Source organism: Lacerta agilis, chromosome 8 (genome assembly GCF_009819535.1).
Source record: "Lacerta agilis isolate rLacAgi1 chromosome 8, rLacAgi1.pri, whole genome shotgun sequence".
NCBI lineage: Eukaryota > Metazoa > Chordata > Lepidosauria > Squamata > Lacertidae > Lacerta > Lacerta agilis.
The window spans coordinates 46,557,543-46,676,320 of NC_046319.1; the positions used below are offsets into that span (position 1 = coordinate 46,557,543).

General features: G+C 43.9%; 3 protein-coding genes across 3 annotated transcripts; 1 reads left to right on the forward strand and 2 right to left on the reverse strand.

Annotated features, from left to right (window-relative positions):
* Positions 1–11,903: 11,903 nt before the first annotated feature.
* Positions 11,904–20,334, reverse strand: GCSH (glycine cleavage system protein H). Its single transcript, XM_033157196.1, has 5 exons — positions 19,976–20,334; positions 16,306–16,385; positions 13,908–13,971; positions 12,864–12,995; positions 11,904–12,344 (listed from the first exon to the last, which is right to left on the reverse strand). The coding sequence occupies exons 1-5, from the start codon at positions 20,187–20,189 to the stop codon at positions 12,247–12,249; spliced, it is 588 nt and encodes a 195-aa protein (XP_033013087.1). The 5' UTR covers positions 20,190–20,334; the 3' UTR covers positions 11,904–12,246.
* Positions 20,335–22,266: 1,932 nt separating this feature from the next.
* PKD1L2 (polycystin 1 like 2) lies at positions 22,267–76,347 on the reverse strand. Its single transcript, XM_033157197.1, has 43 exons — positions 75,574–76,347; positions 74,298–74,462; positions 73,124–73,309; positions 72,753–72,863; positions 72,422–72,569; positions 71,108–71,337; positions 70,043–70,447; positions 69,030–69,128; positions 62,619–62,668; positions 61,172–61,289; positions 60,599–60,806; positions 59,983–60,103; positions 58,843–58,984; positions 57,531–57,731; positions 56,388–56,533; positions 54,803–54,997; positions 51,434–51,559; positions 50,250–50,432; positions 49,947–50,071; positions 48,964–49,090; positions 48,176–48,307; positions 47,125–47,350; positions 46,286–46,479; positions 45,092–45,322; positions 44,090–44,191; positions 43,753–43,931; positions 43,235–43,381; positions 42,344–42,543; positions 41,375–41,595; positions 39,543–39,759; positions 38,608–38,836; positions 37,231–37,462; positions 36,082–36,178; positions 32,964–33,104; positions 31,366–31,551; positions 30,087–30,414; positions 29,202–29,335; positions 28,774–28,901; positions 27,041–27,201; positions 25,641–25,851; positions 24,860–24,961; positions 23,644–23,775; positions 22,267–22,653 (listed from the first exon to the last, which is right to left on the reverse strand). The coding sequence occupies exons 1-43, from the start codon at positions 75,875–75,877 to the stop codon at positions 22,525–22,527; spliced, it is 7,449 nt and encodes a 2,482-aa protein (XP_033013088.1). The 5' UTR covers positions 75,878–76,347; the 3' UTR covers positions 22,267–22,524.
* Positions 76,348–86,958: 10,611 nt separating this feature from the next.
* BCO1 (beta-carotene oxygenase 1) lies at positions 86,959–116,846 on the forward strand. The gene is made up of 11 exons (XM_033157198.1): positions 86,959–87,129; positions 92,316–92,444; positions 96,772–96,901; positions 99,701–99,848; positions 101,687–101,834; positions 102,587–102,813; positions 104,173–104,430; positions 109,648–109,753; positions 109,975–110,069; positions 112,389–112,500; positions 115,736–116,846. Exons 1-11 carry the CDS (start codon positions 87,045–87,047, stop codon positions 115,930–115,932), a joined length of 1,635 nt encoding a protein of 544 aa, XP_033013089.1. The 5' UTR covers positions 86,959–87,044; the 3' UTR covers positions 115,933–116,846.
* The last annotated feature ends 1,932 nt before the right edge of the window (positions 116,847–118,778 follow it).

Consider the following 118,778-nt stretch of genomic DNA (forward strand, 5'->3'; position numbering starts at 1 on the left):
TCTTGCAGCCACATTCAATACCAGCTGGAGTTTCCAAAACAGGTCCAAGGGCAGCCCCACACAGAGTGCATTGCAGTAATCCAGCCTCAAGGTTACCGATGCATGGACTACAGCTGTCAGGCTTTGGACGACACATTTTTTGACTGCAATTCCCATCATGCTGCCTGGAGCTGATGACAGAAGGACACCAGGTTCAACAAGGCTCAGTTTAACATAAAGTACAGTTTGGCCGACATGTATATAACCGTGGGGTGGGGGGTGGAATGATGTGGTCCTGGGGAAGGTTAAACACTCCTTCTGCTATGGCTACTGCTCCAATCAAACTCACTCTTCCCTTCCACGGCTCCTTTAAAAAAAAAAAAACATTAAATGACAGAGATACAATCATGGATCGTCTGTGACACCTTTGTTTGGGTATGACTTTACTATAGTATTTGATGCCTCTCCTGACAAGAGTCGTCAGGACTCCTAGTATGCTACCAGGACAATTGCTCCTGTTAGAAAATATGTAAACATATAAGACTGGGCAGAGTCAGAATCCATAGATGCAGCAGCCATGTATTTATAGAGGCCACTTTCAATAGTGGCCCAGTTATACAATCAGCCAGAGTGGCCAGGCTTTTCATGGACTGTACCACTTCAGGCTGCAGGTGATAGTGGGCATGCAAATTTAAGTGCTTTGTCTGGGGATTAGTGGTAGTGGGGAGAACACCTACATGGATACCTGGCACGTCAGGGCAAATGGCCAAACCTAACTGTCTGGGCCTGCTAAGTTTGCTGTGTGCAGGGAGGGGAGGGCGGTTTTTTAAATTTTATTTTTGCAGACAAGCTTGCAGCCCTTTCAAGTTTTGACCATGGTGTGTATGAAATTTGCACCAAGGATCACATGATATAGATGGACTTTTGGCCTCACCCAGCTGGACCAATGTTATGTGATCTTACTAGCAGATGCTACAAGGAGTTCAAGGCTGTGCTACTTCTCCCTCCTTTTTTAAATCTTAACACAGCACTCACTTTTTGCACTTCTCCCAGAGGCAAAGGACGATGCCTTGTCTCCTGTTAGCCCACGTTTCTCTGGCAGCTGTGCTGCCTGCATCCACGTTCACAGAGCATGTGCCTTCCTGTTTGGAGACACAGAGGCAAGCAGGAGCTCAGAAACATTACAAACCAATGCCTCTGCTGCTATTTTGAAACTCCTACAGTCCAGGGACCACATGGAAGCCATGGGAAACCCACTGGGATCTCAAGAGCAGAAAGGGAAGCTTTGTACTCTGCAAGATACAGACTACAAGCAGAGGTTTGCTGTTTTTGTTAGAACAGAAGACCCAGGCTAATTTCTTGCATTCTGCTGACAGTCCCAGAAGGTTTTCTCTACTACACCTGTGTTGCCAACTCTAGGACATTTACTGCAGCAATTTCTCCCAGGTAAGCATCCTCTGGGGGTGGGGGGTGGACGACACAGCCTTTTGGGGCAGGCAGAGGAGTGTATAAGCAGGTACTCAAATACTGACAAGATTCTAAAATATAAAAATTGAGAGTATGTCAAACTGTAATTAAGATTACTCTCCTTCTCCCTCAGTTTTATACCCCTGGTTAATAAGAGCCAGGTTTATCCCTCGTTTCAGCCTGTAATTTATCTCATTTTAACAGCACTTTTTACATGAGTTAGTGTTCAACCAATCACATGAAATGTGTCTTGTGTGAAGCCCTGGAGGACATCCCAAAACTAAAGCTTTACTATAATGGCAGTTGTTACTAGACATGGCAGGTAAAAAAATGTTATGAATGTCATTTTAAAATTATTGTTATTATATTTTGGGTTACTGAATTGTTTTTGAATGGTTTCTACATTTTCTATTAACATGTTACGTTATGCCTTCAATATTTTGTTGATATGGGTGTGCTGATTATTATATTGACTGGAATGCTATTTATACTGCTCCTCCTTACTGCAAACTAAGGCGATGAGTCTTGACAGAACCGGAACCAAAGCTGGGCAGCTGGGATGGCTCAGCATGCTCAGGTGAACCCTTGGGGCGCAGTTTGAAAAGTGGGTAAGAGATCTGACTCAACTTTGCCTGCCTGCCTGCCTTTGGCTCCCAGGCTCCTGCCACCCAATCAGCAAAGGGGAGATCTCATGTTTCCACCTTCCAAGGGCTGCCAGAGCAATGACCTGCCTTTCTCCACCTGCCCCAGCGATACGTAGTCTTTGTGTCCTTTAAATGTCAGGTTTGATTACTGTGCTGTCATCTCGCGGTAGAGATAGCAATCTGAGACCATTGTAAATCCCATGTCTCCCAAGGGATGGAAAGTGAAAGAGAATCTTTTATCCTCTATCAGTTGACGGCAGAGGCACCAGGCAGAGAGGCAGCCAGATTTGTCACTCATTCTGCGATGAAGACATTGAGATGCGCAGCCACCGTCAGCTTAGCCGACAAAGCTGTCGCTGTAATTGGCTTGCTGCTAATTTAATTTGACACAGGGAGGCTGCTGCGTTGATACTCTCAATGACCCTGCTAACAAGTTAAGTGCTGATGGGGGGGGTCAGCACCAGTCGCATCCCCTGTTCATCTCGAGTGGGACTCAAGTGCTTTTGGCCATCTCCACACACACCAAGATTTGCAGAGGTAAGACAGCCTGGGTGCCACGTGCAGAAAATAGCATTTTTGTTTCACCTGTTTTCTAAGGACATGCACTGGATTTGGCCAAAGCTCAAACCGAATCAGGCCAACCTGATGGGATCCAGGCTTTGACTGAGTTGGGTGGAGACAACTCCATGAGCCTGCAAGCACACCAATTGGAGAACAGCTTTTACCAAAGGTGTCATGGGCTTTGAAGACGCTCAAACTCAGGACAAAAGGGAGAAACTTGCTAAGAGGAAGGCACGCTTGGCAAACCCTCACCATGATCAACTCCCACCAGTAAACCTATGTCCCCACTGTGGAAGGACGTGCGGATCCAGAACTGGCCTCTACAGTCACTTAGACCATGCTAAGACCATGTTCATGGAAGACAATCTTACTCGGCTATGAGTGATCGCCAAAGAAGGAGGAGGATCAGGCTGCCCAGAGTGATCCGGGGCTGTTGGGCTGAGGAGTTGGGCAAGTGGCAGCCAGGCATCCCTAGCATGCCCTGGAGAAGCAGATCCCAGCAGGGTTGAATCCTGCTGCTTTTCAAATTCTCCGCCCACATGGAATGTGTTTGCAGAACAGTATCCTGCAGGAGAGATTAGGTAGGTGGGTCTGTACATACGGCCCTATCATTTGCCCCTGGAACAATGCTTTGCTACTTGACACAATTTTGCAACTTCTTTCCTGGAATGTATATACCACCTTTCAATTCCCGATGGAATAACAAGGCACTTGTTCCACAACAGACCTTTATATATGCCCTACAGACACCTGTTGGACTACAGGTCCCATCTTCCCTAACCATTGGCCATCCTGGCTGGGACTGATGGGAGCTGGAGTCCAACAGCATGTGAAGAGCCACAGGTTCTGCACAACTTGTAACTTCACCAAGCTGAACTCTCCTTCCCCCGTTAGTTTATTGCAGCCAGATGTGGGGCTTGCAAACCCACATCCATTTTGCTGACACAGGCAAGCAGGCAGCAAAAAACAGATGGGTCAGTTATAAAAATTTGTACCCCACCTTCAGTAGAAAAATACTCCTAGGAATGAAGCATTACAACAATCACTCAAAAAGCTGAAGAAGTGTGCATGCACACGAAAGCTCATACCAAGAACAAACTCAGTTGGTCTCTAAGGCGCTACTGGAAAGAATTTTCTATTTTGTTTCGACTCAAAAAGCAGTTTAAGCAGCAAATCAATAAGCCTAACAAAAAACAGCGAAACGGTAGAAGCAGAATAAAAAATAGCAGCCACATCAGATTAAAAATGAGTTCAGCTAGCATTTTATTTATCAGCTAAAAGTCAAACAGGAAGAAAGAGCATATAGTCTCATCTCCTACAAACCCAACTAATCCTACAGATGTCATCCTATCAGGTCCGTCCCCCAGGATGTTCCTACCCTTTGGAACTGCCTCCCATTATATATCAAACAGGCACTTTCTCAATTGTCTTTTCAGTGCCTGCTAAAGACTTCCCTCTTTCAACAAGCCTTCTAAATGAAGATCTTTATTCCAGTTGGTGTCTGTATTGGATTTGAAATGATTTTATGTGTGTGCTATTGTTTTAACCAGGCACACACAAAAATAGCACAGTTAATTTGATTTTTTATACATAACTGTTTTACATGTGTTTTTATTATATTGTAAGTTGCTTTGGGGTGCCTCATCAAAAGTGATTAATAAGCAAACAACAAATGGACAAATATATGGTCCTTTGCGTTGACAGGATGCCCATCCCTAATCTATGATGCAACTTGGGCATGGACAGGCTCCTGGCTTGCCAGATATACTTTTATTTTTTCCTAGGAGAAACAGAGGAGGGCATAGGGACAACAGAGAGTGCCAACAGAAACAGGAGTGAAAATTGCCAGTTTGCTTACTCATCCCATGTCCACAACAAAAATCTATCCTGTTAATGTAATCGGCGTTTGCTGTTTTTGTCGCTTGCAAATGATATGTAATTGATTATGTTCTACCCCCTACAAAGCAAGTTTTCCAAGATTCATTATTCCAATATGGCAAGCAAGCTAACATAACACAGCAGCAAATGGACTCCCAGATCGAAACACACAGCATGAAGTTCCTTGATCGTTGGGTTGCTACTTTAGCTGCTCAGAATAAGGACATCAACACACCATATGAATCTGTTGCTAAATGCACCATCCAAGCTTAGCGTGGGCAGAAGACAGAGTCCACTGGTTGATAGCTGGATGATTTATGATAGATTGGCAATTTTTTCCTCATTCTGTCAAAATACTAGAATTTGGGGCCATTCAATGAAGCTCATTGTGGAAGATTTGGGAAAGTACTGTCAAATGTCCCCCCCCCCCGCATGCTTCATAGTTAAACTATTTGCTCCTAAAGTGGATTAGGACAAATTTAGAGGGTAAGGCTTTCAATGGCTACGAGTCATGATGGCTATGTTGAACCTCCATGGTATGCCTCTATCTACCAGTGGCTGGGAGTTGCAGTCTGGTCCTGTTTGCAGGCTTCCCTTGGGCATCTGGTTGGCCACTGTGAGAGCTGAACTAGATAGGCCTCTTTTGGGGGAACACACTGCCCTGCATGCCAGCTCAGTGTGCTAATGGTTGATGGGCAACTTAAAGGCCCCTCCTGCTCTCCTTTCTTAGGCTTCCTTAGCTTTAAGCCAGACTGGACAATCCTTTAAACAGAGAATTCCTTTTTGTAGAAGACTGTCCTTTGACACACGGTCACCCTACCCATTTGTTCCTTCAGCCTCCTTTCTTGACTGCAGTGGAGTGCTAGATACCTGGATTGGATATATCTTTCTTTAAACTGTTGCCTGTGTTAAAAAGAAAGGCGCAAGCACACTCAATGGCTGTTCTTGAATGCTCTCCCTAGGAAGCAGCTTGGAAATAAGGACTTGTCGGTTGTGCGTTATTTTCCCAGCAGGCTGCACCAAGTTTTTTGCAGCCGACCGATTGAAAATTAAGGTTATCAAAGGAAAGATACATCCTTCCTCAAAGGAAGTGCCTTGTGTTTATTCAGACTATTTACTAGGCCACAACATACATCTGGGTGGGGTTATATAGGAAACTCTCTTATACAGAGCCAGTGCATTGGTCAAGCTAGCTTAGTATTGTCTACACTGACCTGCAGCTGATCTTCCAGAGTTTTAGGCAGGAGTATCTCCAAGCCCCACCTGGAGATGCCAGGGACTGAACCTAGGACCTTCTGCATGCAAAGTAGATGCTCTACCTTTGAGCCACAGCCCTTCTTCCCATGCTGCATCTTGGATGGAAGGCCAAAGCAAAGCATACTTACATTGTTCTAAAGCAGATGGGGGGAACCTGTGGCTCTCCAGATGCTGGACTACAACTCCCATCATCCCTAGCTATTGACTTTGCTGGCTGGGGCTGATGGGACTTATATTCCAGGGATATCTGGAGGGCCACAGGTTCCCACCCTTCTTCTAAAGGGACGTTGAGCACCACTCTCTGGTTGTAATTTTCATTTCCTTTTTCCGTGGAACATCTCTGGTTATCAGGCAACTCTGAAACCACCCTCCTCTCTTCATTGCAGGGATGGGGCAGCTGTGGCTCTCCAGATGTTGGTGGCCTACAACTCCCATTATTCCTTTACCATGTTGGCTGGCGTTGATGCAACCGCACCTGGAGGGCACAACATTGGCTACCCTGGCTGTACCTGGTAGAGGGACAAGAGCCTTGTTGAATGTGTAGGAAAAGGAAAACCTGGTTGTTGAACTTCTCTTCCCCCCACCAAGAGTCCTGTACCAAATCCCCAAAGAATCACATACTGTGGTAAGCAAATTTTGGACAAAAAAGGCAAAAAGGGGCCCCGTTTTCCCAAGGAGGAGTTCCGGAAATTTAGCCCTGAGAAGCCCACACCTTTTCTGAGCTCCCCACTTACGCTGGAAAAAACAGAGGCGACACCGGAGCTGGTAGAAGGGAAAGCAAGGCACAGCCCTCCCGTTTATTTGGATCTGTTGCAACAGAGGTTCCCCTACGCCGTGCAAAATCACGAAGAGAGAGAACCAAGAGTATAGTCACAGGGAGGGTTTTATACAATTTCGTTGCTATACAGGTGAATGGAAGGAAAAGAGCGGGAAAGAAGGATTTACATAAGGTAAGTACAATTTATGACAAGGTGATTGGTTTATACAATAGTATCAGGGTGGTTTTCCTGCCTGTCTTTTGATTAGATAATACTCCTGTTTATCTTCTGTTCCCAGGGTGGAGTCGGCGATCGGAGCTTCCTGAATTGTAAATGTCCATGTCCTTTTGTATATGAATAAAGGTGGTTGTCCTTGTTTATAGTTGACGTCTCGATGTTTATTTCTTGCTGCTTTGGTAGTAGACCCAACAGGTGGCACGGGTCTGGCTGATGGGTTTAGATTATGCAAATGGTCAAGAGGCTGGGTGGGGTAGATATGCAAACGGCGAAGAGGCTGGGTGGGGAAGCTAATCCGGCTGCAGGTGATGGCAGGGGTGGGGTGCGGGGATGTGGATGGTCGGGTGATTATGAGTGATCAGATTTGCATCTGAACATCCGAATTGTTATCGTCCGCCTCCCCCCCCCTCTCTGGCCAACTTGTTCTTCTGCTTCTGGAAAGAAGTGGGTCTAAAATGGCGTTGCAGTGGATTTCGGGTCCCCTCTCTGTACATAGGGAAACTGGACGGTGTGAAAGTGTAGGTGGCATGGTTATACTCCTATTACACATACCAAATGGATATCTGGTGCAGTCATAATCATTCCTGGGGGAAGCTTTCAAACAGAAGGAAATGCTCTCAAGTGATAGGGCAAATGCACTCTTTTCGTTAGGTACATAGAATGGCATCTATCCTTTCACTTACTCAAACCTTTAAACATACTTTTGAATGGTTGGACACTGTCTAACAGAGACCCATAAAAGTCATAAGTAGACTCAGTAGGCACCTGTAAGGGAGCTAGTTTGTTTTTTCCCAGGGGACTTTTCAGTGCTATGTAATCCTCCAAACGGATTACCTACGGACACGGGTGGCACTGTGGTCTAAACCACAGAGCCTAGGGCTTGCCGATCAGAAGGCTGGCGGTTCGAATCCCCGCGACAGGGTGAGCTCCCGTTGTTCGGTCCCAGCTCCTGCCCACCTAGCAGTTTGAAAGCATGTCAAAGTGCAAGTAGATAAATAGGTACCGCTCCGGCGGGAAGGTGAACAGCATTTCTGTGCACTGCTCTGGTTTGCAAGAAGTGGCTTAGTCATGCTGGCCACATGACCCAGAAGCTGTCTGAGGACAAACACCGGCTCCCTTGGCCTATAGAGTGAGATGAGCGCCGCAACCCCAGAGTCGTCTGTGACTGGAACTAACGATCAGGGGTACCTTTACCTTTACCTCCTTCAAAATGAGTTTGTCCAGAAATCATAAAAGACGTTGGAGTTCTTATTGCCAAATACACTAAAAAGAATCCAAATAAGAACTCTGGCCAAAAGTTTTAACCAAACAACATACGTTTACTCATAAGTAAATCCAAATGTAATATCAATTCTGTAAAGAATTACAGTTTTAAATCAAAAGTCTAAAAGACGCTTAAGGAAAATTTCCAATATGAAACTACTTTTGATTTAAAACTGTAATTCTTTACAGATTTGATATTACATTTGGATTTACTTACGAGTAAACGTATGTTGTTTGGTTAAAACTTTTGGCCAGAGTTCTTATTTGGATTCTTTTTAGTGTCCAGAAATCATGGCAGGGTGGAAGAAACCCTATAGTTTTACAATATTGCCCTCGAATCTGTCAAACAATATCATCATAATATAGCCTTATGCTACAATTCACTATTAAAACACAGTAAGACCAACAGACCTATGTATACATGTTAACCATGTTGTATTCTGGTTTATGTTCCTTAGGAAAGCTCATTTGTCTGCTCATGTGCTTCTGCGCACAAACCTGTTGCTTGGCAAAGCACCATCTCCCTCTACTGGAGGGAGTGCAGCATGCACTTTTTAAAAACCCATGATTTATTAGGGTTTTCACATTATCACCCTCCAACCTCACACTTTTTCTTTTTTTAAGCTGCAGTATTTTCATCCCTGTTATTCAGTTGTTTAGCATACTATACAGTGTTCAGTTACGCACATTCAAATAAGGATAAGTATTAATGTTCTGCTGTAGTCCTAGATTAGCATCCATTAAGTTGGGGAAGTTTCCATCCCTGCCTTGTATCTCTCACTGCTTCTAATTTGTGGCTGTTACTCGGGGAAGAGTTCCAAAAATGCATTCCAAATGTCTCGGAACCTTGACTTTTAATGTATGGAGTAGAATTGTCTCATAGTTGCAGGGGGTCTCATGCCAAGTTTTTGGTACTTGGTGCCATGTGCTGGCGGCTGCTAGTGGGACACTCTGACCCTGACTTCCTGTGTTTGCCATCACAAATATTTCAAAGGGCAATGGAAGCAAAGGGTCGAAGCACTGGAATGTGTTAAGCAAACCCAAGTTTTAGGCTGCAGACTATAATGTTCACATATCCTTTTCAGTGCACTATTTTTATTTATGCTGATGGGAGTTGGAGACTAAACACATCTGGAAGGCCACTGGTTTCCCTATCCCTGCACTGAACTGATGTGCTTACGCAAGGTCCTCTGTCACAGATGGGCAAATTTTGACAAATTATCAAATTAACACAATATCTAAAACCAGTGTTCCCACATGTTCAACTGGCAGGTTCCCAACTGCATGGGTAGAGCCCAGTGTGTGTATAGCTATACGCAGGGATCCCCGTTCGGTCGTTCTAATGAATGCACATCCAGAGCACCCCTCCTGTGTCCATTTCACAGAACATCAGAAAAGGGCTCACACATCTGAACAGGAAATAGGCCAGAGGTAGCTAACCTGTGGCCCTCCACGTTTCACCCTGCTAGGTGGAGATGAAACAGTCCCTAAATCCTCTCCCTCAAGTGCAGCCTCCTGTGGGCCTCAGGGTTGCCTGAAAACGATGGGGCAACCTACCTGCCTTTCTGCCAACATTCCTATCCCTTACGACATTTGCAGCAAGTGAATGACCCACTCAGAGTCACTGACAGGAGCAATCATCTCAGCCTCTCGCAAGAGGTATGTTTAGACATCACTTCAAACAGTCTGTGAGAGCTGGAGACAGGTTTGAGGGAGACCTGGACAAATAGTTGGGACATCCCATTTATTCATGTATTGGGGGTGGGGGAGTTGGAGTTTACCAAAAAAATGCTCTAGGAGTACCTATCCCATTCCTGTCCCACTCACTGATGCTTCTTGGGCATTTTTGAATTTGTCTGTAATGGGTTTAATTACTTCAAAGACTCTGTGTGTGTTTTTGCTCTTACTGTTCTTTGAATACCCCGTATCACACAGCTTTCCAAACTGTGTGTGGCAACATGTTAAGTGTGTCGGCTGCAGTCCCCATGCTCCTCCCGGGGCTGGAAAGGGTTAAGGTTTTTTGGGGGGTGGGGTTTAGAATTTATATACCACCCTATACCCAGGGGTCCCAGGGCGGTCCACAGTTTAACCTCCTGTTTGCTAGCAAAACTGAATTACCGTGTCGTGAAATGATGCATGTCTAAAAGTGTCACCAACATGAAGTCTGGAAAGCTCTGCTGTATCATAATGCAATTATACTAATCTGTCTATGGTGCAGTCACACTGGGCAGAGCCCCCGTCCTGATACTGGAGAAAGCTGCTGTAGACCTGAAAAAGGTTCAGAAAACGACAGTGAAAATGATTCCAGAGGTTGGAGCAACTCCCCTTTTGAGGAAATGTTACAACACTGGAGGCTTTTTAAGTTTAGAAAAATGGCAAGAAAGGAAGGACATGATAGAGGGGCATAGAATTAGGCATGGCATGGAGAATGTGATTCTTTCTCATAATACTAGGGTCACCTAATAAAGATGCAGGACAGACCAAAGGAAGTGCTTCTTCACACAGCACGTAGCTAAAACTCTGGAACAGGCTACAAGAAGTAGTGGTGGCCACCAAGTGGATGCCTTTAAGGGGAGGGGGTTGATAACACAGGAGTCCACCCGTTCTTGCCTTTTTCTTAACGTCACTGAGGAAGAACAAAAATCCATGCATCAACCCCACTTTCCTATCTGCAGAGCTGATGTGTCAAGGAAAGTAATACTGATGTGCCAAGGAAAGATGAGCAAGTGTGGTATAGTAGTTTAGAGTGTCAGATTGGGAACTGAGAGACCTGGGTTCAAATCCCCACTTGGCCATGAAGCTCACTGGACGACCTTGGGCCAGTCACTGCCTCTCAGCCTAACCTACTTCCAAAGGTTGCTGTGGGGGTTAAATGTGGAGGGGAAGAACCATGCATACCATCTTGAGAAAAAGGCGAGATATAAATACAGTAAGTAAATAAAATCATAAATAAGAATACACTGAGGGAAATGAAAAACTGTTTCATCTGTTCCCAGACTTCAGAAAGCCATTTTTCTTGCTGTGTTCTTTACCCTAGGCTGGTGCTAAGCCAAGGAAGTCTGCTGCCCAAGAAATTCAAGAGACCTATCCAAAAATCCCTCACATTGTCAGAAGTGGGTAGGCACAGTCTAAAGGATCCTTGGGCACATGTCTCAGATCACATGCTGCTTTATCAGTGCCATTAACACAATGACATCCCAAGCAGTTGGGAGTACTATTCATTACGGATTGACTGCCTGGCCCTTATCTTCACTGCATCTTTGTCAAGGAGAATGCTTTCAACAACAGTTATTAAAAACCTAACTACTATGGATTATTAGACTCCTCTTTGACTGCCATTTAACTCCACCACAGGCTGCACACTAACTGACGTTTTCAGTTCCCCAGATAACCTAACCCAGCTCATTTGACAATTTCTAAACATTGCTTAGAATGTGTAGGGCAGACACTCCAGTCAAATGCATTACACCGCAGATTGATCCTGCACATTCCAAAATGCCACATGAAAGCTCATCATTTAAATATTAATCCCACAGAGAGGCTAGTGTAGAATACACACAAAAAGAACAGCAAACACACTTGGTAAAGTCAGGATTTTTTATTAACTTCTGTTATCTGTTTCCACCACAAAGCAGGAAGCCTTATCTGTAGAGGATGGCCACACCTCCACAGTTTCACTTAAAAAGGTGAAATCTGGTTCTGCTCTAATCACCTGGAACCTTCACTAATTCTGAAGGCAGCAATGCAGCCTTAATATTACAAAACGTGATTGAAAGCAGACTGCTGTCTTGGGGAGGGAATAAAACCCGTGGAGCTGAGAAGCACAGTTTGTGCTGTGAAATTAAGGCCGTTACAGTTCTACTTTATCAATGCTTAGGTTTATTTTAGGAACAAAGGTTATTCTACTCCAGATGTAATTATGAACTTCAAACTCTTGACATCCTATAATTACATTTATTCGACTAAAAAACAATAACCACCATGTACTAGAAGTGAAGATAGACACCCCCCCCCCAAATGAAAATGTTTTGACTTGCAGTCACTTGTGGGCATAGATCAGCACAATTTGAATAAAAGGCAGCATATTTTCCTTGAAAATTTCCTGGATAAGCTGCTCAGAGTTGAACCTTCTGTACACCACTAATTTAGGACAATCTACAGTGAAGAAAATGGTCTGCATTGGTTTACTGTTAACATTTGGATCACTCCTCAATAGATTTTATGTATTTTTCATATGCATCTTCACTCATGAGTTCATCAAATTCTGAAGGGTTATCCACAGTCATCTTGATAAGCCAACCTATAAGCATAAAAGCAACTCAATTAGCAGCAGCAGCAACACACACAGCTCCTTGGAGCTCTAGTAAAATGCTGGCTCATAAACCTAGCAATTTCCATTCATGTCGACAAGCAAAAAAGTCTCATAGGAAATAGGTAACTTTTCACTAGTTGAAGACAAGAATACATATATACATATATAGCCATTCCATTTGTGGCTACAGGAGAAAAGGAGATAGATATAACTGCAGGGCCGCTCTGCTGAAATATCAGCAATTCTTAGCTCTCCCTTTCCTTGCAATCTTTCCAGAATGGTCATTAAAAGAACTCTGGACCTAAGAAATAGTGCTGAGTTTGCTTTGCTCCTCCTCTCTCCCTATCCCTTTTCCGTCAGCCTGAGAGTAGGAACTACCTTATCACTGATATTTGTAAGATGCTTTGTGAGCATTTTTCAGCCGATGACAATACAAAATGAGTTCCACTGTTATCCTCCCTCAATGATGGCGGAAACACTTTTGCAAAGTTAAGATGCCTCCCTTACCATCTTGGTAGCAAGATTTGTTGACAAGTCCTGGATTATCAGCAAGGGCAGTGTTGATTTCCGTTACTTCTCCTGTGAGTGGGGAATAGAGTTCACTAGCAGCCTTCACACTTTCCAAAGCACCAAACTCATCTGAAATACAGAATTGAAGAGAGCAAAGCATTTAATTTAGAAACCGAATTAACTGGGCTTCGAGGAAGTTGAGAACTATTTTGCACTGCCACAATAATTTTCTAAAGGTAGGGAGTTGCAGTAATGGAATATTAGGAATTCAGGTAAATCCAAGCTTCATTTCAGCCTAAGCGGTGTGCACATTCCCCTTTACTCTACACCCTATGTGAAGCTGTGTGCATGTAGAGCGTTAGCTACAATCCTGTAGTTCCTTGAGAAATATTGCATTTTGATGTGTTTTCCCCCAAGCCAGCTTTGATCCGATTAGAAAAACATAAACAATAAGAAAACATTCACATCCCCTCTCCATCCATTAGTGCAGACAGACAGCAGGTCCAACTGTACAACACACCCAACTGTACCCATGTGTGCAATGATGTCCAAATGTGGTTTGAAATGCAGCAGGAAAGAAACAACGCTACTTTGTTTTAAAGCTGGTATAATGTGTACACAACATTAGAGGAGAAAAAACTGTTTCCTCTCCCTCTTTACAAGAGTGGAGGCTATGAAAGGAGAAGGCTTAGATCTCAGTGAGTGCACAATTAGATCTGTGCACAAGTCCAAAGATGCCATTTCCAACAACAGGACCCCACCCCAATTCCACATGACCAACTTTCCAATGTAACAATCTTTCAAAAGTTGCTCGTGCCATAACATTGGAGGTGGGGAAACAGAAGGAGCCTTCTATTCAAAGTCCTTAAACACAAACACACACACACACACAATTTGGTATGCTCAAACTGTTGAAAAATACCTAAATTAGCCTTTCGGGTTCTAATCCAAGAAAGACGTTACCATTTAAATCAAAATGCATTGCTTTCTGCCAATGTTGCAATGTGTTAGAAGTGCCAAAAAGTAAAGAAAATAGCTTACCCTGTTTGTTCAGCTTTGTTCCAATTTCTGGAAGACTACAATAAACAACGTCTCCTAGTGCTTCCTGAAACAGACATCAGCAAGAATTGTTAACTGAGAAAGCTATCAAAAAGTTGGAAAACCACCACCACCACCACCACCACCACCCCGCTTTCTCTCTGGCAAGAATTTAAGCAAGGAACAAATGCACCACGTTATAATCCACACACCCCAGAAAAGCTGGTGGCACTATTCCTATTGCAGTTCCCAAGAACCATTTCAAACATGGGCTGCAAAGCTTCCCACACTTGTCTCTGAATACGCTTTAGACTGGCAAACGAACTGTATCACAAACAAGCCATAAATATAACTGATTTCTCAAGGATAATATGACTGGCTTCTCATACACAGCAAAGTCAAACTGGAGGGTGATAAATGAAGAGAGAAGCAGCTGTGGAGTCTCTCAGCCACACCAGCTTAGGAGCACCTGAGACACACAAAGACCCATGTTACCACCATCCAGCCGCTTACAGCTGTTGTTAGGGAAGGAACGGGCCCCCTTTCCCAGACTACCTTTGTGTGTGTGCTCCAACCTCCCTCTTGTAATGCAACAACCGACTGCAAGGGTCCCAGGAGAGCAACACTGGCTGCAGATTTTGCCACCGGGCCTGCTTCAAGGATCTTGTGTTAATTCATAAAGCGCTGACACAACTTGGGCCCAAGGTACCTTAGGGACTGCCTGATCCCCTGTACTCCACCTTCATCCCTGAGACCCTCTGATCATAGAATTGTAGAGTGGGAAGGGACCCTGAGGGTCAGGTCTCTCCCCCCCCCGCCTGCTTTCTGGATCTGCCCACCTGTAGAGGTTCAGCAAGAACCGCCCCTTCTTTCAGGTGTCTTCTGAAAACTGCACTGTTCAGACAAGCCTTTACTGTAAGAATTTTTGTTTAAGCCAACCAGCATCTACTGACTTTTAAATGTTTTATAGAGAGCTAGAGACTGATTTTATTTAACCTGTTGCAAGTTTCCTTGTTATGCTGTGAATTATAAATGTTCAAGTAAACAAATAAATAATAGGTTGTGCACTAGGCATATCTAGGTTTAGACAAGCAAGAGCAATGAAACACCACAAGATCTGTGGATGGGTTAAACATAGCCATAACTTTACCGGTTACAGTATCTCTCTCTGGCTTTGGCATAGCACAGGGCAACCCCTGCCAACCGGTTGCCCTTCAGATGTTATGGACTACAACTCCCAAGAGCCCCAACCACGGGTATAGTCCAAAACATCTGGAGGGCACAAAATTGGCAAAGGTAGGCATAGGGCAAGGATCTGCCTATGTGGCAGCCTGTTTGCTGGTTAAGGATAGGTGAATTCATCAATTTTCTCAGTTTTTCTGAAATTTAGTTCTCCACATTTCTACATAAGTTTTCAATTTTAAAAAAAGTACATGAAAATTAATCAGGATTTTAGCACAAATTCCTCCAAATCCTGTATACAATTTTATTCCCTAATATGATGCATTTTCTATGCTATTTTCACCAATACAACACATCTAATTATGCACGCTTTGCCCTAGTATATGCATTTCTGTACACGCTTTTTGACACAGCAAAATTTGGCAATGTGCTTTTGGGCGGTGAGGAAAGCATTTTCAAACAGCTGCTCTTTATTTTTACAGGTGAGGAATGGAGGAACTTTTCAAGCATGCCATGAGAAAGCTCTGCTCTGAGTCTTGCGCGAGTTGCGACCAGCCAAGCTGGATGCAGACCAAATGACACTTGCAGTCCCAATCTCATTTAAGAAATTACATGGTTCCTGTGCAGAGAGCAAAGGTTCAGGTGCTATCCATCACCACCACCACTCCAAACTAGGCAATAAATATATAAGCAGGGCAATAAACATTTCTATTTCTTAGGCTCCAACACACACACACACACACACACAAAGAGAGAGAGAGAGAGAGAGAGAGAGCGCCATTTTGTTGTTCTGTCTGCAAAATCATAGACCCTACTGAAATATTTAGGTGCACAGGGAACTAACCAAGCACCTGGGGATTTTCCAACCCCTGTTACAAGGACGTATTCAGCCCTATAAATTGTATTATCTACAATTAAACAAACAAAAAGTAATAAATGCTTTGAGCCAAGGTTCCCATTGAGCCCTAAGTGTAAGATACAGAGGACAAACTGCTGAAGTGGGGAGAGGATGGTTTAAAGTGGCCAATAATGTTGGAGTTCCAAGTCTACAATTTGACTCTACATGCAGAACAGGCAATAAAGGAGCCAAAGACCAAGGCCAACAGAACAGGCTGATAGATGTCAATTTTGCAGCACAAAGCTCTCAGAGAGAGAGAGAGAGAGATAGATAGAGAGAGAGAGAGAGAGAGAGAGAGAGAGAGAACACGAGAACCAGTACCTGTGCAAAGTTGCTGATTCCTACAGTTCCAATACTGTTTTCAACTGTTATCCATTCATGCTTGTCTGTGAATCGACGGGCTGAATGAAGCAAACAGAACATTTCAACACACCTTGCTTTCTCTAAACCCTTTTTTTTGCCTCAAGGTTTTACCTTAAAAAGCGTCAGCATAAAAAAGCACTTGATTTCCTAGTTCCAAGTTTGCAAGCAGGAATTAGAAAAAGATAGCCTGCTTTCCTATTTCAAGTACAAAAAATACCACCCCCAAATCCAAGCTGTGCATCAATTTCATTCATTCATCATTACATTTATATCCAACCTTTCCTCCAAGAAAGTAAAGGTGGTTTTATACATGGTTCTTTCCCCTCCATTTTATACTCACATCAACCCTGTGAGGTAGACTGGGCTGAGAGACTGTGACTGGCCCAAGGTAACCAAGTGAGCTTCATGGTCAAGTGGGGACTAAGAACCCAGGTCTCCCAAGTCTTAGTCTGGTATAGAGGCACACCTCCCTTTCAACTGTTCCAATTTCAGAGAAGGGAATTGCACAGCAGTGTTCAGAGTGGATGTGTCTTTATACATGGGGCAGAAGTAAAAGATCCAGCTTCCTGAGCCATCCCAATCTGCAGTCTGAATTGGTACTCTTAGAAGCAATTTGCTGCATACTATTTCAGTACATTTGATTTACTACATATTATTTCTGCAGTGGTGATTTTTTATGATTGTTCAGGACTAACACACCAGAAGTGCTAAGGAGTGACGCTCCTTTGGATAATGTCCATCTACGAATTATGTTTGCACTTCCCTGCAGTTAATTAAAACCAGCGAGAAAAGCTGGGATTCCAGTCAACACACCACAGTCAAATATAATAAAATAGCCCACAGTGTTCTAAGTTTGTGGGATGCCCGGACTCCCCTTCTAATTCTGGACCCCCTTTCTAAATCTGGGGTGCCAAACATTGAATTTAGCCTGTTAAAATACAAGCCAGGCTGCTTTCCTGATGAAGTAATTGCCTAGAGAGATGGACCATTAGAAGACCACAAAGAAATGGTTGATCAAAGAGGCTATTCACAGAGACTCTCTGGGCAGGAAAACAAATGGGAAAATCCCCTCCTGAGGTGAGAGAGAGTTAGCAGAGACAAAAGCCCAGTTTCAGGAGGGAGGGGCACAACTGTGGTGGGCTTGCGGTTTGGCAAGCAGGAAAGTGGAGGCCAAGTAGAATGTTTGCTGGCAGTTTTTGGATCCAACAGGCAGCCGTGAGAGGAACAGGAGAGCTGCTCCTGCCCCTATGAGAGAAGCAAGAGACCCCCTTGGAGTGTAATGCTGGGAACTCCCTCTATCTAGACTCAGGTTGTATATATGTGTAAATAAACCATATATGATCAAGATGCCACCATCTCTTCTGCACCTCATTGTCCAAAAGAAAACAGACCCTGGGCAAGCACGGCTGGTACCCTTGAAATGTCACGCCACTCGCACAGAGTCCTTTGCCCAATCTTGTGTGCATATAAAGCTGTACCTCCCCTCATGGGACCCTCTCCCTAAATCATTTCCCCCTTATTTCCCCACCATGAGCAAGCACAACTTAGTGGGCCCACCAATATTAGATTAGATTTATTTATTGTCATTGTCCGTATATACACAGTATACACAACAACGAAAATCAAACACCCAAAGACCGGATTTACCATACACATTTGCACATATCTCCAACACTCTCATCCTAAAACATAATCTATTAAAACATAACATAATCCAGAGTATAACATAACCTATTAAAAGCATAGCATAACCTAAAAGCCTGTCTCATTCCTTACTAATCACTGCTTACTATTACTTACTACTGACCCTGAGATCATTATTAAGTGCAATCAAAGCTCTTGGATAGAAACTATTCAGAAGGCGTGTGGTTCGAGTTTTCATTATGCATACACCACTTGGGAGCAACCTAGAAAGAAGTTCTGCAGCACAATCCTCCATTCAAGTGAATGAAGCCTTGCAGCACTTTAAATAATACAGGGGTGGCAGGGCCTTTTTCGGCCCAAGGGCTGCACTGCCTTGTGGGCAACCTTCCAGTTGGGTACAAAGGCGAAAGTGGTGTGGGCAATGGATGCAACTGTTACCTTTGTACAGTAGGCTACATTCCAGCCATCAGAGGTTTCCACATAAAACACCCCTGCTCCGTCCCGGCAAGCAATGGGAATTATCAGAGTTCAAGGACACATTGCAAGCAGGTAATAGCACAGAGCAGGACTGGTGCGGGATGCGGCCTAGGGAAGGAGTGTAGCCTGGAAAGAGCCCTGAAGGCCATACAGAGAGGCATAGAGGGTCTCATTCAGCCACCTGGGCCCGAGGTTACATTTACTGTGGTGTAAAATCTCATGGCCCTAATTCCATTTGCCTGCTGCAAAAACAAACAAAAAAAACAAAAAACAAAGAAGGACCCAACAACTATCCTCATCTTGCAGAATTTAATCTGAGAAAAAATGAGGGTGCATAGGGAATGACAAGCAATGCAATAAATTACTATGCCGCACAGCAACAAACACAAGACCCAGTCCAAAGAGTCCGATCCAATCAGAGTGGGTGTGTCACTGGATATGAATGGCAAACCAAGCAAATGCTGCAATAAAATTAACCCTGTATGGACAACAGTACTTCCATGGATGTTTAACATTTATGGGGTAATGAAGGAATGCAACCCTGACCTCTGTTCTTTGATTAGGTCTTGGGCATGCAGGAAGCATGATTCGAATCCTGAAGAAATGCAGGGTAAAGACGGCATAAAGTCAGCCTATGAGCCAATAAGAGTACAAACTCTGTATTGCACACAAGACAGATTTTAAGTTTGAACACCCACAGCTGGGTCAACCAAAGCAATCCCTTCCCTCTGCCCCGCTTGGTAAAATATCCCAAAATCTCATAACATCCACACAACACTGTTAAGTTTTGCACAATTAAATCCTAGGCATGTTACTCAGAAATGAGTCCCACTGTGTTCAACAGTGCTTACTCCCAATAAATGTGCACAGGATTGCAGTACTGAAAAGCTCCATCCTAACTTTTGTCTACTCAAAAGTAAGTCCTATTGAACTCAATAAAGCTCACACACCCAGGTGTGATTAGGACTGCAGTTTCTGAGGCTCCGTACACATTTAGCTCATATCCCTCCCCAAAAAAGAACTTCAGGAACTGTAGTTTGTTAAGGGTGCTGGGAATTGTAGCTCTGTTCAAACTGCAGTTCCCAGGATTCACTGGGGGTGGGGAGGGGATGTGCTTTAAATGCATGGTGTGTAGCAGCAAACAAACTGCAAATCTATGACCGGCTGCTGGGGGAATAAGCCACTTTGAACTCAAGTGAGGTAAACCCGCACAAGTTTGGGCTGCCCAGCTGCACTCTTAGGCACGCTCGATTCTCAGGGGCTTCCTTCTGAGAAAGGCACGCGCAGGATTGGGTTGCAAAGCAGCAGCAGCAGCACCCCCTCCCTCCACCCAACGAGAGCGACTGAAGCTCCTCCGCAGCTTCCATTCATTGCCAAGGGCTTACTTACGCAGGAGACCTTCCCTCCGGATCGGGCCCCTTGCACTGCACGCTCCGCCGCCCACCCCGCCCCGGGGCCCCACGGCGCCCATTCATCCCTCTCGCTTCCTCTCCCCGCCGCGACTCACCGGCGAGCAGCAACGCGGGGCTGGTGCTGAGCCTCCGAGCCGGGGCGGCCTGGCTGCTGCTGCTGCTGCTATTGGCGCAGGCAGCCTGGGAGCAGCCGACTAAGGCGCGACAGGGCCTGGCCAAGCCAGCTGCACAAGGGGCGGCGGCGGCGGCAGAAACCGTGCCAGGCCCGACCCGCTGCAGCGCTCGCAAGGCCGCCAGTGCCGCTGCCATGGCGGGGCCGCTACACAGAGACGCGGCCGGGGCCAGAGGGGACAAGCCGGCGAGGGAGGCGGCGGAGGAGGACAAGGGGGAGGCGGGCCTTTCCGAAGGGGGCCTGGCTTGGCCTGGCCGGCGAGGAGGAGGAGGAGAGTGCGGAGGGGACGCGCGGCGGGAAGCGGGCTGCTGCGGTAGCTGCTGCTTACTTCATTTTACTTTAGACATTTATTAACCGCCCATCGACCGTGTCCTCTGGGCGGCTTGCAAAAGAGAAAAAGTGGCGTGTTGTTTTTTTTTAAGTAACAGTAAAAAAATTAAGAGCAGTAGTAGCATTTAGCACAAATCAACCCAGAAGGACAACACAAGCAGCTCGTCATCCGTCTAAAACAGCAGCATTGAAAAAGAACGGCTTATTTCAAGCCATAATCACGATTCTGAAAGGACCTTAGGAGTTTTGTTTTTACTGTCGCCGGAAACAAGTTAGAGAGGAGTGCATCCCATAGCTGTCAAGTTTCGGATTTGAAAATAAGGGATCAGCACCCTCACCCGTCCCGGGGACAGTCTACGGTTCTCAGGGACAGTCCACGCTGTGGTAATCCCCCCAGGCTACAAATTAATTTACACCAGGGCCAGGCTACACACCATCATCTTTCCCCACATTCATATGTGGGATCTGACTGGAGTAACACATGACTTTTTTTAGCAATGCCCCCCTAGTGAGCCTTCTTTTGTTCACTTCTTTTTATTTTTATTTCAAGGCAGTGCACACCTATGTTTGTGGAACTGCAAACCTTTCCAGTCATGTGTTACTCCAGTCAGATCCCGTAGACTGTCCCCTGGGCAGGTGAGGGTGCTGATCCCTTATTTTCAAATCCGAAACTTGACAGCTATGCCCATAATAAGTGGAGGAGTGGTACATTTTGCACTTTAGGAGCCCATCGTGACAAGCTCCATAGAGCCCTGTGTCCCCTAATGAGAGTCCCAAAATGCAGACAGCTGTGTGCCGATCACATACATGCTCCTGGACGTATGCACCAAAGGGCAGTGTGGTGTAGTAGTTAGAGTGTTGGGATTCAGAACTGGAGGACCAGGGTTCAAATCTCTCCTCAGCCTTAAAGCTCACTGGATGACCTTGGGCTACTCCATGTCTCCCAGCTTACCTACCTCACAGGTTTGCAGTGGAGGATAAAATGGGAAGGGGGAGAATCATGCACTTAAGGAAAGGTGAGATATAAATGTAATACATGAATAAATAACTAAAAGCTTATAGCATAATGGCTAATTTATTAGGAGCAGCTAAAGTGCAATCTAATAATGCACTTTCCTGGGAGTAAGCTACATTGCTTACTTCTGATTCCATAGGTTCAGCCATTAAACACACACACTTTAAATCTTCAGCTAGTTGAAATGCAAACTGTGTGTGATCAATACATGTCGCAGCATTATTGTTTGTGTCTTCCTATGCTCTGTGGACACCACTTCCTCAGTTAATGTTTTAGGACAGAGACGGGGAACCTCGGGCCCAAGGGCCAAACATGGCTCTGGACCTCTCTAATGGCCCTCCCCAGGCCAAAGGCCTATCTAGTCCAGCAACCAGGGTTGTGAACCAGATGCCCCTGGGAAGCTGACAAGCAGGACATAAATGCAACAGTGCTCACCCCATCAACTGGTATTCATAGCAGTACTGCCTCACTGGAAAGTGAAAGTAACCATTGTGGCTAATAGTCACTGATAGCTTTATTCTCTTTGGATTTGTGCAATTTTCTTTTAAAGCTATCTTAGTTGATGACTATCTCTACATCTTGTGGGGAGCAAATTCAGCCATTTAATGATGTGCTGTGTAAAGAAGTATTATATTTTGTCCTGAATATTCCAACATTCAGCTTTCTTGTATGATCCCAAAGTTCTAGTACTCGGAGAGGTTTCCTCCCCATCCATTTTCTCCACACCATGAATAATTTTATACATTTCCAAATAAAGCATTTTCTAAGAATAAATTATGAATTGAACTGATAATGATTTTATAATTCGTTATAAACAATGAAGCTGAACAATGCTTTGGATTCTTAGCTTTTATTATACAGTACTACACTGTGGAATAAGTACAGAATAAAGCAGTATGCATAATCAAGCAAGCATCAATTCTATAGTTCTGTCAGGCACTCATTTTCACATCTATCAGTACAGAGTTAAGGACAGTATCTTAAGTACAATTATTGGAGAGCACACCAAGACCTCAGTCAATGAAAGTAATCCTGCTGTCTGCCGCAACATTTTACAAACATGGAAGCCACAATATCTAAAGGCAGCTGCAACAGCTGTAAGTTGAAGTGAGTAAGAAGACCAGTTGTTAGTTGCTCATCTCAGGTTCTTCTAGTTTCTTGTCACAGGCTGGTTTATGGTCACTTTTACATTTTATTCCAAGGAAGCTGCAAATTTTCTTCAGCAGTAGGTCAACAATCTCTTCCTCTTCAGAAGCCTAAAAAGCACACAGAGACACACACAATACAGTTTGTATGAGTATAGACATAACAGTGAATTGCATCCTGGACTTGTGTAGAATTTGTGGTGGTGGTGATAACTACAGGCAGGAAGAAGTAGAACCCAAAACGGTCATGTTAAACATTGTAGTAGCACATTCTGCAGTAAACTGTAGTGTGGCTAGGAGAATGTGTTAATTTCAGTATGAGTAGATTGGCAGCCAAACTAAACCTGCTGATTAATGTGCATGTGATTAGGCTGCAGATACTGAAAATTACTGCCAAAAGAAAGGAAGACAAACAGGAAAATGTACGGGGGTATTCTTTATTCTAGTTCATAGCAAGCTTAATCACAAGCTGAGGTTTGGACGGCACACTGAGCCATACCGTGGCTTATCTTAGTGCAGGAAGGAGTAAAAAGACTGGGGAGAAGCAAAAGTGGCTTACTGTGTCATGTGAACCAGGCCAGGGCCCCACACTTAATGCTAACGCCATGGTTTAGTCTCATGTGGATGAGTTGTGGTGAGTCAAATAAAGAATTGGGCTCAGACTCTCCCCTTTCCTCCTCCTGCACAGCTAGTAGGCAGAGATCTACAGAAGTTTGTTCTGTAAGATAGCTGTTTGTTTTGTTATATGAACCAGGAATCCTGGCTTTAAACAAACCGGTTACCGGTACTTAAACAAACCAGCATCACAATCCACAGTTTGAAACTGGCTTGTTCAGAAATTTACCACAATTTGTTGTATGGCAGGTTTCCTGGTTCATAAAACATTCTTTGAAAGTGAAAGTAATGGGAGGAGTGGAAGGGGAGTAGGCAAGCCTGATGTCCATGTACGTAGTACTAAACCATGGTTTAGTGTTACATATGAACTCAGCCTGTGGAGGTCCTTGATTAGTGGGATCTCCCATTATACATACATATATGTACAGACCAGGGCAGATGGCACCCTGAAATGTGGAAATTCACATATTACTTCTATGGACAAACCTGATAATGTTTCTGTTCCTCACTGAAAGCGACAAGGATCACAGAAATGAAGAGATTCAACACCACAAACGTCATAAAAATGATGCAGGAGCCAATTAAGAAGGAGCCCAAGATGGGATTGTAGTCCAAGACCTGAAAGAGACATATATGTTGCAATAAGGGATATTGTTATCTTCTTCAGGGAAGAGAACATTATTTTCAGGGACAGTACTTGTGAATTATTTAAACACTTCAGTTTGCTGGTGTCTTGTGTAAGCATCGTGTTTGCCCAAATGCACTCTGCCTTAATACTGAAGAGAGTGTTTCCTTGTATATTTTTAGGATAAGTAATATTTAAGATATGTGTTGCTGTTTTTTATGTACAATTTATACTACCGTATTTCAGTGGGAGCAGGGGGCAGCATTATGAAAAGTAAAAAAAAATGTGTTCCCTCTTGCCTCTCCCATCCCAATGCATCCTTGCCTGTGACTTTTGCTCCTCCTTTTCCACCACCCTCACCTGTCCAAAGGTCTCTTCCTGCTTAGTCAACTTTTGTCCATTCTTCCCCTTTATACCCAGAACTGCTTTTCAAAACCCCAAAAGGTGATTTCACCTTTACCCGCCTTTTCATGAAGCTTTTGGTAAACTACTTAGTCCCAATACCATCCACTGCCTTTCCCAACTGGTTGCCCTCCTGATGTTTTGGACTCCCATAATTGCTGACCATCAGCCATGCTGGCTGGGGCTGATGGGAGATGGGAATCAAACAAGGTTGAGGAAGGTTGTCTTATGATAACTAGGGATGGGTGAATCTGTACATTTAATTTTCTCTCTGTTTTCATTTTTCTCTTCCTAAGTTCAGTTCTCCACATTTCACTTTAGTTTGCTATTTAAAAAAGAAAAAATCCTGAAAATTCACCAGCATTTTACTGCATTTTCTCCCATAATAGACACATGTTTATATGCAGTTTCTCCCTAATATACACGTTTGCAAGGCAGTATTCCCTAATATTATACATTTTTGAATGTTACTTTTGCTGATAGATGCATGGTCATGCACACTTTACCCTAGTATTGCCTGGAGAACGTCATTGCAAAATATAGATAGTTTAAGATGGGGTTGGCAAAACTATGTGTGTGGATTATGCTAAATAAATTAGGCAACAGATATGTGGTTCATTTAATTTAATTCAACCTTAGTTGCCAGAAAAAAAACCTCTGAAGGATAAACCATACCTCTTCATAGTTGAAGATTCCAAGCTGAAGACTGACCATTGTCTCCGCAGAATCAAACAGGGTCTTGTAAGAATTCAACTTCCAGCCGTATATCAAGTTTGTCTGCAAATTACATAAATGGGAGGAAAACAATTTCTCACCCAAATCACAAGGCCAGTTAGCAAGTGACACAGATCACTGGGCAGACTAGGTTCTCCATAATACACATGGTTATTTTTTCTGCATAGACACAGGGTGTATTGGAGCGGTTGGTGTCTTTTAACTACTGCAGAGATGAAGGTTTAGGTTAAAGCTGAGGTTGCAGCTGAGAAATGAGCCCTGCTTGAAAACATAATTACTGTTGCCGCCAGGTGCTTTTCACAAGCCCCCCCTCTTTAGGTCTCAGCTTCTGCATATGAGTTTAAAGCACTCATACCACTTTAAGAGTCATGACTTCCCCCGAAAGAAACCACCTTTTGGCTGTAATTTGTTTCAAACTGTTTTTAATGTTGTATTTTAAATGGTTAATGTTGTATTTTAAATGGTTGTAACCTGCTCTGGGACCTTAGGGTGATGAGTGTGTAGTAAGTTGAACTCATTGTCACCATCTTTGATGTCTGGGGCTGATGGAAGTTGTAGTCCAACAGCATCTGGAAGGTACTATTTTGACTACATCTGTATAACAGACAGGACTCTAAAAAATATTTGAGCAAACTAATCCAAATTATGGAGGGTTGGTGGGGAGAGGGAGAGAGAGAGACAGAAAACCAATTGGGAATAGATGGAAGACATGGGTACTCACTGCTATGGAGTAGGCAAGGAACATGATTATAATCACAGTTGCAAATCCTGATATGTCCCCCCAGGCCCTCCTCAAAGTCGAGGTGATCATGTTCAGCTTTGGGTTCAGCCTCAGGAGATGCCAGAGTTTCACAGTGGCAAGAAGCACCAGAAAGGCAATCAGGTAGCCCAGAACTGCATCAACAGTCGCTGTCTGATTGAAGCTTGCAAACCTGAAGGAATATAGGAATCGTTATGACATAGTGGAGGCTATTCTGTTAGGGCACATGGAGCATGGCTCCACCAATCTTAGTTACCCTCCACCTACTTTCCTGCCTGCCTCTTTCCTTCCTGGAAAGCTTCCTCCTCCTCTTTTGTCTCAGTGTTGCTTTTAAAAACTCACCAGGGAAGATGAATAATAATAATAATAATAATAATAATAATAATAATAATAATAATAATAATAATAAATAAATAAATAAATAAATAAATAAATAAATAAATTTATACCCTGCCCATCTGGCTGGGTTTCCCCAGCCACTCTGGGCGGCTCCAACAGAATATTAAAAGCACAATAGAAACATCAAACATTAATAACTTCCCTAAACTAGAATTAGTTGGCTCTGCCTGTCATTGACCTCTCTGCTTTCTGCTCTACCAGTCCCAGCTAGCACCGGTAATGAGGCAGTGTTGTGTAGTGGTTAGAGTGTCAGGCTGGGACTGAAGAGACCTAGGTTCAGATACTGGCTCAGCCACAAGGCTCACTGGAAATTTTTGGGCAAGTCTCTTTCTTTCTCAGCCTGATCTGCTTTACATGGCAGACGAGAGTCATATTTGTCTCCTTGAGCTGCTTCTTGGAGGAAAAGTGGAGTTGGGCAAGTCAACCAATCCATTCTTTTCCAATTGAAACACAATTCCTTTAAAACTGGACAGCTTCTCTCAGAGTAAAAACCTGGGAGACGCACATGAATTGTATTTTATATACAGTAATCTTTATGGATGCAAGCAGTAGCTATTACAAAGTTGAAAAAAAATGCCTTGCGAAAAAGGTCTGTGAATTTCATGTGACCCATCCCATCCATTTTGAACTTGCAGTTAAAAAAATAAACCTCCACAAAAATTATATAAAAAACTTGTATTTAAATACCATTAAAAATAAGTTTAAATCCATACTTTTCTAAAGATCTTTTATCCGAAACCATACATTTTTATTTTAACACATTTTGGTACTCTTTAATGCCAAGAACTGTACTGCAGCATTTGTACAAGTGCCAAAGTCAAAGGATAATTGCATCGGAATTCACAGACATCAAATTCCACAGGGAGCAATCCACAGATCACAAAGGCTGCTTAACAATCCTTCCCTTTTCTACCCCTGCTGGGATGGAGAGTTTGCAAAGTGGCAGGATGGGGAGCCCTTACTCATCCTTATGCTCCTGATAGTAGCTGATGTCCCGCAAGCCCAAGATTGTCCGTCTTACAAACACCAACAGGGCACTCCAGCTGATGGAAATGATGGCCAGTTCCAACAGGTTCCACTTGCTTCGGAAGTAATTCCATTTCAGAGCGCGCATGAGCTTTCCCTGCAGGAACAAGGTGTTCAGTTCCAAAGAATGCATTGAGTGACCATTAGGGAGAAAGGCAGATTGTGCGGCTACAATGAAACCTCATTTCAGTGACTAGCCAAGCATGACCTCATATCTAAGGACAGGGGTCAGCAACCTTTTTCAGCCGTGGGCCGGTCCACTGTCCCTCAGACCATGTGGGGGGCAGGACTATAGTTTTGAAAAAATAATGAACGAATTCCTATGCCCCACAAATAACCCAGAGATGCATTTAAAATAAAAGGACACATTCTACTCATGTAAAAACACGCTGATTCCCGGACCGTCTGCGGGCCGGATTGAGAAGGTGATTGGGCCGCATCCGGTCTCCGGGCCTTAGTTTGGGGACCCCTGTCCAAGGATCACACAGTCAGTTAAATGAGAAAGCTGCTGGAATGCAGAGAGGGTTTCCAGCTTTTTCTGACTGGTGGCTGCCTCTGCTTTTTAGCAGCTGTCCGACCTGCAGAGATTCAATCAACATGGAAAAGAAGCTAGGGAAAGCATTTCTGATGGCTAGACTATTCAGCAAGGAGCATTCTGCTCTGCGAACTGTTATCTATTCCCAACCATATTCACGATGCATGTGCAGAGACTTAGGGTGGCCTAAATTTTAAATGGCAAGTAGGAACTGTATGCAATTTCCTGGGTTAACATGGCTGCAAATGAAATCTTGCTGGAGCCAAATAAGAAGGAGAAGGCACAAAATTTATTCTAGATTCCGCTTGTTTTCCAGAAGTGGCTTTTACTTCATGTGAAAGATCACATAAAACATGGAAATCAACATGCGAAAGAAAAAGCCAATCAGTTTGTAGGTCAGCATCCCAAAACTTCAGGGTGGTCACAAAAAGGACAGCTGTCTCATTACAAGTCTTTGGCTGCAGACCTCTGCACACCTACATGGACAAAGTCCCATAGAACTAAACGTGGGACTTTTTTCTGAGAAGACATCTATACACTGTCTGAATTATTTAGTCCCTGCCTGCATTTTTAATGCAAGAGCAGGAACCATCAGGGTGTGGCAGTTGACTGGCAGCAGGAGTTACAAGCACTATAATAATCAGGAACACTTAAGTGCCAGGGCTGGTGGCAGCCAGGGCTGCTGATAGGATTCACAAGGCCTGGAACATATGTGACCAAACAATATGGGCTTCTGGTTTCCAGAATGCATGGGGGACCTGTGTATTCTCCAGATGTTGATGACTTCCAACCTGCATCAGCCTCAGTGAATATGGGCAATGGCCAGGGATGGTGAGAGTTTCACTTAACAACATCTGGAAGGACTAATTTGAGGAAGGCTGGTTTAGCAGCATTGTTCTCACCTGTGGCACAAGAAATTCCAGATTCATATTGCCAACAAGGTTCGCTTTCCTGGCTCAGGGTGGAAGAGAATGCCTTCCACTGTTCAGAGGTACCATGCCTCTAAATACCAGTCGCTGAGAACCAAGAGCAAAAGAGTGCTACTGCGCACAGAGGCATGTGGCTGGCTACCATTGAATGCTGGAGCAAATGGACCATTGGCTCGATCCAGCAGGGCTTGTCTGATATCCTTACCTGTCCCACCATGTAGTATATGACAAAGAGGAAATAAATGATTTCTGCTGCAATCACAAAGATATGCAGACCGTCTGTGTATGGATAAAGCCGGACACTCTGCAGCTCAGACCGAGTGAAGAAGGCCCCTGTGAAATCAAAGCAGAAATCAGTATTCTGTTCCGTCGGACAGCAGGTACAGCTTATTGTGGAGGGTTAAGACAAACTGCACAAAGCTGAAATGCCCTCTTCTATGTACTGTCACTGTTAAAGGTATGGAAACCATGTCCCTTCTTTCTGTCTGGCTCACTGTATCCATGTTATATGCTGGGTTGGTACTGAATTACTACAGTAATGTGGAGACAAAATGTGCCAGGCAAACTCCCAGAGTAATGTAGACACTGCTTTTTTCTTACATGAAAACACTGGTGCAGATGTCAGGCTCTTACCTAAGGCATTGGTTTCAAACATGAGGCTTACGATGCAGAAGAGGTTCACATTTGCATTGTAGACAGTGAACTCAACAAACACAGCTCTCGTAAATGTATCCAGCCAAACGTTATTGAAGAGGTACTGGAGGATTCTGCCAAAATACAAAGTGAGGAATGTGCAATCACATGCTGTGGTCCTAAAAATGTTAAGATGCTAAGGAGTCGAGAGGTTGCCATTTCCAATCTGAAGATCCAGCAGAAAAGAGGGTGGAACCCCATTTCCTGAACTACCAAAGCATTCAATCCAGAACATTTGAAATGCCCTTAGATCAGCCATGGGTCTAAACTAGCCTTTCCCAACCTAGCACCTTCCAGATGGTTTGAAAGACAACTCCCATTAGCCACAGCCAGCATAGACACCCCCAACCCCACTTTATCTGGCTTGACTGTGCAAAAGGTAAAAAGAACTCTATAGCTCCAGGAGAAAAATACAAATAATATCAATACACCATTGAAATGCAAGCCTTGCTTAACAGCTATTCAAAGTCCCAGACTTCAAAATGCAGTCACACCATGGTAATGGCATGTATGCAATTAGAAGATGCAGAAATATTTACGGCATATTTGCAAGGAAACGTAAGTTTACCTCTTTGCTAAGACTTTTCCCAATCCGCTTTGATTTTCTTGCACCAAATCTGGAGCTGCAACTGCATGCTTTGCAAAACATCAACACCCCATTTTCTCTTCCTTGGTTGCTTCCCACTGAACTGCTAATGGGCAGGATGGGACCCTAGAACCAGGTGGGGCCAAGGATTCCCAACCCCTGAATTAATCTAACTGATTAAACTACTGCTGTTACCACTACTACTACAGTGGAAGCACAAATAAGCAGAGATAAGCTACCTGGAGGCATTGTGGGCATCTGTCCCCAAGTGAACCACATATCCACCACCTCTGTAGACAGCCAGTTTGCCCCAGATTGGGTGCCCTCTCAGTTTGGACTGGCTCTGATACTGCCATGCAGAACTGAGTTCTGATGAGTTATCAAGGGAAGAGATGTTCCAGTGTGCTCCATAGTCTGCCATGTCCTCTGTGTCGAAAGAATAAGAAGCATGGCACTTGCCAACCGTCAGCTGCAGTTTCGGATCTATTGGGCACGTGTCGCCCTTCACTCGCACCTGGCGAATCCGGGCACTGCCCACCAGCTTGGAGTTGCCATCTGTGATAAAGCCTTGTCGAAATTTAAGGGGGGAGGGGGAGAGAAAGTGTTTGAAAAGGCAAATCCTTCCAACAGTCATTTGCAATGCTTTCAGAGTTAATTTGTACCCCACCAAAAGTTTTATATTTATTCATTTTATTTATGGCAATGTCGTCTGAGTGACAGGCAAACCCTCGTAACTAAAGCACAAGATGCAAAGAAACAGAGACTAAGAAGCAGCAACTGAGGCAGCACAATGCAATGCTAACTGTATTTGCTTGTATAAAAACCCCATGAGGCTAAAATCCTTAAAAAGGCAGACCTTTTTTCAGTCGAAGGGCCGCATCTCCTACTGGGCCAGAGTATGAAAGCCAGACAGAGATCCCTAGCGGGGCACATTTGGACCCCAGGTTTGAGTCTCCCGATTGCTACCATAAGGGTAAAAAACACAGCCAGCTGAGCCTAAAATTATTCCAGTAATAAATAAATAAAAAATGTCTGTGCTAAAACAAGAAAGCTCTTTAAAAAACACAACATGGTGAACTGAAAAGTGTCTGGTGCCAAAAAAAATAAATTAATGTAAGCACCGGGTGAATATCCCAAGATATAGCACTCCATAACAGAGGAGCCACAAGAGAGATGGTCCCTCTCTCTTACACTTTCTCAGGTGGTACTTGCAGAATGGCTTCCACCAATGACTTTGGGGTACAGACAGCAGTATATTGGAAGAGGAGATCCTTTAAAGCAGAGATGGAGAACCTAAGGCCCAGCGGGCCGAATGCAGCCCTCCATGCCTCTGTATCTGGGCTTTGGGACTCTTCCCAGGCCTTTGGCTCTTTAAACAATATATGGTCTTTTTGTTTGTTACTTTGTTATGTATTTTTGTGTTTTTATATTGTAAACTGCCCCTGATCTTTGGATGAAGGGTGGTATAGAAATTTAATAAATAACTGAAATGAAACAAAACGAAATGAATCTCTGTACCTTGGTGTGAGCTGTACAAGTTGCTGACTAAGGTGGTTCTGGCCCATTTGAAGAAGTCCTGATAACTGAAGACATCTTGGAATCCATCTGTGAAGCTGTTCTCAATGTGTTTGTTCAGGTAATAGGAGTTAGGATCTCGCTGCCCATAGGCAACCAAAAGCAGCATCCACAAGAAACCCAAGTAGGCTGGGGAGAGGAGAGCAAAGCAATATGAAAGCAAAGAACAAGCCCACTAGGTTTCCAAAGGTGCTTCCAGTCAGGGGCTAATACATTGCAAATGGCTCGTTCTACTTTGTGCAACTGTAGCACGGACACAGGGTTTTTCTGTACCTTTGCAAACACACCTGAAAAAAAATATATTCAAGAAGTGTGCAAGAACACATCAGCAAACATTGCCACCCTAATCCTAACTGAGTTACCTGGGAGTAAGTCCTATTGAATTCTGAGTAGATATGGTTAAGATTCCACTGGTTAGGATTATGGCATAAGGATTGTGGCATATGTTTTTATGAGGGGCAAAATCCATTTCCATTTGGTTCTAATTTTTAAATACTGAGGTCTTGCACACACAAAAATTTGTACTGTGCTTACAGTCCCTAAGGTCAAAACAAAATAAAAAAAATACAAAAATAAAAATCCTTCCAGTAGCACCTTAGAGACCAACTAAGTTCTTGGTATGAGCTTTCGTGTGCATGCACACTTCTTCAGATAACACCCCATGTTTACTTTGTGGACCACTTAAGAGAATAGCTTATCTAAACTGGGCATGTCCTTGTTGGTTTGTTTTTAATGGTGCAGAGGACAATCTTCTGTTTGAAGAGTTCCCTATTGCCCAGTCCAAATCCAGTTGAATGATAAAGAACCCTATAAAGAAGGGAGGGCCTTGTTTCAAGGCAGAAGGGGCATTGAAAGTTGTCCATCAACAGTGAGCAGTAAAAAAAGGTAAAGGACCCCTGGACAGTTAAGTCCAGTCAAAGGTGGCTATGGGGTGTGGCGCTCATCTAACTTTTCAGGCCAATGGAGCCAGTGTGCATAGACAGCTTTCCTGGTCATCTGGTCAGCATGACTAAACTGCTACTGGCACATGGAGAACCGTGACAATTGCCATAGCGCATGGAAACGCCGTTGACCTTCCTGCTGCAGTGGTACCTATTTATCTACAGCACCACCCACTCCCTTTACCTTTACTGTACCTATTTATTTACTTGCACTGGTATGCTTTCAAACTGCTAGGTTGGCAGAAGCTGCGGCAGAGCAACGGGAGCTCACCCTGTCATGCGGATTCAAACTGCCTACCTTCCAATTGGCAAGCCCAAGAGGCTCAGTGGTTTAGACCACAGCACCACCCAGCACACAGCTCACCTGATCAGTCTTCCCCATGGTGAGATTATTGTATTTCTATTTACGTTTATAGTAATCATTTCTGAATGTGCATCTATACACATATAAATTAGACAAGCACATTTTATGTGAATCAGTGTCGCCTTCTTGTCCTCTTTTTCTTGACGAGGAAATAAGTAACTACCCAACTCATGCCTTCTTTTAAAGCCCACTCTCTCCCCCCTCACAGTATGTTTAGAATGCAATAATAAAAGTACCCAATATTTCTCTAATCAGGGCAAATGCTTTCTGCTCCTTGACACGGTTATTCTTCATTTTCTCAATGTCAGTAGAAGGGGGAGGCTGGTAGGTGTTGCTTCCACTGTCCCTGCGGGCTCCAAAGATAGGGTTTGAGTCACCTGTACAGGAAGAGGAGGCAGCAGCCTATTACTAGCCTGGAATTTATCAGCTGAAAACAATAGGAGAGGGACAATATTTGGAGACTGTGAATCAATGGCAATAGGCCTATGTCACCAATCTCAGGTAGCACATTCCTGGCTGTGTGAAAAGCACATTTTCCATTGGGAAAGCCTAATTTAGACTAGCCCTAGAGCTAGTTTTGATAGCCTACATCAGGGCTGGGGAATCTTTTTCAGCCTGAGGGATCATTCTCTTCTGGTATCCTTCCAATGGTCGCATTTCAGTGGGGCAGAGTCAGAAGCAAAAGTGGGTGGAGCAACAATGCTCACACATCCCTGTCTATCCTATGGTTACCAGATTTTTTTCAATGAATCCAGGGACATTTTTTTTTATTTTTTTTATTTTTTTTTGAAGCTGAATAGCAACAGGGAGTCAGTAGCGGGGATGGTGAGGCAAAAGACCCTGGGCCCAAGCACTCATGCATATTGTATAAAGGTGCAACGCTCTTCTTTCGCACCCTCCGAAACATAAATGCACAAAGTTTTTTAAAAACTGGGCAACGGCATGCCACCCGCCCATGACTCCCAAGCCTTCCCAATCTCCTGCCCCCTCCCCCCCTTTGTTTTGACAGATCGGGGGAGGCTTGGGAGTCACGGGCGGGTGGGCGTTGCCCGGGAAAGGCCCAAGGAGTGCGGTTTCTCTGCCAGGCAAGGAGATCTATACTGCCAAACATCCCCGGTTCCCCTTTGGCAGTGGCGGAGGCAGTGAGCAGCTCCTGAAGCCAGCCAGAGCCAACTGCGCTACCAGGCTGGCTCCGGGCTGCTGAGGCTGCCGCTGCCATGTTTCCCAGGGACAGATTTGCAAATCTGGGGACATTCCAGGGACAGAATTTGTCCAGGGACAGATTTGCAAATCCAGGGACTGTCCCCGGGAGCCGGGGATGTCTGGTAACCCTAGTCTATCCAGGCAAGCAAGAAGCATCATCAGGAGCTCAAAGGCACATTCTAGTTATCAAATCCCACCCCAAAATAGCAACAGTCTGGGGGGCGGGGTTTGTGGTTGTTTTTGCATAATGTTCTTACTTATTTTTCATGCTACAGAAAATACATTTTAATAGCAAGAGTATGATGTGCCCCAAGCTACCAAGGACATTCATACTCCTTTAGGTACCCAGCTCATTTAGAGCTCTGTAGGTCAAGGCCAGAACCTTCAAATACAAAGTCAATGAAAGCTTCTTTGGTTTCTTAACCATTTCCAGGCACAATTATAGACAGACAGACAGGAAGGATTGCAGGCTACTTTGTATATCTCCTTGCAGTCACTTCCTCAGCACGTGGGGAACCTGTGGTCCTCCAGTTCTTGTTGGACTGCAATTCCTACCAGCCCCGGTAGCCTGGTCAGGGATGATGGGAGTTGGAGTCCAGTAACAGGATCCCACCCCACACTAGCTGATTAATAGTGCGATCTTATATATGTTTGTCGACTCAGAAGGAGAAACCAATGACTTCAGTGTGACTCACTGTTAGGTTAAGCGTGTATAGCAATCCTAAACACACTTACTAGGGAGAAAGCCCTACTGAGCACTATGGGACTTACCTCCAGATGAACATGGATTAGATTGCACTTTGCTCCCACAACATCTATCAGTATATTGTTAATTATAAAACAGCAGCACGATAGTTTGATTTTTTTAAAAACAACTCTCTATAAATACTCAGTCTTCCATCACTAACCGTAAGCTGATTTATAATGCTGACTGCAATTCTGTTTTAGGCTACGACGCTTATTTGATACAATTGTTTTATGTAACATGCACTGGGTTTTTACTAGGAAAACAAAGGATGCACATTTAAAAATCCCTTTGGGAACTTCAATAGAGAAGCTGAATTATTTAAAAAAATGGAAAATAGCACAAACTTACCTAGTACCTTGGATTATGGACAAAAAAGCGTAGACTGACTGGAGCAAAGAAAAGGTCACCGATATCAAACAATGCATGTGATCTAACACCCATCATGGCTATTGAAATGGGCAGGAGAGAATATGTTTGGCTTAAGGTGAGATAAAAATAGATCTCTGCACAAGCAAGAAAAGGGCCTGAGTGGAGCGAGGAGCTCTGCTGTACAGGCAGTGAAACTTCCACTTTTCAAAGACGACAAGGAAACTGGGCAGGTATCCAGTACAGCGTGCTAATTTTGCCAGTGAAACTGATGTGACAACGAGAGGCAATTTCACAAGGGAAACCTGATGCTCCTGAGTCCTGGTTGCCCCTTATGGTCCACAAATTGCAGAAGAGGATGTCCCTTGATATCAGGCTTGTTCACATGATGTACTCAACACAAGTTCAAACCGTTTCTACCTGTGTTCCAGTGCTTGCATGAAAGAAGGCACACTGTGTTCCAGTGCTTGCATGAAAGAAGGCACAGCTCAGCTACTGTGTGCATAGGAACACGGACAGTACAACAATTGAACATTACATGTGAATAACATGAGCATGCAACTCTTTGCATATGCAGGTAAGACAAATTGTGCAGTTATTGGTAGACTTGCCCCTATTCCGCACTTTGCGATTCCTCAATCCTAGAAGTTCAGGAGGAAGTCTACCATATGAACCTGCCTAGCTGTTAAGAAAGTCCTCAGAAGGCCTTCTCTGTGGTCCTCTTCTTTTGGGAGTTTGATGGGTGGCAAACAGAAGGAGGACTTTAAATTGGAACTACAACTACTTCTAGCTTTCTCTGTCCTACCATCAAAGCCTGATCGTGATATTTTGCAAAGCCAGGGGAAATAAATTATAGGCCAGCTTTCCCCAACCACCAGCCTCCAGATGTTTTGAACACCAAATCCCATCAGACACAGTCAGCATGACCAATAGCCAGGGCTGGTGATCGTTATAGTTCAGCTACATTTGGAGGACACCAGATTAGGGAAGGATAATGTTATTCTAGGCCATGTTATTGAAATAGCTTAATAAGTTACCTGGAGCAGACAATGAGCCATTGATAGTTGTGTTTTCGTCATCTTCCTGTTCCACCTTTTTAAGAACCAGAGCAAAGAAAGCAGCAAACCCCAGGACCTGGAAAACAGTTGTTGCAGATCTAGAAACATATTTTGGCACAGATAAGCTTAGTGTAAAATACCATATTTTTCCGTGTACAAGACTAGGTTTTTTTAACCAAAAAAATAGGTTTGAAATTGGGGCTCGTCTTATACACGGGTGTTGCTAAGGGGTGTTTTCTTAATTTGGAGGCCCCCCAAAAATGGGGCATCTTATACATAGGGGTGTCTTATACACGAAAAAATATGGTATCTATTTCTGACACCTTGCATTGGCAGAATAGATATTGTGTTTTCTAAATGCAGATGTAGCCCATGGAATATTGGAAACTTTGGCCACCAGGAATCTGTTTCACTCTTTCTGAAGATGGCACAAATAGTATGCCACTGGTTAATGAAGGCAGCTGTGCACATATCAAATTAAGATAATGCACCATTAGAACTATAGTTTCTGAAGGTACCAGAAATTCTGTAGTTAAACCAACAACTACAATTTGCAGGCTTCTCTTTGTTCAGACTCATGCTTAAGGAGATTTGAAACCAGTTTACATTTGTAGTATAGACATTAAAATAAAAGACCAAACAAAGCCCTGCAATTCTTCCCACATATATTTATGTGGTACCTTGGTACCCTGATTTAGCCTTAGGCTAGGAACAAGCAGATAAAAGCAGATAAATGAAAGTGCATATCCAGAGGTGCCCATTGCAACCCTTCTGCAAGTGGTCCACAGGAAAAAAAATACCCTTGGTGAGCAATGCATATCTCCTCTTCATTTCCAAGCCCTGAATATCCTGCTGTGACCATTCACCAACATTCCCACTTGTGTGCACACATGTAAATGGAGCTTCTGCCATTGAACCTTATGTAACTAAAGCCTGTGATGAAAAGGAAGGGCAGTCTTCAGTGGTAGAGTATCTGCTTTGCATGCAGAATGCCCCAGGTCCCCTCCCTGGAATCTCCAAGAAGGGCCGTGGAAGACCCCTGCTTGAAACCTTGGAGAGCCACTGCCAGTCAGAGCAGACAATACTGAGCTGGATGGGCAGCTTCCTAATGTTCCTAAGGGAGCCTACCTTTAAGGGTTGTGTGATGAAAAGGCTTTCAAAGAAGGAGATGGCCATGGAGATCAGCCACTTGATGGAGTTGTCCTTCCCATAATGCAGCCCATACAGCATTGTGAAGAATCCCGATACGCCGCTGGTGATGGCCACCAGGGACCAGCCAATGAAGACACACCACCAGGGCAGGCCTTTGGGTGTTGGTTCCTTCTTGCCATCTCCGGGAACGCTGGGAGTTGGTGAGCCTCTGGTGAAGCAACAAAGCTGAGCAGTGGGGTCGCACAACATATACAACAGCTCAAAGCAGTGGTGAAAAAAATGCTAAATAAGCATCTTAACTGGGAGAGGGCAGAGTGTTAAATGAAAAAGATAACAAGTGCTTTAAAAGTATAGTACGGATATAGTCCTTGTCATCCCTCAGCCATTCACTCACAGTGTGGCCTTGGATAAAAATCTTGACAGAATGTCATACCAGTATTTTCAAAACAGGGGTTTGAATGTCTGCTTCCTTCTTCCACATTCCATCTTGAAACATCTTAATTCCATCCTGCAGACTCTATGACTTCACATCAGCTAACCTTTTCTCATTTTCCCACCCTGCTTCCCTCCCCCACTCTGTTTACTGTCTAGCTCAGGGGTAGTCAACCTTTCTATACCTACCGCCCACTAATGCATCTTTCTTGATGGTAAAATTTCCTTACCGCCCACCAGTGCTTGATGGAACGAGGATTCAGCTTGTGCCGTAGAACCCCCTACCGCCCACCTAGAATCCTGAAACTCCCACTAGTGGGCGGTAGGGACCAGGTTGACAACCCCTGGCCTAGCTTGATGAAGTGTTCTAGTGCAGTGTTTTTCAACCTTTTTTGGGCAAAGGCACACTTGTTTCATGAAAAAAATCACGAGGCACACCACCATTAGAAAATGTTAAAAAAAATTAACTCTGTGCCTATATTGTCTATATATAAAGTAATTTTCCCACGGCACACCAGGCAACATCTCGCGGCACACTAGTGTGCCGCGGAACAGTGGTTGAAAAACACTGTTCTAGTGAACTCAAAAACTTGCATTGTGACATTTTGGTTGGATTGCATCGATTGCCAGTCATACTCAGAGTAGACCCATTGAAATCAATTGACATGATTAACTTAGGTCTATTCATCTCAGTAGGTCTAGTCTGAGCAAAGCTTAGTTGAGTACAACCTGTGGCCCTATGGTGGATTTTTGGCTTCAGTTTTCCCTTCCCCAAACTGTAAACTGGGAATAACAGACCTATTTCATAGGAGTCCTATGAGAAAAAGCCAACAAGATAAAGCTTGTAAATGCTCTTATGTAAGATAAATGCATGGGCAATGGCATGAGGCCCCCGGACCTGCCCCAAACTCATCATTTTACCTCTCGCTGATGGATGCTGCAGAGCACAGCTGGCTTTCCAGGAAGTCCTTCATGTGCCGAACCTGCCTTACAGCCTGGGAGTAGCTTTGCGGGTTCTGGAATCTATGAGGCCCCAACAGCTCCATCTCCATCTCCACATGCTGCAGCTGCATGTAGAGGCAGCGGTTGTAGTCTCGATGCTTCAGCCTTTCACCCACTCCTTTTTCTGGAGTTGGAGTCCTGGTCTTTTCTACAGGAAGGGGAAAACTAAAACTTGTTTACTTGGAAATTAAAAGAACACAATCATTTGTAACAGCTGTTTGATGGCGGAACGGACTCTCCTTCACAGGAGGCTTTTGAACAGAGATTGGATGGCTACTTGACGGAGAATGCTTAGCTGTGATTCCTGCATATCATCTCTAACTCACCTTTTCTGTAAACTAGAATGCCCCCAAACACAGCAAACTTTCCCCATAGGGAGTTGCTCCACCCCTTGACTGTTTTGGTTGCTCTTTTCCTGAACCTTTCCCAACTTTACATTGTGCTTTCTGAGATAAGGTGGCCATAATTGTACAAATGCAGTCACACCATAGATTTGTATAAAGGCATTATGATATTGGCAGTTTTATATTCAGTTCTTTTTCTAATCATTCCTAACATGAAAGTTGCCACTTTTTCACAGTTGCCGCGCACTACAATCCCAAGGTCTTGTTCCTGGTCAGCCACCAGCAGTTCCAACCCAATGAACATATGTGGGAAATTAAGATTGTTATTTTTTTTTGCCCCAACAGGCAGCAAAATGTCTCAGGCTGGCCCTGGTGAACTGTCTCAAGAGAGTGAGAATGTCAGCCGCTAGGACTGTGTTGCCTGCCAGATGGTTCTGTGTCCTTGGGAGCTGTTATCACCTTCACTTACCGGAATTTTGCCGCATCTGAAATTGCCAGCTTGTAACTTACCTTGTAAATCCACCAAGCCGAGGGTGATGATAATTGGATCATCTTTCTTCTTGCTCTCGTCATAAAATTCCTGTCCGATCCTGTTCTGCTGGCAGATAATGTCCTCAACCAAGGCCAAGAGCTTGTTGATGTCAGTCGATTTGCCAAAATCAGGGTCTGGGGAAGGCAGTGGGGCCTTGAGGGTTTTGAACAGGGAGTTGGCAATTCGCCTGATATCCTATATGGAATCAAAAGATATGGTGGCAATGGGAGGGAAAATCCAAATTTGCCAAAATTACGAAAATGCCATCTGATCCAGGCCCAAACCCTAAAAAACCATCCCCCTCTCACCCAAAAAGAAAGATGAACAGAATCTTGCATTTAGGGGACCATGCTATAGCTCAGCAGTAGGGCATCTGCTCTGCATCCAGAAGGCCCCAGTTTCAATACCCAGCGTCTCCAGTTAGGACTGGGAGAGAACCCTGCCTGAAAACACTGTAGAGCAGCTGCCATTCAGTGTAGACAATAGTGTGCTGTATGGACTGTTGTGTCTGGCTCAGTATAAGGCAGTTTCCTTTGTTCCTATATACCAGGCACGTCCAACACCCAATAGACTGCGATGTACTCAGGGCCGTCTCATAATAGGGGCTGGGTGGTGCGGTGCACCAGGGCGCCAGGCGGGCGGGCGCTCGCACGCCGGCGGGCAAGCTACAAGCCGGCTGCCCTCCGGAGCCCCAGCTGGAGCGCTGGGAAGGGCGTGCAAAGCCCCGCGCCGCTCCAGCGCAAGCCCCTCATCCCCCGCTCGCCCACCTCCCTCCCGCGCTGGCCGTCCCTCGTTGCTTGCAGCGCCACACCCCTCATCCCCCGCTCGGCCACCCCCCACCCGAGGGGCGGCCAGCGCGGGAGGGACGTGGGCGGAGAGGCGACCCACCGGGGGTGCCGAGGGATCGTCGCGCCAGGGCGCCCCATCCCTTTAAGACGGCGCTGGATGTACTCACAGTATAAAAAAACTGACCGTGGTCTACCCATTGTTGTTGGATGGATCAAAGTTGTTCAGCTTTTCTTAGGAAGCCAGAGTGGTTGAGCGTGTTGGACGTGCCTGCTATATGCCATTTGTAAGGAGGAGAGGGATGGAGAGATTGAGAGAGAGAACGGGGAGGTCTTTATATAAACTTGAATTCCTTTTCCAAAGAAATAAAATGCTGGAGGAGAGGAGTGACTACATATTATCATGATCATGATACTGAGCCTATACTACTCAGGCATTGTGTCCTTGATTGCACAGGCGCAGTGGGGCCATCAGAGGAGGATTTGGGGGCAGAAATCCCAGGCCCCATTCCGCAGATTGAGGGAAGGCAGCCTGCAAAGCCAGAAGGGCAGTTTACCAGATTCTCAAATCAAGAAATACACATTGCACCTTAAAGAATGGGGTGTGTGGGTGGATAAAACCGTCATGCCCAGTGTCTTGTTTGTTTTTTTATTTAAATTTAGAAGAGTTTATAAACCATTTCATCAGAGTCACCAGTGTCAGGTGGATCAACAGGAACATGAAATCTTGCCTTATCACCAGGTCAGGCTATTTTGTTCATGTAGGTCAGCATTGTCTGTTCTGACTGGCAGGGTCTCAAACAGGGAACATAGGAAGCTTCCTGATATTTTCAAGACTGACTAGCAGTGGCTTCCAGAGTTTTAGGCAGGAGCTTGTTTCCAGCCCTACCTGCAGATGACAGGGATTGAAACTGTGACCTTCTGCTTTTGTCCTTCCCTGACCCTTCTAAGTGGAGATGGCACCTTCTGTAGGCAAACCATATTTGACTCAGCATAAGGCAGCTTTGTATAGTCACGTGGCTTGCCTTGATCACAGCCTCCGGAGTGAGTGACATATTCTGGGTAGCTTGGTGCAGAGGTGCAGGTAGATCGGGGGACACTCGCCCACCTTTCCCTGGTTTCTTCTCTTTCTTAGGCTGAGACCGGATATTCCTGAAGATCTGGACGATGAGCAAGTTGATGGGGAACATGAGGAGGGAGCTCTCAAAGCCAATCATCACCTCCTGCCACGTGAACTCTATTTTACCTGGCAATATCAGGCAGAAGAGAGGCTTTGCAGTTAGGGATCAGTTAGAATTTTCATTTTCTCTGCATTTTAATGAGAAACTACCTAATATGTAGGCTACTTCTAGAACAACAGAGTCTTTCTTTCAGGAATTAAAAACAAATTCACAGAAAACTGAAGACCGGGATGAAAGTCACTAGAACTACTATGTTCCTAATCCCATTCTCATTCTGCTTATTCCCTCTCCTCTCCACCCTCTTGCAACAGCAACCAGCTAAATTCCTATTAAAGTCCCAGCATTCCAAACATATATGCAACATTCCTCCCTACCTAACATTCCATACTCCAAGCAAACTATCCTCCTTTCCCTAATACAAATCCCAAATGTGGTTCATTACAGAGGCTTTCATTTGCAAAATTTGGGGTGCCAACACTCTGACCTGATGAACCCATGTTCTTTGCTTAAGAAGCTGAGCCATTCATGCTGGAAAGCTTTTCTAGTAAGCATTTAGACAGCAGGTTTCACACATTCAAAGTGCTTCACATGGATAATCTCAGAAATCTTGCAAACAGCCCTGCAGAGTAGGCCAGTATGGCTATTCCCAAATAACCGAAGAAATGAACAAAGTAGCAGCCTGCTTAAAGTCACCTAGTGGCGATGCCAACCCAAAGCAAGTGGAACCCTTCAGATCTATAGAACTCCTTCCTTGGTCTTAGCTCTCACCACAGTTCCAACTCAAGTAGTGAGGCTGGCGTGCATGACAGTTACCTAAATCCATTTTCTGGTCAGCTGGATCCTTAGGCACGCCCCAGAACATGATGCTGGTCAGCATGGTGCACAGAAGCAGTGAGAAGCAGCAGGATACCCTCTGGGCTCGCGTGAAGGAGCTGCGTGGTGAGCGGTTGAAAATGGAGTACCAAATATGCCCATCACGGAAACCCTTTGAGGTCTTCATGAAAAACAGATTGCTGCAGAGGAGCAAAGAAGGCGTCAGGTTGGACCAAGAGCAACATTTATTTTAATAGAAACCTAGCATGGAGAGCAGCTAAAACTTAAGACTGTTTTGTGGATACATGGCTTCATGACAACACAGACAAATGAAACCACCAGAGTCTCATAAATCATTCTGGTCTGACTTGTAGTCTTCAGCCTGTTAATAAACTCTAACTGGGTGGGGGGCATCTGTCTTCCCAGACTGGCCCCTGGCTTGTTGTTCTCCTGCACCTAGGGTGACACGACTTCCAGCCAGGGGGCCAGGGAGTGGGGAGAAGACCTTCCGACTCCTGTAAGTTTTACTAGCTACTCATTTCTATGGCAACAAACCTATACTTGGCCAATTCTTCAGTCATGTAAAAAGATGTTTAACAGTCTTGGTGGCCATTAACTTAACTGCTTCAGTAGTTCCTTCCACTCTAGAACCATAACTTACAGATATAAAGCTAGAGGCTTGCAAGGGACACAAAGATGGCATTCATACCAACCCCACTACCCTATTAATTTTACACACACACACACACACACACACACACACACACACACTTCTGCATTACCTACAAAACCCATGTGCAAGGGAATCTCTACTTCATAACAAGTGGAAGCATTTCTGGTAGGGCCAAAGCAGCCAGAGGAAACTGCTCCTTCTGGTCCAGCCTAACATACCTGAATTGCTTCATATCTTCCTCAGTAGCTATGGGGAACACTTTATCGAGGACACAATCTCCGACATCAATGGCTAGCCAAGAGTTGCAGAGGAAATACCATTTCTGGTCCATGGCCACATCATGAACCAGCACACGGTTCACATACCTGTGAACAAAAACAACAGAAAGAAGCTAGCGGCACTGACTTGGGATAGGTTCGTACAACACAAGTGCACCAGAGCCCCCATTGCAGTATTTTGTGCCATGGGTGATTGTTCTTATGCAATTGGGCACCCTAGCCAATCCACTCTTGACCATGATTTACCAAGCCAACTTCACCCCTCTCCCTCTCAGTTACCAGCAGCAACCTCCACATTGGGAAAACAAGTAAGCAGTGTCTCCTCACCCAGCTCTGCCTCAGTGGCTGCTACTGCCCATGGTGGAGCTCAGAATCCAGCCTATCAGCTGGCTCCCCTTTCCCAGCCCTAGTTTAAAGGGTGCCCCTTTCCCTGTTCCATCTCTTTGCCCCTTGCATACCAGGACGGGCTGCCTCCTGAATTGTCATGCCACAGCCGGATGCTCTGCAGTTCCCCGAGAGGAAACAGTGTACACAGTAGGAAGACATCCACTCCTCCTCGCTCAAAGACTGGCATGTCGGGGTCCACCAGGTGGTGTGGCTCACTCTCCCCTTCCTGACCGTACAAGGTCAGAGTCACCTGGAATAGCAATTGTTCATGCTTGTACTTGCATGCCACCAAATCCTGAGCTGTGAATAGTTGTCTGAACGGACAAATACAGGTGTGCATGAACACCACCAGGGGCTGTTTCACTATTTACTGATTGTGTGCAACAATGCCCAGGACCCCATTGGTACCTTGGAGGTTGTAGCTGAGCCTCGACGGTGTCCGGTAAAAACAGTCACCAGGTAGCGATACTGAGCAAAAGGGTCGTTGTCCTCTAACACCGTTATCTTCACCTGGAGATTTTATGGCAGCATCAGCAAAGACATACAATTGATGAATGAAAATATGTAATGCAGGGAAGAGAAGAATGATTACTAGATCTGAATCTAAGACATACCTGGAAATAGGACCAGGTGTGGTTTTTTTGCTGAGGGATGAGCTCCGATTCCTCACCCCACCCCATAATTTATTCACACCTCAAAGGAAACACATAGGGTCTTCAAATGGAATGCTGATTACCTCTTCCTCTTTGCACCATCTCAAATATATATATATTTATAATATTTCTTAACTACCCTTCATCAACAGATTTCAGGGCAGTTTAAAGAAGTATGAAAATAAGTCATATACAAAGGCACAGCTCTATGTAACAAGTACAAAAATGCGCCGAAAAGGCACAAGACTGTAACATCAACGTATTAATGAGAGGAAGTTTATGATCAAGTAGACAAAAGTCCATTACAATTACAAAGTGTACATATAAGCAAGGATGACAAAGAGCCACACAATGGAAAGATATTTATTATTGTACAGTCGTACCTTGGTTCTGGAACGCCTTGTGACTCGAATGTTTTGGCTCCCAAATGTCGCAAACCCAGAAGTGAGTGTTTCGGTTTGCAAACATTTTTGGAAACTGAACGTCCAACGCAGCTTATGCGGCTTCCAATTGAGTGCAGGAAGCTCCAGCAGCCAATCGGAAGCCGTGCCTTGGTTTCTGAACATTTTCAGAAGTCAAACAGACTTCTGGAATGGACTCCGAGAACCAAGGTACCACTGTATTGAAGAATACTCAAGTGAAGAATGCTCTAAGCAACCAACAGCTTCCAGATAATGTCTTGTTTCACAGATCTTTCTCAGATGATAACAGGAGAAAATATTGCAGGAGAAAAGTTCTAACTGAGAACAAGACTTACTTTGGCATCATCTTGGATGTCTTTTCTTCTGGCCCAGATCAGAACCAGCAGGTACACGAGGAAGATGCTGCCCACAGTTGTCACCACCACAGGGTTGTCCACAAAGGTGGCAAACAACTCCACTGTTCTGCTGACATCGATGGAGTTTGGCATCACAAAGAAGGAGCTCCCAAAGAATGTCAGGTGGTTGCAGAGACACTGAGTGCCATTGGGGTTTGTTTTGGGGCCAACCTGCAAGCCAAGGAATAGTTGTCTTTATGACCACCTATCTATCCCTACATTCCTATAAGAATCCAAATATACCCACTCACAAGCTTGTGACTTTGTGCAAACCTTGTGAGTAGATTTTTCCCCCTTATAGGAATGGAGGAATCTGCCTTATCCTGAGCCAGCCTGTACTCTAGCTCAGTACACTCTACTCTGACTGGCAGTGGTTCTTCAAGGTTCCAGGCAGAAGCCTCCCTCTGCCCTACCTGGCCCTACCTGCACTGGCTCCTGGTGGAGTACAGGGTCAGGTTTAAGGTGCTGGTTTTGACCTTTAAAGCCCTATGCGGCCTAGGACCCTTGTACCTAGACCGCCTCTCCTAGGACCCTTGTACCTAGACCCCCGCGGAGGACCTTAAGGTCCACAAATAACAACACTCTGGAGGTCCCGAGCCGCAAGGTGGTTAGATTGGTCTCAACTAGGACCAGGCCCTTTTCAGTACTGGCCCCAACTTGGTGGAATGCTCTGTCACAAGAGACCAGGGCCCTGCGGGATTTGACATCTTTCCACAGGGCCTGCAAGACAGTGCTGTTCTGCCTGGCCTTTGGTTTAGTCTCAGTCTGACCCTTATGTTTCCCTCCCCTTATGGTTTTGATTTATGGGCTACTACTAAAATGAGGCTGCATTTTAAATTGTATTTTAACCCATATTTTAATTAACTGTTTTTTCTTTTTCTTTTACGTTTTATTGTAATTTTATTGGTGTTAGCCGCCCTGAGCCCAGTTCTGGCCGGGGAGGGCAGGGTATAAATAAAAAATTATTATTATTATTATTATTATTATTATTATTATTATTATTACCTGGAGATGCCAGGGACTTAACCTGGGAGCTTCTGCATGCTAGGCTGGTGCTCTACCACTAAGCTGTGCTCTTCCCCCAAATTTCATTACTCAGATGCCCCTCCACTGCATTATACTCTGTCTACTCACATGGCATCCATAGCTGTTCCAGTTCCCTTGGTGCTCATCCCAGAATACACACTGGGAGACAAAGCAAGTGACAGAAACATTTATGTCATGGGTGGCCATGGACTCCAGTTCTGTTTCTGGTCTCACAATGAAATAGTAGGCCCCTTCTCCAAAAATAAGGTCTTCCGGGTGAAGGATCCAGGAATATACAACATCTGCAACAGATGAGGTTGAGCTGAAGTCTAGGGACGTATGGTCAGATTAAGCAATGCTTATTTCTTTATTTATAACATTTTTACGTGGCTTTGGAATGTTAACAAGAGACCACAAAGGATTTATAAGTCATGATTAAAAGTCTACTAAAAAGATTAAAAGGTTGTTCTTAGTGGGAAAGGTTACATGTACACATTGCAAACCCCAAATGGACCAATAAGAGTATAGTGAAATAAAGAGGTTAAATGCACCCAGCTTTCCCTCAGACTAAACAGTCTCCCAACATAACATTCTCTCTACAGAATCTTGCATTAGAGTTGCAGCTCCTCCTCCTTTTTTGGAGTGCTGTCTTCCTTGTCATTGGGACACTCACTTTGACCTGCCTTTCTTTGATCTGGTACCCTCAGGCTACCCAAGCCCCTTACAGCCCAAGCCACAAAGCACTTGCAAACATTGCCTACAGTTTGTGTCTTTCTCAATGGTTTTACCACCTTCCAATTGGTTTCCCAGACAAGTAAGGTTTTATAAACAAACCCTTTAATTCTCAAACTAACCTGCATGCAAGATTTTTAGTTTTTACACAGGCTTACATCACCCTTTGGTTGACAAGCAAGCAACCAGGCCTCTATCAGAGTGTTTATTTTTACCTCTTGAATTTCTGTTGACAGGAAGGCGTGTCATCAATTCATAGTCAGTCTCGTTGGGATGATAGCCATATCCCAAATATAAGATAAGTGGAATGTCTTGGTCCAGCTGTAGATGGATCACTAGAGAAGCATTTACTGAAGTCACGTTGACTTGGAGAGTGCTGAAGTTTCCCAGATTCAACACACTCAGGTCATTGTCGGTTGCTGAATTCCTTGGCAGCATTATCTGTGTTTAACGTCAACAATTCAATTCTGGAAATGCCCCCAAACGCTGAGAAATTTTAAAAAACCTATGCTGTCATCAAGCAGGGAGACCCAGCTGAAGTATAAATGCAAGTGTGTGTGTGTTTATATATTACATTTCTATCCCACCTTCTTTCTATGGAACTCCAGGTTTCTTTAATGGGATTTCCCCTTCCCAGGCAGTCTTCAGCCAAGCACTGACCAGATTCAGACTTGTTTGGCTTCAGCAAGGTGCCTGCATCAATACCTTAAGACAGAGCTTTCCAAACTGTGTGTCGCGACACATTAGTATCTTGGCTGCAGTGTGCAGGCGTGTCGTGCAAATGTTCCCCGCGCTCCTCCCAGGGCTGGAAACAGGTCAATTTAACCTCCAGATTTCCTAGTAAAACTGAAGTACTAAGAAGTACTGAATGTCTAAGAAGTGTGCCACCAACATGAAAAGTTTGAAAGCTCTGCCTTAGGACCATGTCTTGGATGCTGTGGTTAACCTGTGGCCCTCCAGAAGGTGCTGGACTACAACTCCCATCACCCTGACCATAGGCCAGGGGTGGGGAACTGTGGTTTGTAGCCTACTAAGTCCTGCTTTCTGTAGACCCATTTAAATTAATAGATTTTAGTTAATAATGTCCATCAATTTCCATGGCTTTACTATAAGTAAGACTAATGTTGGATCCAAGCTTGGATGTGCTTGGTGGACTGGGCTTTCCCCCTCATCACAATACAGTTAGTAATGTTGAATGAATGAACTGGCCTGTTTTTAGAAATGCACATGGTCCTGCCCTTCAGAAATGCATACAAGGAAAATTACCTCAATGTCTTCTGTAAGGTTCTTAACTGGAATAACCAGGCCATCTAGGCTGGTGAGGGAGAGGCCTCCCACAGCACCATGGATATCAAAGCTGTCACTTGTGGAAAAGGGGTTCACAGACAAGCTCACCATCTACAGGAAGAGATTTTTAAGCACCAAGAAGATTTGATCATAGAACTGTAGAGTTGGAAGGGACCTCACAACCCCCCCCCCCAATGCAGACGACTATCCAATTTCTGTTTAAAAACTTCTTCTTCTTCTTCTTCTTCTTCTTCTTATTATTATTATTATTATTATTATTTGCTAGTTGCTTATTACACAGATTTCTCCAAGCAACTTCCAGCATTTTTAAAAACATAAGTAAAATATAATATCAACACATTCATACAAAATCATATGAAATTCCAGCATTTTTAAAAACATAAGTAAAATATAATATCAACACATTCATACAAAATCATATGAAATTTCTACAAAATACAAATGCATAAAAATTCTGCTGCTGCTTCACTTCTTCTTTGCCTCTCAAAGCACCCAAACTTTTTCTTTTGTATTCTTTTTCTGTACTTAGCCTTATAAAATGTACTTCCTATTTCTGTTTGTTCTAGTCCCCTACACCTTTCCTCTCCCCTTTTTTCTACCCTTTATTGGGCAGGTGGGGAACAGATGGATCAGTTTCTGTAGTCCCATTGTTTATATTGTTATTAAAGCCAATAAAAGCCTTAATTAGAAATGAAGAAAATGAATTCCCAGAGCAAGCTAAAGCGCAGTAAAAACGGGACACTTGCCCTGATGTCCACTGTCTCGTCTCTGTCTCCTGAGATGCTGAGAGAAGAGGCAGAGGGCAGAGTGAAGCTGGCAGAGCTGGAGTCAGAGATATGAATGGATGTGATGTCTGCGCTGTCCGTCTGCAACCTTTCCAGAGAAAGATCAGGAAAAAAGTCAGAAAAGATGAAAGCAATGAAGACAAAAACACAGAAGTAGGAACCAAAACATAGGAAGTTGCTTTAAACCAAGTCAGACCATTGGTTCATCTGGCTCAGTATTGTCTACACCAGGGGTGGCTGACTCCCGAGAGACTGGGATCTACTCACAGAGTTAAAAACTGGCAGTGATCTACCACCTTTTTTGGGGTTCAGGTCAAAGTTGTTGAGCTTTTTATAGGAAGGAGGAAGGCCCATTTTGGGGGGGGGGGCTTCGAGTCAAAGTTGTTGAGTTTTTTCAGGGAGGAGGTAAAATGTTGGGATTTTTTTAGGAGAGCCACAATTGTTCAGCTTCTTTGGGGGGAGCCAATGATCTACCAGTGATCTACCACAGACGTCCAGTGATCTACCGGTAGATCACGATCTACCTGTTGGACATGCCTGGTCTACACTGACTGGCAGTGGCTCTCCAAAATTTCAGGCAGGTTTCTCTCAGCCCTACCAGAGATGCTGGGGGTTGGATCCGGGACCTCCTGCATACAATGCAGAAGGCATAGGAGGCTGCCTTAAACCAAGTCAGACTATTGTTCCACCTAGCTCTATATTGTCTCCATCACAGGTGGGCAACCTTTCTTAGCCTGAGGGCTACATTCCCTTCTGAGTAACCTTGTTTGACTCTGATCTTTCAACTGACTTACAAATGAAACACTCCCCACTGGAAAATCCAAAGTCATTTTTGTTGTTAGGGTTGCTGCTTTGCCACATAGTTAATGGGATGCTAGTTGCTGCAGTTGTGCTACATTTTTCCTGGAGGGTGATGAAGAAGCAGTATAGCAAAATCTGTTTACCGGTTGATGTACATAGCTGCAGAAGGGGCTGTGAGCACCATGGGTTCACTGTCAGGCAACTTCCCAATCAAGAGAGCACTCTGGAGGTTTTCAATGGTGTTTAGAAGCTGCAGTGACACCAAACTCTATGACAGAAGAAAGAAACCACACTCTGAACCTTCTTCCTTTGATGGTTTCCCAGCTGGTGCCTCCCACCATTCGTCTGTGTGTCCAGCCAGTCCATGACGCCCTTCCATAGCCACAATTTGCTATATATACTTTTGCATGCCATAGGTCTTTGACCTTTCAAAGTTAAGCACTCACCTGTGCAGTCTCTGGTGCAGCAGCATCCTCTGTCCCATTCTGCACAGCAGCTTCAAGGACGTTGCTCACTGCATTGAACAGATAGCTGGCAGCCTCCTTGCGCTTCAGGTCATCTTCACCATCTTCAGCATTCACAATCAGCAAGGATTCACTGACATCCTTCAAAGTATTACCAGCTTCCACCTGAATGAGAAAAGAGGCCTCTAAGTGCACATAGCCCTCTAGGCTAAAGAAAACATACCAGCAGGTGTTTCATAGCTCCCTTCTTCCCAAATTCAGGTGATAAGCAAATGACAGGGCGGCACCTCTCAACCATCATCAAAATTTTATTCGACCGTCAGTCAGAAAACAAGGATTTATCCATACAAAAATTAAAACGACTAAGCATCTGGAATTTGGCCACCAAGGATGCTGTTGGTCAGGGCAGCACCTCTCAAAAACCCACTGTAGATTGGTAAAGATTGTTGTTGTTTAGTTGTTTAGTCGTGTCCAACTCTTCGTGACCCCATGGACCAGAGCATGCCAGGCACTCCTGTCTTCCACTGCCTCCCACAGTTTGGTCAAACTCAAGTTAGTAGGTTCGAGAACACTGTCCAACCATCTCGTCCTCTGTCATCCCCTTCTCCTTGTGCCCTCCATCTTTCCCAACATCAGGGTCTTTTCCAGGGAGTCTTCTCTTCTCATGAGGTGGCCAAAGTATTGGAACCTCAGCTTCAGGATCTGTCCTTCCAGTGAGCACTCAGGGCTGATTTCTTTAAGAATGGATAGGTTTGATCTTCTTGCAGTCCATGGGATTCTCAAGAGTCTCCTCCAGCACCATAATTCAAAAGCATCAATTCTTCGGCGATCAGCCTTCTTTATGATCCAGCTCTCATGGATCACTGCCTGGTCATGGCAAAGGGGCTAGAGAAGCTATGAGCTATGCTGTTCAGGGCCACCCAAGATGGACAGGTCATAGTGGAGAGTTTTGACTAAATGTGATCCACCTGGAGCAGGAACTGGCAAGCCACTCCAGTATCCCTGCCAAGAAAACTCCACGGACAAAGACAACAGGCAACCCCCCCCCCCCACCAGTCTGTTAAAAGCACCCCTAATCTCAGATTCTCACATTGTCAATACATCTGTTGCCTCTTTGCATGAACTATAAACAGTTATGAAGAAATGCACATCACCTAGTCACTCACCTGTGCAGAGGAAGAGAGCTCTTCACTCCTGTAAGTGATTTCTTTGAGCACCTCTGACATCTTAAGAGCCGTCTGCATTGATGTTACATTTACAGAAGAGAGGGTCGTCAACATCAGCTCTCGCAGCTGGGGATGCAAAGACAGATCATTAGAGACCATATAAATACTGGTTATTGATGGTCTTGTTTCTAATAGACCCAGGATCAACTAGTACAGAAGTTGCCAACCTTTCTAGGTCCATGGGCACATTTGGATTTTTGACTGAGTGCCGTTGGTACCATCCACTCTGATCACTTCCCTCTATCTCCCCCTGGGTCATCTCCCCCACCCCAACACACAAAAAGAGAAAGTGCAGAGACACATTTCACATTTCCGTGTGATCTGACTAAAACATCAGATCCAGTAGAATTAACCTGAACCTTGAAAAGCACATAGTGGGGAAATCAGGAAGTGGCAAAGGGTGTCCCTTCCAGCTTCCTCCTCTGTGTACTTTTCAAGCAAGAAAATGCTAATCACCCTGGCCACTCCAGGATCAGGTGGATAGTGAAATGGGGGCTCAGGGTTTCACAGGCGCCAGACGAAGACCTCAGGGACACCACTGCACCTATAGGCTGCGCATTGGTGACCCTGTGATTTGCAACACGCTACTGAATATCATAGGGTGGTGACTTCAAAATGGGCATTTTCAGCTGTTGCCCTTGTTCTGTGGAATGTCTGTCCCTCAGACATACATAAAGCACATCCTCCTTCAGATGTCTTATAAAGACATATTTTTGCGCAGCCTTTCCCTGTTTACCATAAGATTGGATCCTGATTTTTGTGTACGACTCTCCTAAATCTGCTTTTAAATGCTTTTATATTTTTATATTTTTATATATTTCTATTGATTTTAGCCTATATTTTTGTTTTAATGGATATTGTTTTTAATATTGTACATAGTGTACACAGCTTAGAGATTTTTAAGTGGTTCAGAAATGCTTTTAAATAAAAATACACATATAGAATTTCCGGCTCCCAATGGTTTAACAATAGCAACAACCAAAAGTCTTTCTCTCCCACGCCCTTCACCTCCTCATTTGGGCTGCAGAAATCAAGAATGCTTGAGAAAGCAGGAATAGATTTGTGGGTAAAATAATTAGGATGCGAGCAGTTTTCTGCTCCCAAAAACAAATTCCTGAGTTCTGCATGTGCTCAAAGGCATCTTGCCTTGCAATTCTGTGTGCACCTTCTTGAGCCGATATTTTGCACTTGGCTTCAATTGGGGACCTCAGAGTGCCAATGGGAAAAAGTAGACCCATGCCAAGCTTAAAGTCTGCCTACCCCTGCTGTAAATTATAGGGTGGGAAGTGATTTTTATGTCTAATCTGAGTTGACATCCACTCTAATTAGAAATTCCCAGTTTACCTTCCAGTTGACTATATAAATAGAGGAATATATTAACTCCATGAGAGTGAAGGGAATTTATGAATGTGGAATAAATCCATTTACAATAACAAGAGTTCCTAGTGAGATGAACATGTAGCCTTTTTGATCATAAGTACCAGCTTCCCCGTGACTTTCAAAATGATCATTATTAATGCCAATTAAACAATTCTTTACACTTCTCTGGCTTCTTTTATTTGGACATCTAGAGGCATTTTGGCAGTGCCAGATAGGATTTGGTTCCCCAAAGAATACAAACCCTATTTGTGACAATTGGCTTCCAAACCCAAACTGGAACTGGGGGACAAGGCCATATCTGAGGGATATCCTGCTTATTAGCAAAGGACACATTAACAGGATGAGTTGTAATTTCGTTATTTCATACAAGATTATTGCAATGGTGTCTATGCGGGGACAACTTTGGAAATAGACCCCAAACTTCATTTTGTGCAAAATGCTGCTGGCATTTGAAGATCAGAGCATATAACTCCAGACTTATTCCACCTGCTGTAGTTTTCTATTTGTTTCCAGGATTAACATAAAGTGTGAGTATTGGCTTTAAAACTGAACAGCTTAGGGGGCAGGTTACCTTTCAGAACATGCCTGCTCCTTCATGAGCCTACCAGGTCTTGGAGATTGGCCTTGGAGACCTTGCTCTCTGTAGTGCCTGTATACGAGATCCTGTGTGCAGGCAAGAGAGAAGGAGCCTTCTCAGTGCTGGGGCTGGTGCAGATTTGCGGGACTCCATATTCCCACCTTTTAATGGGTGGTAAAGCTCCAGCAGTGATGTATGGAAGTGAGAGCTGGGCCATAAAGAAGGCTGATCGCCAAAGAATTGATGCTTTTGAATTATGGTGCTGGAGAAGACTCTTGAGAGTCCCACGAACTGCAAAAAGATCAGACTTATCCATCCTTAAAGAAATCAGCCCTGAGTGCTCAATGGAAGGACAGGTCCTGAAGTTGAGGCTCCAGTACTTTGGCCACCTCATGAGAAGAGAAGACTCCCTAGAAAAGACCCTGATGTTGGGAAAGATGGAGGCAGGGCCGGCGCGTCCATTTAGGCAAACTAGGCAATTGCCTAGGGCGCCAAAATGGAGGGGACGCTGGCCAGGCTTGGGCAGGACGGGCGAGCAGCAGCTTCTCCGCTACAGCGGAGAAACTGCTGCTTGCCTCTCCACCCCCCCCCCACCTCCCGCTAAAGCAGGCTTTGGCGGGGGGCGGGGGGCGCCAGAAGGTGGTTTGCCTAGGGCGCAATAAGCCCTAGCACCGGTCCTGGATGGAGGGCACAAGGAGAAGGGGACGACAGAGCATGAGATGGTTGGACAGTGTTCTCGAAGCGACTAGCATGAGTTTGGCCAAACTGCGAGAGGCAGTGAAAGATAGGTGTGCTTGGCGTGCTCTGGTCCATGGGGTCACGAAGAGTTGGACACAACTGAACGACTGAACAACAACAACAAAGCTCTTTTTATTCCAGCTAGCTTAAAATTAATGACCCACTTTTAAAATATATATATATATATTTATGAAAGTATTTATGTACCGCCATCTCATAAAATATCAGGGCAGTGTACAACAATATGTACACCATTAAAAACCTAACAAAGTAATCATTAGAATAACCCACTGGTCAAAAGCTTGTAAACAGCTAAAACAAATATTTCTTCCCTACCCAACTCTTAAAGCTGTTAGCTGAGTGGGGGTTTACATGGGGGGTCAGTGCCATTGGGCTAAATGTGCTGATGTCACAGAGGGTGTCGGCAGCCTTATGCCCCTACAGCTGAGAGGTAGGGGAAACACCTGTGGTCTGCCCAGGTCAAGCAATGACACCAGAAGATATTGATTCTACATTCCATGAGTAGCTTGTAGTAGCTAAACTATACAAATGCTGCTTACACACCAAAGGCTCTTGAGTAAAAATGGTTCCAGGAGGCAATATGTGCAGCTAACCTCTTTCCGTGTATCTGTCCGCAGAGATGAATTAACACTCTCTTCTTTTGTTTCTAGATTAAGGACAGAAGACACTGACTTGTACAGCTGGAACAGGGTCATGCTGTTGTTCTCGCCTTTGAGGATGGTGTTCGATTTTTCTGAAATAATGGCTTGCAAGGTCTGGTTTCCACTGCTTATGTCCTGATGTTGAACCTGATAAAGCAAGGAGAAAATGCACACAGTTGTTTATTCCATAACCACCAAGGACATTCTTGCTGCTGAATGCCAGAGTAGATGTGTTGTTATTCTTAGTTTTAGTCCCTCCTCTTAGCCCTTTGTGGCTAGAAAACAAATAGCAGATGCAGATGCTCAAGGTTCAGGTCAGGACCATGATATGCAGCAGAAGGCTTTAAGCCTTTTGGCTCACTATGGTCCTGATCCAAATCAGTTCTCCAACACCTGCAGTTTGCAATGAGAAGAAAGTTTTCAGATAGGGGCTTAGTATTTTAAATGGGTTGTTGACAACATGTTTCTATAATATAGAGGAGACACAGTAGGTGGAATTTTTCTTTCTGAGAAAAATCCACCTGCTGTGTCACCTCTACTTTCTTTACTTTTCTTTTCATCCCACTATCAAAATTGGTGGGATATTAGGAAGGATATTGGGAATATTGGGGGGGGGGGTGTTCAGGGGAACCAGATCAAGACCCTGAACTGTGTGGGTTCACCACCCTGGATTATCTGTTCTGTGGAGAAAAGACAACCACTCACTAGGCTGCACTTTCTGGAAACAATTGAAGACAGTTTTGTTTTGACAAGATATTCCAGCTGGATAAATGGTTGCAGGCCCAGGCGTCATTCTCCCCAGTTCGCTACCCCCAGAGAAATGAAAGATTATGCATTGAAACAGGCCACAACTTTATTTAATACAGATGAAAGAGGTTTGGCTTGGGCATGGGGCAAGTATATACTTCCTGCCTGCCTGCCAGAAGTGATGAAATGGTCAATCCACACAGGGGTTCCTAAGACTTACATCAAATAGGGACTGCTGTCTGGGGGAGAGTCGACAGTCCTAGGCCCCGGCTGGGCATGCGGACATGGCCACTCCCCCTGGATCCCTTTAAGGGGGATGCCCAGGTTTGGAGGGGGAGGAAGAGACTACAACCTCTCCTCCATCCCAGATTGATATTGCCCCAATGCCCAACCAAGTTGTGATGATTGCTATGAGGTGGGCAAAACCAGCAGGCTGGTGACAATTTGCCTGGTGGACAAATTCCTACCCAGCCCCAGAATACAGCAACCAACTTAGCCACCCTCTCCTCCCATCAGGACAGGAGGCCAATCCTTGGATTCCTTGGGGGAGACTCTGCCATCCAGCAACACCACGAGGGTGAGTGGACTTGCCTTGAGTGTCTATTTTGTATGGCGTCAGTTTTGTTTTAAATGTATTTACTTGTGTGTGTGTGTGTGTGTGTTTAACTGTGTTTATTGAACATCACCTTAAGATGACTGTATAGAATGTGGTGGTGGTGATGATGATGATGATATAGATAGATAGCAAAGTTTAGCCACAGACAGCAGAAGCAAGTGAAGTCACACCTACCATGGCAGTGGCATTGGTATAAACGGTGTCACCATAACTGTTGCTCACACCAATGTTAATCCATAAAAGAAAGTTATCGTCTTCTTCTCCAAGTGGAAGGTAAACTGAGGGTAGGACAGGCTCCTGTCCGCAGTGTAGAAGAGAATCTGAAGGAGAGAGGGAGATTGGTTCATGTGACAGAGTGGGACACCAATTTTTCCATGACTCAGTTTGACAGCAGCAGCAGGCCATTTCTTGATCCATGTTAGACTTGGATTGCAATGGCCAGATGCACATTTATTTGTCATTTGTCATTTTCTATCTATATCCAATGGTTCTAACACAGGGTGGGGTGGGAAGCCTGTGGCCTTACTGTTGTTGCTGGACTACAATGCCCTACAACTGAGGAGGGAGAAGGAAATTTCTCAGTTTCGGTTTCTCATTTTTCCAGTCTTAAGTTCAGTTCCCCACATTTCCACATCAGCTTGTGATTTGTTTTTTTTTTTTTAATTCACCAAGAAAATTCATTTTAGTGTGAATTTCTCCAAATACACACATTTCTTATGCAATTTTGCGAAACAATTGCCCCTGATATGACCCATTTCTGTATGTTATTTTCAGCACTGCACATTTGAGTAGTAGCTTAGCTACTACAAGCTACTCGTGGACTGTAGAACCTGACCACTTAGCATAAGGGTGGGGAACCACAGACCCAGCATCCAAATGTGGCCCTCCAAGCTTCTCTATTTGGCCCTCGAGACTCCCTCTAGGCTACACCCCTTTCCTAGGACATGTTTTCCCCTGGCCCTGCTCTGCACCCTCTAGGATACTTTTGCCAGGCTGGGATGTGTCATTGAATTGTGAATGTTTATTTTATTTTATATTACTTATTTATTTCAGTGTGTGTGTGTGTGTGTGTGTGTGTGTGCCTGTTGCTTACCTGGATGGATGCCCAGAATGTGCCTTTTACTGGAATGTAACCTACTGTATAAAAGTAAGAAGCACCCTTTTTGCTACACCACTTCTGCCTCTAACCCCACTAAACACTGACATGCCATGTCTATGAGAGAATACAGCTACAGAGGTGCCTCCAGTCAGAACATGTGGACCAGAACCAACCTTAGACAAACAGTGAATGCAAGCAGCCACCCCCCTGACTCTTACTTGTCTCCAGGTAGAAGCAGTATGTGAGTGAGGAGCTGTCAGCTGGAAGGCACTGATCCACCAGACAGGGAGAGTGGCAGGAGATGGAGAAGCTGGTGAGCACTGATCCTTGAGCAGGAGATACAGTACATACTGGGGCTACAGGTGGAGGCACAGTGCTCACGGTATAGGTGTCTTCACCATATTTGTCCTCACTCATTGCTGGCAAATTTAGAAAGAAAACAAGTCAAAAGTGAGTTTGCTATGCTTTGCATACTGTTGAGACATAAAAGGAGCACTTGGCTTTTTGGATTAATACTACTTATACATTTTGCTGCACTGCAGCAACACCTGTGTGGTCATGCAGTGGCCATGCTTCACCCAGCCTCCCCCCCCCAAAAAAAAAACCCAATCACACCTTAAGTGCCAGCATTTGTATATAGGCTCCCATCCGTGTCAGCTAGCAGCCATTTTAGAACCCCCAAAAATGCATTACCTGGCAACACCTAGACACCCCCCAGCAACCATTCCAAATGTTCCCACAGGTCCGAAAAAGGTTGGAGTCCTGGAAGAGTTTGTTTCAATGCCCATCGTAGGTGTCATCCTGCAGGGCTTTGAAATATTTGCCGTTCTTTGTGCCAGGGAAAACTCTGAACTGCCCATTTGTTGTTGCTGCTATAATGCTGTTAATAATATGCTAATCTTCTACCGGAAGGTGTCTTGGAAACTTAAATTGGTTAAAAATGTAGCGGCCGTAGTACTGGCGGGGTTCTGTTTAGTTCTTGCATAATCCCTGTTTTAAAACAGCTGCTTTGGTTGCCGGTTCATTTCCAGGCTCAGTTCAATGAATTAACAGGTTTAAGGTTTAAAACCTTAAATGATTCAGGCCCCCAAAACCTGAAAGACCACCTCCTTCCCTATAGGTTGGCAGAGGAGACCCTCTTGGTTGTTCCACCACCCTCAGAAGTTCAGTGGGTAGGCCATTCCTTGTGGCAGCACCTGAATTGTGGAACCCCCTCCACAGAACGCTGAAGCACACCTCTTTTCTCTTGTTTTTGACACCTGAGATATACCCACCTTGTTTCTGTGATCTCTGTGTTCTAAACTGTTTTTAACATTGTTTTTTCAATTGTTGTAAACTGCCCTGGGGTCTTAGAGTGAAGGGCAGGTAATTAATAATAAAAATAATAATACTCAGTAGTACTTAGAGCAGCTTACAGGTAGAAAACAAACAACGATCAATAGCATGCAGCATTAAAACTACCAGTTGGTAGCAAACAATTACTATTAAAGCCATAGTAAATGCAGATTATCCAAATTCTGGCTCTCCCACCTGTTACTTTTATTCGAAAAGCTTCTCCCTGGGTTTGTAAGAAAGAGCTGTTCAGCAGCAACATCGGTGTGCCACTCTGAAGCAAAGTGAGGGAGCTTTGTGGGAAAGCATTAAAGCTACAGATTGGTGGAAGAGGATTGGGCTGGTGAGGGGAATGAACCACAAGGGGAAGAGAGAGAGAAAGCAGAAGAAACATGGATTAAAACAGGTATTTGTGGTCACCTTTCTACTATGTCTAGTTCTCAAACAACAAGTTCTCACCTAGCTCTCAGACAGCTGCATTAATCTCTCCCCTATCCCTTTTAAAAGGATAGCCAGCTTTTGATAGTCTTGCCTTCTATCTCTAAGGGCACATCCAGACTGCGGTTAATTTCAGGTCATCTAGCCTCCTCACAGAAAAATCAAAATCTGATTTTTAAAATTTTTATTAAATAGATATCTTGCCCGGGGCAGCAAACCCATCAATGATACAGTATTTTTTTAAATATATATATTTAAAAACAATTAAAAGCAAAAGCAATGTAAAAACAAAAAGCACAATAAAAACATTAAACAAATTTAAAAACAGATGTAACTATATCATGTGTCTGGATAGGCCTGCTAAAAGAAAAAATGGTCATTAAATAGCCAATGTCATCTAATCTTCCTGCAAACAAATCAAGATAAACACTCAATAAGCAGGTTGTCTGCTGCTGGTTATTTAGCGAACATCCTTCTGATTTGTTTGTGGAAAGGTTAGATGATGTTATGTCAAAGCAAGTGTCATCTCACACACAGGATGGATCTGTCCATTTCCATTCTCTCAGTTTTTCATTTTTTACAGTCTTAAAATCTGTTCCCCACATTTCTGTAGCCATTTGTAGATTTCTTTGTAAATAATTCTCCTGAAAATTCATTAGCGTTTCAATGCAAATTTATTCAAATAAACACATTTTTAATGAAGTTTTGCAAGTAATTTTTCCTAATATATCGAGTTTTTGTAAACATTGTTTTGTTGGGGAACTGCATCATAAAATTCAAATAAGTATAAATTTTGAAGCATGGCTGTGTTTTGTTTTTCATGCGGTTTCAGAAAGTGCAAATTTCGTTGATTCAACTTTTGTATGTGTACAGAATTTGTGACGTGGGCAACAGGCTCACCTTTCTGTGGAACGTATAATCTAAGTACCACTTGTACAGCGTAGCCTTTGAGTCTGTCCCCACAGATGCTAGGAGCGTCACGTCTTCAGTAACATTCACTGGTTTGCAGTTCATTTTGCAGCTAGGAGGAATGCAGGACATGCAGTTAGCAAGCTCAAGGAACAAGCTAAGGTGGGCAAACTGTGTTTGCTTACCAAATGAGCTCTGTGCTTTTGGGTGGAATGATATAATCAATGCTGTGCATCTGTGATACTCAGAACCGGGATTCTCGAATGTCTTCCTGCTGAAGACATCTACTGTTGCCTAGTTGGCTTCCCCAAGCACACCTGACCTGTCAGTGTGGCATTTTGCCATCCTTCACCCTCTCCATGCATCTAAGAAAAGAGCCTGGCTGCTGGATCAGGCCAGTGGCCCATCTAGTCCAGCATCCTGTTCTCACGGTGGCCAGCCAGATGCCCTAATGGGAAGCCTGCAAGTAGGACCTGAGCACAATGGCACTCTAGTCAGTTGAGATTCCCAGCAAGTGGAAATCAGGAGCAAACTGCAGAAGTATGAAGCTTGCACCTGACACTGTCAGAACCTCAGAGCGCAAGGAAATAAATAAAGTGCAGCACACCTGATTTGCAGGCTCAGATCCTTCTTTGCTGTAATGTAGAGGCATTGCTCATCCTGTTTTTCTTCTTTCTCTGGGCTTTTGACTGTAACTTTCACTGTCACTGCAGAGCTGGGAGGAGGTAAGCAGGCCGGTGGGATCCGGATCTCTCTTTGGTCCGTGAGGATGGAATGCTCTTGCACACATTGGTCCCATTCAGGCCAGCAGTAACCTTCAAAGACAATTTTCAGCTGAATCATTTGAGAGAACCCAGTGTTGTATTTTTATATTGGACACTTTACCCCCATATATGCATTTTAGTGCACATTGTTTGGCTGGAGAACCGCATTGCAAAATTCAGAAGTGTCAGAACGTCAAAGGGTGACTGTGTTTTGGTGCTCATACTAAAATATGTGAATTGGGTAGGTTCACCATTAAATGTGAACTGAATCAAAAGGATCTCTCAGCCCGAAACTCGGATAACAAACCAAACACATCAGCTCACTTAGAACATGAGGACGATTTCATATTCTTTTGAATGGAGCATTCTGGTCACAATTGTAAAGGGGAGAAGGCAGTGAAACACCACATACATACCGCAAGACCAGGTGTAGGTAGAATTAGTGCTGTCATCAGGCCAGCCAAGAATGATTGTTGTGAAGAGGCTGGCATGGCGGCTAGGCTTAATGTACATCTTGTTTTTCCCTTTGTCATCCTAAACCAGAAATGACGGAGAAAAGTAATTGTCAGAGCAGTTGCATCTTCCATGTGCAAGCAGACACAGTAAAGAGGTAACCATAATGAACAAGGGGTTGGAGCAACTCCCCTATGAGGAAAGCCCTCACAATATGTGGAACCTTTTAGTTGGGGGGGGGGGGAGAGAGTAAGAAATGGCATGATAAACGTGTGCAAAATTATGCTTGGTGTGAATAAGATGGAAGGTACCTTAATCTGGGGCTATCCAGTTAATCCGATTGGCAGGGGATTCAGGACAGACAAAAAGAAGTCCTTCTTCACTCAGCACATAGTTGAAGCATGGAATTCGCTCCCAGGAGAAGTGATGGCCACCAATCTGGGTGCCTTTAAAAAGGGGGTTGGACAAGTTCGTGGAGGATAAATCTATCAGTGGCTACTAGCCAAGATGGCTGTATGCTACCACCACTGTTGGAGGTAGCCTGCCTCTGAATTCCAGCTGCTGTTTGCGAGCTTTCCAGAGGCAGCTGGTTGCCCACTGTGGGAACACGATGCTGGGCTAGATGGTCTGATCCAGAAGGGTCTTATTCTTAGGTGTGTTGCATTTTGGGACAGGTTTTCCTTGGTTTAAGTATCTCTCGCCTCCTTGATGCCTGGTGAGAACCTTCCCATTTTAAAATCTTGTCATGATATAAGCCATTATCAGTCCCACACTGCAGACAGGGAATGAAGGATGGAAGAATGGACATTCCCAAGGCTCCATAGTGACTTCACAGACATGCAGGAATTTTTTAGGCATATATTTTCTTTTATTAACTGGTTTTGTTGGTTGGTTGGTTGGTTGGTTTTGTCTTTGATGCCACCCTAATAGTTTTGCCGAAGCACAGCCAAACATAAAATGTAGGCTTCAATACTAACCCCACTTACTTGGGAGTAAGTCCCATTGAGTTCAGAAGGACTTACCTCAGAGTAAGCATAGTTAGGATTGTAGCCTCAATAAATACAGTGCCTTATACTCAACATTGGTCCTACTCCAAGTAGACCCACTGAAATTAATGGACACGACTAATTTAGGTTTATTCATGTCACTGGATCTACTCTGAATACAACTTGCTTGGATACAACCCAACAACAGCGCAATCAAATGCATGCTTTCTTAAAGGTAAATCCCGCTTCATTCAGTGGGGATTACCCTCAGGCAAGAGGGCATAAGGTATCATCTTGAATAAATCCAGTGTCTTAACCATGTCATCACATTACAAAGAAAGAAAAGCCGTACATTAATCCCTGTGAAATATTTTCAAAAGGTTTTTTTCAGTTATTTTCATTCTTTCTTTTAATAGATACTCACAACTCTTTTTTCACCATTTACACTGGACTGTTCTTTGTCCTCAAGGGGATCTGTTGAACACAAAGAATAAATCAGAAGGCTTCAATAGCACCTGCAAATGCCATACTGACCTTTTCTGTATAAATCAAGGTTATTTTTCCAGGTCTGTGTGAAAGTTACAGAGCAATTGGTAGAAATTGCTCCCCGAAGCATCACAGTATATAAGGATTCAGTTTGTTCATGGGAATGAGGGAGACAGACTTCATTTATCAGGCCTCATGCTCCTCATCTGGTCCCATGTCTCCATTATATGGAATCTATACACAGCCAAATGCAGAGGGGGAGGGGCAACCCTTTTCAACCAGTGTGTTGAGGGTGGGCCCCACCATAAGGCTTGGGGTGGAAACCTTTTCCAGCCTGGTGGCTACATTACCTTGTTAGGAACCTTCTGGAGTCCACACACCGATGTAATGTATGTGTGTGCAAGAAGCAGGGGTGGGGGGTGGAGAGAGAGAGAGAGAGAGAGAGAGAGAGAGAGAGAGAGAGAATGGGAACATTGGGAGTGTCAAATCAAACCAGAAGTGAAACCACGGATGGTTCCACAGGGATATGTTACCAACTGTGGGAGTACTTGTTTGTTTCCCTTGTCCTCTGATTATCGTACTTTTCCGTGTATAAGACTAGGTTTTTTTTTTACTTTACATCAAGGTTAAAAATCTGGGGGCGTCTTATACACAGATAGTCTTAAGACAATCATAATCTTTGGGATTTAGTGTCAGGAGTATAACGTATTCCTGGACACCGCAGAGTTAGACGCAGACTTTCTGGAAGCTTCTGGCTGTTGTGAAATTGACTAGACAGCTCAACGCAGGAACTCAGCAACTCACTGGATAACTATATACAGTATTTATTGATTGAAGCAACTAGCATCCATAAGTTACTATTTACAGACTTTACAAAATAAAAGAAACAAAACATAAAATCTTTTCCTCTCTCTGTCTCTCTCTCTCATCAACCTAACGCCACACACCAGCACCTACCACACCCTCTCAGAGAAAGCTGAGTTCTTTAAGTACTCCACTGACCAATCACAGGTGCTTGCTAATGGTCAGAGAGAGAGCAATCTGGGCTTTCTGCCAACTACTAATTGCTTATAGATAACAGCTGCATTTCCTTTCTGCAGTAGGTCACTGAAATCTCTAACACCCCCTCACAGCTGTTTATCGTAGCAATTAACTCCTGTGCATATACAGAGTTCTTTTAACTCACTTCATCAAGCAAACCCAAACTTTTACACATTTGTTTGTTCTTCACTTTGTTCAATGGCTTTGTTAACACATCTGCAACATTCTGATCACTTGGTACATAGATACATGAAATTAAATTGTTCTGTACACTGCATCTTACATTTTGATATTTCACTGACACATGTTTTGAACGTGACTTAAAACTTTCAGTATTACTCAAGGCAATGCACGCTTGATTATCAATGCAAACTTGTATTGGCTTTTCACAGTTTACATTCAGATCTGTTAACAATTGCTTGAAATACGTCAATTCAGAACATAACGCACTTAACGACGCGAATTCTGATTCTGTCGAAGAAACACTCACTATACTCTGTTTTCTTGACTTCCAGCCAATTAAAGCCCCTCCAAACATAATGACCAAACCTGTAACAGATTTCCTATCCGGTAAATTTCCCCAGTCACTATCTGAATAACAATGTAACAGTTCATCTCCTGCAGAACTAAGTTTTAACACATGGCCAATTGTTTGTTTCAAATACCTTAGCAAAAATTTCACTGCTTTCCAGGCATTAAGCGATGGCTTTGATACCTGCCTGCTAAGTATTCCCACTGTGTAACTTATATCAGGTCTTGACCATTGACTCAGAAACATTAAACTTCCAATTGCTGACTGATATAACTCAGGATGTTCAAACATAGGACTTTCATCTGTGTGAAGTGATTTAATGAATCCTAGTTCCATAGGAATAGCAGATCCTTTACAGTCTTGCATGTTATATGTTGCCAGAAGCTGTTTAATTTTGCTCTGCTGACTGATTAAACAACTCCCATCCTTTGCCCAGCACACTTCCAGACCTAGATAAGACTTAATTGAACCAAGATCTTTCACTTTAAACCTTTTGGATAGTTGTGCAGCAAATGCTTTAGTTTGTTTGTCTGACTTACTCATGTGTAATAAGTCATCAACATACACAAGGCAATACTCTTGTTTGTCACCAGTCCCACGCACGTAGACACAGTTATCAGCTACACTTTGTCGAAATTGGAATGAAATTAAAGCTGCATGTAAACATTTATTCCAAGATCTCGCGGCCTGCCGAAGACCATAAAGAGCTTTATTGAGTTTTAACACTCCGTTACCCGTCTCATACCCGGGTGGCTCAGCAAGATAAATGTCTTCATTCAAAGGTGCATGTAAATATGCGGTTTGTACGTCAAAATGGTTGACTTTAAGCTTTCGCTTCGCTGCTATGGCTAGCAGTAACCTGACACTCTCACTTTTAGCTGTAGGTGCAAAGGTTTCATCAAAGTCTAAACCAGGCTTTTGAGAAAAACCTTGCGCTACTAAGCGAGCCTTGTATTTGTATCCTCCTGTGACCAAAGGTTTAAGTTTGTACACCCACTTGCACCCAATCACCTTCACTCCCTTAGGTGTTGCCACAGGTGTAAACACCTCATGCTCATTAAGAGATGCCATTTCTTCATTCATGGCTTGTCTCCACAAATCTGCCTGTTGTTGTGGCAATGCTAAAACTTCTTGGAAACTTTGAGGCTCTATCGTTACATTACATACACTGCCTGTGCTGGAACAATAACGATTCGGAGGCACTCCTTTGTTTTCTCGCTGTGACCTCCTAGGAGTAAAAGTTTCCTCTGTTTCATTTTCCCCCTCAGACGTTCGCCCCCCCTTGCTGTTGCTTAGGAACAGGCGATGACTGATCTGACTCTTGCTTTGGAGATAATGACTCAGCACTTTTCTCCCCCACAGTTTCTGAACTCTGAGTCTCTTTTTCACTGTTAAACCTTTGGGAATCAAACCAAACCTCTGTGTTTGCATGCAATTTCTCCCAGCCAGCGTGCTCACAAAACTTGGCATTTCTAGATATCACAATTCCATTAGTACCTTCAGCAAATCTGTAACCCTTTGAAAACTCTTGGTAGCCTACAAAAATTAATTGCTTAGATTTAGGCTCCCCTTTCTTTCTCATTTGCTTTGGAATCTGTACCCACGCTTTAGAACCAAAAACATGTAGATGATCTATCTTAGGTTTCTTACCAAACAATTTGAAATAAGGAGTAGTACCAATAGTCTGATGGAACAGCCTATTCTGAATATAACACGAAGTTAATATACTTTCAGCCCAATATGACATAGGTAACCCAGCATCCTCAAGCATTGAATGCATCATGTCCTGTAATGATCTATTTTTGCGTTCCGCCACACCATTTTCCTGTGGACAAAAAACATTACTTTTCCGATGCCCAATACCATGTTTCTGCAACCAATCTCTGAAAGCATTAGACATGAATTCACCTCCACGATCGCTCTGAATTCTTTTCACTTTAACAGAAAAAAACCTCTCCACTGATGCTACCCAGCTTTTGAATTTGGTAAATACATCTCCCTTGTGTTTCATGGGATAGGCCCAAGAAAAACGTGTTGCATCGTCCACAATTGTTAGAGAAAAACGTGCTCCACCCCTGCTTACAGCAAAAGGACCAATTACATCCAAATGAACAAGCTGTAGTGGTGAGTCACTTACTCTATCACTTCTGGGAAATGGAACTCTGCAAATTTTGACTTTCTTACATACATTGCAGTCCAAATACTTATTGCAACTCTCTAGCTTACATCCATCAGCTAACTCAGGCATTTTCAAAACACTTTTCCAACCAGCATGGCCTAGCTTCCTATGCAGTAAATGTAAACAGTTGTTATGCATAGCTTTGTTGTTTAACACAGGTTGAGAATTACTGACCACTGCTGCAACTGAAGAACCAGCTTTAAGTTTAAACAAACCACCTTCTGGCTTAGCAGTGCCAAGAACCTCACCATTCTTTTTAATAATACAGCTGTTGTTTTCAAAATGAACTTTAAACCCAGCTTTAAGCAAACAATCAACTGACATTAAATTGCTTCTTAGTGATGGTACATACAGCACATTCTCCAGGCACTCACGCAGACAAGGAACATATACAGAACCCCCTGAATGTACCTCAGAAGTTCTCCCATCAGCTAAAGCTACCTGACTGCTTTGCGTTTGGCCCTTAGAAACAAAAACTTTCTCTGAATTTACTATGTGCCGAGAAGCTCCTGAATCTACCACCCAGACAGTCTGTTTCTCATCAGCACACTTAACCACGGCAGTCACAAGTTGCGCTGACTTGGTGCGTTTGAAGAATTTCTTCTGTCTTTGCTGCTGCTCCTGACGCTGCTGCTGCTCCTGTCGCTGCTGCTGCTTGGCCGCCTCTGGACACCATTTTCTCAAATGCCGCGTTGACCCACAGCGATAGCACCGACGCACAGCATACGCGGACTCTTCACCAGACGCCGGACACGGACGTTGTTGTTGCTTCCCTTCTGGAACGCTGCTTGCATTCTTTACAAGCCGACCGCTTGCCGAAGCCTCTGAAATTAACGACCTGTCCTCCCGCTTCTGCCATTCTTCCAGCAAACGCCCAGTTACGTAATTAACAGTCAAATCTTCTTCTTTCATCGCTTCAAATGTCATGACTAGATTGTCCCAGCTTTCAGGAAGAGAGCTCAAAATTATAGACACTTTCTCCTGCTGGTCTAATACACAGTCTCTTTCTTGAAGCGCTACAAATTTCATCTGCAAACTGTGCAAATGATCTTGCATTGTAACTCCAGGCTGCAACATTGCTTTATACAACGCCTTGCGAAGAAACAGTTTGGAACCTGCTGTCTCACGCACATGAAGGTCTTTCAACGCCTTCCACACGCCTTTTGCCGACTTAATCCCTCTCACATGCGATAACTGAGAGTCTTCCAGCCCCAAGACTATGGTGGCCCTTGCTCTTTGGTCTCTGTCCTGATCTTCATCATCAGGCTTTGCAGGTGGCTTATTTACTGCCTGCCAGAGATGGTCCCTCTGTAACACAGCCTGCATACGCTCAGACCAAAGCAAGTAGTTGTGGTCATTCAGACGCTCAAACGCCATCTGAAACGGTTGAGAAGCCATCTGAGAGCAATGTTTCCTAACAACCCAGGAACCAGCTACTCACAGCTTCCGAGAGAGAACACAGGAATCCACAGCATCCAGCAATGACACGCTGCAGCTGTTGTCTGTCTTTTGCAGTTCCACGCGTCCACAGCTTCACCAGCTTCAGCCAATCACCAGCCACAGTCTGAAAGCTGGGCCCATAACCTCTTAAGACAATCATAATCTTTGGGATTTAGTGTCAGGAGTATAACGTATTCCTGGACACCGCAGAGTTAGACGCAGACTTTCTGGAAGCTTCTGGCTGTTGTGAAATTGACTAGACAGCTCAACGCAGGAACTCAGCAACTCACTGGATAACTATATACAGTATTTATTGATTGAAGCAACTAGCATCCATAAGTTACTATTTACAGACTTTACAAAATAAAAGAAACAAAACATAAAATCTTTTCCTCTCTCTGTCTCTCTCTCTCATCAACCTAACGCCACACACCAGCACCTACCACACCCTCTCAGAGAAAGCTGAGTTCTTTAAGTACTCCACTGACCAATCACAGGTGCTTGCTAATGGTCAGAGAGAGAGCAATCTGGGCTTTCTGCCAACTACTAATTGCTTATAGATAACAGCTGCATTTCCTTTCTGCAGTAGGTCACTGAAATCTCTAACAGATAGTGCATATGCCCATTTTCTAAATTTTGGGTCCCCAAAAAGTAGGGTGTGTCTTATACATGAGGGCATCTTATACACGGAAAAATACGGTATATACAGTGGTACCTCCGTTTAAGAACAGTCCTGTTTAAGAACAATTTGGTTTACAAACTCCGCAATACCGGAAATAGTGTCTTGGTTTGAGAACTTTGCCGCAGTCTAAGAATGGAATCCGAATGGTGAAAGGGCACCGGCGGCGGGAGGCCTTATTAGGAAAAGCGCGCCTCGGTTTAAGAATGGTTTTGGTTTAAGAATGGACTTCCGGAACCACTGTTCTTGTAATTAAAACAATAATAAAAAGGCAGCAGAAGTCTGTGGTACCCTCTCATCAAAAGGATACCAAATCCTGTAATGCTGTTCTTGTGATTTCTTACCACTTGGAAGTGGGAAGCACATAACAATAGGAATAAAATGCAAAGGAAAAGAAGATAGAAGTATAATTTAAAAATTATGATTGCTCTTCGTTCTATGAAGTCATCATTTGGCATAATCAAGAGCCTGCTATTACCTTCTTCGTGAGAACTGTTAGATGAGACGATTACAGTTCCTGCAACAGTGCTCATGTTCGAGAAGGCATTAACAGCAAACACTTTGACCTCGAAAGTACCTGGAAAGAAGACACGGGAAAAGGTAAATAAGGGCGAATAAGAAGCTGGGAACCAAAGATCCACTGATCCAGGCAGATTAAGAGGTAGAACGTCTATTGGTGCCAATCAGGGAAGTGTTGCGCCTTGTAAAAAGGGGGTGGCGACATGGCTTCATGTGGCGACATGGCTTCATGTGGCTTGATGGACAAAAAATGGAGCCAAAAATATCAGTCCCTTTCACCCATGATTTTATAGCACTTTGAGTGAACAGGGTGCTTGAATTTATGTGATATCTATATCTGTTATTTATTAATGTATCAATGTAGTCCTCTTGGCAGTGCACAACAATTTAGTAAAAAAATTAATGAATTAAAACAAAAATCAAATATCTCATCCCTTGGAACAGTGAAGCAAGGTGGGGGGGGCATACATCAGCGGTAGAACATCTGCTTTGCAAGCTGAGGGCTCCGATTTCAATCCCTGGCACCTCCGGGTAGGGCTGGGGAGACAATACTGTGCTAGAAGGACCAGTGGTCTGACTCATTATAAGGCAGCTTCCTGTGTAACATCTGGAGGGCCACAGGTTCTCCATTCATAAGATTGGGCTCTGGTCTCATCCAGCTGGGTTCTTCTTATCTTCCATCCCAAATACTGGTCATCTCACCAGTCTCAGGACCAGTCTCAGTTTTTGGGGTCCCCTTGTGCTAGATGCCCCCAGTGGGCCCAGTCCTCTTCCTTGCTGTTGCTCACTTGCTTTCCTTCAACCACACAGAGGGAAAGGGGATGGGAGCTCCTCCTTCTCACCCCCATGTGTTGTATGTATGGTACATTGCAAATTCCCCCTTCCCTTCTCTCTTTCTCTCTCATTTTTTCATACATTTAAAAGAAGACTCGTCTAGCTCAATTACATGTTTGTGCTTTTGTGTGGAAGTACCTTCAGACTTCACTGGGATTCTGTAGGTCTCGGCTTCTCCTTCGGTGAAGTCCTTCAAGTGGGAAAAGGTCTCATTCAGCCCGGTCACCTCAAACCTCAGTTCTTCAGGAGACCCATGACGTACAGAGACTTTTATCTCCAGATCTTCTCCTAAAACCACAGAGTTGGAGCTTAATATGGCCTGAAGACCAGAGATTGGTTCAACTAAATGAACCGTCAGGATTTCTGAAACGTCTGCTTCTGTGGTGTTGCTGGACGCAACTATTTCAAGATGATGTACACCAGGACCAATCAGCCGTTGGGATACGCTATCCAGAGTGAGATTGTGAGGAGCAATTCCCTCCTTCACCCTGGACTCCATCAGAGTTTTGTTATCAGCCAGCACGGTATAGGTCACTCCACTACCTGAAAAGGAAAAATGGTTTCCAAAATGTGGTGTAAATTATATCTCGTTTCGCATCCTTTTGCAAAACATTTAAAACATTTATTTTATGTACTGTACTAAATACAGTACTGTATCAATTTATTTACTGTAATACTATAGCAATGTGGTTTGTTTACTTATTTGACACCATCCATGTGCATGGCATTACGAAAAAATCAAATATAAAAATAATAAAAACGATTAAAAAGAAACCAGAGGCAGATGTCAAACACAGCAGCACTGAAACAAGCAAAAAAACAATCCATCAAATTTACAGTTTTAAATGACAGAAATCAGCTACAACATGCATTTGGGAATAAAACTTTTTTCTACACCTGTCTAAAATGGGAACTCAGTTGACCTTAACTGGTTGGAGAACCACATTTCAAAATTTGGAAAAGTGTGAATTTCAAAGGAAGACTGTGCTTTGGGACGTGTATGGTTTAAGAAAGTCTAAATTACATGGATTTGCCTTCAAATGCAAACTAAATTGAATTTCTCCCTAGGCATGAAAGGTGTTTTGTTTTTAAAAAAGGACAGTTCCAGCAGAAATCTCTCCTATGTGCTCTGAAAGTACATTGTTCAAACTACTATTGATCTGCAAAAGAATATATAAACGAAAACAAAGTGATGGCTCTGACCTCCGTTAAGTTCCACTTGAATCCATAACACCTCTTCATAAAGAGTCCTGCAATGTGAAGTGTTCCCTACTTCATACTTGCTGAAGCACCCGGTCACCAAAAGCTCATCCATTTTGTCTTGCACGGTGATCAGTTTCTGAGCTGTGACATGCCACTCGCTGGTTGTGCACTCCACAAAGATAGTGAATTCGCCAGGAGATGTGAAACGATGGGTCACATTGCTAGACAGGCTTGAGGTGCGTAAAGGAACATGTTAGAAGCAGAACAAGCCAAACCTGCAACAAAATGCTGCAGCGTGAGTGCTCCTGTTTAGGATTTTAGTCAAGCAGCAACCACACCCTGGTTCTAGGACAATCCATTCCATTCTCCAACCATGCTCATATATGCATTTTTCAAGTTAAAATTGCATCTTTCTTGTAGCACTTAAAGCATTCATTTCATTCTTCTGCTGTGGCATTGGAAAGCCTTGTTCTCTCTTCTACCTAGAACAGTGTTTTTCAATCTGTGAGCCAGGGGCCAACCAGGGACCCTCAGTCCACTTTCAGGTGGGCCTCAGTGCTGCAGCCTGCCCACTCTGTCCTGCTTGTGCTGAAGCCTTTTGGCTGAACTGATGCCAGCACCCCACCTGGCACATGCAGAATGCAGGCATAGAGACATGAGATATAGCATGCTGTAGCATGCAAAGCTAGAGGGGAAGGGAAGGAATGAAAGAGAAGAAATGGATGACAGACAAGCAGAGCAGCCATAGAAGTGTGAGAGAAGGAAAGGGAAGAGTGGGAAGGAGGGAGGTGAATGGGACAGGCAGACCAAGGCAGAGGAAAAGGAGAGCTGTTTGGAGATGCTACTGCGCCTTCTGGCCCCTCCACTTCACACTCACACCCCAGCCATCCTTCTTTCCAGCCCCTTCACTTTATACCCTTCTGATGTTCCAGGGGCTGCATGCTGGTGGTGGCGGCCGTGGCCAGAAGCAAATGTGGGCGGAGCAATGGAAGGGACTCTTACTTTATACAGCCATGCAAAAGCAAGATGTCTCAACAAACATACACCGTTCCATTTGCATCCGGGCAAGGAAGATGCAGTCTGACAGCTCAAAGACACATCCCAGTCAGAGGTAAGGTCTGGGGTGATGGGGAGAGTCTCCAGAACCAGCTGGGTAGTCCTTAAGGGATTCAGTCCCCAAGCATGAGGTTCTGCTCTCCTGATTTGGGGCATCACTGACAACTTGGAAGGTGTCTTCCATCATCACCGTCATCAAATAAGAAAACAACAAAACCTTCACTTCCTCATCGCCCGGCTGCAAAAACCTAGACTTACGTTGGAGGGTAGTATGGGTCAATAGTGTTTCCGTCTCCGGTGCTAATGATGCAGGAGAGATTGCCAGAATAAGGAGAGAGTAACCACTTCACTGATATGGTGATGTTTTCAAAGATAAAGCTTTCCTCTGTCACAGCCAGTCGCAAGCCTGTAAAACAGTGCACAGAATAATAGCACCTCTCTGCATCCTTGGAGAGGTCATGCGTGTGAACTTGCCTTGTACCGAATCAGGCTGCGCTGGTCCATCTAGGTGCAAGTTGGTCACTGGAAGATGCTTCCCAACCTGCCGGTGGTACCTGTGGGTGTGGGTGGAGAAAGTGCTGCTGCTTACCTTCCATGCAGTGGTATTGAACAGATAGGTAGCTTCCCAAACTTGGACAAGGATCTCCAAAGAAGGTCCCATCAGCTGCCACCTGGCATGCTTGGAGTCCATGGCACTGCCCTGCAAGGTTTGATGCAATAGTATGTCATTTTCGCTAATATAATGATTTTCAATGTACACTTTACCACAATGTATGCATTTTATATGCATTACTTGGCTAGAGAACAGGATTGCAAAACTTGGAGAAGTGTGGATTTTGAAGGTTGGCTGTGTTTCACTTAGCGCCATGTTTTGGGAAGTGCAAATCACATAGATTTGCCTTTAAATGCACACTGAATCAATTTTCTCCCCCATCTGTGTTCAAAACACGGAAGCCTTACCTGCAACTTCATCCTTTACACTTATCCAGCTACATTCCTCTTCGACATCAAACTGTAGGGGAGTCTCTAGCACGCAGAAGTGAGGTGTTTTTCGTCCATAGAAACTTTCTCCAATCTGAATTACTTCTCCTGAGCCACACTGCACTGTGGCATTGAAGTTGTCGCAGGCTATGCTGTGGCCTGATTCTGCGCGCACACACACACACAAGAAACACCATGAGTGTGTGGCATTGTTGGCTAAAGACACAGTCCACTTAAAAGCAAAGCCAGTACCATTAAAACATACATACATAGAACCATCATCATTAAAAACAAATATAAATTCAGTAAAACTTTTAAAATAGTGCTCTGTGGGATTGTGGAAATGTAAGCAGGTTGCTCCAAGCTGACCATTTAAAAAAATGCGTACAATCCTGGAGAAAAGCACACTAGCATTCTTTTCCCTCTTAACCCTTCCCTGCCCCAGACGACAAATCCCATGCCTTTACTTTTTCCAAAAAGTTGAGTGGGGATTTCATAGAGTTGAGAGCACTTCCAGAATGATCCTCTAGGTGGCATGAATAAGATTCAGAAAAGAACCTGGAGAGAAAATTCTAGCAACCAGAGTGAGACCTGCAACCACGAGTGAGACCTGCAACAAGATGTTGCAGTATAAAATGTTCCTGTTCAGGGTACAAACCTTCGGCAGGATGCCTCATCCCACATCCCCTGCAGCCCCTGATTTGGGTGAGGGGTTCTTCAGAAATCATCCAAGGTTCTGTGGCCACTGACCAAGCTCACTGAATGGGACTCCATCCTTCTTTTGTGTTTCTCCAAGTCCCCAGGGCCACCTGAGCATGCTGAAATGGGCCTGTTTTGGCCCACTTTGAGTTCATTATTGCAGGAAATGAGAGCAAGGTATTGTGCACATACTGAAACTGCTAATAAACATATTTAAGGGAAATGGCACTAATCAAGCGAGCTATAAATATAAAGTACATTCTCAAATGCAAGGGTTAGGTTGCTTTACAGAAGACAGCCTTCTATTTTAAGTGTCCTATGTTGCACATATAATTATAAATAAGCATATGTGTTTTGCTGCAGATCTTGTGCAAATCTTGTTGTTTTTTTTTACTCTTTTGGGATGGTATGTAGTGTAAGTAGTTACCCTCAAGTTGAGTTCAGGATCTCTTACCAAACTCGCAAATAAAGTCAAACTCCTGGCTGCAGTTCTCTGTTACACCCCAGTCATAGCCGGCGTTTTTCAGGATATAGCCACATGACGACGAGAGAACGGAAGGCAGGTCTTGGTGCCACTTGCTGTAGGTGATATTCGAGGTATCTAGCCAAACCATGGACCCTGCACGGAAGGAAGCTGCAACATGAGTGCACATGCCCCGCCTACTTGAACAACTGGGATGAGTGAATCTGTCAATTTATGTTTCTCTCAGTTTCTCCTTTTTCCAGTCCTGAATTCAGTTTAGCACATTTCTGCACAATTGTGCAATTAAAAAAAAAAAAAAATCACGAAAATTTGTCAGCATTTCAGTGCACTTTTTCTAGCAAGCAATTTCCCTCAATATAATGCATTTTTGTATGTTATCTTCACTGTTATATGCATTTTTCTGAGGGGGGTTATTTTTCAACCATTAAAATCAGAAACTTGCCTTAAGAAAATAAGATGAAAGTGGTCTTTTGTATTTTCCATTAGTTAGATAAAATGGTCACATTTATGCTTATCTTAGGGATTCGGCTCAAATAGGACCATGTCGCCAGGACTCAGCTGGCTAATATCTCATCAGTAGTACAGTGGGGGGGGGGAAATCTTAGCATAATTTAATCCATTGACACCCAGCATGCTTGTTTATTACATTTATACTCCACCTTTCTTCCAAGGATCTCAAGATGGCAACATAAAGTTCTCCTCAGCCCTTATTTTATCCTCAAAACAAACCAGTGAGGAAGGCTAGGCTGAAAGGGTGTGACTGGCTGCCCCTAGGCAACCCAACAAGCTTCATGGCTGAACAGAGATAGGAACCAGAGTCTCCACAGTCTTGGTCTGGTACACTAACTAACCAAGGTGTAGCCAACCATGGTGCTCTCCAAATCATAAAATCATAGAATCTTAAGAGTTGGAAGGAACCCCAAGGGACATCTAGTCCAACCCTCTGCAGCCTGGCCAATGGCCAAGTGTCATGGGAGTGTAATCATCAACACCTGGAGAATCCCACATTGGCTACCCCTCTCTAACCTCTACACCGGGAGTGAGAAACTTATGGCCCTGAATATGTTGTCAGACTCCAAATCCCATCAGTCCCAGCCAGCATGGCCAATAGTTAGGGATTATGGGAGTTGTAGTCCAGCAACATCTTTAGGACCACAGGTTCCCCAACCCTGCACTGCACTATACTAACATGCCGTGTCATCCCCCGCTCAACATTTCACAAAGCAGGGATACTATTTTTTCCTACCTTCAGTAGTTTCATTGGAAGAAGAACTGTAGGTTATGCCGATCCACCATTCGTTGTCCTCAGAGATGTGCTCCTGCAAAAACATCTGTGTTTCTTCATTTTCAATAAAGACCAGGTGGCCCCCTCCTCTCTCACACCAGCTCTGGGCACTAGTGAAAGTGCGCTGGAGCCTCACAAACTCATAGCATGAGCTATTGAAAGCCACCTGGTATTTTGAACATGGTATGCCCTCCACGAGGGAGAAATCCTCTGCAGTAGAACCGACGACAAGAGGGATGACGAGGCTTATGATGAGGAGCTTCATGTTCGATTCAGCAGCTTACCAAGTCCTCTTTTGGGACGGATGCAGCCCACCACTCTTTTTGACCTTGTCTGCAGATATTTGGGGTGTCATTCTACTCTGGCATATGCTTTTCTCGCCTCAACCTTCCCTTCCCTGGACAATACTAGCAATGGCTATGCGGAGTAGCTTGCTCCCAATAAACAAAGGTTACTGCACAGGGGAAAACATTTTTTCTTAATGCCAAGATGTGCCAATGGATATGAGACAGGCCATTGTACAATTGCTCAAATAAAGACGGTGTACACAGTGGGCTTTAATTTATAGCCTTTCATGTGAGTAGAGAAGATTACTTTGATATATACACCCACTGAACATATGGCAACCAAAGATAAAGGACCCTGTAAAAGAAGCTATTGTACCTTAGCAGCTGGGCATTCAACCTCAAAATAACCATTTAGAAACTCAGAAAGCTGGTGCACCATAATAATCAGCCAGAAATTCTGTATCTGCAATGCAACATTGGAGTTGTGTTTTTCCATTCAGTGTGTGAACCAGGGCATACACTAGAGAAGGGTGCATCCATCCATGTTGGTTTCTTGTTTTTTTCTCAATTAATTTCAGTTTTCCACATTTCCACATTGGTTTACAATTTTATTTATTTTGAAGACCTCATGAAAATTCATCAGCATTTCAGTGCGAATTTCTCATGAAATACACATTTTTATATGCAATTTTGCCTAATATTTTCTGTGCTATTTTCACTATCAATGCTTATGCACACTTCACCCCAGTATATGCATTTTTGTACATATTACCTGGGTGAAGACCTGAACAGAAAAATTCAGAGAAGTGTGAATTTTGAGAGACGGCTGCAATAAGCTTATTCTGCAGGCTTTGCTTGATGGACTGGGGGAAAGACAATTTCCTCCCCTGATACCAGTTATAAATGTGGTAGAGATGTATTGGCCAGTGCCCATGAAATTACCAGCACCAGTGCAGAACTAGACAGTCCATGAAATGCATAAGGAGAGGGATAACATTCAGTTGTCAATCCAACATTCAACTTGTGTATGTGGGGGGGGGGTTGTTTTGTTTTGTTTTGTTTTGTTTTGTTTAAAAAAAACTTTGCTTTTGAATAGTTTTGTGACATTGGGGCAGAGGGAACAACACTAACTAATGCAGAAATTTGATCAAGTGAACCTCAGAATAGAAAATGAGGAACTGGGAGGAACTGAAATTGGCAGATTTGTCAGTTCCTACTTGGTTGCAAGTACTTACCTACTTAGAAAAGGATGCTTTGATTACCAATAATTGGTTTAAAAAAAAAAAAAAATTCCCCCCAAAAGATGGACTCACACTGTTACAGAAAATATATCATGCTATATGGCTTTCAGCCTCTGACATACTGGTACTGACAAGTATTTACAAGAAATACTCTGACCTTGCCTCAATAACTAGCCTGGTGGTTGTTATGCTTTTTACCAGACCTGTCATCCTAACAGAACAAGCTTCTGTGATGCTAAGCTCTCATAATGTCTTTATAGCTGTGCTGCTCCTAACCAGTTTCTCAGCTGGCAACTTAGGTGGGACTGCTAAATGCTTGATCAGCCTTCTGTGATTATCATAATACTATGTCTGCTGAGGGATGGAATCAAGGCTTGCTGCAGACACCCCAGAGTCTAGCTCTGCAGAAGCCTAAATCTACCCTAATTGAGCTTGCATGGGTACATCCACTGTTAGTCATGCTTCCCTTCCCTTCTCTAGCTTTCCGAAATTTAGAATATACGGTCACTGGAGCACTGAAAATGAGGGAAGAGGCAGAATGGTGGCCATTAGTCAGTGCTGCCATTTTTTTGGTAGCAAATCCTATTTTCCTCTCAGAATATCCAGGAATGACAAAATGTCCAAGATATTCTGGAAAAATAAAATGATGGCTCCTGGGAGTCAACAACTAAAATAAGCTTTCCATACCCAAAGGATTCATAACTGAGATCCTTTTTCATATTACATATGTCTCTATCCTTTCAAGAAATCACCCCCTTTGATATGCAACTGTGTGAGTTGACTCTTACACAGAACGAACATTTTTTTTTCAGGACTTAACAGCTGCTGTTCTGAAATCATTTACTCCAAATAGTCCCAAAGAAATTGTCCCAGGATGGTGCCTCATTCCCCACAAGTTCTTATTATACTTTACAGCCTCTTGGCTCATGGTATAGACTGCCCTCAATGGAAGGACTGTCTCACACCATCCCGTTCCAGCCAGCTCAAAAGGGCATAAGAGGACAAAGGGACTTTAAGGTAAAGCATTATATTGTAAGTCACATCACAGTACACAAGCATGCATTGTTTAGCTGGTGGACTCCTGGTATGTTTTTCATTATGTTCCCTTAGCCAGAAGGGGCCATAGCTCAGTGGCAAAACACATGCCTTGCATACATAAATGTTTTGTGTCAGCTGCTGGTGTATCATGTAGGTTGTGAAAAACACAAAGGAGAAACACTCCTGGTCTGAGATGTCAAGGAAGAAGTCCTGGGCAGACTCTGTTTAAGGCAGCTCCATATGTTCCATATGTTCCTAGAGGCAGGCAAATGTCTCCATCTTCAAAAAAGGGGGAAAGAAGAACCAGGTAACTACCGACTGGCCAGCTTGACACTGATACCAGAAAAGGTCCTAGAACAGATAATTAAACGATTGGTGTGTGAGCACTTAGAAAAGGATGTGTGATTACTAAGACCCAGAATGGGTTTCTCAAAAACAAGTTGTGGAAGACAAATCTCATTTCTTTGATAGAGTTACTAACTTGATGGATCAGGGGAATGCTGTAGGCATAGTGTATCTTGACTTCACTATGGCTTTTGACAAAATCCCTCGTGATAGTATTGCTGCGAAGCTAGTAAAATGTGGGCTGGACAAGGTGGATTTGTAGCTGTTTGACTGGTCAAACCCAAAGAGTGCTCATTAATGGATGCTCATAATCCTGGAAAAAAGTGACAAGTGGGGTGCCACAAGGTGCTGTCCTGGGCTCGTTGTTATTCAACATCTTTATAAATGACTTGGGTGAAGGAATTGAGGGGATGTTAATCCATCTGACACCAAACTGGGAGGGGTAGCTAATGCTGCAGAAGACAGAATCAGGATTCAAGATGACCTTAACAAATTGGAGAACTGGACCAAAACTAACAAAATGAATTTCAGTAGGGACAAATGTAAGGTTTTACATTTAGGCAGTAATAACCAGCTGCATAAATATAAGATGGTAGACACCTGGCTTGCCACTAGGACATGTGAAAAGGATCTGTGGTCTTCGTAGACCACAAGCTTAACAACAGCTAATTCTATTCTAGGCTGCATCAACAAATGTATAGTATCCAGGATAAAGGGAAGTAATAGTCCTGCTCTATTCTGCCTTGGTCAGAATCCACATGTAGTACTATGTCTAGTTCTGGGCACCACAGTTTAAGAAGGATATTAACAAGCTGGAACATGTGCAGAAGAGGGTGACCAAGATGATCAACAGTCTGAAAACAAACCCTTATGAGGGAGTTGGGTATGTTTAGCTTGGTAAAGAGGAGACTGAGAGGAAATATGATAGCTGCCTAAAGGGCTGACACATAAAGGATTGAGCAAGCTTGTTTTCTCCTGCTCTGGAGGATAGGACCTGAACCAATGGATACAAGTTACAAGAAAGGAGATGCCAATGAAACATCAGAAAGAACTTTCTGGCGGTAAGAGCTGTTTGACAGTGGAATGGACTCCCTTGGGAGGTGGTGAGCACTCCTTCATTGGAGGTTTTCAAGCAGAGGTTGGATGGCTATCTGTCACGGATGCTTTAGTTTGGGCTAGATGACTTTCAGGGTCACTTCCAACTCTACAATTTTATGATTCTGTTATTCTACTAACCATTAGCCACACCATCCCTGAACGTTGGGCATGTTGGCAGAGGCTGATGGGAGTTGTTGCTCTTGTTTTTCTTGTAGGAGAACAGTCATAGCTCAGTGGTTGAGTACCTGCCTTGCAGGTAAAAATCCCCTGCAGTGCTAGAAAAACCAACTTGATATAAGGCAGCTTCATATATCCCTCTATGCAGGGGTGGGCAATATTTGTCCGTCCATCCCAGATGATGTTTAGCTATAACTCCCACCATCCTTTACCATTGGGCATGTTGACTTTGGCTGATGGGAGTTGAAGTTGAACAATAGAAGGAATGCACCACTTTGGCTATTCCTGCTGGAGGGGAAGGACTGTGGCTCAGTGACAGAGCACCTGCTTTACAAAGAAAAGGTCCCAGGTTCACTCTCCAGCATCTCCAGGCAGGGCTGGAAATGTCCTGTCTGAAACCCTGAAGAACCACTGTTATTCATTGTAGACTATAGTGAGCTAAACGATCCAATGGACTGACTCACTATAAGGCAGCTTTCTGTGTTAGCTAACCAAAAGGAAACTAGGTTAATCCATCCACCTAAGGAGAGGATCAGAAAAGGTAAAGTCAACCAAGGAGACTGATAGTAGCAGTTTTCATTTTTACACATTCCCATTCACCCAAATGTCCCCCCTGCCCTCCACTTCCAAGGCACCGTGCTGAAACGTGTCCCTTTTTTCTGGCAAAGAGATTTCCTTGATTCCTCAAAGCTCATTTCACAATATACATTCTTCTGTATTGTATAAGCTGAGTCAGCTGCTCCAGCTAGTGCTGTCACAAGGTTATTGAGGTGTTTATCTTAATTGGTAAGATGTAATAAACACAACCTTGATGGCAGGAAGTGAGGAGGAATTAAAGAACCTTTTAAGGAGGGTGAAAGAGGAGAGCGCAAAATATGGTCTAAAGCTCAACATCAAAAAAACTAAGATCATGGCCACTGGTCCCATCACCTCCTGGCAAATAGAAGGGGAAGAAATGGAGGCAGTGAGAGATTTTACTTTCTTGAGTTCCATGATCACTGCAGATGGTGACAGCAGTCATGAAATTAAAAGACACCTGCTTCTTGGGAGAAAAGCAATGACAAACCTAGACAGCATCTTAAAAAGCAGAGACATCACCTTGCCGACAAAGGTCCGTATAGTTAAAGCCATGGTTTTCCCAGTAGTGATGTATGGAAGTGAGAGCTGGACCATAAAGAAGGCTGATCGCCGAGGAATTGATGCTTTTGAATTATGGTGCTGGAGGAGACTCTTGAGAGTCCCATGGACTGCAAGAAGATCAAACCTATCCATTCTTAAGGAAATCAGCCCTGAGTGCTCACTGGAAGGACCAGCGGCGGAGGAAGCCTCCGCGCTGCCCAGGGCGGCGGCACGGAGGCACCCCCTGGGGGTGGGGCGTCACGGCGCGTGTGTCGTGACGTAATGGCGCCATGACAGCAGAGCCGACAAGCGAGTGGCGGGTTGGGCAGCCCCACGACCCGCTGCTCGCTTGTCGCGAGAGCAGTGCCGGCCTGGGTGGGGGGGTGACACTCCCCGGCTGCTTGCTGGCTCCCCGCGGCAGCAGCGGACGGGGTGCTGGGTGGCATGGGGGGGCGGGGAGTGCCACCCTCCCTCCAGCAGGCAGCCACGCCCGAAACCTTGCTCAGCCGGTGCGGCTGCCTGCACCTTTCCCTATGCTGCCAGGTGGAGGCAAGGGGCGGGGGCGCGACTCCGAGTGTCACCCCTTCCAGGGCGGCACACGGGGCAGACTGCACCCCGCCCCCTTGCTCCGCCCCTAGGAAGGACTAATCCTGAAGCTGAGGCTCCAATACTTTGGCCACCTCTTGAGAAGAGAAGATTCCCTGGAAAAGACCCTGATGCTGGGAAAGATTGAGGGCACAAGGGGAAGGGGACAACAGAAGACGAGATGGTTGGACAGTGTTCTCAAGGCTACCAACATGAGTCTGAACAAACTGCGGGAGGCAGTGAAAGACAGGCATGCCTGGCATGCTCTGGTCCATGGGGTCACAAAGAGTTGGACACGATTGAATGACTGAACAACAACAAATAAACCTTCCCTTGATAAGCTATCTTGACTGGGTACAAAAACCAACACCATTCTCAGTACATGCACCCAAAGTTAGCAACAGTAGGTTAGGCTGGGAGACTGTGGCTGCTAGTGAACTTTATGGCTGAGTGGTTTCTCAGCACCTAGACATATACCCTTCAAAGTGTGGCAAATAAATGCAAATACATAAATAAATGTTGCTTAGCTGTCTATTGAAAGATTCAAGAGCCTCATAAATATATGATTTGTTTACTAAAGAACTGTTCCGGTGACACTTGTGGGTGGAATGAGTGCATAATGGGAGAGCAGAGTGGTTGCAGCTAGGGCTTTGCATGGGTTTGTTTGAAGGTTTGAAGAAAGCCTATGTGTGTACAAGCATTCCACTCTTGAAGGCAGGATGGCCCTGAATACCATGGGGAGAGTTGCATTCAGGTCCTGCTTGCAGGCTCCCCATAGGCATCTGCTTGGCCACTGTGAGAAAAAGATGCTGGACTAGATGAGTCTTTGGCCTGATTCTGCAGGGGTCTTCTGACGTTCTTAAGCGTACGTGCAGAAACCTCTCAGCAAAATCAGGAACCTTGGATCAGCCCTCAGCTATTAGATACACTTTTACTTTATTGCAAACAGATATCACGTCCGCAAGGCAATCTCTAACAACGACAATGGTTAGACCTTGCATCTCCTGGCACAAGGAGATAACAACTCCCAATCAATTCAGTAAATATTTTGCTATATTCTGAACTTACCAATTTTGCTGTTGCATCTGCTGGCTCATAACACACTGCCCAGGCAGATTCATATATGCATCAAGCTTGCTAATACTTTTATTTACAGGCCCTGCTTTTACTACTGAATTATGCAGTTTTAAGTACACTTGATAAGAGAGTCACATTTAAAGCAGTTACCTTAAGTCTCCTCTGCTCCATACAGCAATAGAGATAAATGGCAGGTTCAAAGGTAGCTAGCTGTTACCCGTTGTCATGTAACTGCTGTTGACTGTGATAAATAGAACAAGAAATGAACAATTAAGACCTGCAATAAAATGTTGCAATGTGGGGTACATCTGCTCAGATTTCCAAACAGGATACTCCATTTTCCATTCCATCATCCAACCACCAGTGTTTTGCACTGGAGAAGGCTGTGCACCTTTGGCACCCAAACAGTTTGCCAGCTTTCCATTTCTTTGCAATGCTCTGGATATGCTTTTGGGATTAAGCTCACTGACTGGTCCTGATAGCTCCACTTTGAAATATGCAACGGATAGCTTAATGCTGGAGCACAAACATGGCATGCAAAATGCCCCAGCTTCATTGCTTGTTTGCTTTGATTATGTCTACTGTACTCTGCTTTTCAAATCAATTTCCAAAAAAAGCAGCTTCCATCAAAAACCAAAATATAACAATAAAATACTGCATAGAAATAACAAAAAAGACGTACAGCTGTGTTAAATACCAGCAACCCCCAACCCTGGCCCTGGAATAAAAATATATTCAAACACCATATAAAATTGGAAAGAAAGAGAAAGTCTGTCAGCTTCTGATGGAGAGAATTCTATAACTTGTGAAAGCCTATATAGTGTTTTGTTTATACTGGAGAGGCTGATGCTGTGAGTATATCTTACATATTGATTAATTGCCACATATTAGGTGGGGGGGATAAAAAGCAGGAGGACAACACAGAAAGTGCAGAAATGCAACAGACTAACAGCAAATTTGCCTGAATTCTCTGTAAAAGGCAGACATGCTCCCACTTGCTCATTTTCTACAGTAACATATCTTCCTAGCCTTGGCTTTACAACCCAAGGAAAAGATCAGCATTAGGGCTCCTGTAGTTTTCGCATAATGTTTCTGCCCTTCAACGACATAGGAACAAATTTTGCAGATCTAAAATATTCCTGGACCTAGTTTCAAACTTATGCAGCAAAAACTGCCATTTAGTTCTAGCAGACGCATATATTAACTGCTTAATTGGTTATTAAGAGGGATTTAAACACATTCTGGGACAGGGGTTAATAAGCTTCTGGTTTTCTAAGTCTAATTTACATGAGATTTTGTGACATGCAATAGGTCGTGCAAAGAGTCTTCGTGTGGAGCATGTAACCTCACAATTAGTGATGTTCACGTTTCAGAAGGGAAAGAAGGGGGAGTAAGAGTCAACAAGAGCTACATTTATTAGCATTCAAAGTTAAATTGTTGTTGTTCATTTGAAAGCCTTTGTTGTGACTATCTTCTATTTTCTGATACAAATTACTGGTAAATCGCTGTTGGGTGGATATGGGGGGGGAAGTGCACCAATTTTTGAAAAGTTGTTAGTGTACACATATTTGCCTCAGTTTCCCTTACATCTCCCTCCGCTTCCTGTTCCCTGCCATAACTGTCTGTTTTCACCCACTTAAGCTGTCCTTGTAGAACAGATCTGGTCTCATGACCCCAGACTTGAGCAATAGCCAAAACACAGAGACTAAGGAGGACAAGCCAGTCAAATGTGTGGCTGCAATACTGCCAGCTGAAGGCCATGCCCAGGTTCTTGATACCAAACCTGTAGGGCTGTGGTAGAGCACCTGCTTTGCGTGCTGAAGGTACCAAGTCCCTGGCATCTCCAGGCAGGGCTAGGTCCTCCAGATGTTGTGGGACTCCAAGTCCAATCAGCCCCAGGCCAGCATGGCCAATTATTAGAGTTGTTGTTCAGGAACAACTAGACATCCACACATTTCCCACTTGACCACGTTGATCTGCAGAACAGGCATTTTATAAGTGTCAAATAACGCTTGCTGCGCAGTTGCAAGCAACTGATATTTTAGTGTGGCAGTTCCTATTCTCTGGAATACACTGCCTAATGATATTAGGCAGATAACTTCATTGTACACTATTTTTTTAATGGCTGCTAAAAACTTGCCTACCCAGATGCGTACTTTAATTCTGTACATTTGTGTTTTTATTTAAAACTGTTAATTTTATCTATGTTTTGATGATTTTATCTGCTGTTTTTAAAGTTTGTTTTTATTGCTATTTTTAAAATGGATATTTCACATGCCTCTCTTGATATGAACGTAATACTCAGACCCTTAGATTTTATTCTGAGGCCCTTCTCCAGCCCCAGCCCTGCTTAGGGAGGCTCAGAGGGTGTACTCCCAAAGCTTCCTGTGTCTGTTGTGGGATTTGTTTTGTTCCGTTGTTGTGGTATAATGTATGTTTATTTGTTTTAAATGTGTTGCGGGTAACTTGGAGACCTTTATGCAACAAGCAACTAACACGTCTAATAATAACAACAATTAATAATACCATTTTATGTAAACCACTATGTGGTATATTAATCTTGCCAAATAAAAGTATTACCGTGTTTCTCATAAAATAAGACGTCCCTATAAAATAAGCCATGGCAGGATTTTCAACCGTTCACAAAATGTAAGACATACCCCGAAAATAAGCCGTAGTGCTGGGCGCAATTCTGGAGGGCGCCAAGGAAGATGCGAGGTTGCCCGCACCTCCAAGCCTCCTTCCCGCTGGAGGAGCCGCCCTCCAGCTGCTGCCCATCTTCTTTACTGCACGGTTGCCGTATGGAGCGAGAGTGACGAGCCGCGGCAGGAGGAGGAGGCGGCCTGCCAGCTCGGCGCCCGGAAGCGGCTGCTGCTGCAGCGCCGATCGGAGCGCGCCGAGCCCGCAGCCTCGCCTCCGCCTGGCCCAGCCGAGGAGGGCTGCCGGTTCGGCGCCCGGAAGCGGCTGCTGCTGCAGCGCCGACCGGAGCGCGCCGAGCCCGCAGCCTCGCCTCCGCCTGGCCCGGCCAAGAAGGGCTGCTGGTTCGGCGCCCGGAAGCGGCTGCTGCTGCAGCGCCGATCGGAGCGCGCCAAGCCCGCAGCCTCGCCTCCGCCTGGCCCGGCCGAGGAGGGCTCCCGGCTCGGCGCCCGGAAGCGGCTGCTGCTGCAGCGCCGATCGGAGCGCGCCGAGCCCGCAGCCTCGCCTCCGCCTGGCCCGGCCGAGGAGGGCTCCCGGCTCGGCGCCCGGAAGCGGCTGCTGCTGCAGCGCCGATCGGAGCGCGCCGAGCCCGCAGCCTCGCCTCCGCCTGGCCCGGCCGAGGAGGGCTCCCGGCTCGGCGCCCGGAAGCGGCTGCTGCTGCAGCGCCGATCGGAGCGCGCCGAGCCCGCAGCCTTGCCTCCGCCTGGCCCAGCCGAGGAGGGCTGCCAGCTTGGCGCCCACAACTGGCTGCTGCTGCAGCGCCGATCGGAGCGCGCCGAGCCCGCAGCCTTGCCTCCGCCTGGCCCAGCCGAGGAGGGCTGCCAGTTTGGCGCCCACAACTGGCTGCTGTTGCAGCGCCGAGCGGAGCCCCGAGCCAGCGGGACCCAGCAGCAGAACCCAGGAGCAGCAGCACCGTGCTGCGCGGAGCCCCGAGCCAGATAAGTGGGTATCTCCCCTCCCCCCTCCCATGGCTAAACAGTTTTTAATTTCTGTTTTTTTATTATTTCACCATTTTGACACAACACTTTGGACAGGGGACTTGCTAGGCTTTTCCCTAGGTTCCAGGGGGACCCTATCCTTGTAGGTTAAACTTTTGGGATTGGGACTTAATTCCTCCCCCCCCCCAAAAAAAATACTTACCACTGTATTTGTGTTAAAGAAAAAAAAAAAGTTTAGCAGAGAATGTACATAAGCTGTGCAGTCTTGGCAGCCTGCACCCACATTTAGTACTTCTCATGGCTCTCACTTGGTCCGTTTATAAATCTGTGGTAATAAAAAATAAGACATCCCCTGAAAATAAGCCATAGTGGGGGTTTTTGAGGAAAAATAAATATAAGACGGTGTCTTATTTTATGAGAAACACGGTATTATAGCAGAAGTAGTAATCTATTACATATCGAAGCAGTGGAGACAAGACATGCCGAATGAAGCAAACTTCCCAAGCTAAGGAGAAGCCAATGGCGATTTGGGAGGGATTTCCTCTCCTCAAAACTAGGTGATCCTAAACCCCGCAACTTCGTACTAGCCTTTGCAGAGAAAGTGTGAAGCTCAGCAGAAAAGTAAAGAAAGTCCTGCGGATGAATACTCAGCCGTTTAGAAACCACATGGTCACCCTTTAGCCACTAGCAGTCGGCTGGGGGCGGACTTCACCCTTTTACCCCGTAAATATAAATAACCAGAAAAATCGACGGGTCCCCCCTTCTTCTCCAAACCCTTAGATGGGAAAGGAAAGCTGCAAATTGCACCGTCAGTAACGCCGGCTGGGGCGATGGCAGCACCTGTAGGGATGATGGAAGCGATCTTTGCCAGAAATAAAGAGGAGCACCCGGAGCCCCTCCGAGCAGAAGTGCAGGGTAAGTGCAACAGGCAGATAGCCAATTGCGAAGGAACTCAGATGGGGGGGGGGGGGGTGTTCCCGCCTTAATCCAGAGAAGACTTCTTTTTCCTAGACGTGTTTACTCAGAGACAAGTCTGCCTGAGGTGAATGGGGTCCACTTCCTAGTAAACAGATCTCGGATTGCAGTTTAGGGATCGCAGATAAATTAGATTATTTCTCTCCCCACTTCCTGTTTCTGAGCATTTCCTATGACCATCTGGGAGGGAATGTGGCTTCACTGCCCTTGGACTTGAGCCTCAAAGTCCGGCTGAGGTGGACAAGTGGCGTAACCCTTGCCCAAATACATTTAAACCTCCAAAACAGCTGGGGGGCAGGTTGGTTTCCTCGGAGCGAAATAGGGGGAGGGGAGCCGTACTTTCACTTTTCCCTGGTGGTGGTTTAACGTCGTCGTCTTCTTCCTCCCCCTCGCCTCTCTCAGCTTTCATCGGCTAGTCAGCAAGTTGGCCATTTCCTCAATGCTTGCACCTAGAGATCGTTACGCCCCCGCCCCCGGCTCCATTTTTCTTATAGCTTTAAATGCTTTTCTAAGGCATTTATATACCTAAGCAATGTACATGAAACAAACCACACAGAATAAAAAATCATCATCTTAAAATTCCCGCTGGAATAACTAAGGACGTTATTAGACACGCGCGGAAGTTTAGCGAGGAGATTGAAGCGAAAGGTCTCTCCTTCCTTACATTTTGTTTACTATTTCTTTACCCGCCCGCCCCGCCCCCCCCCAAAAAACACCACTCTGCTCCTCCAAGAAGTTCAGGGCAGCATACATGATTATTCACCCATCCACATGTGATCCTTGTCTAACAGCAAACCTGAGAGGTAGATGAGGCTGATATATAATAATTCTGGGGACTGTAGATGCTAGTAATGGTCACATTGTGATAAGAGAATCATAGATTCTTTGGGGAAGTAATGTGCTTTCAATGTGATTTAAATGTGTGCTGTGTGTGTGTTGTGTACACACACACACACACACACAGAGAGAGAGAGAGAGAGAGAGAGGCTGGGGGGCTCAAGGACACCCAGTGAGATATTCATGGCTGAGTTGGGGATGTAAACCTCAGTCCCATCATGGTTTGCCAACTGCTACACTGCACTGGCTTACACAATCAACAACACACACTAGACAACAGGTATAGGGAACTTGTGGCTGTTCAGATATTTTTTGGACTACAACTCCAGCCTCAGGCAACCTGGCAGATAGTTAGGAATGATGGGTGGTGTGTTCCATCAACATCTGATGGGTGAAAGTTTCCCAAACCCTGTATTATAATAATAAATAGTATAGATTTGTCGCTCTCTCTTTTAGCAAACTCAGGTGGTAAGCACCAACAGGTTTGTAACCAAACTGGGTTCACAGAGAAGCAACCTCAGAGGAAACTACAGTTTTGCAGAAGTAACCCCCCCCCCAAAAAAAAAATACCCCCAGAACTTAACCTCTCCTTCCAGCAAAAGAATTAAGCATGTTCAATATCTGCAGAAAATTGACTGTTGTGGGGGGCACACAAAATGAAGGTGGGGATGGAATGGAGAGTCCCTGTGGCCATGGTTGGCTGGCACCCTAAAGCGGAGCACTACTTTTAAGAGGTGAGACTGTACTGCAACCTTTCATTGTGGCTTGCAGGCTTGGAAATTTAAACGCCTGTTCCCAATATTGTGCCAGATTCTAGCATGATCCCAGAGGAAGCCTATGCAGATGTTGAGGCAAAGCTATGTAGATAAGGCCAGACTTGGTTCTCAGTAGCTTGATTTGCCGGAAGGCAGTTTAGTTCCTGTCCCAGTGGGGTCCCCAAGTCGATTGTCTAAACCTAAACAAATGATTCAGGTGTATGGAGAAAGTTGTACCCAGCAGTTGGGCCATTACTGCAGTGTGGGCAAAGTCTTGTTTCAACATTGCACATGAACAGGAATCTCATAGCATAGGTGCGCAGCAAGTGAACCCATTGAGATGTCCAGGATTCCTTATGATGCACAAAGCATTCCTCCACCTGTATCCTACCCATCATAATGACAGACACTTTGGTATTTTAGTAAATAAAATCTCATTGATCTAAAGAAAGGCTTTCTCCCATTTTTCCTTCAAAACGGCAACCAACAACTAATGAGGGAATATGAAATAATCTTCAGTGTGGTGTGAGAGCCAGTATGGTGTAGTGGTTAAGAGCGGTAGACTCGTAATCTGGTGAACTGGGTTCGCGTCTCCACTCCTCCACATGCAGCCGCTGGGTGACCTTGGCAGGCTTGAGAGGCACAGTGGGATGCAGTGAGCTCCTCAGGGCAGTGAGGAGCTACCACCATTGAGTTCATGACATAGCCAGAAACCTGTGCGTTGTCATTTTGAGTCCGTACTAATGTGAAAATGAGAGTAGTTATACCTGAATAGTTTTAGGTAAAAGATACTGGAAACAGAAGGTCCTCTTTAATCTTATTTTTCATCAGATTTGGCTGCAGGAGGGACTGGCACATCTACATGGCCAACTGAGTAATCAGTTCATTTCAAGTCACAGATCAAGAAATGTTTGCCCAGGAAATGTCCTTGGCAAAGGAGTCATTTCCTTCCCTATGAGCCATCCCCATGACTGCAGTACAGAACAGGTAGTCCTGCAACTATTACTATGGAACATGAGCAACCACTGGAGGCTGACACTTTAGTTGCATGCAGACTATGTGGGCAGGATTATATTAGTAAATTTTGATATTGAGTGTCTCCATAGCGAATAGGGGTGGAGTGGTAATCTGGTGTGGGGGAGAAAGTATTAGATCCCCCACTAACCCCTGCCACACATACCGTAGCACCATTCCACATCAGGGACTCTCACAAGAATAAAGCTAAGTTTGGCATTTCAAACTTGAAACACCAACATATCCTGCAGTATGGACTTCATTCCTTCCCTATAAATGCCTTGTGCATGTGGCTAAAATCCCCATATAAAAACAGACCCTGTCTTTCACTGTCAATCATCATGTAATGCAAATAAGCATGTTAGATAAACCTAGCTCTTTCATAAGGCATTTATACTGGATTAGATCAAGCCATTTTATAAGAAATATGTTGCTGTTATAAGAGGGTAGCTTGATTTGGGTTAAATATTAGGGCAAACGTATTTTGGCACTAAGGATGGTTAAGTAAGAGGAAAAGTTGCCTCAAGTTATAAAAGGAATAATAATTAGGGGGACCCACAAGGTATGTGATGATTGACATCATTGGAAATGTCTACAACCCAGACAGGATAAGTAAGCATATGTAGTATTTCTGAGGGCTGCTGGGAGTTGTGGTCTGAACCATCTGCAGGGCACCAGGCTGCTGAAGGCTGGCTGAGTGAGATCCAAGAAGAAGCGAGCTCCCTTGGATTCTTTTCCTTCTTTACTTGTTCCTTTGAACGGCCAAGTTCCCATCGTTTTCAAAAGCACTTTGCAGTTTGGCATGAGGAAGAGGGTTGTCGAAGGAGAGGATTTATTTAAAGCTCCCTTGAGTTTCGCTGGCCTAGTTTCAGAGCCTTTGGATCCTGGTTTCCTTTTTCTGACATGACCAACGGCTTGAAGATATTGCTGTCATAAATCTTGCCATGGTCAGTGCATCATAAGTCTAGCTCTGGCATTATTACTGCGACTTGGCTCACCTGGGATTTATATCGGCATGAGTGCCTTTGTGAAATGTGTTGGCATCTACTTCTGCAGATACACACAGAGCTAAATTATAGGTGGATTTAAATGGACAGTGTGGTTTTCTTTACAATAAGAGAGAATTCCCCATTTGCCACTCAAGTGAAGATTGTAAGGGTGTAAAGAGGAGTTCTCCTGGTGTCAGCTACACCTACAGAGGTAGTCTCTGTTTCACATACAGAAGGTTACAGGTTTAATCCCATGTAGGGCTGGGAATGTCCTTCATCCGAAACCCTGGAGAGTTAGTATGGACATTACTGAGCTTGATGGGCCAACGTTCTGACTCAGTATATGGCAGCTTCTCATGTTCCTATCTAGTCCAGTATCCAGTTTCTCATGGTGGCTAACTATGTAAGGGATGGTCCACCACCACTGCCTCTAAATATGGAAAATCCATAGAGCCAGCATGATCCATACCTGTTACCGTATTGGCCCGAATATAAGCTGCACCCAAATATAAGCCGCTCCCTTAAAATTCTGCATGCACTCACACCTGTTCTGTTTTACCGTATGCCTGTTTCAGCAGCAATATCGAAAAAGCCAATTTTTGTAAGGTCGTGAATTTAAGCCGCACTTTAACTTTTCACGGTCGGAATTCGAGGGAAAGTGCGGCTTATATTCAGGCCAATAAGGTAACAAGTAGGACCTACAACAAGCAGTTCAGGATTCCAGCCACTTCATTCTGTTCCCCCTGGTTTTTCATTTCTGCCCCCTGCCTTGCAGCCACCAGTCAGCTTTCTGTGGCTGCTGAGTTCTCATTGGTCTGCTTTAGATAGTTCCTCCACCCACCCACTTGGGGTTATTACTCAAGATTTATTGGCTACACTTGCAAAGTTCTGGCTTCTCCAGCTCTGCTGATAACTCCCTCTTGCATGTAGGTGGCGGTGTCATTTTGGCTATACAGTATAAGCAATGGCACTCACAACCACAACATCAGAAACAGAAGGGATTATAGGCCTACCCTCTAAAAATTTGTGTAATCCATGATAATTGCCCAGCCAAACTGCTTTAATCCACAGACTACAGCTGGATGAGAGAGGTTCAAGGGTTAAGCCAGTGATCTTCCACTTCAGACTGTGTTGCCAGTGGCTGAATGGTTGGGGAGGGGTGTCTAAACATACTTACAGAAGTACATGCAGTTTGTAGGTCCATCCTCACAGTTGGGAGAAACAGAAGTTTGAGTAATATGGGGTTTTTGAATGGTTTCTTTATTGGGATGGTGCCACCCTACAGACTTAATACACCTTTTTTGCCTAATGCATCCGACACCTGTGTCTGGTAGCATCCTTACATCTCTAAGATCACCAAAAAACCTCCATCCTGTCACTTTTGACACGTTGCAAAATTGATCTCAGACTGCCTTATTAATTTGGCAGGAGTGAGGGCTGGGCAATTGGGGGTCATTCAACAGAAATACTTCTGGAGTTCCATTGAGGCAGAAACAAATATCCTACTGAAAAAAGTCCCTTTCTTTTCCAGGTGAGATCCCAAGCTGGATGGAGGGGATCCTTCTCCGTAATGGTCCAGGCATGCATACAATCGGGGAAAGTAGATATAATCACTGGTTCGACGGCATGGCTTTGTTGCACAGTTTTACAATAAAAAATGGTAAGCTTTTATGTATTGCATATCTGATAGCAGCAGCAGCAGCAGTAGTAGTAGTAAAAACTTATCTGTCCACCCAGGCTTTCCCTGGGTTTCTGTTGCCTTTGGTAACTGTGTTGTTTACTAAAATCTATTGTTCTTATTGAATTTTGTGTGGTTTTTGATGTGAATCTATCTTGGTATTTTCGGGCATAAGTTTAAGGCATATCTATCTTGGTATTTTCTGGGCTGGTGGAAGCAGTACAAAAATCCATTTAATAATTAGAATAATTATTGTTGTTGTTTAATTAGTATTATTATTATTTAATGGAGGGCACCCTATTGACTATCCCTGGTTTCATGTATCACCATCTTTATCTATTCAAAGTACATCTTCAACTAAAACTATGCCACAGATCTTATAGTCGTAGGCATCCTGAGATGCCATACAGGTAAAATTGAATAACTCATTGTCAAATGCCTACAAGGTTGTGCCCAGCCTTCTCTTTTCTGCAGGTTTAAAATATTCAGTTTTGCGAAGTGTTGGGCTGACATGGAGAAGGGTTTTGTCCAGTATATAACTTTTGGGTTTATGAACATGTGCTTTTAAAGAAGGAAGGCCAACTTCCGTTCTGAACAATGTCTCAGGTGTACAATGTGAGACTACAACTAGTGTACACCATAACTTATTTTTGGTTATACTGAATTCCTCTCTACTAGGGTTATCCCAGATTTCTGCACCATATCACAAAATACATGTTCGGCAACAAAAACATTTAATGCCAGTTTTAACAAAACATGGCCTGCTGTGTAATACAGTATCTTTGTTATCCCTAATAAATAGGCAGAGTGCCAATGAGTGATTTTGCAAAAACAAAGTCCAATCAGATGTTGGATAGAGCCCTCTTCTTCCCCGCCACTGGCTAATAGTCAAACTGAAGAGGAACATAGGAAACTGCCTTCTACTGAATCATACCATTGGTCCATCTTCCTCAGTATTGTCTACACTGACAGACAAGGGCTCTCTAGGATTCTAGACAAGAGACAGACCTGGAGATGTTGGGAATTGAAGCTGGGACACTGCATGCAAAGCTTATACTCTGTCACTGAGCCCTTCTGCAAACAAATGTGCAATGCACCTGAATGGAAAGTGAGTGCTCAAAAGGCAGATTTTACCTCCAGTTACCACAGGATGGAGACACACCACTGGAGATGAGCAGCAAAGTGACTTATGCCACAATAAATGTGTTAGTCATTTGTGATACCAGAGACATGCCATAATTAATGTGCTAAAGCTTTTGAGGGCAACAGGTCATGGCTATCTCTGTCAAGCCCTGCAGAGGCATTGGCTGAGCACTGTTGGACAGTGAATGTTAGATTAGGGGAGAAGCTGAGATCTAATCCAAAGCGACAGCTTCTCAACTTCAGATCCAGTGATAGCAATCTCCCTATCTTTAGTATATATTATAAATATCTAGCACTGTTTGGGTTCACGACTTAGATCCCGTTTCCTTACACCCTGGTGCAGTTTAAAGGAGGAACTGCAACCCAGTGGAAGAACAGCTTGTTTGGGTGCAGAAGGTCCCAGGTTTGATCCCTGGCATCTTCAGAGATGCTACCAGCCATCAGTTGGGGGTTGATGGGAGTTATAGTCCAAAACACCTGGAAGTCTCCAGGTTGGCAAGGGCCGGCTTGGGGATTGCCTGCTAGGTTAGAGGACAAATATTCTGACCTGGAATAAGACAGCTTCCTAACTGTACATGTGATGGTGGGAAGGTACTTAGTGACTTTCACTTCCGCGTGATAAAGGGAAAGTACTCCGCATATGTTAAAGAGGCACAGCATTTTCTTTGCTCTTGCCTTTTAGGTTGAAAGTCAGTGCATTATTTTAAACAGGGATGTGGAACCCTTTTTGTGAGACCCCTGTCCCATCAGCCCCAGCCAGCATGGCCAAGGGGTGATGGGAGGGTCGTGAATTTCCCAGTCTTGTACAGCTCTTCAGCTGTTTGGTACTATACTGCCCATCATCCTTGACCTTGGGCCATGCTGGCTTAGGCAATTTGGAATTGCAGTCCAAAACATCTGGAGGGCACCAGGTTGGAGAAGATGGTTAAAATAATTTTCTCTGAGCTTCTGAACCCAGTTGCTGAGGTCTTAACTCTGCTCCATGATCAACAGACCTGTCCAGGGAAGCAGGTCTGCACTGGTGATTTCTTTCCTTCCTGCTTCAAACCATGAAGTATAAGCCTCTTTATGGAGGCTGGGTGTAGCACCAGGGAATGCCATGCTGCCCATAAAAAAATCTATAAGATTCACCTTCACAAGATCTGATGGGTTTCCCAAAGGTAAAAGGGCAACATGCTACATTAGCCTAGTTTCAGTGACTTAAAGTCTGCCCTTCTGCAGTTTTTTTTTTTTAGCTTCTGAAGCCAAGCACAAAAGTAGGCCACTTGTGAAACAGGTTTCACTCTTCAGCCTATTCATTATATAGTAATGAATGACCCCAATACAGGGAGTAGCAGCAGCCAAAACAAAGTGACCTTGGCTTGGTCAGGAGCAAATAGTTCACATGATCCTTTTCTCTGCCTTCCCAATTACTTCTTGTGTGAACTTTGCCACAATTCTGAACACCTGAAAAGTAACCACTCTATGCTTTCTGTTTAACACAGCACAAGCTTGAAGGGTTCGTATGTTTCCAGACAGCAGATGCTGTCTTTATTTGGGATTTCACTGTTATCATATTCTTATTCTGGTGTTTTCTTTAGTTTGTAAAAGTATTTCAGCAATTTGCATTTTTACAATGCAGCCAGTGAAGTGAAGTGAAGTTTGATTTTTCTAATCAGGGTCGTTGGCAGGCCCAGCAGATCTGGAATTGTGGTGGGTTTTCTTCCTTGTTCTGAAACAAATGCCTTTGTGTGCTTTGATTATAAAAGCTTCTAACCTTTTCTAGACCCAGTACCTTCTTATACAACCTGGATAGCTCAGTCGGTTAGAGTAGGCCGCTCCCCCTTCCAGGGGGTGGGCAGTGTTGCAGGCAGGCCACATGCTCTCCCCGTGTACAGTGGGGGGGGCAATGCCGCCCGCGTCACAGGGAGTCCCGGCCACGTCCCGCCCCCCGGCTGACCAATCCAGTCGGCCGGGGGGCGCGGCTTGCATTATTTAAACAGCCGGCCAGCCGGGGGGGGGGGGTTCTCCCTTCTTACCCCCTCCTTCGTTGGATCTCTGCCGCTGCTCCCGTTCTGCTTGCTGTAGCTTCCCGCTTCATTGCGTAAACAAGTGGTAGTTTTCTTTGTTTCTGCCTCTTTTGGGTGCTGGAGCAGCCAGTTGCCTTCGCTTGCAACTTGCAGTTAGGCATTGGTAAAACCTGGTTTATAGAGGGGAGGTTGTGGCCTTCACCTGCCCCTCCTCTTTAAGGGTATTCTGATAAAGGGATCCAGGGGTGTGTGGATCTTGTCCGAAGCCCAGGTATGGGCTAGGGCCATGCCATGACCCCATTGGGGACCCCGGGGGAGCTCTCAGTTGATGTACATCAACAGGGCTCCCCCTACTGGTGGTTGACCCTTACTAGACTACCTGCATTGCGGGCAGGAGTCAGATATAGTCAGTTCAATTCCATTGCCTAAGCCAATGCCACTCATATTCTGTAGCCAATAAAGTTGTGGCCTTAATTATCCCATTAACCTGAAATACTGGTGTCCGTGTGTTTTATTATTCAACAAATGGAGGAGGGCTCGGGGCCTTGACATGCAATGGTGCTGATGCTAAGGTTGCAGGCTCAATCCCCATATGGGACATTTGCATATTGCTGTAATTGCAGGAGGTTGGACTAGATGATTCTCAGGGTCCCATCTCCACAGCTCTATGATTGTAACCCTTGTCCTGCATCATGAGATTTGTTTTGTATTTTTCATGGCAAATATTTGGGATAGCCTATGCGATGCCTTCCAGATGTTGTTGGACTGCAATTCCTATTGGCCACACTGGCTGGGGCTGATGGGAGTTGGAGTCCAACAACATCTGACTCACCTTTAAATGTGAAGTGCATTGACTCTCTCCCCTACCACTAGCTCAAGCGCTGTTTGCAGGCTTCCCATAGGCACCTGGTTGGCCACTGTGGGGACAGGATACTGAATTCGACGGCCCTTTGGCCTGACCCAACAGGGTTCTTCTCCTGTTCTTAATATGTGGTCCCAAAATCATGCTTAGAACTATGTCTGCTGATATCAAACTAAGGTGTGCCTTGTATCAAATTCAGTTTGCGTAATGAGTGGGAAATTGGGACCATATTAATCATTCCATGTGTGGGATTACGTGTGCATATAAAGCTTTTTTTCTTTTCTTTTCTTATCAGGTGAAGTTTTCTATCGAAGTAAATACCTCCGCAGCGACACATACAATTGCAATATTGAGGCAAACAGAATCGTGGTGTCAGAATTTGGAACAATGGCTTATCCAGATCCATGTAAAAATATATTTGCCAAGTAAGCAATTTTTTTCTGTACACAATGTGATGCTCTTCCCCGCCTCCCTTTGAGGCCCAGCTCCTCAGTGCTGCTTCTCGCAGGTCCTTCAGGAGGAACCAGGGTTGCCATCTGCCCACCCCCTTGTCCCCATTCCCATTGCCTTGCATGAGTGGGAGGGCAACCATCTGCAGCACAGAGCCTCCTGTACTCAAGGAAACACCCCACAATATAATAATTATAATAATAATAATAATAATAATAATAATAATAATAATAATTTATTTATACCCCGCCCATCTGGCCGGGTCTCCCCAGCCACTCTGGGCGGCCTCCAACAAATATCAAAATACAATACAGAGTCACATATAGAACCCTGATCTTCTAGGCTCGTAGGAAGATAAGAAGCTGCCTTACTAAGACAGAACATTGGTCCCGCTAGGTCAGTAATATCTACACTGAGTGGCCACAGCTCTTTGGGGGTTTAGGCAAAGAGTCTTTCCCAGGCCTACCTGGAGATGCTGAGGATGGATCCTGGGACCTTCTTCATTGCAAAGCAGATGCCCTGCCATTGAGCTACAGCAAGCTGCAGATGGTCAACTTCACAACTCATGGAAGTTGACACTAGCTTGGTTTGCACCTAATGCTAAACTATGGCTTATTAAACTATTGCTTAACATTATGTAAAACTTTTGTTTATTAACGATGTTTACCATGGCTTAGCATTACATGTGAACCAGGCCACTGTCACAGCACAGAGTTGGCACACTCATCCCTACTTTCCCTATTCTCCTTACATATGAATATAATGCCTCCTTACAAAGTGCTGTTTTTCATATACTGGTATACACAGACACCTGCCCCTTCAGTTGACAGCGAACCACAATGAACCATTATGGGCTATTAACTTCTAGCTATAGGTTTAACGAAGGAAATTGTTGTCCAGCCACCTTAATACCTACTTGAGGACAGGATTCCTCTTCCACCTTCATTGACTCAGAGGTATCCACCTCCCTCTGCATACATAAGCAAATGCAGGAATTTGTTTAGTCAAATTAACATAATCATATCACTTGCAAACCCAACATTGGCATAAATCGGAGGGTATGTATGTATGCAATTTTGCCCAGGTCACAATGATTAAATTGTAATGCAAGCTCTGCATACCTGTCAGATACAAATACTATTTGCCACCAATCAGCTGCGTCTACACCTCCCCTCTCTACTATTCCACTTGTGCTGATCAGAGGGAAACAGTTCAACAACAAGGAAAAGGGGGCCTAGGAGGGGAGGCAGGTGGAGGAGAGGAAGTAGGTCTGGGAAGTGGCTGTGAGTTAGAGGGGGAGGCCCTTTGGGTCACATAGAACCCTTGAGCAAGAAGTTCCTGACCCCTCCCCTATCTTTGATTACAATTACATGTAACATATAAAGTAGAGTGTGGAATGTGTGGCCCTCCAGGTGATTTTGGAATCCAACTCCCATCAGCTCTAGCCATCATGGCAATGGCCAAGGGTGGGAGTTGTAGTTCAAAGCACCTGGAAAGCCAGAGGCTCCTCATCCTTGATACCAAGGGTCACTACTTAAGCTGGGAAATGTGTGTTTATGTTTCAGCATTACAAAGATACCTGGGTTACATGCATTTTGCTGATGTTAGTAGAGGAATGTGACATCCTAGCTACCCAACACTCCATTATTCAGAATTTCAGAAATTTAGTAGATACTAGCAACATGGCAGACAGGACACATAAGAGTATCTACTGGATGCTGTTCTTAGCTCAACACACCTGGTGCCATCTTTGTCAGTTTTTAGGTGCCAGGCTAATCCCTCTCTCTTTACCCAGGCCTTTGGTTAATTGATGTTGCCTCCTATGGTGGTGCTCCTTGGTCCTTGGATTAACATCTTATGTTTACAGGTAGGTAGCCGTGTTGGTCTGCCGTTGTCGAAACAAAATAAAAAATTTAAAAAATCCTTCCAGTAGCAACTTAGAGACCAACTATGTTTGTTCTTGGTATGAGCTTTCATGTGCATGCACACTTCTTCGGATACCACAAAAGCTTATACCCAGAACAAACTTAGTTGGTCTCTAAGGTGCTAATGGAAATTTTTCTGATTTATTTATTTATTTCGTCTGCGTCAGGCCAACACGGCTACCTACCTGAATCTGTTATTTATTTGTTTCCAATCATCTTCTCAGTTTGTGCTACTGGAAGGAATTTTTTTATTTTTTATTTTGTTTCATCTTATGTATATTACATTGCCAGTGTTTCTCATTTTTTTCTGGCTTTAAGTTGCTTTTATGTGTTGTATTTTTACTTTATCAAGTCGATTTGACACTTTCTAGTGTAAAAATTGTCCAATAAATAAAATATATGGCATTTAATCCACCAATCGGCCTAATTCACAAACACACCATCCCTTGAGTATTGTACAAGTGGCGCCTTGCAGGTGTGAATGACCCATCACAGGTGTCTTCCCCCAACCTGGTTCTTCAATATGATTTGGACAAACAACTGCACCATCCCTGACCATTGGCCTTGGTGGCTTGGGCTGATGGGAATCATAGTCCAAAACATCTGAGCAGCACCAGGCTGGAGCCATAGGTAGAATTTAGTTGCTGCCTGAAGTACCATTCCATTGAATGTGGTGCATTCACAAGTTCATCTGCAGATTAACACATTGTCTAACCAAATAAGGTGCATGGTGCATGCATATATACCAGACCAGTTTTTCACATTTTCTTGACACTTAAAGATGTACCCTGGTGAAGCTGATAGGAAAGATTATCACTGTGATGCAATTTCCCCTCCCCTTGACCACAGGGCATTCTGTTATTTATCCCACACAATACCTGAGTTCACAGACAACTGTCTCATCAACATAATGAAAAATGGTGATGATTACTACGCTACAAGCGAGGTTAATTTCATTAGGAAAATCAATCCTCTGACTCTGGAGACCTTGGAGAAGGTAAGCATTGGTGTCTTACGAGTAGACCTCATTAGCCCAAAGGCTAGCAAAGGAGAGCAATTGTGGAGTTGGTAAAAATGCACCTCAAATGATAAACCACTTTGCTGCAAGGAGATGATTTGACAGATACAGAGGGTATAGGTCCAAAGGAACTTGTGTAGGAGACTCCACTGTGTTGGGCCACATCTGCACTATTGTACCACTTTGACAATCATGGCCTCCCCAAAGAATCCTGGGAACTGTAGTTTGTTAAGGCTACTGATAGTTGTTAGGCGAACCCTATTCACTTCACAAAGGTATAGTTTTCAGAATTCCCTAGGAAGAGGGATCGATTGTTAAACCAATCTGAGAACAGGCAAAAGAAAGGAAGCGGGTGTCTCTCAACACAAGCTCCTTCCAGAACCAAGCTCCCAAGTCCTTTCACACAAAAATCTACTTCAGGCTTTATTCCAAGCATGCCTTTTCATTAGCCTAATTTAGGAGGGGGGAATACCTTTTAGCTGTTGCTGTTGTTAGACAAATTGAGAGTTTGAAACCCTTGCAAGTCACCCAGACATCTACCTTCTGCCCACCCCTGCTTCCAGTCTACCATTCAGTGCAATCCTATACGTGTTTGCTGAGAAGTAAAGCCAAGCACAATGTCAGTGGGACTTAATTCCCAGGACTGGATCCTTTCTCAACATTTCCTTATTCGTGTCTCATTATAGCACTCTGAAGACAACTAAACCGGGGGGGGGGGGTGCCACTTCCTGGCCAGAGCCCTGTTCTCTACATATGGATTTTCTTTTCTACACAGAGCCTATGCATCTACAAACTGTGTGTCCATATGCTCTGTGTACAAGAACTGTTCAATGCATAAATGTCGGGACTGGAGCTAGCAAACATGATTCAGCTCTGTCACTGAGTCCCAGCATTGATTATCATCATACTTAATTGTCCTCATAAATCTTACAACCTTGGCCAATGCAGATGAATCTGTCAGGCGTAGTTAGGTTTAGTGGATCCTATCACAGTGGGGTGCAGTTGTCTTTTTGCATGAATTATGCTTTGGATTAGATAAATTGAGCCTCCCATACCATCCTATAATTCAATCTTGCAGCCATCGATTTCAACTTTGGTCACTGTCAGATGGCTTGTTTATGGAGCATCCATCTTGATTCATTTGTGGGCATGTTTTATGATGCCCCACTTGGCAATTGTTGCCCCACACTTTCCAGGGCACTTTTCTATCCCTTTCATCGCTGCAAAAAGTTCATCTTTACAATAGTGAGTTTGTTGTCGGTTTGTGACTGAACCTCATGCACCAAAATAGTGACCGTCTAGAAGGAACCCTTGTGGCCCACTGCCATTTTAATCTTTTAAAGTCCCTTCAATTCTAGTACTCTTAAACTTGCAGGATCTGAATGAAGTATACGGTAATTCTGAACCAATGCTTTAGTCTGGGGTGGGCAACCTTATCTCTTCTGCATTCCCTTGGGGGTAAAATGTCTGGTGCTGTAGCTAGCATTAGATGATGCCAGAGCCCAAATTGGGTGGGCCATTCCTTCTCTCTCCCTACCCACCCCACCTTTTCCCCCTGTCCTTTCCTCTTGCATGAAATTAGACTAAAGGCCACAGGTTTAATGCCATTGTTTTAGTCTTTGTTCTACCTGGTGAATTGCCCAACAGAATCCTTGGCAAGGGTAGCAGTAGGTTCAGTGGAGGCTGGTGTTCATTAGGACTGGTAGGACAGAAAGCAAGGAGGCAAACAGTAGGTGGAGCCAAAGCCAATGTTAGTCAGAGCTAATACTGTATATTCCTCCTGAGTTCTCCTGTCTTCTTTTGCTGTCCTGCGGTAGGTTGACTACACCAAATATGTGGCCATCAATCTGTCAACGTCCCATCCCCATTATGACAGTGCAGGAAATGTTCTCAATATGGGTACCTCCATTGTGGATAAGGGGAAGACAAAATATGTTATCTTTAAGATCCCTTCTTCAGCACCAGGTAAGAGGCACAAGGAGCTGGCATCTCTGAGCTCCTTATTAATGCAAAATAAAGCAGGATCATGTGTAGAGGACACCAGGGTCACTTCCTTTCCTAACCAAAATAACAGCTTTGGAGGGGGGCATTTTAACCAGGATCATAGCAAGGGAACAACCATGTTGTATGGGTAGGTGGTCTATGAATTAAAAAATGAACACATGTGGGTGAGCAGGGTGTGGTGTGTGTGTGTTTGTGTGTGTGTGTGTGTGTGTGTGTGTGTGTGTGTAGGGGATGAAGGATGAATTTGAATCTGCCTTTTAATGGGAAACTACCTAATGGGCACTTCTCAAACCGAGCCATCCTTAAGAATTCACACTTTATTGAAGTTTGCACAGTGCAGTTCTCCAGCTGTTATGTGTACAAAAATGCATGTGCTCGACCAAGTGTGCATAAAAATGCATACTATTGTGAAAATAACATACAAAATTGAACTTAGCATTGGGGGGAAATAAGAAACTGAGAGAAACCGAAATTGACGGATTTGTTCCTTCCCTACTAAAGGGTTGTTTTCCTGGCCCCCTCCCCTCCTAAATTCATGCTCGAAAGAAAACTTCTGTAGCCGATAGAAAGCATTCAAGTCTCATTATGACAGGGGGTACGGTTGTAAGGGAAGAACTGGTGTGGCAGTTCTCTGGTTTGCAGAAGAGCTCACAGGCCCCAAAATGTTGACAACCCTTGGTGTATGTGTTCTATTTATTTTTTTATTTATTTAGCAAGCGAAAAGAGGAAAAAGAAGTCATGCCTGAAACACTTGGAAGTCATGTGTTCCATCCCCTCCCGCTCCCTGCTCCACCCGAGCTATTACCACAGCTTTGGCCTTTCGGAAAATTACATCCTCTTTATAGAGCAGCCCTTCAAACTGGATATACTCAAGTTGGCGACAGCCTACATCAGAGGGGTGAACTGGGCCTCTTGCCTCGTGTTCCATAAGGATGACAAGGTATATATATACACCTTTCCCCCACCCCCTCCTTTCTTGCTGAGTACAGCAGTAGTGAATTTTCTGTAAGTGCCTATTAGTTTTATACAGCTCCCTTACTCCGTTTGTTATTAGCATGGACATTTCTTTTGGAATGCCGCACCTCACATTAAATTGCAGGTGCCAAAGCCCATATTTTCCTGAGAACATGGCTAGCAACAATTTGCAGAGCTGTTTGCTTATGTGAGTTTTCTTGATGTGATGACTCAGAAATCAATAAACCCCTGGAAATACATTCATACAATCTTGGTTGTAACCAAACTGACATTTGGAAGTTTATTTCCTTGCATTGGGTTCCATCATTTTATTTTTAAAATTATATATCCAGAGCCGGTAACAATATAAAAAGCCCAACACTGACTAAAGCAGCCTTTCCTCATCTTGATGTTCTTCAGATGTTTTAGACCACAACTTAGGATGGAGAAGAGATTTGATTCCGTTTGCATTTTAATGGAATGCTAATTTGCACTCTGCAAACCAATACATGAACTGAAACACAATTATCCTTCAAAATGCACATATCTATGAATTTTGCAATGTGGTTCTCCAGCCCAGTAATTATTATTATTATTATTTTTTAAAAAATGCATATATTTGCAGGAAAGTGTGCAATTTAAAATGCACATTTTCATGAAAATAGCAAAAAAAAAAAAAATGCATTATACATGTTCAGAACTGCATTCAAAAATGTATATATTACCAGAAAAATCAGATATGCTGATGAGTTTTCATGAGGATTAAAATAAAAATTACAAGCTGCTGCGGATATGCAGAGAAGTGAATTTAAGATTTGGAAAAGCTGAGGTAAGCTGAAATGGACACTTTCATCCATCCCTAACTGTAGTTCCCATCAGCCCCAGCCAAGACTTGGTGTCATTGGCATTAAAATGTCAGCTTGTATTCCACTCCTCCCTTTAATCTGGCATTATTCTTCATGGGTTAAAACTCTTATTTATCCATTGAGCTCATTGGATGACCTTGGGCCTGTCACAGTCTGTCAGCCTAGCCTGCCTTACAAGGTGAGGACAGAGCAGGGAGGGGAGAACAACATACGCACCTTCAGCTTCTTGGAGGAAAGATGGGGTATGAATGTAATAAATAAATAAAAAACTATTGAGATTTATATGCTGCCTTTCAAACAGCAGTCCCAGGTTGGGTTAGAACAGCAGACAACATAAAATAAAATACAATTCCATATACAGTTTTTAAAACAAAATATCTAAAATGAATATACAGAATTTTTCAGTCTGATTCAGTAATGTGATTTCAATCTTTATGACAGCAACTTTCTTAACCAGAAGTTGTGTTGCCATTTTGTAGACCTGGATCCACCTTATTGACAAAAGGACCAAGAAACCTGTGTCTGCCAAGTTTTACACAGATGCCATGGTCCTCTTTCACCATGTGAATGCTTACGAGGAGGAGGACCATGTGGTTTTCGACATCATCTCCTATAAAGACAATAGCTTGTACCAGATGTTTTATTTGAAAAACCTGGACGGTAACTTTGAAAACAACACCAGACTCAATTCTATACCAACCTGCAAGCGATTTGTGATTCCTCTGCAGTGTGACAAGGTAATTCTAAACTGTATCTTTTGGTTCTGATTCACATAGCAATGGTGAACACAGCATCCACAAGCATAAGAACAGAGAGGGCAAGTTTTGTCAAGGCAATGCAAAACTTACATGTTGGATAGTTTGAGTAGGGACATTTCCAGACTATTGCTATTTGGGGATGGGATTCAATCGCATACAGTAAAATTCAGGTTGCAAAATCAAAGTTGTTTTGGAGTTCTTGCACAACAAATTCACATTTTATAATAAGCAAAGTGACGGGAAAATGCATCTTTGCTTGACGCATCATCTAACCTCTCTGCAAAGAAATCAGGATGAATGTTCAATAAACAGGTTATCTGGATGCAACCTTAGATAACAGTACTCTTCTATAATGTCATGTTTCCCCAGGAACAGTCTTATATAAAACTTTCTGGTGCTCCCTGCTGCTTACATGGAAACTTGCTGTAAGCTGAATTGATGGTAGCCAATAATAATAATAATAATAATAATAATAATAATAATAATAATTATTATTCTGATGAGGCCTGGGGCACTGCAGAGTAGTGACAAACCTATCCAGCCAGGCCACACCTCTGGGAGCTGGACTCCAATCCATAGCTATTTCTCTTAAAGGGGCAGCATGCCTGATTTAGTGGATAATGCTTACATTACACTTCCTCCCCAAATCATTGGTAGTTAAGACCTGACAGGGTCAGGCCAAACATTAGTCAGAGTGAGGTGACTATCTTAGGCAGCATATGCTGGGAGGTACCGGTAGTTGGTGCTCCTCAGTTATTCCTCCTGAGCTCCCTGACCATACCCTTCTGTTGGAGAAGAGAGCTGTGCACCACAAAGCTTGCCCTCCACCCCGCTTATCTCCCTCCAGGGCAGAGCAGTGCCTGGTTGCTAGTACTGAAATAGGATTCGCTGCTATATGTGGAATGGCTGCATGTGTGAACCATGCTGTCCTTTGCCTCAGGCAACAAAATGTATTGGGCCAGCTTTGAGACCTGGGCTCTGTGGGTGAATCATTGAGACGTTATGCATTTCCTTCCACAATCTCCAGCTGGCCCAGCTTGTTTTCTGGGTCAGCCAAAAGAAAACACAGTCAGAAGCACATTGCCTTCTGAATGACCTGGGCACAACCCAGGTAAGCCAAATAATGAAATTAATTCTTTGCATTATTTACTTATACTGCACAATGTGTTTGTATAATTCTGGCATCCAATGTTTTGGCTGATCTATGCAGAAATTACACATATATACACGCCCATCAGCCCAACTTGGGAGAATATCCTTTCCCCATGCAGTCTCTGTTGCCTGGCTTTCTCTCCCACAAAATCCTAACTCCACTCTTTCCCACTCCCTCCTGCCCCAGGTCCCACTTCCCAGGTCTCAACACCATAAGCACCAAACTAGGAACATAATATCCATGACATTCATAACTGCATGAACTGTTTTTTTAAAAGTGAATTGCAGGTGCAGGGAGGGGTGGATCAAGAAGGGAAGTGAGTGCCTCACCATCACTGGAGCCGGATCCATTGGGGTTAATGGGACATTGCCCTTCTAATTTCAGACTACCCTCAGCCAACCCCTATATGCCTGCCTTCTTACTTGTGCACAGCCCAGTGGGCAACACTTCCTAGCAGCTTACTCTCAGTGGTGCCCCTTGTAGAATTCAGCAGAGAGGAGGATGGGGACAAAACTAGAAATAGTTGGCTCTGCCTTTCATTGGCTCTGGCTCCTCCTGCTTCCTTGCCTGTTGATCTACCTGTCCCAATGGGCAACAGTCATCACTGCACCTCACTGCATGTTCAGAGGCTGACCGGATTTTTAGTTCAACCTTACTCTAACATTAGCAATGGGACAATGTCTGCCACAGTGCTTAAGGGCAGCAGCCTAGTTGAGAAGGAGCAAAATGTGACCCACATATCTCCATCTCCCAATGGAGGCAGATGGCTGGAAGAAGGGGCCTCTGGAAGGATAGATGGAGTCTGTCGCCACTTTCCTCCACCACTCAGCATCCACCACCTGAGGCAGCCGCCTTGTCCTGTTTAACAGGGCTGGTCCATTGTGCCACATTTTCTTTCAAAGTCACATCCATACCATACATTTAAAGCACATTATTCCCCCCCCCCCAATCCTGACAACTGTAGTTTGTTAAAAATGCTGGAAATTGTAGCTCCATGAGGGGTAGACTACAGTTCCCAGGTTTCTTTGGGGGAAGCCATTGCTTTCAGTGTTATAGTATGGATGTGACCCTTCCCTACTTTGCTTGAGAATTACATTTTCTGCACACTGCAACTAAATACACCAGAAAACAGATTTATTTTAAAAAACATGAGTTTAAGTGAACGCAATGTGAGGTATGTTCATGAAAGAACTGCCCGTTATTTCTAAATTGTTTATTATGAATCAGATCCCATTTGTATAGGAATGAGGAGGGGGAATAAGATCACGTTTTGGTTAATTCTAAGGTAACTTGAAATGTATTTCTTCATGTTTCAGAAGAGTGGGAGGTGGGGCACGCATGGGATGGGATGGGATGGGAGTGGCTTGTGTGTCATACATAACAAATGCACATGTGTCTGTTTATGTATATGTATATGCGCTGGGGAACCTCAGTGGGCTGTGGCAACCAAGGGCAACTGCAACATCTATTACATGTGCCTGTGCAGCTGAATAGCAAAGTAAATACTGATGATGTAATACTACATAGCATTTATTATAGTACTTGAGGGAGTGCAAAACACTTCACCAAAATTTATCAGCATTTATTATCGCCAGGATCAAACTGCATGTTGCGTGGCAGTTGCAAGACCGGAATGCCCTGCAATTTTGTGTTTCTTAAAAAGTATCTGCAGGCAGGGGTTGATTGGATTGAGGTGGGAGTAGAGAAGTCTAACCCTTTGCCTCTGAGCTGGTTTCCCGTATTAAAATCGCCTCCCACTGAAGCTGTACACAAACGTGTACGTTTTCCTCTATGCAGCTAGTACCAATTTCATCAGAACATAGGGAGCTGTCCTATTCAGTATAAATCAGGCCAATGAACCATCTAGCTCAGTTCTGTCTACACTGGCTGACAGCCTCTCTCCAGGGTTTCAGTTGCGAGACGTTTCCAGCCTACCAGGAGATGTCGGGGATTGAACCTGGGACCTTCTGTATACAAAGCTGACGCCTTACTCCTGAGCTACATTTCCTCTTTCAAGCAAGAGGAGGGATCATATTAGGGCTGAAGTGGGAGGACAGAGATTTAGACCAGGAGTGGCAAACCTGTAGTCCTCAGGCCACACCCAGGCCCCTGCGAGTTGTTTTGTGTGGCTCCCAAGACCCAATTGCAGAGCTCCAAAATACTATGCAATGTAGCTTTCAAAACACCCCTGTAAAGTCAACCAGCATTATTATCAAATTGTAGATGGAGGGGTATAAGAGATGATGGTGCAGTTTGGTAATTTTAGACTCAGGGTTTAATGGCCTTATTGCACCTCACTTTAGATGTAGATAAAGCATCTGCCTTACACACAACAAGTTCCAGGTCAATCCGAAGAATCTCCAGGCAGTGTTGGGAATGTCCCCTTTCTGAAACCCTGGTGAGGCACTGCCAGTTTAGATGTCTAGATGGGCCTGACATCATATAAGACAGCTTTGTTTGTTTCTATTCTGCTTTCTTTAAAATGTACTAAGCCACCCAAGCTGGGTTTTGGGACCCTCATGCTCTTTCTACTGAGTGGAGCCCTGGATTTCCCCCCACCTCCCACCCCAATGGCACCACTGAGGTCACTGAGTGAGTTCACAGCTGCAGTGAGGTTTGCCCTGGGGACTTCCCAGTTCACAGTCTTAACTGCCAGCTCTCTTGTGACATAAACATGATTTCCAACAGGGAAGTGCTACCTGTGTCAAGAATCCCATCGCATTTGAAGCAGCCCTGAAACTGCCTTGTCTTTACATTGTTGTTTTGTAGGGATAACTCATTCTGCCCATCAACCTGTCTGACAAGTTTTGGCCTGCCACACTGCAGAATGGCTGAGAGAGTGTTCCTTGCTACGCCTTTGAAACAGGGTTATACTAATGCTGTGAAAACACAGCTCTGTACTAATAACTGAGATTGCACCAGTTGTTTCCCTCGATATTTTTCTTCCTTCCTGATCTGTAAAGAATGAAAGGCATGGGGCGGGGGCGGGGTTGGCAAAAGTGAACTGTTTTTAGTATTTTCCCTTAAAAAGCTGCATAGCAAATCTCAATGCCTTCAAATCTTTTATACTATGGCAAGTGGATCCTGCAGCACATTGTCTTAATGTATTATCATCTCTCAATAAGTATGCTCCTGTTTAGGGTGCTGGCTAGCCAGCCAGGGCCCTCCCTCCTGCAAGCCATTCCATCCCCATCCCAGACCCAGTTTCATCATCATCACTATTATTATTATTATTATTATTATTATTATTATTATTATTATTATTTGTTAGTCACTTATCTTGCCTAGGACAACCTAAAGCAACTTAAAACCAACCAACCAACTAGATAATAAACCCCACATAGGTACTTTAAAACCAAAGAGGAAAGATAAATACATTAAAAACACCCCACCCACTTGAATAATTAAAGGCCAGATGTCTGGTTATAGAGGAAGAGCTTTGCTTTGCACCTAAAGATCTATAGTAATGGTGTCAGGCAAGCATCTCTGGAAAGAGCATTCCACAAATGGGGAGCCACTACCGAAAAGGCCCTTTCTCATGTTGCCACTCCCAGGACCTCTTGTGGAGGGGGCACATGAAGAAGGACTTCAGATTATGAGTGCAGGATTCAGGTCAGTTTATATTCTTTTTCAGGTGACACTCAGCATTCCAGGATTACTGTGCATGCTTAGTCCTCATTGGGTTAACTAAAAATAACCCACCTCTGTGTTCGAAATTGGCATCGTTGCAGCCAAGTTGCTTCTCATCCATTGATTCATAATTTTGTGAGCTGTTTTATACTATGAAATACACCCTAGTGCAAATTTTACATTTAGTTTAGCGGTAGAGCAGCTGCTTTGCATGCAGAAGGTCCTTAATTTTATCCTCAGCATCTCCAGGTAAAGCTGGAAGAAACCCTGGTCTGAAATCCTGGAGAGATGCTGCCAGTCAGTGCGTGAGCTAGATGGACCAATGGTCTGACTCTGCAGAAAGCAGATTCCTTGGTTCCTGTGTATTCATTTGGCACTGGAAATGCAACCTTTGCACTATGTCTTTCTTTCAGGAGGCAGAAGTAGGCTCGAATTTGGTCCAGCTCCCATCCACCACTGCAACTGCAGTGAAGGAAAAAGATGGAAGCATCTACTGTCAGCCTGAAGTACTATATGAAGGTGAGAGGCCATTGTTTAGGCAGTGTGGAGGGAGACACAATGCATCTTCTAACTGTCATAATTTCTGTTCAGGGATCTATAAAATACGACTGTGCTTGAAAATATTCCACCACCTACCTTGTGGAACTATAGCCTCTTTAAATATATTTACCCCTATATCAGCAGTGATTCTGTTTTCCTCTTGTTGTTTATGAGTACAAATTGTTCTACTTCCCTTGCAGGAATAGAGCTGCCTCGCATCAATTATGACTACAATGGCAAAAAGTACAGATATATCTATGCCACACAGGTTAAATGGAGTCCAGTTCCCACACAGGTATGCTGTCTAAAAGCACACTTCCTCTTATAACATGTCATTGTGCAATGCCAATAAACATTATACTGACTTTATTATTAGAAACACAAAATCTGTTTAAAGCCAAGGCTACCTTTCCTCTGACCTACAACTTCGCAAGAGACTCCGATTGCCAGTTGCAGGCCAGAGAGCTAAGTACAAACAGAGAAGTGTTTGAAATAAGCTGCCTAAGGAGGAGGTGGCATCTCCTTCCTTTCAGGTTCTCCACAGAAGTGCTTTAGATTCAAGGTGGGGAACCTGTGCCCCTTCAGATTTTGGAGTCCAGCTCCCATCAGCCCCAGAAAGCATGGCCATTGGTCAGGGATGATGAGAGCTGTACTCCAAAAACATGGTCCCCCACCCTTGCTTTAGATGCTTCACTGAATCACGTCCGTTTCTATTGTCCGTGGCCTATTTTCTTTCTCTTATAATTGATGATGCCACCTAACACAATTATATGCATAGATCACAGCTTTAGCAACAACCAAAGGGCTGTGAATTAAATTTGCTTGACATGCATGTTTTGTTAACCCTTAATTAAGGCTGTTGCTTCTTCCTGAGTTAAGGTCAAGGAGGACAAAAGGGTGAAAATAGAGCTGAGAAGAGACTTCCTTATTCAGCAGCAAATCTGACCCAGAGTTCAAAAGTTTTCTAAGTTGTTTTGGCAACTTTGGAAAGTTGCATGAAATGTGACTTTCATTCTATATTTATTGATCAAGGCAGAGATACGGAAGTGGGACCATGAAGTAATATCCATATGTCTGGACCATATCCTGTATTCTAGACTCCATTTTAGGGTTGCCATATTTCAAAAAGTACAAAGTAGGACACCCCCCAAAATTGTTGAGCTTTTTTAGACAAACCCCAAAGTTGTTTAACTTTTTTTTTTAAAAAAATGCAATTTTTCAATTGACTTGCCTAAGATCTAGGATGAAGCACTGCCTTTTGGAAATTCCTCCCAAACATCAATTCTGCCTTTGAAATCCCAGTAATGTCTGGGATAATCCAGATATATGGCAGCCCTACTCTGTCTACATATAACATCTAGGGATGGGCAAATCTGTCAATTTCAATTTCTCTGTTTCCCATTTTTCCAATCTTAAATTCAGTTCCCTACATTTCTAACTCAATTTTCAATTGTGTGTGTATTTTTAAAGTTCTATTGAAAATTCATCAGCATTTTAGTTCAAATTTTGTCTCATTGACATGTTATATGCAATTTTGCCTTAATAAAAATAATACACACATTTTGGGATAGCAGTTTCCCCAAATATAATGGATTTTTGTATGTAATATATGCAATTTCATGCATATATTTTTTTGCATTTTTGTAAACATTACTTGGCTTGAGAACTGCACTGAAAAATTCAGAAAAGTGCAAACTCTGAAGGATGCTTATGTTTCAGTTTGTGCATTGCTTCAGGAAGTGCAAATTAGGTAGGTTCACTTTTGAATGTGAATCTGAATCAATCTCAATATTTCTACACATAAAAAATAATAATGGGGATGTTGGACAGAAAAGTTAAATGAGTATGTTGTTTGATTATTTCTTACAATCATAATTTTAATCTCACCTTTCAGGATATAAATTTTTCCAAGGTGACTCACAATGAAATATTAAAACAATAATAAATATATTTAAAGAAACTATATAAATTTATTTACTACAGTGGTACCTCTGGTTACGAACTGGATCTGTTCCGGAGCCCCGTTCGTAACCCATGACGTCCGTATCATGCGGTGTCACATCTGCGCATGCGCGTGACGTCATTTGACGCGTCTGCGCATGCACAAACCGCCGAACCCGGAAGTAACACATTCCGTTACTTCCGGGTTACCGCGGTGCGTAACCCGAACGTATGCATCCTGCAGCGTATGTAACACGAGATATGGCTGTACTTGTATATACCCCATTTCTGCTCAGGGTGGGTCACAGTTTAAAATCACGACTTATAGACACAATATGAAATAAAAATCACGACTTATAGACACAATATGAAATAAAAATGGGAAAAAGAAAGAGCAAAAGAAAGAGCAAAATACATGAGCTGGGAGGGGAGGAACAAAATGGTAGTAGGTTCCAGCCAGGTCAACTGAGAAGTCGTTGCTGTCTCGAGTCTCCCTCCGTTGTCCCCGGACACGCTGAAGGGGGTGGAGATTTGCTGCAGCACCCCTCCCTCTGAATCAGGCAGTTGGAATGGGGATTAATTTTATTTTGGGGAGGCATGCAAATCTAAATCAGGAAAATATTTGAAGAATTCTATCGTAAGAATGCATTTCCCCTCTTCTTTGTTCACCTAGGTAGTTAAAGTTGACACTCTGACGAAGACGGCACTTCATTGGGAGGAAGAACATTGCTGGCCAGCTGAACCAATCTTTGTTCCTAGTCCTAATGCCAAAGAAGAAGATGATGGTAAATGACATAATAGTTCTAATGAGGGAAAGTGTGAAGATCTGCTAAGGTTAAGACCCATTTTAAAGGGAATGTGATTTCATTAGTCGCAAAAACCAATATTTTTATTTAAAGTCTTTCTCTTTCACAAAAAGAACAGGCTTTAAGAAGCTGCTTTTACCAAGAATGGAGGCAAACAGTTCTTTAAAAAGGGATTTGAAAGCAGTATAATACAGGCCTTGTTTACCTTGCTGTGATGTAGATGCTCATTTATTATCCTGCTGCTGTCTCTGGTCAAACAAGTTTGGGAGGCTTTGGAAGCATTACGGAAACCTGCAAAACCAGTGACTAAACAGCCAGCTTTCTCTCTCCCTTTCTCTCTCTCTGGTTTTGTTTACAGGTAGGTAGCCGTGTTGGTCTGCCATAGTCAAAACAAAATAAAATAAAAAATTCCTTCCAGTAGCACCTTAGAGACCAACTAAGTTTGTTCTTGGCATGAACTTTCGTGTGCATGCACACATCTTCAGATACACTGAAACAGAAGTCACCAGACCCTTAAATATAGTGAGGGAGTGGGGAGGGGTTTTGTTGTGGGAGAAGAAACTGCTCAAATTCTGCTGGAATCACAAATGCATACATACATCATTTTATCTGTATGCTGCCTTTTTATAGTTAAGACCATGCTCAAGGCAGCTTACAACATGAAAAAAGAATTATTACAAACATAACAAAGGTAGTCATAAACAATAAATAAAACACATCAAAAAGTACACAACCAAACTGAAATGATTTCCACATAAATCCTAAGATCAAAAAATAAAGATACAAAAAAAAAAATCAATAACAGCAACAACCTCCTGCCAAACAAGAAAACCCTAAACAAAACCCCAACTCAAGAGCCAGTCAGATTTATTTGTTAAAATATGTTGGTCGTAATGCCAAAAGTACAAACTGCGTTAAGGTATAAGTGCAGGTAGACCTGGTATTCAGAGACATGTTGCTTCTGATCCTGGAGGCAGTATATAACCAACATGATGAGTAGCCACCAACTCTTAGGTGCAGGAGAGGGAATCTATCTTCCAGTCTTGCAAGTCAGTGAGTGTCCAGAAACTCAGGCAGAGGGATTTAGCTGATATTCTTTCAAATAGGAAGCGTTGAATTTATGAGCAGTTACCCAAAGCTTGTACTGTACTAAGTTCTCCAAACGGAGAACTGGATTTTTAATGACTAGATTGGCACATGTCATCCTTCCATAACAGCCCCTAAACCTTGTTTGTATCACCAGTGGAAATTTCTCAACAATGCAACTCACTTATCCACTGACAATGCACAACTCGGAACAAAGCTAAGCTACATTTCGCCTTGACAGGCACAGAGGCGTGTACAATGGATCTTTCATGCAGCCTATTGGAATGGCTTATCATCAAAGGGCCCGTCTTAAACTGTGTAATAGAGTCCTGGAGATTAAGGCTGTTTTGTCTGAGCTAAACAGCAGAGTCAGCAAACACAACAGCAGTTGTTTCATCACACTCTACCAGTTCTGTTTTGGAAGAACTGCAGATAGGAGCAAGACATAAATATATGCTATAAGTAACTAAGGCTGTTAACTAATTGAATATATTTTAATTGACAATATCTGCCTTTTAAGTTATACAGTACTGTATATTGATTTAACTGATTACATGTAAATGTTTGGAAACCAATGAAACCTCAACATAGGAGCTTTTTGATGTATTTGATGGAGATGTGAGAACATCCAGTTTAATAAACAAAAGTTCCTGCTCAAGATTATAAGGAAAAGTCATAGTTAACAGTTTCTCTACCTATTTCAGTAACTTAAGTTTTCAAGCAAAATACTGCAGGTGATTCTTGGAAGCTTATCAGGGTGAACAATCCCTGGAATATGCTGGAATGTGGAAGGGGTTCTTTGCCAGACAAAGTTCCCCTGAAGCTAGAGAGTTTGAAAACCACTACAGTAACACATTAACAACAACAACAACAACGTGTGCCATTTAACTTTGCATGGGTTCAAATCTCCTAAGTAATATTATAAAGTATTATTATTATTATTATTATTATTATTATTATTAATTCAATTTCTTTCCTACCCTTCACCATAATGTCCCAGGATGCAACTCTTTGGATTGAAACTTTGCAGACTTGTCAATGACTCACTTAGTCCATGGCATGTTGGCTAATGTAGTCTGAAAACAAGTCTTTATAATCTGGGCTACATTCCTGTTTAAGTGAGTGCTTCAGCATTTGCACACATGTTGAGAAACCATTCCAAGAAGCTGCATGGAACCATTATATACTTGTCGTAATGCTGATTTAATTGGGAATCTTGACATCTACACATTGTGGCTTTTGACACATGTCACTTTCCTTTGTCAACTGTCCCCATTGCATTTATTTATCACGTGTGCCCTGTGCATCTTTCAAGAAGCTCAGGGTGATGTACTTGGCTTTCTCCTATTTTATCAACATAATAACAGCTCTGTGATATGTTAGGCTAAGGGACAACAAAAATAATACATAGGATTTAATTTTTATAATCTTCATAGTTTATAGCAACACAACAAACACAGCTATAACAGAAAAAGAAGCTGCTTTATACCACTTGCCCATCTCCCTCAGGGTTTTCTACTGTGACTGGCAGCAGATCTCCAGGGTCTCAGGAAAAGAGGGGTCTTCTCAGTCACCTGCTCTCTTTTTAACTGGAGATACCAGAAGCTGAACATACAGGCTTTTGCATCCAAAGCAGGTGTTCTACTACTGAGCTATGGCCTCTCCAGTTTCTTTATTTGGGGAGTGGGGGAGTATGTTTTTATTGTAATTTTTTAATACTGAAATCATACATGCAGCTACATATAAGAAAAACAAAGAAGAGGGTATCAGTGAAGAAAACAATGCAGGGCCTATAAAATCATATCAAAGAAGCATTTGCATTCCAAAGTGTTACATTAGGTACTCCGTTAAAGTGACCGTTCAGATTTTTCCATCAAATAACAGTTAGCTTGTTTCCAGTTAATTCTTTAGCTTTTTAAGTGGGCAGCAGGCTATTTCTTCCATACAGCAACAGTGCTTTCTTTTTCATTGCAGTTTAGTGGGAAAATATTAACTCACTGTGCCATGGCAAGCTCCAAAAGTTAAGCATAAATTGATACCCATTCCATGCCCCCAACTGCCCCATCTTCTTAAAAAAAGCCATATTTCAGGAAAATCTGTTTTAGCATATATTCTGTTGCAACTTTAGGTATCATCTTGTCATCCATCGTAACGTCAGATCCCCAGAAGCTACCTTTCCTGCTGATACTGGATGCCAAAACGTTCAAGGAAATAGCTCGGGCCATGGTCAAGACAGATCTGCACCTGGACTTACATGGCCTCTTCATACCTGAGAAAGATTTGAAAATGGAGCCTGAGGCAGATTTGGACAATGAACACGAATAAAATAGACTGTTTCATGTTATAATCCAAACATTAAGTCTTGCTGCACACTGCTGAAAAAATTGCTGTGATACTCCAGTCCTCAGCACATGTACCTGTGTATTTACCTGCAATGCTGGACTAATGGCCTGGTTCTTGGCATATGGTGCAAGCTGTCTGCAGTATTTTCTGGGTGCTTTTGCCAAGCTTTGTAAGATATCTGTGCAATGAACATACGACTTAGTTGCTTGAACAAAATGTGTTTACAATGTGGTGTGTGCAACATGAATCACACTTTCTAAAGTTTGAAATCTTCAAGGATTGTGTTCAGCACATAATTAGAAGAAGAAAACCCTCGGTAATCTGAGTCAGAAATTCTGGTGTTTAATCGCAATTCATTTGAGATTCATTGTCAGCTGATTACTTTGGTGCTTCATTTCCTAAATTCAACGACCAAAGTGAAATGTCAAGTTAAGGTGCTAAAAGATTTCTTGACCTGGCATTCTGTATTATTTCAAAAGAAGGCAAGGCTCATCCTTCCTGTGTGGAAAAATGTTTAAATCCAGAATGCTTTTATATTATTTTTAATTATATTGTAATTATATTTAAAGCAAGCCTTTTCCCTTTGAATCCTTCAGATGTACTTATTTTTAGATCTTTTCTTTAGGAACTTCTATGCAAGTTCAGTGGGCTCACTGTCCTTACTGTCTTACAAGTAAATTATGCTTTGCTATTTCAGCAGAAGTGAAATTGTGCTCGTATATTTTTTCTGTTTAAGAGAAATATAACCAAACTAAGACTAAGCACTGTATCCGAAGAACCTAACAATTAATAGTGACAAAAGTAAATTTACATGCCGCAGACAGAAATACTTCTCTCATATGGTATTCCCTAAGGTATATTAAGCAAAATATTGTAATAAAATAAAGATAACCTTAGCTAAACATACTGTTCTGAAGCCAAGGGCAAAAGAAACCAGAACATGATTTGACTTCAACTTTAAATATGTCTGATTTTAAAAAGTAAAGGTCCTAATAGGTAAGTATTGCCACGAATGCTTAACAAACGCCATCTTCTGTCATTTTGCGAGCTGCAAAATACTCATGCAGAAGTCTTACTTCTGAATACATATAAAGAGCATTGCACTATTAATCTCAGATCCCCCTCCACCCCCAACTGCACCCCACCCCCTGGCATGTCTTTTGGTTATTATTTTCAAATTGTTGTTGTTCAGTCGTGTCCGACTCTTCGTGACCCCATGGACCAGAGCACGCCAGGCACGCCTATCCTTCACTGCCTCTCGTAGTTTGGCTATTTTCAAATAGCCAAACATAAATAGCATTTTCCTAGTTGTTCTGCAACAAACCCAGTTCAACCACTGCCTTTTCTTTCGAAGCTCATTTAACTCTGCACCTCTTAAAGAAAATGAGCTGCTGGGAAAACTATCCACCCATTCTGTAAAAGGGTGTGTTGTTCTGTGGGCTTTATTTATTTACTTCATGAAATTTATACACTCTGAAAAACCTCAAAGCGATTTACAAAAGAGAGAGAGAGAGAAATTCACAACCATACTTCAAAACATACAAAAGTTAAATTACTAAAGCACCTTAAAATTACCTCTACTTTCTAAGCATCTGGATATGCTTGTTTTAGCAGGTTCCTGAAAGAGTAGCAGTGAAGACGCCTACTTGATCTCGATAGGCAGGGAGAACACTAAACAATCGAGTTCTTGCAAAGACAGAATAGGTGTTATGTGGCATCTGTAGTAGTGTCAGTTTCACCGACTGAAGTGGTCAAGTGGGCACATGTGGGATAAGGCAATCTCGTCGGTAAACTGGTCCCAAGTTGTCAAGGGCTTTATATGCTAATAGTGGCACCTGGAACTTGGCATAGCAGCAAATCAATAGCCAGTGAAGATCTCTGAGCACAAATGTTAGGGGCTGACAAGGCCTCGTTCCTGTCAGCATTCTGCACTAACTGCAGAAGTGAGAGGGAAGCCCCACATAGAACGCAGTGCAGTAATCCAGTATTGAAGTAGCCAGTTGGCAAGGCTTTCAACAGCTGTCCACTATAAGGGCGACCCCAAATGAGTGGCAAAGGAGGCAGCCATTTTTAAAGGCGGTAAGCCATTTTGAAACCCCCCCCCCCCCAATTCAGAAAGCACCTCAGAATACAGTTTTCTGTGGGAAGCAATATGGGGACTATTCTGATTCCCACCCACCCCCTCAACCAGAATTTTACCTCACGCCCCTGAAATGTAACCAAAACAAAACAGCCAATTTCAAGGTGGGTGAAAGAGTAGAGAAATATCCTTTGCCTCTTTGTTCCGGCCCTCCTTACAGCTCAATCCAATGCATGTTTACTTGGAAGTACCGGTAAATTTCACCATAATCAATGTACTTGGTCCTTCAAAAGGATGCATTCTTAAGCACTATACAAGATCCAGCCCTTTAGAATAGCATTCTGCCACCATAGCAGTTGACTTGTCTGTGATCCTTTGAAATTATAGACATTAATTCAATAACTCACTGCCCATTTTCTATAGCAAGTAAAGTGATAGCCATAAAGCTTGGAAAACGGGAGGGACACATAGCCCTCACCTCTTCCTGTTCTCATTTGAAAACCACCATTTTGTGGCAGGGTCGTTGCCATTCTTACATTTTGACCCTCTCCTTCCTCCAGGTTCGATCCCCCGGCATCTCCAGGAAGAGCTAGCGGAGACCCCCATCTGAAATCCTGCAGAGCCACAGCTACGCAATGTAGAAAGTACTGAGTATATCTGGCAGTTTCTTATGTTCCCATACAGCCTCTGGAAGGCAGATAAGGTTCCTCCTACTGTTATTAAATCATTATCCCAGTACTGCATACAC

Bases quoted from the DNA above. Each gene is read 5' to 3' on its own strand.
- GCSH (XM_033157196.1), bottom strand. From the start codon at position 20,189: ATGGCAGCGGCACTGGCGGCCTTGCGAGCGCTGCAGCGGGTCGGGCCT. The intron at 16,386-19,975 runs GTGAGTCGCGGC...TGCTTCATTCAG, and splicing joins CCCCGCGTTGCTGCTCGCCG to CCCGTCGATTCACAGACAAG. The intron at 13,972-16,305 runs GTACTGGTTCTC...TGTCTGTTTCAG, and splicing joins GAATCAGCAACTTTGCACAG to GAAGCACTAGGAGACGTTGT.
- PKD1L2 (XM_033157197.1), bottom strand. From the start codon at position 75,877: ATGAAGCTCCTCATCATAAGCCTCGTCATCCCTCTTGTCGTCGGTTCT. The intron at 30,415-31,365 runs GTACAGAGATTC...AATTTCGACAAG, and splicing joins CTTGTACAGCTCACACCAAG to GCTTTATCACAGATGGCAAC. The intron at 24,962-25,640 runs GTGAGTACCCAT...TGTAATTTGCAG, and splicing joins TCCTTGCCTACTCCATAGCA to ACAAACTTGATATACGGCTG.
- BCO1 (XM_033157198.1), top strand. From the start codon at position 87,045: ATGGCAGCACCTGTAGGGATGATGGAAGCGATCTTTGCCAGAAATAAA. The intron at 96,902-99,700 runs GTAAGCAATTTT...CCTTGACCACAG, and splicing joins TGTAAAAATATATTTGCCAA to GGCATTCTGTTATTTATCCC. The intron at 99,849-101,686 runs GTAAGCATTGGT...GTCCTGCGGTAG, and splicing joins CTCTGGAGACCTTGGAGAAG to GTTGACTACACCAAATATGT.